Here is a 144,179-nt window from a genome sequence, read left to right on the forward strand (position 1 = left end):
CAGCGTACCCACCTCCCCAGCAGTTCATCTGAATGGCTCAGTGCTTAGCTCTGACCAGCCAAGCTGCAAGACTTTGGCTCAGATGGCTGAGGAAATTCATGGTTGCAAGAAAGAGCTGCAAGGAAGTCTGTTGCAAAGTCATAAGGGGAAACGTAGAAGGGTATAAATTCCTAAAGGGAAACACAAGGAGCTGGAGGACAGCAACTGGAGACTGAGAAAGACTGGCCAGCAGAGTCTCTTTGGGTGTCTTCGTGGTGTAGTGAGCACGCACAGCCTAGCAGCTCACGGAACCCCCTAGACATCTCTTACATCTGCCAGCCAATGAATGATTGCTTTGGACGTTGAAACCAGATATCTCTTGATCACAGCATCTCTTTGTGCGTGCCTAATGGTGCCTGAACCAAATGATCCGGTACAGCAGGGTTACAAGAGCATCACCAGTCATCACCAGTGGAAAAAGGCTAAGGACTGGTCCCAGCCCATCCACCAATCAGACTGAGCAGCAAGTGGAACAAAAAAAAAAAAAAAAAGAGAAACAAACCTCCCATCCTCCCTCATAAAGTTTTCCATAGTTCACTGACTTCTTGTGCAAAAGTTTTAACAACATTGGGATATGTGATGATATCTACTATACTGTGTTTGGTGTACAGTTTGTGAACAGTTGAAACGGTATCCATCATCACTACCAGGAATTTATATGATGTTCTCCATTTTCATAACGAACAATAAAAGCTCTACCCTAACACCAGTGAATCTAATGAACGGATTTCTATCGACTTCGATGGGCAATGGATCAGGATCCAAATGAGGTAGAAAATTATTTTCTCTGCTTGCCGTTTATTAGAAATCGATCTAAAGAACTAATTAAAATAGTTTATTCAGTCTAATTGCTCTGATGTTATAGAAATATTTGTCTGGCATCAGATTAATTGGTATGAAAGAAACATTTTGGACTGACAGAAAATCTTATCTTTCCTTTTCCTTGCTATTTGGTTTCAGTTCAAATTACTTAATAATGGAATGCAACTTTATAAAATGCCCGCTGGACGAGAAAAGGGATAAGCAAAACAATACAAGCACTCCTGCGATTAAGGCATTGACCCAGTTCTTTGTGTTTGTATTCAAAAGCATAGAGGAGGATAGCGCAATTTCCTCTTCTCCATACTTTTAAGTAATACAAAGCTATGCAGTGCTTTTTTTTCAGTGATCCAAGTTAACTGAAATCTGAGATGTAGCAGCTTAAGTCAGCTTTGTTTTCCTGAAATTGAAAACAGCCCAGCCATGTCATTTGATTCTTTCTGGTCATCTTATCTACTTGTGCCTTTGCCTGCACCAAAATTGCTGTCCACCAGTGATTTGTTTTTATTTATTTATTTTTATTTTTTGAAAATGTGGTCCCGTTAAGCATATTCTAGGACATACTGAGGTAAAACAGGGAAAGATTTTCCGGTTCTTCAAAAGTTTCTGACTATTGAAAGCCTAATCCTCCCTCAAATTTCCAGCACTTAGTTTGTATTGCCGTTTGTTCAGATGGAATGGGGATTTATATCTCTGCTTTGAACAAATAGGCAGACTTGACACAAAAAAATGATCTCAGGTGAAAACTTTCCACCAGATCTATCAAAAAAAATCACATGTGCATCTATTTGCTAAAATGGAATATGCCCCATCAAGGACAAAGAACTTTCTATAAATAGTCGGTAATAAGCAGAATATAAACAGCATATGATGGATTAACCATTGTAAAGAGTTATTGCTGACCATGCACATTGTCTTGCCACACTGGACTGCAGAATAAAAGTATTAGTGGACTTTACTGCAAAAATATTTCTGGAACTCATTGACTGATTATTACTGCAGAAATGGACTGACTGACAGAGTTACAGATGTTTGATTATTTAAAACATTACAGACTATTTATAAAATAAAGCCCTTCACTGAGTTAGCTCACAACTACTGAACTAATACCTTGTTGAGGCCACCGGAGTAATTTACCAAGCTCCATCTAACAGGGAGCAGTGTACTGGATCCAGTTCTGCCAGCCAGGCTGATGCTGCGTCACTGGGACCCATGGCTGCGGGCAGCGAGTGTGACAGGAAAGTCAGGAGACCTGCAGGACGTACCGAATTTCCCCCAGGAAACAAGGACCCATCACATGCTGGGGATGCTGAATGTCTGGTAAGAGTCACTCAGGACCCCAGACTTGGGAGTCTGGATTTCGGGAGTATTGATTTTTGGTAGAGTCTAGTTCCTAACCCTTAGTTGTGGGACAGGCAGCTAAGTCTTCCTGCAACCCATCCTGCTTGCCGGTCCCCCGGCCAATGCACACAGGTGTGAGTGCTGGATTTAGATCTGGCAGAAACACCTCCAGTGCTCTCAGCTGCCTCAAATAGGATGCATCCCTCACGTCAATAAACTGCGTAACCCTTTGCTGGTCCTGCTGTAGTTTACGTCCCCCGTAGTTTAAAATCAAGACTCCCAAGCAAGGAATGCGAGTTGTCACGACATTTGTTCATACCCATCTTGGTCTCAGTGCATCTGTATTTTCCACTCTTCAGCTTGCTTTCTGGAGGTTTTAATGGTTTTCAAAAGTAGAGAGAGAGGGACTGTCTCTGAGGACTTTTTTCAATCTCCCCACACTAGAGAGATGTGGCCACTGGGAAGAAGCGAGGTGTTGCACAGTGACAGGTAAAAGGCAGAGGAGGAGGAGGAGGAGGAGGAGGAGGAGGAGGAGGAGGACATGGCAGGCAGGAGAGCACCTTCCTGGCGTGAGGCTGGCCACCTGGCTCCACCAGGCTAGAAAGGAAATACGTCATTCACGATTAGGGCTGTCCCATCTGATACACTGGCCATCGGGTTTAAATGTTGGGGGCCACACGTATGGGGGGTTTGCGTCCCAGTGAAAAGATCATTTGCTAGTCTGGGAAGCAGCACTTCATGATTGTTGTGTAAGAGTTGAATTTAGGCTCCATCACTTCAGTGCCTGGTAATTTTTAAGGCGTTAAACTCTCCTTACCGCATGTTTGTGAAGTGTGAAGTATCATTCACCTTGCTGAGGAGTCGCAGGGCCAGATCCTGAGGGATGCTTGTCTCCCAAGGAAATCAGTGGGATAAGCCACTAAACACCTTTGGGATTCGAAGCCCAAATCACTGGTCAGGGTCCCATGGGAAATCCAGCAAAGTGCCTGATTTGAACCAGTGTGGACCAAGTCTCAATCCGGTGTGTTAGCCACAATCCCCTTTTTCTTACAGAAAAAACCTTCCCTTAACTCCTTAAGCTGTCTAAAAAAATAACGGTAAACATGCGTCTACAGAATTTGTGCATAAACTAACGCCTGTAGCTTCAAATTGCCCAGTTCATTCACATCTGAATGCATGACACCGTGTGCATTGGGATTTGTAGGCAGGCAGGATATTGTTATTGTTACCATGCGTTGTGTTTGCATTACGACCGTCCTTAAATGTGCAGCATTGTTTTGTTAAGCAATCAGAATGCAAATTCCACTGGCACAGCCAGAAAACACTGAAGTATCCCAAGTACACAAAGTATGCAAACTGTGCAGTATAGTACACAAATCCTAACAAGCTCATTAGTACCATACTGCAGTGATTACAGAGCAAAATGCTTTCTGCGGTGCACTAGTCGGGCTATACAGAGGGAAAGCTTTGCAATGTTTTAATGCAACGTCGCCATCAATTGTGTACTGCTACAGCAGTCATATTTTACTGGTGGAAGCTGTTCTGGCAAAGAGGCACTATTCTCTGCTTGCACCTTCTCTAGGTATCATTCCTGAATAGCCATTAAGCACTACCTAATAATCACGAGGATGAGGATAATAATTATAAACAGAAGAATTATGGTCTTTGGTTAGACCAAAGCCCCAACTAGCTCAGCGTCCCTTTTCTGACAGTGGCCAGAAGTATATTTTTAAGCAAAAAAAAAATGAGAAACTGGGCATACGTAGAGTGACTCTTTCCTCGGTATGGCCTTTGAGTTTCCGGCAATCAGCAGTACGTACGTGAAATCTGAAACGAGGCTCTGTAGGTAGCCTCCAGCAGCTTCATTTGCATCATCGTCTCTGTGTAACTTAATGACTCAAAACCAGATAACCAACAGTCTATTTTTAGTCTACCTTTAACATCACTGCCAGTGCATACATATATATATATACATATATACACAAAACAACTACACACTGTCCAGTATATGCCACATACCATTAAAAGAAAGGCACAGATCTTCAGTATAGTAATTTGAAAGATCTGCTGAGAGAAAGATTGAAGTTTTAAAGGAAAGTTACTCTGTCGTGTCATGGTGTCAGAAATTATGTCAATCCTTCTTTGAGGCAGAGGATGGACTAAATGGCCTCTCAGTGTTCATTCCCACACTGATTTTTTGTGAATCTATGATTATTGAGCTCCTGTAGCTGTTAGGAAGTTCAGCTTTAATTAGTTTGAATTAGGAAAATGTCTTTCATTGTGCTTGATCATATAACACACATGTAATCTTTCAGCTGGTGGAACCAGACTAAGGACCTGTAAGGGCTGTGATCAAGTGGGGACCATAGCTCTTTGGCAAGCCACAGCCATAGCACAGGAGCTGAACTGCTGTGCATACATACATCTTCTGGCCTGGAGCAGTAGAAAGAGACACCAGCAACATAGGTGAGATCTATCTTAGCAAAAACGTCTCTGCATTATTCACCAAACAGAAGTTGTGGCTCTTGTGGACACTTCCATGGAGATCCTTGCTGCACTTCAGGGTATTCTTGGCAACTGACCTTAGCAACTGATTAGAACCTCCTGCTTAGCATCAGGATCCCATCAATAATCAGACTGCCGTGCTGGAAAGAGAGAACACAAGTCTACAGGCACCGGTGGTGGTGAAGCAAACGGCATCGTGCTCTGTTAAACATATCACCTCGATGTCTGCCCTCAGAAATTCATGTGTCTCCAGGGTGAATTTCCCTTTTGAGAAGTGGTCCTTTGCACAAGGCAGGAAGCATTAGGTATGCTCATATCTCAGTCAAAGGGTTTCCTACACAGTGCCAAGAGTTATTCAGCAGTACTCATTATGCAGGTGAGATATATCGCAGTGCTGCTACTCTGCAACACTCTGCAGATCTCTATGCGCCATGTGCACAATGTCTAAAATATAAGCAAATTTATGCTGCACTCATCCTTTTTGTGGTTATTAGTGTCATTTAGTATCATCTTCCTCCAGCAAATTGACTCACCAAGCAAAATGCACAAGTGCACTTTAAAGTAGATCACATTATCACGCCTACTTCTTCTGAAGAGCCAAGTGCCATTACTACTTTTCACAAGGAATAACTGCCGAAACTATTTCACATTCTGCAGTGCATCAACAGTGTACTTCCTCCATTCAGTTAGCAATTCAGAAGAGCGATTGAGCTGTAATGCATCACTATCATATTGTTCTACAACGGAGAGATAAAATCTAGTGCATCACTTTATGCTTCTTTAAATGTTAGGATATTCTTTTCTGGAGCCTTTTCATTGAGATTTGCAGTTGTGTCGCTCCTAAGGCCCTGATCTTATTTGGGGGTTTCAACAAGGTATTTGCATTAAAAAAACCTACTTTTACTCAGAAACCATGTTAGAAGTTTCTCTCTCAACACTACTGTTTAGATGACACATAATCCTAACTGCACAGTTAATTTCACAGTCAGCTGCAGAATGAAAGGACTAATGATGGCCAAGTGCTGATAGGGTTTTATTTCATAAATATTTCTAGGTTGTTCACTAGCACTCCTTCTTCCTCTGTTTGCTTTATTTTCTGGAAGGTAGGTGGAGTATCAAAGAAATACAACAAGGACGCAGACTGTTAAATGGGAAGATTATGACTAAAACTACAAACTTGGAACGAGGAAACCAAAAGTCAGGGACAAGAAGAAATTTTGGCTTAGAAGCATAGTCAGAAGAGGGGCTAAGGGTCAGAACCGAGAACAACCAACAATCTACTAAGCTGAAGAGCAAAGCCAAGAGCCCAGTCAAACTCCATACCATACATTTAAAGCTGAGATAAGAAGCAGACAGTTCTTGAGCTAGACAAGCTGTGGCTACTCAGTTTCCAGTGATGAGGGTTAAATAAACTGGAAAAAAACAAAGGAACAGTGTTTTAACTGGAGACGGCATTTTGCATCCACGCATTGGGATAGCTTCTTGTGCTTGGCTTGATTGCTACAGCTGTCCTCCACCTAGAATTATATGTGGGTCATTAGTCCCCTGGGAGACTGCCTGTAGTAGCCTGGTGGCTCGTTGCACTTTGATTGCTCAGGAGTGCTTGTCAAGAGACAGTCAGGAAAATCACCAAACTACACACTTGAACTCAGATCTCAGTGACTTTCGATAGGACCTTTGAAAATCTACCCCTTGTTCTCCGCAGAGCGGTGGCTTCCCATGTTGTCTGTTCTGATTACAATTCTGTGTGTTTGGTGTTTCTGTGACCTCTTTTCACTCACTACCGCTGCACTTAATATCACGGCAAAAGAAGGGTAATGATTCTTTTTTTGCAACTTAACTAAACTACTACCACGGCAGAGGGTATGTGTTGGCCAAGGTCTTTATTATGCAACCGTATGCAGATCACTGTGAATTGCATCGTTCATCTAGTTCAGTGCTGCAGCACCAAGGGCACTGGGCATTTTTAAGCTAATGATGAGATCATAAGTCTAATAAATGTGCTTGGTAATCACAGGAAACATATTGTCATTGTCGCAGGTGTTATTCTTTCAAAATTACTTGGCAACCATGACCAAAAGACAGCCCTTGTGCGTGCCCTGACCTCTCCTAAGAATGGACCATCAGGAACACAGAGGAGGTGAGATTGTTTAAGCAGACAAGTCATGGCCTGCAGCTACAAAATGGGTACTTCTAACGGCAACCTTGCAGTTTACTTAAAACAAACATCCAAGAGACTAAACGAACATGGAATCAGTGAAGGGCAAATTTTGACAGAGAGCAGATTCTGAAAAGGAACGTATCCATTAGTAATGCCAACACAGGTAGAGATCAATTTCATATTACAATGATCTAGGCAGGTTGACATTAATTATCCCATTTATTTTTGTAGCGATTATGCTGTAGTAACCCACTACTTGCCAGTCCAGTAACCTTTTGTTACCTGTCGGAAAATATATTAACCACCAAATGCATCATGTCACTGTGAGCTTTGCCATTATGTGCAGAGATTCTCCATAAGGCTTATCAGTTGCTGCAATTGCTGATTTCTTTGAAAGGATATACATCATTTCCCAGGCTGGGTCACCAGATTGCTAATGTTATGCCCAGAAAAAGTGGTGATGTAGTGCCCAGAACTTGTTGCAGCTCCAGTGTCTTGCAACCTGTCATATATATGTATGTTTTCACTTTTACATATGTATATGTATATCATATATGCGTATATTTTTGGCTACCAGACACGAACAAGCCCGCGACAGCCTGACCACTAAATATGCTCCTGACAATACGGGAGGAAAAGGAAATTTACAACAGACACCATTTATCGAATTTTTGCTTCAGTTATACCCATCATTGATATGAATAAAGGTCAGTAATTTAACATCACTGCAAAATTCACTTAAAACCATTCAGTGGACAGAAAATGCCAACGTGTGAAGGTGCTGTTTAGCAAGGACCTGAAATAAACGTGGTGGCAAGAGAGGTCTAAGACAAGACACAGAGCTGTCACATCTCATTCTCAAATGACATAAACAATGCAGTCATGAAATCAGTTTCACTGCTTTTGTAGATAAGCCTTCTGGGGCTTCCATGCTAAAAAAAAATGTAAAAATATTACCCTTTGCTAATGGAGCTATTTTGCCAGGAAGCACGGCATGTGTCCAATTCAATGTGTCAGCAGCTTTCAATCCTCAGTTCAGTTTACCAACAGTTAAACTACTCAAGGCCCGTATTATAACCTTTCAGAGATGACGCGTGACAAGATGATTTTTGATAAATAGCGGAACCTTGGTGCTAAAACTGTGGCCCTCGGTTTGCCAAGGAGAGCAGGTCTCTCTGGATGCAACCTGACGCCTTGTCAGCCCCCGCTGTTCAGATAACCGTTTTATTGTCATTACATACTCCGACCCACACCATCGTCTCCTCTCGCTCAGAATATGTTCACTTTCATACCCGCCTGCACTTTGTTGCCATGATAGAACAGCAAAAGGTTTAGCCTACAGCAGAATGCTGCAAGCTCGTTTCCCAGGGTCACCTTGAGTCCGTCTGGCACACAAGAAGTGCAGTGGAAGACAGGCAAGCACTTTGTCTCCTATACCGCTCCTATAGCGCCAGGGTCCAACACTGGTATCACCATGTGAAATAACAGAGAGGAACTAAAGAAGTGGCCATTTTTGTGTGCAAATGCACATTCAGAATTGAACTTTGATGTGCATGCTGTGAAAATCAAGAAACCGAAGACTGATTAGAAACTTTCACCCTCCAAAACCATGATTATTTTTTTTCCCGTTTGCTTTGAAGGTTATGTTTAAGTCTTGTGATTTTTTTAACTCTTTGGGGTGGGATGTGTGAATTAAAAATCAGTCTGTGACCCATTACTATTTTATAATCCTCTCTTTGGCAAGTTGAAAGTAACAGCTTGCCAGGCTTGTATTTAAACTTTCATGGAATGATGTGAGGGAGTGAAATACGATGGTCCAGACACGAGACAGTACAGGAAAGCTAGGTGGTCTTGGGAAGGCCTGTTCAGAGAGGCAGAACAAGAGTACATTACCGAAAACAGGTTTTGATCAGATTTTAGACCAAAATAACATTTATTTTGTGGGAAGTGACTGCTTATAATAGTGACCATAATATTTTTAGATTCAGGAAGCACACAGGAATAACAGGGCCAAAAGCATCACCATGGCCATGATGACCTTCAGAAAAGAGAGCTATGTAAAAATGAGGAATCTTGTCTAAAAGAAGTCGAAGAAGGATGACTAAGAGATTTGAATCCTCACAGGCAGCATAGAGACCCCTGAAGGACACCATACTGGGAGCACAGCACCAGTGCATACCACTTGCTGGAAATCCCTTGGGAACAGGCAGAAGGAAATCATAGAATCATAGAATGGTTTAGGTTGGAAAGAAACTTGAAAATAATCGAGTTCCAACCCTCCTGCCATGGGCAGGGACACCTCCCGCTAGACCAGGTTGCTCAAAGCCCCATCCAACCTGCCCTTGGACATCTCCAGGGATGGGGCAGCCACAACGTCTCTGGGCAACCTGTGCCAGTGCCTCGCCACCCTTAAAGTGAAAAATTTCTTCCTAATATCTAATCTAAATCTACCTTCTTCCAGTCTGAAGCCATTGCCCCTCATGCTATCACTACATGCCCTTGTAAAAAGTCCTTCCCCATTTTTTCTGTAGGCCCCTTTAGGTACTGGAAGGCCGCAGTAAGCTCTCCCCAGAGCCTTCTCTTCTCCACGCTGAACAACCCCAACTCTCTCAGCCTGTCAGCACGGCTAAACAGTAAAGTAAGGGAAGTTATTGAAATCAAGAAGTTAGCATTCAAAACAATGAAGCATCGTCTCAGTGAAGAAAAGAAAAAAGTTATAAATTCTGAGAGAATAAACATAAAACTATCATTAGACCAGCATTTGCTTTGTAAATGTTGTGGCAAAATTTCAAGGTGTTCATTTTCCCCACAAGTAATTTGACTTGTCTATGACATCAAAAGACAAACTGATGTCTTGATTCACTGGTTCCCCTGCCATTCACATCATGCAGATCAGGATGAAAATGAGTGTAAGTGTTGCAGAATAGAGCCATTTTATGCTTGTTTTAGGCAGTATGAATGATAACAGGAAGTGTAGGACAAAACCGGATCTAAATGTTTCCAAACCATCTTTTCTGAACTTCAGAAGAAGTGCAACCATATGAATCTTTCCGTATTCAGACAAGAGAATGCCATTAGTGCAGGGTAAATCAAACCGCCTGATTTTATAACCATACCCTGGAGTCGCTTGACATGTTTATCTGTGCCTCATTAGTGGCAAGTTTACTCCCTGATACAGCAGGGCCAAACCTGTCGCGCTTGCAAATGCTGATCTTCCAAATTCACATCCTTCTCACTTACATGCAAGTAGATCCTGCCCAGTCATAGCCACAATGCGCTCCAGGGTGGTGCCTCCCACTGTGCCCCTCTGTGCCTGTCTTCCCAGCCTTGCAACAAAGAAATGGATAAACATAGCAAGTATTTTTCCATAAATGAGTTGTGATTTTTTAAAGGAATTTTTTAAGTACACATTACCTTTTGTTTACTTCTCATGACCCCTAGTCTGAAGGGGACTTCAGTAAAATGAATTCCAGAACGGTTTGCATAAGAGTTCTTAAAAAAACAAATATGCCAGCAATGGGAAATATTTTTACCAAAAATTCTTTCAATTCAGAAAAGGAATCACCAGCTTGAGGACAAGCTGACCATCTGATTTACCTCTGACCTGAAAAGGATTAGGAAGACAATTAATTTTGCATATTCTTGAGCAGTTTTGCCACGCTAAGCTTCTGCATAAGTGCTTGCAGCGTCGGGACCCCCTCTCATAGAATCAGTAGTCTTCTGTCTAGAGAGAGAAATATTTTGTAGGCATTGCAATGAGTAGTGCAAAATAGTGAATAAATTGGGGGATGATTAAGATCATAAAAAATATTCATCAAGAAGGAAGACACCCTAAACCACTGATGAAATAATCAGCTGCCGTTTGTTTCCTTCACATTTCCCTTTATTTAATCTAATTTTTTCCCTAGCTCTTTCTACAGCTCCATTCACTTTTTCTACCACTGCCTACTGGATTTTGCTCTTGTTATGTCTCTACACACATCTCCATTTCCTCTTGATGGCTTGAAACTTCTAATATTATATTTTGAAACATCATCTTGTGCCTTCTGTGCTTCATTGCTATTATAAAAATGTTAGGTTCCTGTAAAACTAAAAGCAGCAAATAGATTTTTGGGGGGACAGATAGAATGGTGGAGAGTTGTATTTTGCTTGCTCAAATACAGTTCTGCCTTTCAGGAGACATTTTTAGGAGTTGCCTTTGCTTTGTGTGGTGCTTTTCTGCAGTGACAGCAGGTGGTGGTTTAGTGGCAATTTTAAAATATAGCATTACTGTACATTACAAATGGTACAATAGTGTTTCAGACAGCAACACCTCTCAAAAAAAAAAAAAACCCAAAACCAAACAAAACCAAAACCAAGATGACATTCCTAGTTTCCTCCCTCTATTGTAGCAACCTGTTCTTGGACAATTCAACATGACAAAGCAGGGCCACTCTTCTGTTAGAAAAAAAAAAAACAACCCCCTCCACATAAATTCTAGATATTAATTGGTACTCATATAAGATGGAAAGCTGATTTTTTTGGAAACAAGTAAATTTGTATTTTCACTTGATTTACTGGTCTTATGGTTTCAGCTGCGATGGAGTTGGATTTCTTCCTCACAGCTGGTGTAGTGCTGTGTTTTGGGTTTGGGATGGGAATAGTGTTGGTAGCGCACTGAAGGTTTTGGTTGCTGCTAAGCTCTTGAGGCCTTTTCTGCTCCTCACACCGCCCCGCCAGCGAGCAGGCTGGGAGGGCGCAAGCAGCTGGGAGGGAACACAGCCGGGACAGCTGACCCCAACCGACCCAAGGGCTATTCCGTGCCATGCGATGTCATGCTCAGCATATAAAGCTGAGGGAAGGAAGGGGGGATGTTCGGAGTGATGGCATTTGTCTTCCCCAGTAACCATTATGCGTGATGGAGCCCTGCTGTCCTGGAGATAGCCGAGCACCTGCCTGCAGATTTGAAGCAGTAAATGAATTCTTTATTTTGCTTTGCTTGTGTGCGTGGCTTTTGCTTTACTTATCAAACCACCTTAATCTCAACCCACGAATTTTGTCATTTTTACTCTTCTGATTCTTTCCCCCATCCCAAGCTGGGGGAGTGAGCAAGCAGCTGAGTGGTCCTAGCTGCCAGCTGGGGTTAAACCACAACAACTAGGTCTATTAAATATTTACATTATTGCTTTCCAGTAAGTCTCTAGTATATGTACCAAATATTAAACACTCAGAAAATATTTTTTTGAATTATTTATTTTGTATTGTTTCACTTTTATTACCTTCTTAATACAAATGTTTTTCTTTAAGCTGCAAGACTTTCAAAACACCATTATTGCAGTCATCTACCTGTTAGCTTGGTTTTTTTTATTTCATTAACAGCTATTAGGCAAATAAAAGGTAAGTCATATAATCTAATTTTGTTAATGGAACGTAATGCGACTCTAGGTAATCTAAAAATAAGTAAATAACCCTTTGACCCTCCAACAACCATAAACAGACTGTAATAAGGTTACCAGAAAATACATCTCAGAAAACCGTTAGAAGTGCAAAAAGTCCATATAGTAAAGCACATGGGTACGCAATGAGAAGCTGCTGTCCTTCCATAGCCAATGCAGAGGTGAATATTTTGGAGGCTGAGAAACTGCACCATCCAATAATAAACAGAGCTAACAAAGTTCCCAGGATCCCCCTAGGAGAAAAAACAAAACAAACAAAAGAAACACTACAGAACCCACTTGTTAGTAGATGTAGCATTAAATCTTATCAAATTCAAGTTCATGTCTAGCAACTTGTTATTGATAAGGTAACAGTCACTGGAAGAACCAAGGACTGACTGCCATAATGAAAGTCAAGCCTGAGAAACAAATTAAAATAGTAACAGGAAACAAAAAGGTAATTTCTTCAGTGTGGGTAAAAGCAGCAGCTTCATCAGTAATACTGCTAAAAAGTCAAGTGCATTTCCAATTAAACCTGGGGCTCCAGCAGATGCAGCAGCTGAAGTTTAATTTTAAAGTAAGCAAATATCCTATTGCAGCCAAAATCATCTTGTAGAAGTTGTTAGGATCTATAATGACGCTACAGACCTAATCTTCCATCCGGCAGCCTGATGACCTGGAGAGGCTGCATTTTTGTAACACATGGCACAGATTTTAAGTGTGCCTTGGACTCTAAGGAGAGGCAATGAGGATCTTAAAGAATTACACTGCAGCTGACCATGCAGAAAGGTGTTGACTGCCTCCCAGGAGAAAGTTCAACTGGTCTTTTAAGAATGGGTGCACACTGAATAGAAAGTAAGGGATGGGAAAAGAACCACACAGAAAAAAATACTATGCTCATCCTGGCATCCTTCTCTGCGCACTGAAAGGATGGTGCCTTTCCACACTGCCCCTTGCTGACAGCTGAGCCCTTCTGAAGGTACATTCTGCCACCTCTCAGGCCGAGGGTAGCCTGGAGAACTGATGATTATGGGACCATGGTCAAGAACCCACTGAAATATTCCTGCAGATTGCAGAGAGCTTACTATTAAACCTTGTAGGAACAAAATCTTGCCAATAAATAACGTTTCACAAATGCTTTATTTGCACTCTGTATTTGCAGCCTCCTTCTGTAAAATGCATGAGGTCATGCGCGCAATACGCTGCTGAAGTACATAATGAGATCAGCAGCATTACACACTTTCGCTGTGTCAGTCTCAAGGACGTGGAGAATGAATGAACCTCTGCCACTTTCTAAAGGATTTCGTGGCGCCCCACTTTTCCAAAGTACCAGCAAAAACAGAACCAGAGGTGAGAAACAGAGTATATATACTTACTTAGGTCCATTTATCAGAAATGATCTCCACTAATATTATTATTGCAATTAAACCACGATGAGTAAAGCTCTCCTTATTTACTTGACTTAGTTTATTTAATGCAATCACATCACACAAAATAGTTAATTTCTTGGCAACCTGTCTGCAGGCCAATGAGGTACTTGGTGTTGTCAGCTCTTGGGATGTTGGGGGAGGAAGGAAAGAATTGATTTTAAGGTGACTCAGCACCTCATTGCAACTTCAACCCGTTAAAAATAAAAACATTAAAGACTATGTGATTTAATATCCTCAGTTTAACTGTTCTTTAAACCTATACAGTGGCATTCAGGGAAATTAGACTGGGCTCTGTCAACCGAAGTCCTTGCCTCTGCTCCAAGTGGTGATGCTAAGATGCTCACTTAAACAGCTAGCCAGAAATTCAGAGCTGGTATGGATGGCTCCTTGAGCAGGTACGCATACTGGCAGAGGGATGGGACATAACAGGAACGTACTGCATGATGAGAATTTTCAGCTAGTATAATGACTTTTCAGGGGGCTATCACAAGGTAGTACAATTTAGAGCTGTGGCTGTTCTGCCTTGCGCTGAAGTCCAACGGCCTCTCATGGTTTGCTCCAGGACTGGCAGTGAGCAGGATTCAAAGGTGACATAAAATCATATTGGAACCAAGAGATGCTTCTGTGCACTTAAAAATTCCGTCCTTGACCTAACAGCCAGATACTGCCAAAAGGAGTGGTTTAGTTTTAGCAAAGAGCTTGTGCCTGGTGTGTCCATGAGGGCCAAATCCTCAAGCATGGCAGAGGGGCAAAACGCAGATGTCATGCTCACAGTGTCTATGAGGACTGGGGGCATACTGGCATGAGACTGAGTTGGGGGGGACAGACCTGAGTGGACCTTCTCCTCTCCTCTCACAACCTGCAGATGCAGTCACCAAATAGGTCCTTTGCATCAGCTGGGTCTAAGAATTCCTTTCTCTGCGCTGACAGGCATTGCCCTCATTGTTTAGTCAAGGAAATGGCTTGACCGCTGTCTTCAGAGATTTGATAGTAAAGACTTCTTATTGGTTTTTTTTGAGTAAAAAAGTCTGCTAAGTTTCTCCCCAAAAGGAGACCTAATCAACTTGGGCTCAGACATGATATCAGCATAGATGGGCAAAATCAAAGTTTGCATAAGAGAACTGGTTTTCTCTTTGGTACTATTTAGCACTCAAAATGTTCCATATTACGCTTTATTCAGTTACAGTGAAATAGCTAATCACGAAAAATGAAAATTGTTAGATTAGTATATAACTTTGCAATAGATGTGTGCATTATCTTACATACAGTTTCTGTGAAAACAAACATTGAAGTTAGTTCTTTACACTCTCAAATAGACAGAAATAATAAGAATAATTTTAAAAATCAGGAAAGCATTTCTGTCTTTCCTTCACCATTTTAAATAAGTTTTCAAATTAAAAATAATTAAATGTACGTTGGATTTAAAAGTTGGCAATTTTAATAGCATGTTTGTAGTAGTTAACCTTAGTACTTGCTGTGTTCCAGCAGTTTTATAAAGTGAATGAGAAAGGACTGCAGAATCCTGCAGACGGGCACTTAACGCTATTGGTGGAGTGGCCCTGTGTGTTAGGGAGTGTTATGAATGTCTTGAACTTAATGATGGTGACAATAGGGTTGAGTCTTTATGGGTAAGAATCGGGGGAAGGGCCAACAAGGCAGATATCAATGTGGCAGTCTGTTATAGACCACCCAACCAGGATGAAGAGACAGATAAAATATTCTATAAGCAGCTGGGAGAAGTCTCAAGATTGCTAGCCCTTGTCCTCGTGGGAGACTTTAACTTACCAGATATCTACTGGAAATACAATACAGCTGAGAGGGAACAGTCTAGGATGTTCCTGGAGTGTGTTGAGTGTGTCAACCGGGAGGTCCCAGTTGACTGGAGGTTAGCAAATGTGATGCCCATCCACAAGAAGGGCCAGAAGGAGGATCTGGGGAACTAGAGGCCTGTCAGTTTGATCTTGGTGCTAGGTAAGGTTATGGAGCAGATCATCTTGAGTGCCATTACATGGCACATGGAGGACAACCAGGCGATCAGGCCCAGTCAGTATGGGTTCATGAAAGGCAGATCCTGCTTGACAAACCTGACCTCCTTCTATGACAAGGTGACCCACTTAGTGGATGAGGGAGAGGCTATGGATGTTGTTTACCTGGACTTCAGTATAGCCTTCGACACGGTTCCCCACAGCATTCTCCTGGAGAAACTGTCTGCTCATGGCTTGGATGAGCATAATCTTCGCTGGGTGAAAAACTGGCTGGATGGCTGTGCCCAGAGAGTGGTGGTGAATGAAGTTAAATCCAGTTGCCTACTGGTCACAAGTAGTGTTCCCCAGGGCTCAGTATTGGGGCCGGTTCCCTTTAATATCTTTATCAACAACCTGGACAAGAGGATCGAGTGCACCCTCAGTAAGTTTGCAGATGGGAGTTGGGCGGGAGTGTTGATTTCCTTGAGGGCAGGAAGGCTCTGCAGAGGGATCTGGACAGGCTGGATCAATGGGCCAAGGCCGAAGGTATGAGGTTCAACAAGGCCAAGTGTCAGGTCCTGCACTTGGGTCACAACAACCCCATGGAGCACTACAGGCTTGGGGAAGAGTGGCTGGAAAGCTGCCCGGCAGAAAAGGACCTTGGGGTGTTGGTGGACAGCCGGCTGAATATGAGCCATCAGTGTGCCCAGGTGGCCAAGAAGGCCAACGACATCCTGACCTGTATCAGGAATAGTGTGGTGAGCAGGACTAGGGAAGCGATCGTCCCCCTGTACTGGGCACTGGTGAGGCCCCACCTTGAGTACTGTGTTCAGTTTTGGCCCCTCACTACAAGAAAGACATTGAGGTGTTGGAGCGTGTCCAGAGAAGGGCTACAAAGCTGGTGAGGGGTGTGGAGCACAAGTCATATGAGGAGTGGCTGAGCAAACTGGGGTTGTTTAGCCTGGAGAAAAGGAGGCTGAGGGGACACCTTACCGCTCTCTACAACTACCTGAAAGGTGATTGTAGTGAGGCGGGGATTGGTCTCTTCTCCCAAGTAACAAATGATAGGACAAGAGGAAATGGCCTGAAGTTGTGCCACAGGAGGTTTAGGATGGGCATGAGGAAAAAGTTCTTCACAGATAGGGTTGTCAAGCATTGGAACAGGCTGCCCAGGGAACTGGTGGAATCACCATCCCCAGAGGTATTTAAAAGACAGGTAGATGTGGTGCTTAGGGACATGGTTTAGTGGTGGTTTTGGCAGTGTTACATTGATGGTTGGACTTGATGATCTTAAAGGTCCCTTCCAACCCCGACGATTCTATGATTGTATGATTTCAGAAATAATGGTTTAATTTTGTAATGGCTATCACAGTATAGTATTTATAGATTTTCAAAAGATGTGTTCTCTGTAAATTTCCATCATTTTACAAAGGTGCAGTGTGTGCTTGGGGATGCCTCGCGGCACCCTGTGCAGTTGTAACAGCTGTTTTGGAGTTCACCCTGTCTGTCCTACGATCATGTATCTGTACCTTTTATTAAGGTGGATTATTAAACAGGTTAATCAAGAAAATATGAGAAGTGTGCTGAAATCTTCATCCCTCTATAATTTCCTTAACAAATAATATTACATATATAAAATCAATGCTTTTCCAAAAAAAAACAAACGGGGACACTTTCTTATACATTGGCTGCCGAGTCCCAAATGTTACAGATCGGAGAGTTAAAAATGTGAGTGAATAACAAAGACTAAGGAGGAGAACCATTATGAATAACGTGATAAAAGTACTGCTCAAGACCTTCAGGCGAGACCTGGAGCTTCCTTGTACTTTGCCGTATGTGAACAGGGAGGTAAACACAGTCTGTATCTCCAAAGGCTTACCGAATGAGGGGGAAGGAGAGGCTTGCATGCAAATTTCCTATTCATCGGCATATTACTGAACATCCACACACACATGCACGGATACATATGCCGCCACGCATTTGGCTTTTCAAAGTTTTCAGTTATTTTCAGGTTTGCAATTACACCGCAACTATATCTCCGAGTATATGACACTATTACATCTCAAACACTTGTTCTAATGCTCCAAATCATTGAGGGTTGCTTGATTATTGCATTCTGTCACACAGAAGTCAGTCTACAGAAGGAAAGGAAGCATAAGGATGGGAGCCTGATACTATGGACAAAAAAGGAAGAGGAGAAGCAGCTATACAAAACCGAAGTCTGGCAGTTGCTTTTAAAATTGATAGTTGAGTTTGGCCACTGCTGGCTCTGCAAAACAAAAATCACATCGGAGGCTGCTGCAAATATCAAAGGCACTCTCAGTTCAAGTGGGAAACAGTGAAATTAAGGACTCATATTAAAATGAATATATATCACCCTTCTCAAATACAGTCTGGTTTTGTCCATTTCCACCTACACACACAAAAAATGGTGTTTTTCCGAAATTCACTCCATAACCATTTACATAATGTTTTGCGTGACACCAGGCTTCTGCCTTACTGTCCTCCGTATGATTCCTGGTGCCGCAGACTGGTACTTACTGTAGCGAGAAGACGACTGCAGAAGAGGAGAGGATCACCATGGGCAGCAGGCAATAGCCCAAGACACTTGCAACACAGCCATGCGAGACTCCCGGGACGCTCATCAGGTTCAGTAGTGCATGCATAGCGAGGCACCCCATGGCGCTCATGCCATACACGTAGCCAAAATGAACTTTTCCTGCCTGGAATAAAGATGAGTAAGCGTGAAAAATCAGAAGGGAGCAAGTGGTGGGAGAAGAGAGAAGGCAAGCGCCAGGTTTGTTACTTTTTCTTCGCCTACATCAGTTTGGTTGTAAACCACAGCTGATACTTTTGGGGTGATTTTTGCACCAAAAAATTCCAAGGTACTATTGTGAGAATGTGCTTGTCGCTAATTTAAAGTTATAAGGCTGATTCTCAGTTCTTATTGTCATTGGGCTCCGAACAGGACAGGAATTGGTCGGGGAGACTTGGGAAGGTCTAAGTGGTTACAAACTGAGAAGAAATTATGGAAAGCACATTTTGGAGTCAGGAAAAATGTTCCAAATAGGTGTACGTGGGGCTGTGGAAAAGTGTCCTAAGTAAAAAGATGACCTCACTTATTTGATATGCTTCACATTTTATTACAAAAACTCCAGCTTTAAGCGGGCCTGCAAAAAATAAGTAAAATTTTGCTGAAGTTTTGTGTGTGTTCAGGATGAATGTGTCCATTCTTTCCCTTGACTACCACGAGAAAAACACATCTCCGTGGTTAGATCAATACAACATGTTCATTTCAACATAAACCTTAGTAGTCACTGTCAGCCTGCGTTCTTTTTTTTGTTGTTCCAACGAATGAAAAAAACCCCAGGTGGTTTTTTTCTTCCAGGTTTTATTCCTTTGTGTGAATTTAGTGCCTGTGAAAGGTACCAGCCTGACAGCCTGGAGCCTGATGTTTTCTAATTTATACACAAAGCTAGACAACAGACAACAGTGGCCACAGCACCACCGGTTTCTTCATCTCCCGCCATCATTTTGAAGGATCACCTCCAGGCATGAGGGCATTGTTCAGTCCCAAAAATGAACACTCACAAAAGACTGTTAAATATTGTTTCGCTCTATTCAAGCTTCTAACAAATGAAATACTGCATGTTCGCTATGCAATACTGTCATTTTCACATCTGTATGTCAGAAATAAACATTTGTAGATCAGAAATAAACAGTGATTGGGATGAAGAGGGTTTTGTTTGCTTTGTGTTGAAACTTTGTATCCTAACGATAACATACATTTGTGAAGGAGAAAGCTCAAACCTGGGACTCAACCAGGGCTGTGGAATAAACTTTCCAAATGAAGGGCCACACTGCACCCTTCTCAAATACTGCACCCCCTTCCTAACACTTAACAATACACATACTTAAAACGCAGGTATGTTTGCGTATACACACATCTTTATATTGCACATACTATATTTTGCATATGATAAACCACATGAGAATCAAAACCAATAGAAAGTCCCAGTTTCCTAATAATTTTTCAGCTTATGGTTGGATTCTATTCTGATGGATAAGGTGGAAATATTGAAGCTTTTTTTCCATGGTTTGCAATGTTTACAAGTATCTCTTCCACGATGGTTAGGAAGGATCGAGAAGATCTCCTACTTTACTCATCCATACATTTTAATAAAACCTGTGGGAAACCAACTATCCCGGAGGACTCTGCTTCTCTGCTTCCTGTATCCATTTGGGTGGAAACTGATTGTTGGATGCCAGCAGTATTTGAGCTGGACAGATATGAAGCAACGCAGTGGAGAGAGCCTAATCTAGAGGTGACACAACCCGAATGTCCTAATGCTGCAGATTCTGACAGCTCACCAGCTCCAGCCGGAGAGCAGCGCGTGCTCGTGTGGAAGGCAGCCGCAGTTAATAAGCCCTGCCTCTACCTCAGCACCGTTATCCCGCTTTCAGCTCGACCGGGCTCGTTGCTGAGCTCTCCCCTGCCTCCAGTCCTCGAGGTGAGGTTGGGCGCAGCCAGGCTGCCCACACCCACACAACACCCCGAGCGTTGGCCTCTCCCCACCAGTGCATTCCACCGTAAAGGAATACTCTACTCCTGAACTAACAGTGTAAGAAGTCTTCTTGTTTAGGTACAGAGTCCTTTGCTGGCATGTGCATACTACCGCTACAAAATAATAAGGAAAAATTGGTTCACCAAATAATATTAATGATAGCTAGAGACAGCGTGGGAGAGCAATACTAGCTCAGATTATTATCATTTACAATTTCGCTCATTAAACATTCTTAGTAAGTTTAACATCCGCGATGGTTTGGAGCAGCCTTTCCTACAGGCCAGCTAAGAAAAGCTCTGTCTCAAACAGATTCAGTAACAACTACAAGCTTTTAGTCTGCTTGTTTCCGTGTGTTTAATTATTCCACACAGCACTATTTAGCAGCTTAGTTTAAGATTAAGAAATTACTGAGCCAGAGCTGAAGGGAGCACTAGCAGCTAACTGAAATCTCCACTTGGTGAAGTGTTTGATTTGTGGTGCAGGAGAATAAGAGAAGGGGGGGGGGGGGGGGGTGGAAGCAGCTGAACATGTTGGTTCCAATTCTAGTCTATCTTCACATATGTAAATATATTGACTCACACACATGGGAATACTCCCAATTCACAGTGATGTAAGCAAAACCAGAATCAGGCTTGATTAGTCTGGCAAGCTTTGATGAATGGAAAGAGCTAAATTTGTCCTGCGGAAGGAACAAGGTTAGAAGAAAGTCAGACTTTGCGCGCTGGTTTGCATCTGCCTCGAGTGGGTACTGCTATCCTTAGTTCAAGTGGACGGGGAAGTCTGATTTCGTACGCATGGCTATGTGAAAGCAAAGCAAAGCAAAGCAGCTGAGACTTGGGCTTCTGCTAACTTTCGCACTGCGCTTGCTTCGCTACCCGCAGTGGAGCTGCCCTGTTTTACGCCAGCGTGAGGGAGATCGAGTCCTGCTGCCAGGCTAACAAGCCTTCCCTCTTCCTCTCTGTGCTCGGAAAGAACCGCTACCATTTGAAGAATATCTTTGCATATTTTTCCATAGTTAAAAAGCTGAAACTAAGTAAAATTTATGAATTATTTTTGGAAACAAGCTCTCAACCAAATTATATTCCTGGTGCTATTAGAAGAGAATTATTCAAGTACAGAAGGATATCATAGCGTACACAGCTGAAGAGCCACTTTAGTATTCAAATGCATCTGAGATAAAATGAGCAGCCTGAATATATAAGATGGCCCATGGAAATCCCATAGACTTATCGCTGTGAAGCTGTGGCACAAACCCACTAGATTGTATCAGAGGACTTCGGCTGACCTAAAACAGGAGCGTTGAAAACAGTTGTTTTTCTAATGATACTTAAAATGCTTAATATCCTAGAATAAATGCAGTAATTGAAGGACTCTATTTCAATAATAGTAGTTTAATATTCATTATAATTGTTGGCTATCCAGGGAGAAAAATCAACGGCAACTTTTTTTCATTCTTTCATTTAGCTTTCCTTCCATTTTCCCGATTATAATCGATTCAACACTTTCTCCTTTTATTCCCCTCATGCCTTTTTTGCTCTAGGTGGAAAATAACCTGTCTCCTCTAGCTTCCCACCTTCTCTTCTATTTATTCCCTTTCCTCCTGCTGCTTCCGCCCTTTGAAAGGATTCTTATTTTTATAGGGACATACATAATAATAATACTTGCCATTTATATTGCAGTTTGCACATTCAAGGTACCGCACTGGCATTACAAATTGAGTAAGAACTTGCAAGAGTCTTCTGATTCAGCACTATTTATCAGAGAGGAAACGGAGAATTAGAGCCCCGCTTCCCTCAACTCAGTTGCGAGAGCAGCAAAGCCCTTCCCAGAAGGGTCCCACCTTATCCCTGACTGATAAATTGCTGCCGACAATCAGAGCTGTACTTCAGCAGCTCTGGAGAGCCCCTGTTGTCAGTGATAAATAGGTGAATTTAGGAGTAGTGTACAACCCCTCTTCAACTTTCCTCCTGTAGGAAAGCTGTATTCATAAAGAGGAAAGAGGTTCAACACCCGCTACCATATTTTGTTTAGCAGATGATGTAGAAAAAGAATATAAACCAAGACAGCACTAGCAAAAATAATAGGAAGGTATTGCAAATTTGAGGCAGGAGGGAAGAGGCTGTTTCCACTTCCATTTTCAAATTATTTTAGTTCTGTAAAGACAAATTTTTTTATATATCTTTGTATTCCCCAAAGTAACGCAGAGAACATAATTTCAAAACAGTAGCAAGAGTGTCAGAAAAACTGGGCTGGTCTGCTATGCCGTTTTATTCCCTCCTTGTTAGGTCCTGACCCAGCACACACTGCTACGCTTTGGGTGTTCAGAGTCTCCCCAGGATACACACCGCACAGATCTGTCCTTTGTTCCTACTAAATCCCATCCCCCCCAAAACGGTGCGGTCTTTTATTGCCACTAGAAGCAATACATCACTTCAGCCGTATTACATCTATATCACATTTAAACTTTACGCGGGTAACTTTCACAGCAAGGAGACTTTTTAATATATAATCTCAGAACAAACGGCCGCAAATGACTCCGTTTATGTCAGTGCTACATCTTCTGCAACTTCCCATGCATTAGCACCTAGGCATTAACCTGTGAGAAAAGAAAGCTCCCAAGCTATCTGCCACGTCCTACCAGCAGCAACGTTGCTCCAAGGGCCAAACAGAAAACCATAGGGCCGGTGAGGTCTGTCTCATTCATAATGCTGCCATCTGCAGGCTTCATTGGATTCAGAACTGTTAACGTTTTTTGCCATATATGCTCAAAATTGATCCCGAGTTCTGCAACAGGAAATTCCAGGATTGTTAATTGCTCACTAAAAAAACCAACACTTTTACAGAAACCCATTAGCTACTACAAAACCCAAAGCAAGCAAACAAATTAATCGCTTTATTGAAGATACTATTGTAGGATGATGTATGCTGTAGTAGGAACATGCTGTCCCTGCTATGTACCCAGTACATCTGAGAGTCAGCTCTTCTTCTAAATTGGAATATTAATTTATTAAATCCAATTTTAGGCAGCGAACCAAGAAAATGCCCTCAGCATTTTTGAGTTAATATTTGTTTTGCCTATATTTAAAACACATATATCTAATGCCACACTGACTTAGATGTTGAAAAATATGCTAATTAACAGTAACTGCAGAATTCAAGATACTCTAGAACACTGAGGACAGAGATATATGCTTTAATTCTGGCAAATCTGACAAGAGATGTGTCTTAAGCCTGAGCTGCCAGAGGCACTTAGAAATGACATTCTTCCCTTCCAGGCAAGTTAATAATAATTTATGCAGTGCTTTATAAGCTTTGTTTGCATTTAAAAAGTAATTACCGAGGACCCCTAGAAACATAACAAAATTCTTCCCCATTAAAGTCAATGGGAATTCTGCCATTAACTTTACTGGGGCAAAGATTTCTCTTGTAACTTCTGCGGAAACACTTCAGCTTGCAAAGAGTAATCCCGTTCCCTGAGATGCTCCAACGAGGGAGTTAAGCTTGGGAACTGGGTGCCAAAATTACCGAGACTGATGATGTGTTAGATCTCTTTGGAAAGCCAAATCTTTACCTTATTCCACCGATCCATCACCTTGAGCTGAGCCTAAACATTACATAAAGTTGTTCTGTATTAAAATGTGTGTCTTTGGCCGGATTTATTTGGTACACAGATATGAACATCTCTGAAGCCCTGAGGATCAGAAGCAGCTGTATTTCAACATCCTTTTCACAGGGTGGGCTGCCTGTGGAGTTAAATGCTCGGAGGTCTGAGAGGTAAAGATCTGGCAGTTATCTCTATCAAATAGAGTGATCTTGCTGGTTTTCAGGCAGTAGGAATATCTTTGAGGTAGTGAGAAATCCACTTGCCTTTCTGTATACAAAAGCAGACTGAATATGCTCTTTTTACATCATGCTGAAATAATCACAAACAAATTCTTCAATTTTTTTTTTTAAATGTAGCACAAGGATTTCATAAACTACAAACTCAGCCACTATCATTAGGATGGTTCAATCATCATAAATATATTGTTCATGTGGTCAAGTGATCAACTAATTGAAGCCGAAAGCAGCTTTCTCAATTTCTTTCCCACTGAAACAAGCTCTTTAGCATCTTCAAACTGTTAAATTTATTACTAGATATGCAAAAAGGATTATTATCAGTATTTATTAATTATAGATGTCCCAATATGTATGCAGGATAAACACAGAGGGGAAAAAAATATTTGGAAATGTGAATGCAAAACTTATTGTTATGCTGTCATCTAGTGGTAATAAAGTATATGCTATATGGGCCGTAAGGCTGAACGAATCCATAGCAAATTCAAATAGGAAAATGCAGGTTTGGGGGCCAGGGGCTGTTGGCTGAAGCTGGCACAGCAGCTTGGCACACAGCTCGGCGGCTCTGCTGCCGTTTCTCTAGTGACGGCCACAAGCTGGTAAAGAAAAGTATAGGCATCCCCAGGAACCACATACATTGTGCATGGTTCTATTTTTACCTTCTAGCAAAGGAGGTTCCTCGTCAAACCCGTCAGTGTAACCAAGATGAGGGTCAGGACTGTATGTTGGCTGCAAAATCTGACCTGTGTAGCTCTGAGAGGACAGAAGCATTTCCGACGGGGCAAAAGTACCGGCTGGAGGTTGGTCTCCTGCCTGGTTCCTGGGACAAGAAGCAAATCACAGCAAAAGAAGCCCTCAGCACAGGAAAGACATAGGGCTGTTGGAGCGAGTCCAGAGGAGGGCCAGGAAGATGACCAGAGGGCTGGAGCACCTCTCCTATGAGGACAGGCTGAGAGAGTCGGGGCTGTTCAGCCTGGAGAAGAGAAGGCTCCGGGGAGACCTTACAGCTCCTTCCAGTATCTAAAGGGGGCCTTACAGGAAAGCTGGGGAGGGACTCTTTAACAGGGAGTGTAGTGATAGAACGAGGGGTGAAGCCTTTAAACTGAAAGAGGATAGATTGAAATCAGATATTAGGAATAAGTTTTTTTACGAGGGTGGTGAAACACTGGCACAGATTGCCCAGAGAGGTGGTAGATGCCCCATCCCTGGAAACAGTCAAGGTCAGGTTGGAGAGGGCTCTGAGCAACCTGACCTGGCTGAAGATGTCCCTGCCCATTGCAGGGGGGTTGGACTAGATGACCTTTAAAGGTCCCTTCCAACCCAAACTATTCTGTGATTCAAAGTAAAGGCAATGAGCAACTTCACAACAGCTTAGAGCTGCTCACCATGTACCATGGTTTAAATTTTCACCAATTATCAGTTGGGGGAACCTGGAAATTTTCTGGGCACAGTATCCTCTGTGTGTAGTGAATACTGAGTTGCTGACAAGGGCTTTGCATCCCTTCACTGCAACCCCCTCTGACCCAGCAGGGCTCCTTGCCGCCCCGCCAGCACCTGGCAGCCCATCGCACCCACTTCTGTGCCCGTCCCTCTCCGGCAATGGCACAGCACAAGCCCCCAGGCTGGGGTAGAGGGAGCTCTGAGGGCACCCACAAATTTAGGGACTCCTGGCTTTTCCAGCAAGCAGCCTGCTGACATTCCTCAGATATGTCCATTCCACAAATGAAAGAGCCATATCTTTAGATAATTATTTTTTTCTCTTGAATCTGAGAAAGAGCTTAAAGAATTTCTAGCAATACGTGCCCCAAAGTCCACATTAATAACATGAAATTCAGCCACTCCAATTAGGTAAACAACCTGTAATATCTCTAAGTATAAAAGTAGCATGGAACCCACTCCTTTATAAGGACAAGTTTAAATATTAGTAATTCTGCCTTGGGGAAAGCAGAGATGATCTCCTGAAGTTCTCTCCTGCTCCTGCAAGCCCCAGACCCAGCCAGATCCACCAGCTGCTCAAAGGGAAGCTGCAGCAACGCGCAGCCTCCTACTGCCATCGTGTCAAAATCTCCTTAAGGGGAAACCCTCAGAACTTCTTTCCCTCTGTGTCCCTTTTCCATAGGCAGAAGTCACCAATAGGTTTAAAAGACATATGAAAAAAAAAAAAAAAAAGATTTTTCCTCTCTTTCTACAGTTATGGCTTGTATTTCTCCACTACGACTTCCACTATATTGGTTATGCAATCCTTTTTTGGGAATTGCATGCTGGTTTTTGTCATTAATTTCACATCTCAAAGTTCAAATATCACTATATTACCTTTTCTCTCTCTTTTTTTTTTTTTTTTTTTTTTTTTTGGGTAGCATACTTACTTTCTGCTTCCACAGAGGTTTTCATTAGACCCAAAACTGTTGTAACCTTCTTCCTGGTCATCTATGGTATAATTGGACTGGTAAAAGTCCAAGTGAAACTGATCGAAATTTGACATTCTGTTTGGAAAAAAGATTGTAAGTCATGATAAAATAGCCTTTGGAACAAGCCAATATCTATGTTTGGAACTGTCCTAAACTGAAATGAACACGATAAACCTTAAAGCCACAAACTCAAGAGAATCTTTCCATAGAAGCTCATGATAATTTGGAAGTGACAAAAATGAACTCTTTACTTTTATTTGTTATAACAAGAGAAATGACTCTTATGTTATCGTTAATTACTGTATATTCATTTACAAATGGCATACCAGACTTTCTGTCTTGTTAGTGAAACGAAAAATAACGTAAATAATTTTGGAAGATATATATCCAGTAAACTATTGTTTTAAACAGTTCAGTTTCCTATTTTAAAAGAAAATTGTGGCCATGGCTGAATCCTTAGAAATTGATGTTTTTAAGAAGTATTTTGGGTTTCAAAACCCATTACTATTTTCAGGTATTTGTGCTTTGCAGTATTACATATATACCATCATAAAACATCGGAAATATACAAATATAAACCGAAATCACTAATTCTGTGTAAGGACAGTGTAGCTGTCGTATTAGGAGTACCAGATAAACATTCTCACTGGTTAGTTACATGCCTTTGAAGCGGACAGGATACTGAACGATTGGAGAGTAAAGAAACTGCGTTAAAACACATCTTTCCTTCCTGCTGACCCATAGGTCAGCTCTGTAGCTACGGACTGGTTAGACTAAGAACAGAACAACTTATCTCTTTTCCCTTCCACGTGGTGACTAACCTAAGACAGGGTCATTCCTGGTTCTGTAATTATTTGAATTTGGCACACACTGGGCCCATTTCCCACCCCCTGTATGTACACTGGACTGGTGGTCCGGGTCACATATAAGCAGCATAAGAAAATGAAGCACGTTGGTTCTGTAAAACATCACCTACCTTTTGGCATCATAGAGTGTTTTTAAGTTGAAAAGATATTTTATTCATTCTTAAACTTGGTCTAGATGCGCCTTATGTTATTAACACGGCTAACTATAAACCCAGAATACAGCTTCAGAATTGGCAGGTCTACCAAGATGAGCAATTCCATGCCTTGAGTAACAGTATCCACAGGATTAAGGACTGACCCTGTTCTGCCTGTGTTATCTTTACGCTGAGCCACAGCTGGCAAAGACATTACAGCTGCTCAGAGCAGGGCATCGGTTCAGGGAGTACCCAAAGCACCGAGGGGTTGAGGCTGGAGGGCACCTCCGGGAATTGCCTGCCTGGTCCACCCCCTGCCCAAACCACGGTCACCACCAGCAGGTTGCTCAGGGCCGTGTCCAACGGGGTCTTGCAAAGTCTGGCTTTGTCTTCTTTACTCCCTCCCATCAGGTGGTTATATTGATTGATGAGATCCCCCTGAGCCCCCTCTCCTCCCGGCTAAAGTTCTTCAGTGGTTCAGGCAAAGGTTTGAACAGGGTTTGCCAGTGAATGCACAGATGTACGCGTGTGCTTCCCCACTTGGCTACCATTTATGTAGCTATACTCTTAAAACACAGACAGAATTCCTACGACCTGCTAACCGGAACCATATCCAATTTGCTTAGATTTTCACGTAAGACATTCATCTCTCCTAACATTTCCCATTTTCTTCACTTTCGCCCTCTTTTCCAACCCTCCAAACGCCACTGGCAAAAATATGCTTTTCATCTCACGGTTAGCTTCATAGTTATCTTTATACTCATCAAGCACACACTGCTTATGGACAAGATCTTTGCAAATCTCTTTATAAGGTAGAAGTTATAAAGATTAGTATTTCATCAGGGACCTGGAAATGCTGCATATTAAAGTTTTTAAATTGTATCCCATAATCAGACTAATCTGTGGGGATCCAATTCCTTCATTTACCTCGAGCATTCAAAGCAGAAGTCATTCTTACATTATTTTCTAAACTGCTGACCAGTCATGCAGGATTTCCAAATTTAGAAGCGAAATAATTTTTACACTTTAAATATGAGTTAACACAAATTAATTGTACCAAGCTATTTACTGTGGTTTTCTTTGGAATTGCACACCAGTTATGCATTTGTTCAATGAAGATATTCCATGGAATATGTTTTAAAAACTTTAGTTGGGGTACCTCTACCTCAATAGTTCAATTACAGCAAGTCTTTAATGTAGGAATTAAATAATTACTTAACCACATATGCTACGGTCTGTGTAGTAGAAAGCTAAATTTATTTTTCCAAAAGAATTTGGCGTTGTTACTTACTTTAAGATTTTTGATGAAAACTTCAGTCTGTTGAATTTACACGTTGGAGAACACTTAAAATATCCTCTTGCTTCAACAGGGATGAGCTTAGTGCTATTTATAAGATTCTAAATTTGATCTTTGAACAGATGCATATGAAGGAAAAAAGCCCACAACCTGTCAATATCGCAGCCAGCATTTCAGAAGAGCTAATAACAATAAGCAGAAAAGGATCAGAATCTTCAAGGAAAGCAGAACAAAACGAACAAATGCTGCTTTATATATTTCAACCCAATATTACAGTTTAGAGGTTCTTTCCTAAGTAGGTACTTATAAAGGTCCTGGTGGAGCCCTCGTGAGCTGAATGGTTAGATATTAAAAAGTTTTAACACTATATAATAACACCTGCTAAATAAGTAGGCTAAATACTTTTACCTGGGGGTATGTTTCCAGCAGATGTTTCCACAGTGCAGACTTTGGGCCACATGTGGCCTTAAAGCTGTTCCGTGCGGGTGACAGAGGGAGCTTTCAGTCGCGTGCCTGTTGGAGAGAACGTGATGCTCCCCGGGACTGCGACAGCGGAGGGAGGGAAGGTGAAGGCACCATGGGGCCAGCTCCTTCCGCTGCTCCAAGGCCAGGAGCCCCATTCTCCAGGCACATCCCCCGAACCCCATCGCTTCTCCGGGAGTTCTGGGCCACCTGCAAAGCAGCCCCGGGTTGCTGGAGGGGCTCTTGCAGTACAGCACCCACCACGCCAGGATTAGGGCAAACCCTGCTCTGCTCTTTGAGGGCCTTTATTGCAGGTGCAGGCATCAGATTCACGGCTACGTTTTTTCATGCAACGCTCAGAGTGCTCTCCCTTTCGTTAAACCACCCACTGTGAATTAGGAACCTCTGTTCTATAGTCAACTTCAAAGACAGCTTTTCTATTTACATATACTTTAGTATCAGGTACTTAACCCATTATAACAGGTGCTGCCTTTTTCACTTATTTATTGGATAGCTTCCCAATAAGCACTTGGGATGGTTAATTTAAGGAATGGGACCTTAAACGGGATGTATTATCAGGCTTTAATCGATGCCTCAGGTGCATATTAAATTCTGTGAGGTTGAAGGCCAAATGACTTCCATTTCATCAGAATAATAATCATGCCCTGTTAGTAAATGGCATACGATGCTATGAAAAATTATAATATAGGTGTATTTTCAAATAAGAAAAAATTAAGTATACCAAGTTTTCACTCAGTATATATGTCCAAAGAAGAGCCCAAAAGTGAAGGACGCTGAGAAGAAGAAAAATATAACATTTGTTTCTGCTAATTAAGGGTAATCTAACTATGGTATTTATTATTGTTAAGCCTCGCTAATGCTCTTAAATTCTTCTCCTGCCATTTCCAGAGTAACAGTTCATGCCGCTACACCCGCTAAGGTGAATTTTCAGTTTCAGTTCTTAGCAAACTGCTAATCTCTATAATGTCTAATCACCTTGATCTTGTTTATACCAAATCAGTGGAGGGAATGATACAGGATTAACTTCTGTCCTTCAGGAAGGTAATTAAAAAAATTTTTTTTTAGGAATAGAAAAATCCTAATTTGCCTGGGTTATGCCTGTTTATTTTAACTACAAAAATGACTTGGTTACTTTTGCTACCTTCTGTTAGAAAAGGCTACATATATACACACACACACACACACTCTGCATACAACTATATATACATATATGCATACTGGCTGCCAGATATGAACTGGGAATAATAATCAGACAAGGCACTTCAGAGAAGGAATGTAAATAGAAAAAAATACAATGACCAGTAGTGGGGAATGGTTGAAGAGTATTTTAATAGCTGTTTAACATATCACAGTTAAAAAAGAAAGCCACCTGAGAATTAAAAAAAAAAGTAATTAAAAAAATTAAAATTCAATCATATATATTACTCTTCATATATAAAATTAAAATATAAGACACTGTTATACATATTATACATGTATACTACATTATTATACCTGTGTATATAGACGTCTAAAATACAAAAATAGAAAATAATATTGGTTAGAAATGATGATGCAGACAATTGATCAAAAAAATAAAAAGAAGATAAGACTAAGTAGTTGACAGGAAAGGGACCGATAGAAACAAGGGCTGCCCAAGTGTACTAGAAGCAGACAGAATCGTACCAGTACTGCCATTCTCCTACCAATCAGATGCAAAAGTAAAGGGATCAATATCACAAACAGACAGAAACATTTCATTAGAAATGCTTAAATCAACATTTTAAAATTCTGCATCTAAAAGTTTTAGAAGAACTGATCAAAAACTTTCTACATTGTTGAGTCGTGAAACAACAAGAAAGTTTGAGAAAATCAAAACTAAGTAAGTACGCCATTTTGTAAAAGGCTAAATGAGATGCCCTGAGTAATTATTGGCCCGTCACCATGAGATTAATCCTAGCAAATTATGGACTCAAATAATAAATAACTGAATCGATGAATCCAATCAACATGGGCTTTTGGAAACTAGCTCATTTCAAACTAATTTATTTTCTAACAAGATTTGTAGTTGGGAAAGGTAACCACTGATGACCTATATTTACACAAGGCATTTTACTTGATTTTGCTTCAATAAATACGGAACCATCCCTGCTTAATGGGACAACCATTATACTGATTAAATAAGTGCTACCTGATGTGTCTCGAATGTAATTGTAAAAGAGGGGGGGATTTCTAATGGTGCCTTACAAGGACAGAAGCTTCACAGACCTCATCTAACAGACACTTTGAAGCAAAATCTACCAACCAGAGCCAGTCATGGGGCGGTTTGACCAGAATCCGTCAGGACAAGGGTGGTAAGGCACTGGCACAGGTTGCCCAGAGAGGTTGTTGAGGCCCCATCCCTGGAGGTGCTCAAGGCCAGGCTGGAGGTGGCCTTGGGCAACCTGGGCTAGTGGGAGGTGTCCCTGCCTATGACAGGGGGGTTGGAACTCGATGATCTTCAAGGTCCTTTCCAACCTAAACCATTCTATGATTCTATGACAAAACAGACAGCAAATAATAAGAAGGTCCCTGAAGCTATTAGTCAACAGTAAAACAAACTCAGAGCAGAAGAGCTTGAAAATTTTTACAGTGACAGCAACAGTAAACAACAAGAGCAGTTTCCCAACAGTGCCAGCAAGTCTCCTGTAACAGGACATCTGATGATCAAATGGGATATTACATTTTAGTTCAGGTAGGAAATTAATTCAGTAATGCTCCATGACCTGCGTTTATCCAGGACTACAAACTAGATAGCACAGGTCCTTTCTAGCCTTAAAAGTCTACGAATAAGAAATTATTTTACTCGGGCATGTTTGAAGAGCAAATAAACCGTTCTGAGGTGAAAAAAACTATAAGGTTGAAAAGGATCAAAGAGGGCCTAGGAAAAATGGCTGTGTTCGTGATCACAATGGCTATAGCAAATATTAAATGTTGAAGTGTGGTGTGAAAGGAGCACCTAGTCGATAGTTACTGTCAGAGGTCAGTAGACTGAGCAAAGGGACTCCTGAGCTGAGCGTTTCGCCGGGTACCTGATGTTCAGTCCATCACTGACACACGACATTAAAGGCGGCCGTCACGCATGCAGTAACATAAGGAAAAAAATTGTTGTACCTCAAGGCTGTAGAACAGAATGTGAATATAACCTCACTTTCTTTGATTGACACATACACCAGATGTTAATAATCTAGGGGAAAAAAGTTTGGATGAGGTCTAGTCATCAAAAATGAGAATTGAAGCTGATTATAAAAAAGATGAACAGACTTCATGAAAAATGTGAGAGTTTCTACAACAAATTAAAAACTTTTTCTATTTTTTCCATCTTTCCTGAAAAGGAAAATAGACAATGCCGGGAAAAGTGAAATAACATCAGTTTTTATAAGCTTACACTTTCATTTTCAACTTTTTTGACAAAATGGAGCAATAATTAAGATATTTTTAAAATATCTGGTAAACTTTTTTTTAAAAAAATAGCACAAGATTAAACAGGGTAAGATAGAAAAGACTATAGAATTCTGGCTGTAGAATCAAGTATGTAACCCTGTATTTTTTTACTCAAAGTAAACCAATGAATACGGCAAATCCATTATAATTAGTCAATTATTCTGCAGTTTTTCAAATGTAAAAATTAATCACATTAAGGATTAATTCAGTAAGCCTTCAGCTTAATTACTTACATTTACAGGCCCCATTTATAATTTTATAAGTGGGACATTATTAAAATATGTTACTAAAGAAGAGAGGAAAATTTAATTGCAAAGAAATATACCATTTTGTTCTATGAAATATTTTTTTACCAAATTAATTACTTACATTATATAAAGTGTCTACTAAATGAATTTTATGCCTACAGGCCTCAGACACATCTACTGTAACACCCTAATTCTTTCCTATGACAGGTCTTCAGAGGGTGGGTAAGAGGCCAAAAAAAAAAAGTGAAATCCAAAGCTATTAGTATTTTCCTTTTTTACGCCAAACAAGTTTGTTAGACTTGAGCACACAAGTGAGAAGTTGTGGGTTCCTGCACGAAGGGTTTTACTTATCAATACCCACCAGAAGTCAAAACCACGATTCTGCTGCAAGAAATTACTAGGAAAGGAAAAGACAGTAAAAGAGAGAACATCATTATACCACTTTGTAAATCTGTGATTCACTGACAACTTGAACCCTGTGAGCAGTTCCAGCTCCCCGGCCTCAGAACGCGTTTAACAGAACAGTGACATGCTGAGAGAAGGGCAGGGGAGGTGTGTATGGAATGGGGTCCACGTGAAGAACAACCAGGTCAGCGAGGAGTCCTTGGGCCGGGAAAGCAACGATTAGCAGTGGTTTATAGAACTGAGCGATGTGGCCTGTTGGGCAGGGATAAACTGTTGACTCTTCTCAAAGGACAAAAGCCACGAGTGTTGGTATTGGGTTCAAAACAAAGAAACAAAAGGTTCATGGGTGACAGAACCGTGGAACTCCTTGTCAAAGGAAGTTATGCGCGTTGAATATTTATCTGGAACAAGTCCATGAAAGATAAATCCACCAAGAATTACTAAATGCAGAGAAATAGTATGCAGCTTAAGAAGTCCATAAACTAGAATTAGTAGAAGACTAGAAAAACATTCGTGGGAAGCATTCATATTCTTCCCCGTATATTCAATCACGGTCATTGCTGAAAAGAAGACTTTCTGTTTGACTTACATGGCCATTCACATTCTTTACATTTGCGAAGGAGGAAAGCAATGCAACAGAACATAGATTCAAGTCTAAGAAAAGGGCAGAAACTGACTGCATGAGACCATAACATCCTTAATTCTATGTGGGATGGATCTGTTGACTTCCAACAGTTACCGAAACTCCTGCTTTGTATGGCTTCAACTATTCCTCTCCTTCTACACAGCTCTTTGCTTCAGATTGGAATCCCTGTTCCCGTGTCTCTGTTCTGAGCTAGCTTCCTTTCAGCTTCTGACTCATAATACATATCTCCCCCATCCAGCTGTGCTTTTGCTGGAAGCAGCAGAAAAAAAATCTCAAATTGGTTTGACTGACCTACTCAGATTAATGACTTCCACAAAAATGAAAGGACCTTTTCTTGATTTTTTCCAGAGTTTCTAAACTTAAACAATCTCTTTCCTGTATAACACTTCTGCACTAGGATTGCTGGAAAAAGAACCCCAAAGCTTCTATGCTTCTTTGCCTTAGTACAAAATACCTTGAAGAGTTCAGTTTCTGTTCCTTAGAGACACTGCTTGGATACAAATATGCCAAAAAAGCATTACAAGTCTGCTCATTTTGTTTCCTCTTATGAGAGGAAAGATAATTTTGAGAGAAACCTTAGTTCTGTGGTATCAGAACTAACAGAGCCTCACTGACGATAGATTAATATCTTGTGTTTTAATTCTTTAATATGTAATACCCACCAAGACAAAAACTTCAGCTGAAGCTTTTGTTGATGGCTGAATCACACATAATAGCTCAATCTCAGGTGGATTCTTTGGTGTCTAATAAGCATGAGTTGTGTTTTAGTTTTTGTTTCTCAATGGAGGTACTAACAAGATTTCTTACCTCCTAGTAGTTGCCTATTCTCATGAAATTTGTAGAAACTTAATTAGCATTGAGAGCTCTGCCTCTCTGTTCAACATATTCAAAATTAGCCAACGGATTCAAAAGTTGTGGAGAATGCCAAAACAGGTAGGTAAGCAGCATAGTGCAGCAGTCTTTTGTCTATAGGAAATAAAGTTTTTTATGTAATAGAAAAGACAGTAACATCTTAAGTTTATTGTTTTTTCTGCATCCCTTCTGTTGTGTCAGTCTACTGCAATTTCTTTCGAAACGTCTTCTTGTGGAGAGATCAAAATACAGAGGCATGTAAAGTACAATATTATTTACACTCCAGGAGAGCTCAATTTGAAATAAAAATAAATCATGATAAAGAAAACTTGTTTCTTGAGGTATACTTGTTCGAAGCGTAGGTATGCTATTATATTGGCTTATCCTTGCATTAAATTAATATAACATAATTTCCAGGAACACTGAAACAATAGTTAACATACAGAAAATACAATCAGTTTTTACTGTTTTGTAGGGCTTTTGCTCAATAGATTGTGGAGTGTTTTATGCAGAAAGTCAGTATTGTCGCTGCTATACAATTGAAAAGAGAGTTTAGGCAACCTTTTTAAACTCACCGAGCCAGCTATATAGCTGGGAATGGAATTTTACACTTCTGAGACCTAGGACAGAATTTTTTCTACTATTCATACAAATATTGGTCTGTGGCAAGCCTTATATAAGACTACGGACAAGCTCTAAAATAAAATAGAACATTATTTAAACAAAGGTGATGAAGATATTCAACATGTGAGAAGGGTGTTGCCTAATACCTATTTTTCACAGGGCTCTTAGCAGAGTAACGAAACTGCAACACTGCATCCCGCGTAATCACGATTCTTCTGAAATTGGACTGGGAACAGGAGAGGCGGCAACATTTCAGCAAAAAAGTTTCTTTCGTGTGGAGGTCACAAAGCTCCTAAGGACAAACTGTGATTATTTCTTTAGAATAAGCGCTCACGGGCTCTGTAAGCTATAAAGGTTTCAAAAGAGCAACTACAGCATTTTGTGTCAATAATCTATGGATCTCAAGTTGCCTAAAGGGAATGTTAAAGTGAGTTTTACTTTTGGGGGAAAAAAAAAAAAAACACGTAGATGAATGTGGCATCCTTAAAGCGCTTCTCAGGCAAAATTTCAGCTTCCTCTCTGTGCCTAGAGTAATTACGTACGGAGGAGTGTAGCCAGGCCTGGAGCCAGATAAAGAGCAGAAGAAAGGTGTTGGTGATTTGTAAAACATGTAAGAGACCTCCGGAGAGATTTGCCGCTTTGCTCGTATTGTTTTCCATACACAGGGGTTGCCCGGGACAGAAATGTAAACTAAGAGAAAAGCACAGGGTAAAAGCCTCTGTTGGTTGTCGTTATTTTGCTCCCACAAGAGGGGAGGAAAGGAAAGAAGAAATGAATCCAAACCTTGGAAATAAACCTAAATCACCAGAGAAAGCCTTTACTAATAATTAATCTGGGCCCCCTAATGAATTTCGATTTAGCTGAGTATATCCTGACCTTGCCAAAAGTCAGACAGATGCCACACGGACCCTGCAAGTTCCTACGAGGAAGAAAAGGGAGAGCGGCACAGGGTCTCCTCCCTCGCACGGCAAAATCTGCCGTCACCAACAAGCCCTTCCTGGGCCAGCCCAGCGCGAACTGGAAAAAGATATACGCGAGCCACATTTGTCCAGAAGCAAATTCCACACACGAGCAGAATGTTGGATGCCAAAATGGAGCGACAGGGATCTGCGAATCGAGGGTTCATCCCAGCCGAGGTCACCCAGGGTGCAGGCTGCCGTGACACAGAGCGTACACTCAGTCGTAATCCGTGCAACGGATTAGTGCCGTAGCCCACGCTGTAATTAAAGGCCTTATATAAAGACCTTGTGCCTTATAAATTTGTAAAATCTGAAGTATTTGGGCTTAGACTCTCCATGCCTTTTATTTTCAAGGTGAAGAAAATGCAGTGAAAAAAATGCTCGCTGTTTTCTGAGAATTATATGAGGAAAAAAACCCATATGGTTTATGAAAGAAAAAGCATATGATCACGTATGAAAATGAATGAGCAGAATTAATTCAAATCATACTTGTAAACAGAATCTCACCCCCAATGCTTTCAAACTTTTCAGACTTCATAGTTAACACTTGCCCAGCCCAGGCTTTATGTGTTGTTATTCTTTACATCACAGTAGCCATTATAACAGATGGATATAGAACCAAGATAAAAATTATTGGCTAAAAGCCAACAGCAGAAGTTCAGCAAACAGGGGCCCAAGGTATTTTTTTTTCCTCTCAACATAGAAAAGATCCACAGCAGAGTAAATAAATAAAAAATAAATACTAAACCTACACGTGTACAAATATCAGAGCCAAAATTCTAATGAGTGAATTGCTTTTGGAAGTGCTTATTAAAATGATCACTGTTCGCTATTGACTTGATTTTAGCACTAAGCTGAATAAGGAGAAAGAAAAACAATTTTAAAACAGTTTTGCTAGGATAACTAAAAAAGGAAAAAAATGTTTTTATGGCAAGGTTTACTAGAGTGCTTGCTTTATATAAGTTTATTCCTTTTAAGTCTCCTTTCTGAAAGATAAAAAAGAAAAGCCTGTCATGAATTGTACTATTAATCAGTTCTTATTTATTGCTACAGATTGAAGAAGTACTCAGAAATACACCATGCAATTTTCAAACGGAGACATTCATTTATCTGGTTGGATAAGTCATATAACATAGATATTGCCAGCTCATGGGAAACTTATATAGACCAAAAAAATAAGCAGAATGGTAGAGAAGACTTGCATCTTTCTATTGTCATACAAAATAGGGCTACAACTGTCATTCACAAGATAGTGTTTTAAAAATCAAATCCTCACAGCTGTCCTTTTGACATACCTTTAATATTTATGTCTCATGTGAACAATCCTTTCTCTTCTGCTCAGAAACATTTTATTTGCAACACTTTTCGGGCAATAATCGTCAGAAAGATTTTAACTGTCCCTTCTCCACAGCTGGATGAATCTAGCTTTCTAACACAGACAACTTAATGAGAGAGAAAAGCAATTAAAATTGGGACCAATGACCTTCACCTGATCTATGTCTGGAGGGAATTGAACAGAAATAGCAAGGAACACGGATTTTGTTCCTCCAGATACGGTTCATATATCCCTGCAGAATACTGTTGTCATCCTCAGGACTGTCCTATATATTGGAACCTCTTGTTTAAACAACAAGAAAATGCCTAATTGTCTTTTCTTCTTCTGGAAAATAAGAAGCTAAGAAGAGATAGTGAGACACTGGAGTTAAAGAGGTTATAACGAACTGCAGGAAAAATGATGAAAGGGATGGAGGCTGGGCTTCTTCATGCTGGAGTGAAGGCAAAGCGGGGGGCAAGACCCAGGGCACAGGGAATGCACTGGGGGCCTTGGCCAAGCCTGCATGTTCCCAGTAAACAGCACCTCCTGACACTGCTGCTGGTGGAAAAATACGTCTGGGCAAACCATTCATCTCACCCAGTGCGGTGCTTCTTACGTTCCTACTGCTTTCAGCTACAGTTGTAAGTTATCCTAAAGTATACATTTAATCAATGGAGAGATAGGGGTGAGTTAGGTCTATCAAGTTATGTAGGGTTTTGTTCCATTAGACATACCTGGAAATTAAAGCGAGGCCATTTTTTGTGGATAATGAAATTAGCTACAGTAACCTCTCAGACTTTCCTGACTTTAAGAAATGCTAGTGTTCCCATCAATCTCCAGCCTCCTGCTAGAACGGTCTGCGGTATCGACAAAGGATGCGTTAGGCTGCAAGATCTGACTGATGCTTTTTTGAGAGAAAAACCTAGCAGCTCGCAGTTCACTGGAGTGTTCAGAGGTATCATAGGGTTGTGAGGGTGGCTGAGATGGCGGGAAGACAACAGCGAAACTTCTATTTGCGCTACACAAACCCACCACAGAATCGCACAATGGCAGGGGTTGGAAGGGACCTTCAGAGACTGTCTAGTCCAAGCCCTCTGCCAGAGCAGTTCATCTAGAGCAGGTTGGATGGGAACGCATCCAGGCGGGTTTTGAATACCTCCAGAGTGGGAGACTCCACCACCTCTCTGGGCAGCCTGTGCCAGGCCTCTGCCACCCTCAAAGGAAAGAAGTTTTTCTTCATGTTGAGTGGAATTACCTGTGCTCCAGTTTGTGCCTGTTGCCCCTTGTCCTGTTGCCAGGCACCCCTGGAAAGAGTCTGGCCCCATCCTCTTGACACTCGCCCTTTAGCTACTTACAAGCATGGACGAGACCATCGATCAGATGTGTTCTGCATGGGCGACCACATTGCCAAGTGCACAGGCCGTGCAATCCCAGGCTGGCTAGCTTGCCCTTTCCTAGAAGAATCTAAACTCATTCTTTTAACATTTTGGCAAAGTTACTTGATGCACAGAGGGGTACGGGTTTAGAGGTTTAGAGGATGCACAGCCGAGGGGTACGGGGAGGGCTCTCTCCAACCCACAGCCTCCCCCTTCCTCCTCCCTCGCCTCCCGACGCTATCCCTTTAGTTGGAGTAACGTGGGCAGGTTTGGGTACCTCAGCACCTCACGCTTGTGTCTCCCTTTTAGAGATTTTGTGTGCCTTGTAAAACTGAGAGTTGGAGCTTTTTTTTTTTTATTATTTTTTAATAAAAAAAGAACCGAGTTGGAAAAGCGATGGGGATAGGCAGCACTCTGGTCATTCTCTCCAGGGCGTTGTGGAGGAAGGCTGCCAGTCTTCCTCCCAGTGTACTTTTCCCTGTTGGCTCCAGACTGCTGCTGGGGCTGAGCTCTGAGCCGCCAGAGCGGTTCTCAGCAGACGGTCACTCGGCGCAGACAATGAGGCCCTGAATAGCCCTTCCTGTGCTCTTGATGGCTCCGGATGGCTCTGCTCCTCTGCTGCTTCTAAGGTGGGGCTGCCCCACCTTATTCCTATCCTCTGGAATTCCTCCATTCAGTCAGAAGCCTTTTGAAGATGCGCTGCTGCAAACCGAACACTAGTTTTAAGAAAATGTTATTTCTTTGCTAGGCCTGTCGTGGGGAAGCACTGAGTCCTTGAGACATCCGTATAGAGGGAAGCAGAACAACTGTGTTATTGCATTCCTACAAATATTCCTGGTTAATGCAATTGTGACTCAGGCTGCTTTTATAACCACCGAATACGAAGGAAGGGTTAACCTCAGGTAGCAGTTGGGCAGCAGATGGAACGGATCCAACCACAGAAGACAAAAGACCCTGGGGTGGGGAGAAATGGGGACAGGACAATACGCCACAGCGTGTCTGTCACACTTCACGTGGCACAGAGAGATTTTGTTCCTACAGCACACAGCCAAGGAATCCCTGAAACAGGGACGCACAGCAGACGCGTGTCTTGGAAAGAAGCCTAACGAACCAGCAGCTGCAGCAGACAGCCACTGACTTATTTACAGCGACACCAAAGGAAATACCTATTGCCCTGGGGAGCCGCGTAACACAGGCTTTGCTCAGACTTCAAATGCAAATCGGGCCAAAAGGCGAATGCCTCAGAGAAATTGGAAACATGCCAAACACTCGATAGGCTGGAGAAGCTCAGAAATTGTCTTTTGAAGGTGGAGATGGACCAGGAGCACTTCACAGGATGGCTGTCGATATTAACTATACATATACACGTTCATGGAAACTGGGGGAGTAAGTTTCTCACCCGCCTTCAAACCTGAGCTTGGGAAGCGCTGATTTTGACAATGTAGCTATAGCTTCTTATAAGAAACTGGGATTGTCAAAAACCCTGCTAAAGTTGAAAGTGAGCGGCATCCTTTGATTTTTCCCCCTGTATTCGTCAGGCCAAGCAGCCTGTGAAAAGACAGCTATCTGACTTGACATTATTTTCTCCATGGATCCATCCCATCTGTTTTTTCTTATTTCTTATAGACATTATAAATTAAATACTTAGCGCTAATGTTCTTCTGGGTATCACGGTGAGTGATTATCAGGTCTTCCTCTCCCCCTTTTTAGTTCTGTCCTTTTCTAATGAGACCTGGCTGTCTTCCATGGCATACCAAAGACAAAGAATAATGCAAATGAACTATCTTTGCAGACTTTCGCCCTTCATAAACTTTTTCTTTCGGTGCCATGGAAAAGGTGCTTTAGGAATAGGTGAAATGGATCGATCAACGCATCACTGAGCAGACCTCTGGCATCCTGAAAATGCTTCTCCAGGTCTCGCATGTTACAGCCGGGGCACGCAGCACCATACAGTTTAGCCGCAATGTTTATTCTCGCTAAAGCAGAGGTCATTAAAATCAATACATGTACAGAGGCACTTACGGGTTTACAGCAAAGGCAAACTTGGGGGGAAAAAACCCAACAGTTTTAGTATGAAATAAGACAAAAAATGTGGAATTAATTATCACTTTGATGTTGCAGGTTCTGTACTATTCAAAACATCGGTAACTAGCAGGTAGTCAACCTTGCATGCTGCCGGTAGCTGAAAGGTATTGCTGCTTCAGTGACTTATCCACTCTTTGCCTGACCGAGGTAATATTTTCAAATAAAATTATTTATTTATTTAAAATAATTCTCTTTTTTTTTTTTTTTTTTTTTTTTTTTTTCTGCTTTCTATTGATCATTGAATCACTTGTTTTCCAGCCAACTATTCTGATGATATAGATACGGGCTTTGAGCAGCCTGGTCTAGTGGGAGGTGTCCCTGCCCATGGCAGGGGGGTTGGAACTAGATGATCTTCAAAGTCCCTTCCAACCTAAACCATTCTATGATTCTACGACTCTATGTAAAATAACATGTTATACTGGGTGGTTCCATGCAAAGAACTGAATTTTGTCCTGAAAGTCAGTTCATACTGACTTATGTTGGTTGAATGCCCCTATGAAAAAAACAGAATCAGAGTCACTAATTTGGAAAAAATCAGGTCAAATTGTAAGTAGTCTAAAAAAGCCATATACTTTCTCCACCTTGGTGGACGATAAGGAAAATACGTGCAGTGTGAAACAGATAGTGTTTTTTTATGTTTGTGAGGCCCCATTCTTAAAAGAGGTTGGTACTATTTTTAAAAAGTTTAAGCAACATATTTATGAAATGGTTAAAAGAAATGGTTGTGACAGACCAAGGCTCACTGTTATGTTCTACAAGCTAGGTATCCAAGCACAGAAAATCAATCTTCTATAGCAACAAGCCAATCTGTTGCCTTTCCTAACTCTGTTTACTCATACCTAATTACAGAATGTCTCTTGCAGTATTCCCATCAAATATTAACGCAGATAAATAATTACTGAATTAGAGAAAGAGCACAACATCAGCTGACACAGAACAGCCTTAACAAAGGGAAAGAAAACAAAGAGGGTTTCTGTATTAAACAAGCTCCAATATTTTGGTCCGTATCATATAAATGGAAGAAAATACAAGGTAAATAATATTCTATTTATTGATTTGTGATTTACCAAGTCAAGGCCTCCTAAAACATAACAATCCTACAATTACTCATCAGCCTGCCAGGCTTTTTAACTCGTTTTCTTCCACCGTAACTACAGGCCATGTAACTCATGACCTTACACCTATTAATGGCTTTTCAAAAACAAAACAAGGTGTAGAGACAAGACACTACTTTTGTGAGGCATTTTAAGAGGTTCTTGAAAAGTACTTTGCTGTCCTTCATCTCTTTACACCGACAGAGGCCAGAACTACAAAATTAATCAGGCTACGCCTTCTTCAGCATGACCCGATTACTAGTGGCCTGCATGGTGAATCTGGGCTCTCAAATTCTGTCAGTGGCACCTACTTTTCCCTGGAGGAGAAAGAAAATGGCTTTTTGGGAAATGAACAGTCTTTTTATACCTTTTTTCAAAGGACAGGGGAGGGAAAAAATGCATGGTGGTATCCTAAAACCAGAATTCCTTGGAGAATTGCTAAGGCTGGGCTACTTTGATATGGCAATGTCATAGACTTAATTTGTTTTTGAGAGGAGAAGATTACTCTAAACATTTTCAAACAAAGTAACTTGTAGGTAACTATGACTTTAATACCCATTAACAATAACAGAAAAAAAAAAAAAAAAGGGCCCTAGAATACAGAGGTCTGACTGCAATCCAGAACACCGACAAACATCTTGCCAGATGCCCAAAGAGCCACAGGGCAATCAGTGAAGACAGAGGCCATGCTGGTTAAACAAACCATTCGTCTCAGAAGGGAAGAAAGAGTATAAGAAAAAAAAAATCCAGAAATGAAAAAAAAAAAAAAGCAAGTTGATAAGAATTACTTTAAATAAGGAGATAAGAAATACAAATAGTTGTTACGAGAGTTGTTTAGCAGAGTTAAAGGTGGTAAGTGCTGACTCTTCAATGTTTTCAGAGAATGAAATCCATTGCTCAGGTGAAAAAACCTCCAATCGTATTGATCCATTTGGTGATTAAATGAAAAATAGTATTTATTACACAGAACAGTTCATTTCTGTCAACATAAAAACCAGAAATATTTATATGTCACACGATCACAGGGGTTGAATTCTTTACATTCTAATAGCAATGCCAGAAAATGTTGCAGACTTAAATTTAAAATCACTGTCTCCAGATAATTTGCATACAAAACTTTTAAAAGTGCTGCCTGACAAGCTCTGTGCACCATCAACATTGCTTTTCAGTAGCTCCTGAAACACTCTGTCAGTTCCAGAATGGTGGTAGAGAGCAAATGTGTTTCAGCTTTTAAAGAGGGCAATTATAGGCCTGTCAGCTGGATGTCAATCATATGCAAAATAATGGAATGGATGCTACAGGACTATAATTAAGAATTAAAGGAGGATAACATAATTAATGCCAATCAACCTGGGTTTGTGAAAAATACATCCCATCAAAGTAACTTTAAAATAAGGTTACGCGTTAGGCTGACAGCAGTGGCAGATAACACTCTCAATATCAAATATGTAGATTTCCATACGGTATGTGACTTTGATAGCATGCAGTATTTGATTATGAAATTGCAACAAAACAACTTTTACACAGGAAACCAAATGCATTAGTACACTTGTTAGGTCTCAAACGTACGGTGAGAGGAAACGATCGTCACGTACTTGTGTTTGTAGTGGAAGTCTAGCAGAGTTTTTCCTTGCTTGTATATATTTTAATAATTCTGTTTATTATCTCTGGGAAACAAAGTCATTTCTAATAGACTTAAAAATAAGGTAAAGATTGAGGATTGTTTAGATAATGAGAAGTCACTGATGCAACGCAATCTGAACTGTATTGTAATAATACTAGATGTTTATGATATATATATGGCCAAAAGTAAAGTTACGCACCCAGGAACAAAGAAAGGAGTCTCTGCTTACACGGTGGCAGCATCAGCTTCAGAAACTCTGTGGCAAAACAATTATCCTTGAATTTATAAATAGGTCAATAATGAGAAAGGGAAAGCTATGCTACTAGCCTTTTCTCATTAAAAAACCATTGGTATAGAACAATGATAGGAAAATCAATTAATTGGGAAAAAAAGAAAGAAAAACAATAATTTAATTCCTTAATCAAAAACTCAGGGAAATTAGCCTGGCTTACAACAAAGAGATTAAGGGAGGCACACTGATCAAGTAACAACTTAAAGAGAAATTTTCATGATGGTCTTTTCAATCTTGGCAACAGGCAGCTGAAAATTGAGTAATTCAGAACAGAAATAAATCCACTTTTTTAAAGATTTAAAACTAGGCAGCTGTTAGACTAATCGTCCCATGTGGAAAAAGCTTCTGCATCACTGACAGCCTTCTAAATCAAAACTCCTTGCTTTTTATTCATAAGCATATTCTCGTGCAAAGAAGAATTAAATCCAGAAAGTCTCAGAAACTTCATTATGTAGAGGTGAATCATAAAGGACATCTTCCCTTTTTTGTTCTTTTTATCCAGATGCATATGACACTGAACTTTAGTTCAGGGTCAGGTCTCGTGTAAAACAATTTACTTACTAAATATATGATTTACCTATTCAGCATGCTATAATGTATCACTGACAAAGTATCCTCTAAGATTTAGAACATTCCCGTAAAACTAACTGGATAATACAAAGGTGAAAACACACTTTAAACTGCCATGTTACTGTGCAGAAGATGTTTCATTAGAAGTAAAACTCCTCTAATCAGTAATCTTCATGAGCACTTCTCTCAATATGCAGTTTGTTAAAATGAGGCAACCTATTAAACATGCTTAAACTATTTTGTAAACAAAAATCAAGCTAGTAGGAATCCATTTAATATTCATTAAGCCTTCTCAAGAAAGTCTTACAATAGGCAATTTTCCGTTATACTGGTAAACTCATGCAAAACTGCTAATCACAGTCTATATATTAAGAACTTAATAATGGGAGAGGAAGGGGAAGAAATATTCTTGATCACTGCACATTAAAATATGTTGGAATTACAAACCCAGGGAAGTTAAGAGAATATAATTCTAAAATATCGTTTTTCTAGTAAGTAGAATACAGAAGATTAATGTCTTAAATGACAAAGGCTTCCAATATAAAAAAAATAGCAATTATTCTGTTAAGTTATGTATTTCACTGTATACTCTTTTTTCCTCTGTAGGCTATGGCCTAGAAGCATGTAATTTGGCATCACTTACAGAAAAATGGAAACATTCTGGTTTTTCTTTTTATTAGACGGACTATAATAATCTCAGGTGTCTACTTTCACAGACTAAATCACCGCTGCTTCACTCAGGTTCTGCTGTGACTTTTGAAGATTAGACATGAAGGTGCTACCCACCTATTCCGCTTTATTTTTAAGGCAGCAAATAACATACGTGTCTTCTACTTTTGTCAGCTTGGCTACAACAGAAATGTTAGGTCATCATCACCACAAAGTGCCAAGAAATAAAAGTTTAAGCTGCATTTTCAAGCACAGTTGCAGAAGAACTTGTCATACTGCGGTAACGTGACAAATCATTGTCAAGGAAAGGCTCCGAAACAGGAATTCACCATCAGCCTGATGCAAAATACTAACTCCAGCCACTGCTGTCCCTTTGCACCATTCTCTCTTCGTCATAACTTTGGTTAAGAAAGGTCTATAGCAGATAACATGGCAAGCCCAATGTGGACATTGCACTTGGCATTTTTTGATTGCAAAAGGAAAAAAAAGAAAATAGGAAAAAAGGAAATAAGGAAAAAATTTTAAAAAGGGGAAAAAAAAAGAAAAGGAATTGCTAGTTTTTGTCCTCCTAAGAACAATAAGGGCCTGTCAAACTCAAATAGAAAACCTGAGGAAAATAGAAAACCTGAGGAAAAACGGGTGACTCATATTCTGGTTAAGAAATTGGCAGACCAGGTTAGTGAATTCAGGTGTCTGTTCAGGCGCCTCACTCTGCCGCGCAGACACACACGCGGAAGGTGAGGCTTAGCAGCCTGTCCTACAACATGTTCAGCTTAAGAGTTCCAAGGATGAAATTCATTAACCTTGGTTTTGTTCGCTTGTTTTTCTACTGTTTGGTTGTTTGTTTTTTTTTTTCCCCAAGTAAATTTTGTCCTTAATGTGCAATGTAAAGACTGTGAATTTGGCTTAGGAGAATACATTTTCCAGAAAGGGGAAATTTCTGCTCATGTTATCTTTAAGGAAGTCGCTCCCTTTTAGCATCTGCTGGCAGCAGCGCTTCCCAGTGACAGGAAAGGTTTTTGTCATGGCTATTCCATTTGCACAGTAGCTACTTGTAGAGAACAGAAATCTCCGATCTCGTTTACCCATGCTTCTGTTACAGAAATCCTCAAAATTGAGATAAAGAAATACCCCCACATACCTTTCGTTGTCCCCATTATCATCATGGAATCTTGTTCTGGTTTTAATTCTACATTTCCAGAGTCTCGCAGTGCTACCAAAGATTGCTTCCAAAGGATCGAATAGCAAGTGATACAGTCTCTGCTGTGTTTCATAGATACCAGTGATTACTGATCTGCCTGGCCTTGTACACGCATACATATATATATACATATCTATATATATAACACTAAGAAACCTTAGCTGCATTTTATCAGCTCATATTTTACTATTGGGGAAATGCATCTTTACCTTTTGTATTATTCACTGCATTATGGTATGCTATTCCATTCTGTGCGACTGTCTCACTGAGGGAAGTTTAGCAGATGACTAAGACCACTGTGTAAATGCTTACTTTTGCAATTTTGACAGTTTATAGCAAAACATACAACTCCTGTTAAAACTCCGGCTATGACACCATGCCAATTGGGGAACATATTTGTTTCTGTTGAACACAACTGCTGGGAAATAACACATAACACTCACTGATTTGCAATTATGACAGAATTACATTAAGTCTTCAACTGAAAAATATAGATAGGACATTCAGTTCTGCATTCACGTGTAGCTATAAGGAGATATTTAGCAATCAGACAAGAAATTCATGTGTATTTTTTGTTTTCACGTTTTCAGTCAAGAATCTGCAAATGTTTGAATTTACCATTTTATGTGGTCGGCTCCTATGTTACTCAGTATAGCTAATGATCACAGTATCACAGTATCACAGTATGCTAGGGATTGGAAGGGACCTCAAAAGATCATCTAGTCCAATCCCCCTGTCGGAGCAGGAACACCTAGATGAGGTTGCACAGGAAGGCGTCCAGGCGAGTTTTGAATGTCTCCAGAGAAGGAGACTCCACAACCTCCCTGGGCAGCCTGTTCCAGTGCTCTGTCACCCTCACTGAGAAGAAGTTTCTTCTCAAATTTAAGTGGAACCTCTTGTGTTCCAGCTTGAAGCCATTACCCCTTGTCCTATCATTGGTTGCTATGATAGGTACATTTAATTTATCCTTGCTATAACTAACGGCTTTTGAAGTACAGGAAATGTTAATTGTGTACATCCATCCATCACATTTTGACAAGTAAATGGATCGCTCGAAAATTCATGTTTATGCTACTGATTTGCTTTAACTGTTATTATTCTGCAGAACTGGACACTTTTCCACAAATATACTAGTAAGTGTTTTCCATTGCATATTGATAAAACATCTTAATATTTGCTTCATATGTTTATCCAAGCTGAAAAGTGAAGGTAAAGCCAGACGACTTTGTAATTTCTGCTGTGCTTTATCCTGGCTTACTGATGGACCAGCAGTCTGAACTTATAATTCATACATTGTGTTCCCATGACTAGGAGTCATACTTGAAACCCAGTTCCATTCCTGCTTTTCTTCATTTATTTCAGAATTCCAAAATACCTGGACTCACCAACAGCTTAACCTTAAGGACTGCTGCCTCCCTACATGGACCAGGACTCATCCCATAGGCGTTCACTCCATGCCAACAGGACAAGAACGAGTTCCAGCATGAAGCCGCAGCTCCTAAGCTCATTCAGTAACTACTGCAGCACACCACCCTGCATCCTGGCTGTATTCAGCCAGCTTGGGGTGCAGGTGGTGCAAATGCAAGCCCTGGTTCTCCAAGGAGTAGATACGGAGCATCAATGCAACCTTCAGTCATGCTAGTTGGTTTGCAATAACTTTTGCTTTTGCGGGTATTTTTGTGACTACGTGATTTTGTCACTTAATGAGCAAATGCGCTGCTAGTGCGATTGTGCAATTTAACTACCTCTGCACTTCCTTTTTTTAGAATTGCTCAAATGTGATACCTATACATACTGCTCTGTGGTGGTGACATATGAAGATATTCTGTAAAGCATATTAGTTTACTTCCTGCTAACAGAGCGTCTTCTTAGATTTGTTGGCATTCTTGTCTTTTGGGATAGCAAAGACAATATCCATTTAGGAATTATAGGATTGCTATTTATTTATGTTCTCTGTTATTGCACACAGATAAGCCAATATCTATAGTGCATCAAACTTAACCTGTGTATAGGAGTAACAACGTTTTCATCCAAATATGGATGCTACACCCACACGTATGCTCTGGATCACATCTCTGGATTCATGGCTCCTGTCACACTCATTCTCCACTCAAGAACACACTTCTCTTTCCCTACGTATTTTCATGAATTTGCTGAAGGAGTCTTTTTGCCCATTACTACCCAAACCCAATGTGATCAGCACAGCACAGTGACCTATGCCAGCAAATTTACTACCGCACCCCCAAGTCGATACATGCAGAATTCCTGCGCCCTCTGCACTGTGTATCAGATACTTCTATGCAGCTTTTTGACACAAAATCATTGTAACTTTAAATGGACTACAATTTTTATATTCATATCCTGAATAAACTTCCTTTAAATACTTTTACCCTCAAAAACTATTCTGTCTTGTTTTATTTGGTACATCTCTAGATTCTGAATCTGATAAAAATATTTGCAGTTTTCTTAGCTAAGTGGTCTGCTGGCAGTTCTGAAATATTTTAAGTAGCTACAACTGAAATCCTGGTTAGATTGAGCAAGTGAGAAAGACAAAGCCGATACATGTAAACTGAGCAGTGACCCCAGCCCTGCATGTTTTCCCAGGTCTGTGAAACCTTAATGCAAAACTTTCAAGTAAGAAAAAAACAGAGAAACATGGAGGCAGCTAAAAAAAAAAAAAAAAAAAAAAGCTAAACTAGGAAAAATACAAGCTAGAAAAGTTATCTGGCAAAGACAATGTCAATGCAGGAAGACTTTGATAAAGAGTAACGCACAGAGAACAGATCTGAGAATATAACAATTCTTCTGCTTCTAAAACTTTACAAGCGCGACTGAGAGGGACAGAGCAGTTACATGCTGGCAGCACCACAGACACACGGAACAGATCCCTCTGTAATGCCAGTATTTCAAGACAACTGTATTCTATGCCTTGCAGCAGCACTGAGACATTACAATCAGAAACCAAGCTGTTCTTGTGAGCGATTTCATACCAAAAAAACCATCCACAAACCAAAGTTCAAAAAACTTGGAAAACTTGTAAAAATAGTTTGGGCTCTCTATATCACAGTATCACAGTATCACAGTATGCTAGGGATTGGAAGGGACCTCAAAAGATCATCTAGTCCAATCCCCCTGTCGGAGCAGGAACACCTAGATGAGGTTGCACAGGAAGGCGTCCAGGCGAGTTTTGAATGTCTCCAGAGAAGGAGACTCCACAACCTCCCTGGGCAGCCTGTTCCAGTGCTCTGTCACCCTCACTGAGAAGAAGTTTCTTCTCAAATTTAAGTGGAACCTCTTGTGTTCCAGCTTGAAGCCATTACCCCTTGTCCTATCATTGGTTGCTACTGAGAAGAGCCTGGCTCCATCCTCATGACATTCCCCCTTTATATATTTATAAACGCTAATAAGATCACCCCTCAGTCTCCTCTTCTCCAAACTAAAGAGACCCAGCTCCCTCAGTCTTTCCTCATAAGGGAGATGCTCCACTCCCTTAATCATCTTAGTTGCCCTACGCTGGACTCTCTCCAGCAGCTCTCTGTCCTTCTTGAACTGAGGGGCCCAGAACTGGACACAATATTCCAGATGCGGTCTCACCAGGGCAGAGTAGAGGGGAAGGAGGACCTCTCTCGATCTGCTAACCACCCCCCTTCTAATACAGCCCAGGATGCCATTGGCCTTCTTGGCCACAAGGGCACAGTGCTGGCTCATGGTCATCCTGCTGTCCACCAGGACCCCCAGGTCCCTTTCCTCTACACTGCTCTCTAACAGGTAGCTCCCCATCCTATACTGGAACCTGGGGTTGTTTCTGCCCAGATGTAGGACCCTACACTTTCCCTTGTTGTATTTCATTAAGTTATTCCCTGCCCAAATCTCCAGCCTGTCCAAGTCTCTCTGGATGGCAGCACAGCCCTCTGGCGTGTCAGCCACTCCTCCTAGCTTAGTGTCATCAGCAAACTTGCTGATAGTACACTCAATTCCCTCATCTAAATCATTGATGAATATATTGAATAATATGGGCCCCAGTACCGACCCTTGAGGCACTCCACTGGTTACCGGCCTCCAACTGGACTCTGCCCCATTGACTACGACTCTCTGGCTTCTCTCCTTCAGCCAGTTCGCAGTCCACCTAACTATTCAATCATCCAGTCCACACTTCCTCAGTTTAGCCATGAGGATGCTGTGGGAGACCGTGTCAAATGCCTTACTGAAGTCAAGGTAGACCACATCTACCGCTCTGCCATCATTCATCCACCTCGTTATTTCCTCATAAAAGGCTATGAGGTTGGTCAAGCATGACTTCCCCTTGGAAAAGCCATGCTGACTGCCCCCAATAACCCTCTTATCCTTGATATGCCTTGAGAGGACACCAAGGATAAGCTGTTCCATCAGTTTCCCAGGGATGGAGGTGAGGCTGACCGGTCTATAGTTACCCGGGTCCTCCTTCTTGCCCTTTTTGAAGACTGGAGTGACATTTGCTTTCCTCCAGTCTTCAGGCGCCTCGCCCTGTTTCCCAAGACTTGGTAAAGATGGTGGAGAGTGGTCCAGCAATGACTTCAGACAGCTCCTTCAGCACCCGTGGGTGCATCCCATCTGGACCCATGGATTTATGGATGTCCAGGTTGCTTAACTGGTCTCTGACCCAGTCCTCATCGACTAAGGCAAACTCATCCATTGACTTGACTTCATCTTCATCTGGGGTCTCAGCGGAACAGGACTCCTCAGGACAGCCCCCGACAGAGTAGACAGAGACAAAGAAGGCATTCAGTAGTTCTGCCTTCTCTGTATCTTCTGTCACCAGGGCACCCACCCCATTCAGTAGTGGGCCTACATTGCCTCTGGTGTTAGTTTTATCTGCCATGTATTTGAAAAAGCTCTTCCTGTTGTCCTTGACCCCTCTTGCCAGGTTTAACTCTAAGGAGGCCTTAGCTTTCCTAGTTGCCTCTCTACATCCCCTGACAGCAGCCCTGTACTCTTCCCAAGTGGTCAGCCCCTCCTTCCATGATCTATAAACTCTCTTCTTCCACTTGAGCTTGACAAGCAGTTCCCTGTTTAGCCACACAGGTCTCCTGGCTCCCTTCCTTGACTTCCTACGTGTCGGGATGCTCTGATCTTGAGCTTGGTAGAAGCAGTCCCTGAATGCTGACCAGCTATCCTGGGCACCTTTACCTTCAAACAGCTTTGTCCACGGGATTTCCCCTAGTAATTGTTTGAAAAGGCCAAAGTTTGCCCTGCTGAAGTCCAGGGTTGCAATTCTGCTTGCTATTCTGCTTCCTAGAAGCCTAGAAAAAAAAATACACAGGGAAGATGTCCCAGAAACCGTTGTTGCTAGGACATCACATAAAAGGAGCTGGACCAAACTGCTGTGTTTTGGGATGTTTTTTTTTTTAATAAGACAGTCAAGAGTAAAGCCCTGTGGAGGCTCTTCCCAGAGGATGCGGCACCTCTGAAGCAGCATTACGGGCCCGTCACAGGAGAACCCAGGCACAGCTCGGACCCAGCCAGGCCCTCCGCGGCGGGGAGCCGACACCGAAGGTGCGGGCAAAGGCCCATCCCGCCAGGCTGCGGGACACAAACAGCCACAGGGGCGCCCGTAGCCTACTGAGGCGAGGCTGAAATTAGCTTCCGGGGCACCCCGACAGCAGCACGCTTCGGGGCCATCAGCTAGAGGCGGGATGGAATACCGGAACAGGAAAGCACGGCCTCCCCGTGGCCGCCCCGTCGCCAGGCGGAAGGAGGCGGTGCCTCTGTGACCACTTCCGCTGTCGCCGCCGAGCGCTTCCGGCGCTGCCTTCCGCTGGGCGGCCGCTCGTGTTCGCCTCGTGCTCAGGGAGCCGTTAGGGAACCGTTAGGGCCGGGCCGGCGCGGCGGTGAGGGGAGCGGAGCGGAGGCGGGCTGCCATGGGGGCTGAGGCTGCCGAGCGCCTCTCCGCGCCGTGAGGTGGTGAGCCCAGCCCCGGGCGCCATGGGCCTCGCCGGCAGGACGGCGGTGTGGTGGGCCCGCCTGCGGAGCTCCCGCCCCGCCGCCGCCCCGCGCTGCCTTCCGCCCCGCATGCCCGCCGCCTGCCAGCGGCAGTACAGCTCCCGCGGCAAGGTGAGTCCGCAGGGCGGCCCCGGAGGGATGGGGTGCGGGGAGGCCTTTGGACTGCAGCGGGTCCCCATGGCGGAGGGCCTGCGTGCAGAAGGTGGCTTTTCCAGGCAGGCGATGGCATCCTGGAGTAGCCGTTTCCCGCTGCAGGGGCGTCTGCGTCCCCTTGGCGGTAGGAGGAATTGCCGTTGCAAGTCGAGGCATCCTTTCAGATAAAGCTGCTTAATGCTGTGTATCGGTGCTAGCAAAGAACTCCGGGCGTGCTTTCTTCTCTGCCTGGCCCGGAGCTGCAGGCACGGTCTGTGTAAGAGAGATGAGCTTTGTGTATCTCTAAAATCGTCGACCAGAGATCTTCAGGAAAGTGCTGTTAGGGTTGTTCTGGTTCCTGATGCTGAAAGCTCAGAAAGGCAAAGAAGCCACTTTTCTTCAAAACGTCATATTACTTGGAACGAGCAGGAATAACACAAAAGTTTTTTTAGTGTCGGACCTTTTTGTGTGTGAACAAAGGAAGTGAGTCTGGTTTTCTGCGTTTTTTTTTTTTATTTAATTTAGCCATGGTAAGTGTTACTTGTAGCTTTCTTTTCCGCAAAGTCTGCGTGCCCTTTATGATGAGGTCACAGCTACCTGAGCTGCTAGGTAATGTCGCTGTATTCTTATCATGCTTGTGAACAATGATTTCCTTAATGGTCTCCTGAACCCAGTTTTCTTAATTCTTAAATTGAGTAGTTTAACAAACTTGAAACTGTTTTAAGTTTTCCAACTCCCTGTATTCATAGAACGTAGTACTTTTTGCAATGCTTTCCAGCATACTTCCCGATTATTCAGAGTAAAAAATAAATATATATGCATGTATGACTAAAATAAAATGCTGATGGCAATTTAAGTTTTTGTATCACTGTTCAACCTATGCATCTTCTAGAAAAATGAGTTAATTCTTTTTTAAAGGCTAGGTCATATTGTATGTAGAGATTGTAACCGTGGTTTATGAAAATAAATTTCTTTTTTTTTTTCAGGAAAAATTAGATATGTCAACATATCCTGTTGAAAGCATTAGAAACTTCAGCATTATAGCTCATGTAGATCATGGCAAAAGTACACTAGCTGACAGATTGCTGGAAATTACAGGTAAGTGTTCTCATTTTTTACTACCTTTTCTTGACATGTAAGATGATGTGTAAGCTTCTGTAGCTTGGTTTATTATTAAAATTTCTAATCTCTTTGCTCTTCTAGTGCTAGGTTGCTTGTGCTTTTAGGCTGCCAGTTGTGTAGTGTTACAGATGTGAATATGATGGACTGACTTTCTGGTTGAGATCTGCCTACAAGTAGGGGTAAGGAAGTGTGCAATTCACTCAAGGAAGTATGTATTTTAGAAAGACACTGAAAAGGAGTGTACTTCCTTGTTCAGGATACTACTCCTGTCATTCCCGACCAATCGTCCATTAGACCAGTACACAGCAAGCTTATGATTTTTACTGCCAGTGTTTGGAGTGGACAGAAGGGAACTGTCATGACCTAGGAATTAGTAAGAGAGTGGTTTTCAAAAGTGTTACTGAAACAGAGAGGAACTTCAGCTGCTTGTACTTAGATGAAAGTAATGATATGTCCTTGTGAGCAAACCGTAACAACTGCCTTTCATGGTGGTGAAGCTCACAGAATCACAGAATGGTCAGGGTTGGAAGGGACCTCTGGCGATCATCTAGTCCAGGCCCCCTGCCAGAGCAGGGTCACCTACAGCAAGTTGCACAGGACAGCGTCCAGGCATGTTTTTAATGTCTCCAGAGTGGGAGACTCCCCCACCTCTCTGGGCAGCCTGTGCCAGTGCTCTGCCACCCTCAAAGGAAAGAAGTTCCTCCTCACTTTAAGATGGAACTTCCTACGTTCAAGTTCGTGCCCGTTATCTCTTGTCCTGTCAGCTCACTGATACTGAAGCTGATATTGTGTTGCATAGTAAGTTTTAGGAACTTACAGCCCTATGTTGATTTAGATTTAGTGTGTAGAATAACTGATAGTAATTAAGTGTAAATTCCATGGATTTTCAGCTGCTATATAGACTTTTTTTTCCTTCACTCTTAGGTATTGGTGAAGTTGTGTTACTTTCAGAGGTATTTATTTTGTCCTCATTGGAGTGCTGCTTGGACCTCAGTGTTTTTATTTCTGTGTTATTGTTGAGGTTAAGAAAAACTATCCCCCTTTAAAGTGAAAGTGAGAAACAGAAGTGCTAAGGGATCTTCATAACTATAAGTGGCTCTGGAGTTAGGCTTTCCTTGGAAGAGACAGACAGAGGTTGCCTTAGAGGGTTCTCCAAGGTAAGCTGTAAACCAGTTGCTGCATCTCCCAAGAGGAGACTAATTTCAGGGCAGAGCTTAAATTAGCTACTCGGAAATACCCTTTGGAAGAGTCTTGCTTTTCTTATTTAAGGGGTGAGCAAAACAAAACCTGGGAGAGAAGCTTTAGATCACAGTTATTCTATATGATTACCTATGGGCAAATTTACCTGATGACTGTGATAGAATGGAGTTTTGAATTCAGGTCTGTCAAGCTCTATGATAATGTTCTTTTCACACTTGAGATTGGCACTGGTTGGAGCTGTGGGCCATGGAGCTGCACTCCGGTGATAGGAGGCAAAGTTTCTTTAAATATCAAAATTATTTAGAGATGAGTGGAACTGCTGCTACTTCTTAATCCCTGATTTAGACTTACATGATGTTTTGTATCCTGCTTATTCAGTAAAGTGTTTTGTATAACTTCATGTGTAAAAACAAAAAAAAAAAAAAGTTAAGAGTTGAAGCATAATTTGATTTTTAAATGAAAATCTAAGTTCAGCTTAATCAGCTGCAAAAGCTTCATTTGTGGCTGCGAATCCCATGTTAACCTGGGATACAAGAATTCCTGGTTCAAGAATTATTTCTTTTGAGAGCTGATGTACTAAATGAGGTAATAAAACTGTTTTTTTATCTTAGGAACAATTGCTAAAACTGACCGTAATAAACAAGTGCTGGATAAACTGCAAGTGGAACGCGAAAGAGGAATTACAGTTAAAGCACAATCTGCATCTCTCTTTTACAATCATAAAGGAGTAAACTACCTCTTAAATCTTATTGACACGCCAGTAAGTTAAGTATAAACAGTGTTTAAATCACACAAAGCTAAATGTCTTTATATTTAAAAGTAGGAGATTTCTGGTTTCTTGTGTTTATTCTGTTTCTTCTTGTTGTAAGAATTGTGAACATAAATACTAAAGAAAACATTGTAATACAGAAATCTTTGCAAAAGACTCTAGAAATACTTGAAATTGTAAACATTTATTTTCCCCACAGGGCCATGTAGATTTCAGCTATGAAGTATCGCGATCATTGTCTGCCTGTCAAGGTGTCATACTTGTAGTGGACGCAAATGAGGTAGAGTTCTTAATTCTTGTTTTCTACTTAAAATTTCAGCAATTTCTTTAGGCAAGCTAGAGAGAAGATTCATGTGTTGGGTTTGCTTTTTTTTTTTTATTATTTTTTCCATCAGTGTTTTTGTCCCTGGTCTATCTGCATAAAAGTATTATGTTGCAGAAGAGTAGCAATGGGAGTTTTAAAAACAGTCTAGAGACAAGTGCTTGTGTGTTGATAGTTACTGCAGTTCCATGACATAGCAGTTAAAGCACAGGATTAGTGAAGAATCAGATCCTACTCTGTACAGAGTATGAACTTTGCGAATGGCAGTCTGGAGAACTTTTGGCTGTTGTACTAATACCCATTTGAGTACCTTCAGGTTCTTGTTGGAAAGTTTGATGATTTGTTCAACCAGCCACACTGTTAGTTGTAACTAATTGCTGTTGTGGTTTTGATTGTCAATAATACAAACTAATACTGGCAACATTAAAGCTAAAGGACACTGTAAGCTGAATGTGAATAAACTTACTTTGGAAACTTGAAGTTTTATATTTGCTAGATTAATAGGTTTTTGACTGATATTTCAGGAGAAGCAGGAGAGCGAGGGAGTAAAATGTCTGTAAGGTGATACTCATAACTTTGCAGACACAGTCTATATTAGGAGGAAAGTGAAATTAGAGATCTTGGTTATACTTCTATTTGTACAGTGCTAGGAACATCAGAAACAGTTAACAGACTAGAATATGAGGATTTTGGGAACATGATTTTAAATATGGACACATTCTCCCAAAGTGTTTTGATAATTTTCTCTGTGGTGTATTTGTGATTGGATTGTACAAGGGTCAAATGAATGCTACTTTTTTCTTTGTTATATATATAAAAAAGTCTAGCTTCCTTTCAGTGATGATGAATGCTTGTTGCTTCCTAGGTTGGTGGGCAAGTGGACTTAAGTAAGCTTCAGTAATAAATGTTTTGTAAATGTACTGATGTTTTTATATTTTATGTGTATGTATTTTTTTTACATCATATTTACATATTATGTGATTATTTAGTGTTCTATATTTGCCTTTTAGCCAGAATGCTCACAAACTCAACTTTTTCATTCTAATTGCTAATGTTTCTTCTGCCAGTCTGAATTCTGGAGGTAATAGTCAAGATTCAGGTCTTGCATACTTTTTTTTTTTTTTTTTAATATTTTTTTTCTGCTTCTTTATGTTGCCTAAAAAGTTGGCCCCATATATCCATAATGAATATTCCTATGTAAATAATTTTCCACTTGATCTGTTGTAAACAAGGGGGAAGACAAGAAGTAGGTTCTCTTTTCTCCCTCTTCTCCCACCCCCTTCTGCCCTCTCTGGTCCAATTGTCACATTAGGCTTTATAATCTCGTTCATTAGCATCTCTGTCTGTGTCTCTTTCTCTCTCTGTTTTTCCTTGCCTAGTACTTGGATTTGGAAGGTCATCTTCCTTTTTCTTCTAATCAGAGCTGTTCTTTTGCCATCCTTTTGAAAGAAATGTCAGGTACAAACCTGATAATTTGTTTTCTTTTTTGAAAATAGCTGTAAGGTAAGTTGAAGGTATGTCCCTGCCCTCTGGAGTCACTACAGTTTTATTACCATGATAAACATCCCTTTTCCTTTGTCTTATGCCATTTGTGAATAGTTTGTTGTGGACAAACAATCTGTTTTTTGAGGTTCCTGTTATGATCTTGGCTATTCAGAAATAAATAACAGATACAGAAATGTGTACTTGGTGCATAATTTTTCCATAATAGTGGGCTATCTATGAATAATTGCATGTATATGGTCACACATACAGCATTATTAGTTTGCCTACTTATATTCAGATTATGAGAAATGATACTTAGGAATGCTGTTTTCTTTTTTAGCAATGTATATAATCAATAACTTATTTTCTATCCTCTAAATGAAGGCATGGATAGAATAGCAAGATAATCTTATATTGGATAGTATGCCTTAAAAAAAAAAAAAAGCACAGCAAAAAACCAGGAATATTACATGTTAAACTTTTTTAATGCTTATTTTCTAGGGTATTCAGGCTCAAACAGTGGCAAACTTCTATCTTGCTTTCGAAGCACAGCTTGCAATACTTCCTGTCATAAATAAGGTAATAAAGGGTTTAGAGTTTCATGTTAAATAGTTGGGTTGTTTAAACATGTGGATGATTTGTAAGAAATGTATCCTTGAATAGAAATATATAATGGTAAAAAAAGTTAGAACTTTGTTTTACTTATAAATAAATAAAGGTTCCTTGACTTGCACATTTGGAAACTACAGTGCTGGATCATGCGGAATATGTGATTGTGTATTCAGCATTTTGTTGTTTTTCAGATTGACTTGAAGAATGCAGACCCTGAAAGAGTTGAAAAACAAATTGAGAAGCTGTTTGATATCCCTATAGATGAATGTGTAAGGGTAAGATCTCCTGAAGTTTTTTGTAACATGGCTGATTGTAGATCTTTATCTACTTTGTAGCTTATGAAAGATGTGTACATGTAGTAAATCAACAGGGTGTCATCTGTCTGCCTGGCTTTGTCTAACATACATGAATTTCTTAAAGATTGTCTTCTGGAAAACAAGAGTGGAGAACATAGTTAAAAAAAACCCTATTATGTCTTGATGAATGGCATCAGATAGATTTTTAAATTGTTTCTGATTATGGGTCCAAAAATTTGTTTTCACTTTTACTGTAACAATTGCCATTCAGAAGGGAAAAAAAAAGTTACAGAATAATTTATAATCAAGTAAGCATTTCATAGTAATAGCACCCCCTATTACTTTTATGGGTAGTATTATCTGTGGCCACCAAAACTAAGTAAACGTGATACTGTTTAATAGATACTGAATTAATGTAAGACACGTCTTGTCAAATTGTTGTTGGACTTGTTTTAGATTTCTGCTAAACAAGGAACAAACGTTGAAAAAGTTCTTCAAAAGGTCATTGAGAAGATTCCACCGTAAGTTCTGTATTTAGTTATGAAACTTTGTAAGGTTAATTAGGAGACCATGAGTTGCGTTTATACAGTATAATGGCACTAGTTTTGCACTTAATATTTATCTGATGTAAAGTCAATACTTCATGAAGAGATGTGGGAGAAACCCAATGTCTGAGCTGGTTAAGTCAGTTTCAAATTGCAAATCAGAAAAAATGACACTTCAAATTTGAGATGCCTTTTAAAAAACACGTGTGTGAATGTCAGTAGGGAGGACTATTCTTAAGAAGTGTGAGAGGAAAATGAAGTCAGTATGAAATGAAAGATGAGAGGTGAGACTCGAAAGGCGATACTTCTATGAATGTTTATATATCTTCCACAAAACTTAGTGTTTGAGTATCTGTGTACTGTTACTCCTTTTGAACATTGCATTGTTAAAATGGTAAAGGTAATTGAAATCTGCTGTGTTTAGAGTTTCATAGTCTGAACCCAACCTTTAAAATAGAATTTGCCTAGGAACTTGATGACAAAGCAGCTGAATTATAGTTCAGTTTCAATCAGCATATTGCTTTTCAATCTTTTTTCCTGCTATTAGCTAATAATTGTAGTCCTCATATTGGTTAATAATTATAGTTAAAAGAAACCACAGTGAAAATCCAAGATCAGGTTTCCATCAAGGATGGCAAAACCAAAATATCAGTGGACTTCTTTTTTTTTTTTTTTTTCTTTTAAAAAAAAAACCCTCAGCTGTTGGCATGTAGCTGTTGAATTTTTGTTTCCCCTGTAATATGATATTTTAAGCATCAGTTTCACTTGTTGTGAAATGGGTATGATGAATAGGAATTTGGTTTTGTTCTATCTGTACTGTTATTGCATATAGGAGAAAAAAAGTAAAGATTTGCTGCTTCATAGTGAAACACTGGAATGATGTCTGGGGTGTGTTTGTTTACTAAAAATTACTTGGTAGTTTTATCTGTTTTAATACGGAAATTTTTGGGGTGCTTGCTCATTTGATATTGAATGAAAAACATACTGCTTAATATATTGTTTTAAATTTTTTGTGACAGACCCCAGTGTAATACTGCTGATCCATTGAAAGCCTTAGTATTTGACTCTACCTTTGACCACTACCGAGGTGTCATAGCTAACATTGCACTCTTTGGTGGGGAGATTGAGAAAGGGCATAAAATTGTGTCTGCGCACACAAAGAAAAGATACGAAGTTAATGAAGTCGGAATTCTGACTCCAAATGAGCAGCCAACGCATAAACTGTAAGTAAAAATTTATTTCAGTGGAATAAATCATAAACTGTTGTAAGCTACAAAATTCCTTCAATTCTGTTTGATTCTTTGCTTTGAGTGGTAAGGGCTGGGAGATGTCAGCTTTTTGTTCTTGTTCTTTGGTGGTGGATTTTTTTATGATTATCTGTAATTTAATGTTCAATGTCAGTGTTTTTCATTTTGGGCATGCTGAGGCAGAAGCTTTTGGGGACTGCTTTTTGGGCACTGCTAGGGGGAGGAAGCCATTCTGTTATGTATAGTACATAGAACATCTGGACAGCTAGTTTTTCTCAAGACTAGTGTTTGATATTCTTATTCAGCTGTCCAATTTATTTCTAGGCACTACCTTGTTTGAGAGTGGAAGGGAATGGGGATTCATCTTAGTTATTGCTGCAGCATATTTTGAGGGTGGAAAACTTATAATCCATGAATGCAACAGATTCCAGAAACTGGCTCCTCATGGCAGCAGTGGGAAGAAAATCAGGTACTTAGAATTAGTAGAGAAGCTTTACCAGTTTTCATCCAAGTATGTGTTAATGACTTTCTTGAGAGATGCTTAGTGAGACTACCTTATTGTGTGTGGTGGGTTGAACCCAGCCAGCAACTAAGCACCCAACCAGCCACTCACTCACTACCCCAAACCCATCAGGATAGGGGAGAGAATTGGAAGAGCAAGAAGTGAGTAAAGACTCATGGGTTGAGATAAAGACAGTAAATAAGTGAAGGAAAAATAAGAGTGGGGCCGGAAGTGATGCAAAGACAATCGATTACTCACCACCTCTCACAAGCAGACCGACCACTAGCAGACAAGGTAGTGTACAAGCAACAGCCACTTTGGAAACACTGCGGTCCTTGTTTTTTATTGCTGAGCGTGATGTTCTGTGGCATGGAATATTCCTTTGGTCAGTTCAGGTCTGCTGTCTTGGCTGTGTCATCTCCCATCCACTTGCCCTAGCCTATTTGCCAGGGGAGAAAAAGTGGGAAACAGAAAGGTTTGATGCTGTGCAAGCACTGTTCAGCATTAGCTAAAACACTGGTGTGTTGTCAACACCATTTTATTCACAAATCCACAGCACCATACGGTGCTGCTATGAAGCACTCCATCCTAGCCAAAACCAGTATACTGTGTTGTAGTCTTATTCTACCATGAGTTCCTCTCCTAAACAGCATGATGATGGAAAGCATTTGTCTTTTGTTGTTTCTGCCACTTAGTATATGAAACTGGCCGTGGTGGCAGCTGGGAACTGTTCTGGTTCTGTTTCTTAGATCCTTGAGAAGTTCCTTCTAGCTCCAGCTTTCAAACTGGGAGTAGCACAGAATTCAAAATCCACAACTATAAATATACTGTTTAACAGAAATAGAGCTGCTTGAGATAAATTTTATAGGAGACACAAGTTAAATCTAGCTTTTGGACTGTGTATGGGCTTTTAGGGGGGTGATTTAATTTGAATTTCTGACTGGGCTAAGTCAAGTGGGGAAAATAGCAGAGGTACTGATAATGCCAAGAAGCATGTCCATATAATGCCAATTTTATTTAGATATGCTGGACAGGTGGGCTACCTGATTGCTGGAATGAAAGAAGTAACAGAAGCCCAAATAGGAGACACACTGTTTTTGTATAAACAGCCAGTGGAGCCTTTGCCTGGCTTTAAGTCGGCGAAGCCAATGGTTTTTGCAGGTGAGGAGTAAACTGGTATAACATAGAACTAATTTTTTCCAATAACAAGAGTAAGAGAGCTATTGGGGCTTATAAAATAATATATGGGTATATTAAGGGTTGTGAGGATTAGAATTTTAGCAAAGTTAAGCTACAGAGGCACATCATTTATATAGGTTTGTGTAATTTTCCCTGCGTCTCAATAGACAAGATTCATAAGAGCTGCAGACTGGTTTTAGACAAATACAAGGCTAACATGTATTATTAGCCACAATTACTGCTTCTAATGCCAGTAGATAGCTGGAGAAGAAGGGTTGAGACTTGAAAAAATGAAGTCCGTTTATTGGAATTCTTCATCTTGATAACCAGGTTTCCATAATTATTGTGAAATATTTTTTCTTTTAAAAATTAAGAACTGTTTAATTTTTTGAAATATGGTGAGCTACCAAACCTGGTACTCAGAACGATTCTGTAAAATATTTGGCTTTTTAAGCTTGAATAGTTCTGTTGAGCTGTTGCCACCAGCGTCAATAACTACTACAAATGCTATGGAAGATGGCTTTAGAAAGAAATAAATTCCATAAATCATTTTCTAGACTTGTTGTGATGAAATGTGTAAAACTCACTTGAACTGTCTCCTGGAGACTGTACTGTCTGTTAGTGAATGTAGAAAAGTGTAATCCTGTAAATTTTTCTTGAGTGTTACTTGGTGTAGAGCAATCTACATTTTCTGAACACAAGGCGATGTGAAAAGTGGTACAGTAGAACCTATTTCAGGCAGTAATTATATAAACAGCTGCTTTTTATTAATTTCAAAAGATACAGGAACATTCAGAGCTTTGATATGGCAAATTATTTTTTTTTTTTTTTTGGCTCTTCACTCTTACTTTTGAAGGAACATCTCAGTGAAGTTTCTCTGCTTATTCATTTATGCTTAAGCTATATGTTTACACTACAGCCCCACAAAACAATGGTTATGCTCAATTGTGCATCTTCCACAACTGTGAAGGAATAGATGAGTACAGTATCCTTACCATTACAGTTTGAATGTTAATCCCTGTTTTTTTTCAGGCAGTCTAAAACTTTTGTGTTTTAACTGATTTTGGGGAAAAAAAAGTCCTGGTATTGTTTTTCACATTTTAAAAAAGTTGGAACAGAGAGTAAGCTATTTCTGATTTCATTACCATGTTCACTGTAAAGGGCATATTTGAAAGCTAAGTATACACTCTGTCACATCACTGCTATCTAATATGTTTTGACAGGAATGTATCCTGTAGATCAAACAGAATATAATAATCTCAAAAGTGCTTTGGAAAGGCTGACATTGAATGACTCCAGTGTAACTGTTCATCGTGACAGTAGCCTTGCCTTAGGAGCTGGGTGGAGGTGAGGCTTTTATACTGCTTTCATTTCTGGAATGCTTTGTAAATTGAGAATGCAAGTTTAAGTCAACTGAAGGTTGAATGAAAATGAATTCAAGACTAGGAGCTTTAACTCAAATTAATGATAGGTAAAGATTAAAAACACTTGGTTTTCTTATGTTCTGTATTTGTGCAGAGTATGCAATTTGTGAGTGATGGGTCTTGTTCTCAAAGACTCATACTATACCGTAGGATCATTTGGAGACTGTTCACTGTGCCTGATATTGCCAGACTAGCAGTGTAAACGTGCTGGAGGGGGAAAAGGACAAACCACTGTGAAATTCCAGGGCATATAGAAATATTTTCACCAACAGGATATTTTTTTCCCAGGTTGGGTTTCCTTGGTCTTCTACATATGGAAGTTTTTAATCAACGTTTGGAGCAAGAGTACAACATGTCTGTTATTTTGACTGCACCAACGGTTCCATATAAAGCTGTTCTTTCTTCAGCAAAGTTGATAAAGGTATGTTAAATTTATTACAGTGTTATGTAAATAACAGCTTAAAAGTATCATATAATAAACATCTAGATTTTTAAACTTATACACTTTTTTAATCAGGTTTTATCAGTCAGAAAACATTAACATTTTTAGGAATAGGTTGTAATGGTACTGTAGACTGGCAGGGGCTGGTGAAGACAAGTGAGTTTTTGATCACAGTGAAATAGGCATGTGCAAACTTCGTTGATCTGGGTGCAAAAAGCAAATACTGTGCTTGAGTTTGAGAGGGTGAGAGAAAAAGGTGGACTTAAGAGCAGCTGCTGAAAGCAGGCTGCAAATAGGCTGGCTTGTTTTTATCCAACAGGTACATCTACACACTACAGAAAATCTGTAAGTTTCAAGCAGCTTGTATAAGAAAGGTTGCTATACTTGCAAGGTGTAAGGCATAGACAGACCTCTTTTCTCTCCAGTTGTTTTGGTTTCTTCCTTAGGCAGTGCAGCAGCTGTGAGTGACATAGTTGACACTTTTTGGTGCATAAGTGATTCTGGACTGCTGATATGGGACACTGTTTTCAAACAGTGCTGGAAGTTGGGTCGTTGTTCAAGAACACTGCCTTGTCAGTGGAAGTGATATAATCCTTTGCTTTGGTGCGTGGGAGAGGTTGTATGTATATGATAAGAAGCATGATGTTCCTTTTATTCTTACTTCAGAAGGATAACTTCAGCCCCTATTGTTATGTTGGCGTCCAAGAAATAGGCAATGAAAGAATTTGCACAAGAATCAAAAATGTAATTTCTAAGCTCACTTCAGCCCATAAAGGAGCCTGAACCCAAAGTTCTATTTAAAGAAGAATGTCCCTATCACCAAAATGCAGAATACTTAGAGCAGGTCTTCGTTGAAGCTGTGCCTGACTCTGTCCTGATCCTATAAGAAGGAAGATCCTTGCTCTACAGGCAAGAGAGAGATAGAAAGGTGGATCACAGAACCACAGAATTTTCAGAGTTGGAAGGGACCTCTAGAGACCATCTAGTCCAACTCCCCTGCCAAAGCAGGATTGCCCAGAGCACATTACTCAGGACTGCATCCAGGCGGGGCTTGAAAATCTCCAGAGAAGGGGACTCCACAGCCTCCCTGGGCAGCCTGTGCCAGTGCTCTGTCACCCTCACTGTAAAGAACTGTTTCCATGTATTTGAACGGAACTTCCTGTGTTCTAACTTGTGCCCATTACCCCTCGTCCTGTCACTGGGAACCATTGAAAAGAGCCTGGCTCCATCCTCCTTCAACCCACCCTTTAGATACTTGTACGCCATAATAAGGTCTCCCCTCAGCCTTCTCTTCTCCAGGCTAAAGAGTCCCAGCTCTCTCAGCCTTTCCTCATAAGGCAGATGCTCCAAGCCCTTAATCGTCTTAGTTGCCCTTCGCTGGACTTGCTCCAGCAGTTCCCTGTCCCTCTTGAACTGGGGAGCCCAAAACTGGACACAGTATTCCAGTTGTGGCCTCACCAGTGCCGAGTAGAGGGGGAGAATGACCTCCCTCGACCTACTGGCCACACTCTTCCCTATGCAGCCCAGGATTCCATTGGCCTTTTTGGCGACAAGGGCACATTGCTGGGCCATGGATAATTTACTGTCTACCACAACCCCCAGATCCTTCTCCTCCAAGCTACTTCCCCGCAGGTCCGCCCCTAACCTATACTGGTGCTTTGCATTCTTCCTCCCCAGGTGCAGGACCTTGCAGTTGCTTTTGTTGAACCTCATTAGGTTCTTCTCTGCCCAGCTCTCCAGCCTGTCCAGGTCACGCTGGATGGCAGCACGGCCCTCTGGGGTGTCAGCCACCCCACCCAGTTTGGTATCTGAGGATACACTCTGTCCCCTCATCCAGGTCATTAATGAATATATTAAACAAAATTGGACCAAGTATTGACCCCTGGGGGACACCACTGGTTACAGGCCTCCAACTGGGCTCTGTGCCACTGATCACGACCCTCTGAGTTCTGTCCCGCAGCCAACTCTCAATCCACCTCACTGTCACCTCATCTAGCCCATACTTCCTCAGCTTCCTAATGAGGATGTCATGGGAGACAGTGTCAAAAGCCTTGCTAAAGTCAAGGTAGATGACATCCACGACTCTCCCCTCATCCAGCCAACCAGTTATAACATCATAGAAAGCTATCAGATTGGTCAAGCATGATTTACCTTTGGTAAATCCATGTTGACCGCTTCCAATAACTTCCTGTTCCTCAATGTGTTTGGAGATGACATCCAGAATGAGTCACTCCATTACCTTCCCAGGGACAGAGGTGAGACTAACTGGTCTGTAGTTCCCTGGGTCCTCCTTCTTGCCTTTTTTGAAGATCGGAGTGATGTCAGCCTTCCTCCAGTCCTCAGGCACCTCTCCTGTTCTCCATAACCATTCAAAGACGATGGAGAGTGGATAGAAAGCCTTTTTTATGTCTATGGATAACCCTAGGCTGTAGTCCTAGTTCTGAGCACTTATTCTGTTTAATATTCACTGGATAAAATGATTAAAAAAACATTTCCTAGTTAAAGTAATTCCTATAATCTTTCTATATAACAATCATATTTAAAGCTATGCTGACAAAATACTTCTGTGTGTGATGCAGAAATCTCTTAAAATTGTACTCGGTATAAATTTTGGTTGTGTAATTCACAGGTGTTTCCAAGCAATTGAAACATTTTTGGTTTTAGCATTTTTTCAATGTTATTTTTGTCTCCTTTGCTATTCAGTCTACTTATTTGTAAAATTACAGTATCTGTTTTATTTTTGTTTTCAGGAGTATGGTAAAGCAGAGATTACTATTATCAACCCTGCTCAGTTTCCTGATAAACTTTCAGTATCTGAATATTTAGAGCCAACTGTTCTTGGTACTATTGTAACACCTCATGAATATATTGGGAAAATAATTGTTTTGTGTCAGGTTGGTATATATTTTTTGTTTTGGCATTTGCATTTTTAAGCTCTTCATGTCATACTTAAGTGAAGATACTAGATAGTAAGATACTAGATTTAAGTACTAAAATAGTATCTTTGGCAGTAATTCTTAATTATTTTTTTCCCAATAGTATTTAAACATTTTATGTGTAAAACTACTTCTGAACTGCAAAATCTTCATAGGGAAAGTTAGTGATGAAGCTCAGTGACAATAAAGTACCTACATCCTGCACTAGACAGATTCTTAACTAGTTCTGTTTTCCTGAAAGAATGGAATCTGCAGCAGGGGAATAAGATTTATTGGTTTTTAGAAGTATATTCATGGAGACACAACTTCTGTCAGCACTTCACTGAGGCTTCATATTGTTTTCAGTACTTCACTGGAGTTTCTTTTATGATAGTGACGGGCAATCACATTTCGCCGAGTGTATTTGGAATACCTCTAACTAAAAATAATATAACTGCCAAGCATATTGTCTTGGTATAATTTCTTCACAAAATTTTCTTAGCTTTTAACATTTCAAAATACATAATACACCAGAATACAGTACTTGTATGTAAGTACAGTGAAGTATAAGATCTATTAAAAAGAATTCCTAAAATAACTTTAAGATACCCTCCTGGCAGGAAAGAAGATGAGCCTGCGAGTCATACTGTGTAATATTCCAATGTGTGTGAAAACTTAATTTCAGTGAGATTTTACGGACAAATGAGTAGACATTTAAAAGGCAGCAGTAAGCAGAAGCTGTTAAGGATTTTACAAATTCAGCTTTCAGAGAGGATAGACTTGAATCGTTTGCCCGGTTATAACCACTTCATTTATGATGCTGCTGCAGTTTGTTCCGGGACTTTAGCAAACTGCCAATAAGAAAGTTACTTTAGGGCTTGAAGTACGGGAGTTCTCTTGTTTTTGGAAACTGTTTATTTTAATTTGTTTGTATTTACTTGTAGAAAACTTCTGTAAAGGGGAACTGAAACAACTTTTATTTGTCTAGGATCGTAGGGCAGTCCAGAAGGATATGTTGTACATTGATGAACACAGGGTTATGCTAAAATACCTCTTTCCACTGAATGAAATTGTTGTGGATTTTTATGATGCTCTTAAGTCTCTGTCTTCTGGTTATGCAAGGTAACTACCTCCTTTGTACCCCTTTCCCCTCCCTCCCCTCCGGACCCTAACTGAGGGAACACAAAAATATCTGAGAAGAAGATATGGAAGGGCACAAGTAAAGAATATTCTTTTATGATGGTGCTGCAAATCGAGTCTTACTTCACCTTTAATGAATTAGATCCACTGTGAAAAAGGATAGAAATTACATCTGAAAAACACTAAAAGTGCATCGCTACCTAATAATAATTTTCTTTGGTGACACATGTGTTTTTCAAGTGTGACATACAGAGCACCACTTGCTCATCTAGGTGAATAAAATCTACGTGGTTCTTACTTGTCTGAAGTGACAGTGGGCATTTTCTTTCATAGGAATCAGGGCAAATGTACTTCTTACTGTATTGCCTCTTGGTGGAAAAGGGAAAATAACCAAACACTGATTCTTTAAAGCTAGTAAAAACAATCAACAAACTGTATTTAAAACAAACAACACTTACTTTACTTACATGCTCTATTGTGGGAATAAAGTAAATCATCTGTATTTTGAGACAAAATGTTCTGCTGTGGGTGGATTCTATAAATTCAGAGGCTAGAACAATGCTCGGCTGTTTGTGAAGAGCCTTTGTTAGTTTAATGGAAGGGAAAATGTTGCATGGCAGATGGGCTTATAACACAGGAGACTCAATAGCTCTTACAAACTTGGTATGTAGACATGTTGTTAGTAAGATATGTTATGTTTTGACAGGAGCCGTTATACCTAATTACATTTTTCATTTTATAAGCATAAAAATGAATTTTATTGAAGGACTGAATTTGGTTTGAATTTGTGTTTTCTTAAATATGCCTTATAAAGGTGAGGTAAGATGTGTCTTGGCAGGGCTTGTGTATATTTGAAGTAGAAGCAGATGTGGGGAGGCAAGAAGGACAGGTAGAAGAAACGGGGATGGAGATTTTGAATTTTCTCTTGGGACCTAGCTCTCCAACCAATAAAAATAAAACCCAATCTGTTTATCAAGAAACCATCTCATTAGCAGAATTAGGCTGGGTTTCCTTTAACTCAGGTGTGATTGCAAACAATGTTGCATTGTCTTATTTCTTGATTTTTATTTCCTAATTGACTCCCTAATGTTGCTTGTATATTTAATGCTCTCAGTAATCATATTTCTGTTATATTCTATTCACACAACTGTGGTTTATCTAAGCTAATTAAGATAGAAGTACTTCCGAATACTCTCGAAGTACTTCCCCCACCCTGCGCTGTTCTGGTATTTCAGATCTGACCAGATTAGTGGTATTGCAAACTGACACGCAGACAGCAAGGCCCATACATACCAAAGGAGAAATATGGTTTGGAAATGAAGAGGAAAACTTGGTTGTCAGAGAGAATGATAATAGAGGTCATATAAAAAGTCTGTCAAAGGAAAGGATGAAAAGAAGACAATCCAGTGTTACAGTGTTTGATTTGTGACATCAAGGATGTTTACTGTTCAGAGACTGTGTTGAAGGGTTCTGTTGCTTGGAGCTTTAAGGAACTTCCAGCTGATAGCAAAGAAGTGTTTGAATAAACTCTTTAGAGGTTGCAGTAAGAATGTAGATTTTTGATTGATTAACCTTGCTCAGTAGCTGGAAGTCAGGATGATGTCTTCTGCTGTCGTGGTGATGAGATTTACCTGCAGTGAATCTCTAGTCCAGCCTTGCATAAGGGAGACATACTGACAGACTATTAAAAACTGTGCTCCTATTTTAATAAAAAGTTTGAGTGCTTTATTAAGAAACGTGCCTAAAACTTAAAATCTGTGGAACAAAGAGTGCAGAATGTAATTTTTACAAAATCATCACTAACTTTTAAACTCCTTTCATTTAGTTTTGATTATGAAGATGCAGGATACCAGGCAGCAGACCTTATCAAAATGGATATTCTCCTAAATGGAAATCCAGTTGAAGAACTGGCAACAATCATACACAAGTAGGTTGACTGGATTCTCTATTCCAAAGAAATAAGACTTTCCTATTAATATACAATGAGAGCATCTATATGTATCACTAATATATGACAAACATGTATGAAAAGAGCATTGAGGATTTCGCCACATCACCATTTTTGGAGATGATCTGAAAAAGAGAGGCATTTAAGTGCTAGATATATTTTTGTGGTAATGTAGGGCAGGGAGGAAAAGGAAATGCAAAATGCTGGTCTCTTAAGGAGCTGGACCAGTCAAGGAGATGCCAGATGCATTATTTATGGCACTTATTATTTCCTATTGAAAAATTGGGGCAAAATAATTGATTTTATGCTCCCAATAATTCCTGTTCTGTAGAAGTTTGTTGTTATCTTGTCTCCAGCCAGAGTACCAGGAGAAAGTAAATATTTACTGGACGTAATTACCTTAGAAATTTTTTTGCTAAACCGATTCAGTTTATGTAAGTTTCTTGGGAATTACTGGTTTGCTGGTGAGAATAATGCCTTCATGTTTCTAGCCTCTCCCCTTGCTTTCTTCTCACAAAGTTTTTATAAGGCTCACTTCTGTAATTTCAGAATCCCTCTCCAGTAATCCTGATACCAACTTTTGGGGGGGGTTGTTTTGTTGTAGGTTTTTTTGTTGTTGTTGTTCTTAAAATACTAACATGTAGTTGCCAAAAATTTGTATATTTTCATATTTTTTACATAACTGGAATCCTTGAAATCCTGAACTCCTTGGAATTCCTTAACTTCAGGAGGTTGACATAGGAAAATGAAACCCTTACTTTGTTCAGAAAGATCATGGGGCTGGAGTGGAATAACTCTGTAATACATTTGCTACTTAATGTGTTTTTCATAAATATGCACTGTTAAGCAATCTACCTGCATCTCTTACTTGGAGAAGATGTAAAATGGAGTGGCCAACCTTGCAAAAGGCAGTTACTGCTTTAACATGTGTTTCTTGATCAGTTTAGTTTGCACCCTGGAACTGTTTTGCTTGCTGAAACTAATGATAGCCTTTCTTTTAGCTTTAGATGAGAAATTATTTTTTTAACTTGTAGACAGCATTCATTCTGCTCAGAGTCCTCTCACTCTAAATAGTCTACATCAGTCTCTATAAAAGATTATGCTGAATTACATTTAGAGAGAAAAAATTACCGAGATTACTATAAGCTCAGTACTAAGCTAGCCATTTTTATTTGTCCTAATTCTACAAATAAATATCTGTATCTTCTTAAGTAATGCTGATTAAGCATTACAGTTATAGTACTTGAAATGTTTGCTTTATACAGGTAGTAGGGAGTCACACTGCTACATGAAAACATGTAAAAATATATTCAGCTGTATATTGCTAAAAAACGTTTGCTAAATATGGATGGTTTTAGATAGAAGAGACCCATTTGTTATCAAAGGCTTATGAAAGTATCTGCTCAGTAGATTCTTTAGTCCTTCTGTCCTTTTCTCTTTACAAAATCTGAAGCATATGCGGAATATAGTTGGATAATTTTTATTAGCGGTGACAACAGTACATTAAAACCTTTTTTTTTTCTTGTTATATAAAACCAGATGTTTAAAAAATATTTCTGTAACATATGGATCTTTTGACCTTTCGGGCCTACAATCAATGAAAATCCTCCTTGACCTTCTAGTTTAAACTTGTATTTGAAGCTGTGACAATATTCAAAATTGCTTCAGTGCAATAGATAATTGGGGTGTCTACTACAAATATTTTAAATTTATTTGAAGACCGTCTGTTAATACAGTCACCTGTTTGTATGAAACTGGTGTCATGCAGAGACCACTTATTAGATGTAAAATTATGATCTGATCAGTTTATCTTTTGAGTTAAAAAGAGAAAAACCTCTACTAAAATCCTGTTATAAAACAGTTTAGTCTATAGATATATTTTTGGGGTTGTGTTACTCTTTCTGAAAATACTGGTGACTTTCTTTTTCAGTGATAAGGCGTATGCTACTGGTAAATTCCTGTGTGAACGTTTAAAAGATGCTATACCTAGACAGTTGTTTGAAATAGCCATTCAGGCCGCTATTGGCAAGAAAATCATTGCAAGAGAAACGTAAGTGCAGCCCTTCTATTTCACTGTTGTTTTTTTTTTTTTTTTTCTTCTTTTAAGCTACTTAAAATACGGCCTTTTAATGTCTTACCTAAATGCTTTTATACATTACAGTACTTTTGATTTTACTGTAAAGTCATATTTTTCTTGAGTATGCTACCAGACCTCTTGGGGGAAAAAAAATACATTTGAGCTGTGACTATGAGTAAGGACTTTGTATAAACTTAACTGAAAAAAATGTATTTTTATTTTAAATTGCTTGTGGTCAGCGTTGCACTTAGCGGGTATAACTTGTTGACGCCTATGTGTCCACTTCCTCTTTGGCAGTGGAAAAAGTTACTATTGAAAAAAGTTAGCTAGTTGTGAAATAGTTTAATCTCTGGGAGAGTCAGCAAAACAAAGAACTGAACTGTGCTATTCCAAAGGAAATAGGTTGCAAGCTGAACACACAACTATTTCCTAGCAGCACTTGCTTCTTTTAGAGCAAACTGTTTCCTTGATGTTGTTTCTTGTCACATTTTTGCTGTTGCTGTTTAAATAGGATTTGAATCGTGGCAAAAGAATGTAAGGTAGGGATCCAAGCAAAGGTGCTGTAAGAATTTGTGTGTATAGATCTATATAGGCACATATCTAACGCACTGTGAATCATAGCAGAAGTCCTAGATAAAAAGGCAAGATTGTAATTTTTATGTACATATTATACACCCTAAGGCATAATTTGAGAATTGAGAAACATGAATTACGTCTTCTGCTTAGAACTTTGTCTTCTATATACAAAATATGAAAATGTCATTATTCTAATACATCTTACAAAAACTAGTAGAAAAAAGCATTATGACAACTCAGTATTTAGCTTCACATATATGAGATGTTCTAACGTGTTCATGTATATATGTTATTTTATTTTACAGGCTGAAAGCTTACAGAAAAAATGTTGTGGCAAAATGCGTAAGTATTTTTCATTTTTTTATGTTTCTGATGTACGTAAACCTAAGAGCCTTGCTAATCTTTCCCTACAAACGCAACAAAGACACATTCTGCTTGTGCTCCTAGGTGTCAGTGGCATATTAACAGATACTTTTAAGCTTTTATTTTAAAATTCAACTCACGTAACCTCTAGTTGCAGCTTGCAGTAAGAGTAGATCAGAAAGAGTAATGGCTTTTTCAAAATTACACTCTTTAGAGTGAAGTCAACAGTGCGTCTGTGTTCATTCCTGTCTCACCATTTTCAAACAGTTGTAGACATATAGTAAATCTACGTGCATGTGTATAAACACATATATGTGTAATTTCATGTTTCCTAAATATTTTTTTCCAGCTGGTTTAAGAAACTATAAAAGTGCTTCTTTAGATACTGATTGTGATTAGACTTTTACTTGAGTTTTCAGTGATATGTCATGACAAGGCCTTAAATATGCAATAGTTGACTATCAACAAGAGTGGACAAAGCTACAGGAGAATACATTGTTTTATCTTGTCTTCAGCTCTCTGAAGATACAAATGATATGTATCTGATATGTATGAAGATACAAATTTTCTAACAAACATGTTAGAAAAAAATTAAACAAGTGTCACTTTCTCACAACTATTACAGAGTTCTTCTGCTAGGCACATATGTGGGATGGTGTTCGTTCAGCGTTGTATACGGGTTCAGAGAATTTATCCAGACATAAGCACCTACAGGCTGTGCCTAATGTCAGCCAGGCTTACCTGAATGTATATATTTAGGTAACTGAATTCAACCCTCAGTTGTCCAAGTAAACATGCTTACTTGCTCCCTTGCTTTTTTTTTTAACTGGTGGCCTTTTGGGATAACTATTTGGAGTATAAAATAATCTTTTGTCATAATATAGTTAGCCTGACTATTTTTAAGCCCTTTAGTGTTGGTGAAATGTACTGTAGTTGCATTTAAGCTTACTAAAATATTTTTCCTTTTCATAGTATGGTGGAGACATTACAAGAAGAATGAAGCTTTTAAAGAGGCAGGCAGAAGGGAAGAAGTTGATGAGAAAAATTGGCAACGTGGAAGTACCAAGAGATGCCTTTATACGTGTTTTAAAGAGACAAACTGACAAATAGAGATCAGTGATATGCAGCTGATGATTCTCTCAACTTTTTGCAGATGGTAGCATAATGAACTAATGTATAATTTATCACTGTGAGAGGGAACATTTGTGTGGTGTAAATTAAATATATGTGGGAACATAAACTGAAAGGACTATGTACTTAAAATGTACAGATACTTGTAGATTATTAGGAAATTAAAGTTATTTAATTTGACTGAATTGAAGTTTTCACTGTATTGTTTTTATTGTATTTTATACTTTAACATTTAAAATTCAGCACAATTATGTTTTATTTTTGCATTGCAAGTCCTTCAAGGGAATTTGAACTGTTGCCACAAAAATATCTAGTTACTTCCTGTCTTACTTTCTAAAGTTGCTGTTGTCAGGAAATCACAATGATGTTGGGAAATCACATCAGGAAAAACTCACCCTGACTTTTTTTAACATACCACACTACTTATTTTAAACTTTAGTTAAAATGTGTCACTTTACCATGAATGCAGCCTAGCTATGCTATTCTCCGAAGAAATCATAAGTTTTAATATATTAAAACAGAAGATACGTAACTACTCCACTAATAAGACCAATTCAGGCCTTAAAACTACACTAATAAGACCAATTCAGGCCTTAAAGAATTCCTTTGGCATGAAGGTTTGGTTTGAACATGTCTTTGAAGTTTTGAAGTATTTGAAGTTTTACTTACATTGTTCACATACTAAAATTTGTCAGAGAGTTCTCAGTTGAAAGCTGTAGTTAAGTTTACTTAACATAAGATGTTGCTTTTGGAAGTGTAAACAAAGCAATTGTTAACAAGTTCATGGCCATCCTAGATGCCATGTTCTCAACTGCATGCCCACCTCCAAAAGCTTTTAAGCTGCTTTTATTATTTACATCTTCAGGGACTAATTTGGGTCTTCACAGATCTTCACTTCTTGTTACTAAATATGTTTTAGAGAACAAAGTGCTAGTAATATTTACTAGACTACTTAATCACCAGAAAATGCTGTTCTTAAATTTAGGGTTGTAATTACATTTTCAGATTAATTAATCATAAGCTAGTTTATTTCATCCTGACTACAAGGATGAATTGGGAAAATCCCTGGAGGGATGGAATTGGACACTTTCAGATGACCCTTTCAACCTGTATTACTCTTGAGTCCACAGAAAAAGGAGAGAAGGAATTTTGATACTTTAGTGGTTTGTGGGGTTTTTTTGTTGTGTGTTGTTTTTTTTTTTTATTTGAAGCTCTTCCAACTGTGTTGAAAAACCAAAGATCTGGATGTAAACAAGGTATCCTGTATCTCTAATAAGAGTACCTAAGCTACTGATCCTGAAGACAGGAAAGATGCTGTAGTCAAAGGCTCTCTATCATTAATGTGTAATTATTATTCCTTTCCTAAAAAGCTATTTAAAAAAGTACAGAGGTACCTTTAGAAAGTACAGATACTAATACATATAAGAGCAAAGGAACTAAAGCAGTATTTTTTACCCCCCCCCCCCCCGACTTAAACGAGAGAAAGTTCAGGCTCAGTACTGAGAAATATGGCAGAAGCTAAAGGTAAGCAAGAGATTATCACAGTAATCTCTTATAAATTTCTACTGGTTTGTCTGTGCTTGTTCTATCTACTGTTAAGAACTGAAAGACTAGGCCTGGCTTCCTCCACTGCCCAAGACAGACTCTTCCATCCTTTTGTGATTTCATAGAACAGTCCAGGTTGGAAGGGATGTTGAAAGACCATCTGGTCCAACCCGTTATGGGAAAGGCTATCCTTGATGCGATTGTCTAGCACCCTGTGCAATTGCATCTTGAAGACCTCCACCACATCCCTGGGGAGGTTGTTCCAGTGAATATATAAAAAAAAAGTTATTTCTTATTTTGCAATGAAACCTTTCCCAGTGCAACTTGTACCTGTTTTGCTTTTTTCATGTCCTGTCCTCTGTATTCACCCTTTACATACTGGACTACTGTGATGAAGTCCCCCCTCAGCCTTCGCTCCTCCAGGGAGAAGAGACCTAAATCCTCATAGGGCAGGTTCTCCAGCTCTTTGATCGTCTTTGCAGCCATCCTTTAGCCCCTCTCCAGTCTGTCCACGTCATCTTGAATTGTGGGGACCAGAGCTGGGCACAGTATTTCAGGTGCAGCCCAACAAGCACCGAGTGGAATGATCACATCTTTATCTCTGCTAGTAATAATGCCAATTTGCCTTTGTTGCTGCAGCAGCACACTGGTAACTCATGTTCAGCTTGCAGTCCTCCAGCTCCCTTTTCAGCAAGGCTGCCTCCCAGGTGCACAGCCTTGGCTCTCGGGTTATTCCGGCCCAGGGATTTAGGCCAAACTGCTGTTAGCACAGCTGCTGTGCCTACTGGGCTAGTATTCCCAACTGAAAAACAGGGCTAATCTATCATCCGTATTGGTGAAAAGTTAAATTAAGTTATGCTTTGTTGCACTTTTTCACAGTGAGAATTCTACACAAGGGCAGGCTCCCTCCCCCCAAAAGTCTAAATAAATTCTTAATTTTCCTCACAAAAAAGGCACAAAATTCTTAACCTCTCCCTGAAACCTTGAAGTATTTATATTAGAAACAAAACAATTTTGAAATTATAGATTTATATTTAAGTTTTACTTATATTCAAAGTAGGAAATAACATTCCTTGTAACAGCTCAATGATACAATGAGAGGTAACTACTGCAAAGTGATTAACAGTTGACTTTAAATGATCATGTATTAAACTTGCAGACATTATATTCCTGTAAATTAACCTCTTTTCAGGCATTTAATAGTAACATCATAAGGTACAATTAAACGGGTACCTCCAGAAAGGAACATTTAGATTTTTCCTTATGTATAAAGCTCAATTACCAAAAATATAAAAATGCTAAAGTAATTTGAAATACATGAGAGGAAAAAGTGCTATGGCAGAAGTTTAATATTTTTATCTGTGGAGTAATTTACAACTTTCAAGAATTTGGTGCATTTTTAGGCACTGTTTTTGTATTTTTATTTGCCTGAATTGTACAGCAGGACTTGAGATGCCCAAAAACTGTTTAAGATAAATTTAAGGCAACCCAGTGCAAAAGCTCAGTGTACATTAGATATATGTAAACAGAACATTTCATAGTAGAAATTGTACAACTATTACAAGTCCATAGTATTAACAAAGGCCAAAACCATTCTGCCTAGAGACACAAATGCAAAAAATGTAGTTACACTAATCAAGCCAAAAATGCCTGGAAATAAAATATCATTTTCTCTACCACAAGGCAGATGCATTACATTGCTGTGCTAGAATAAGTGCCCTGCTTTTCCCCACTACGTAACATGCAATCTCCCACAGGTTTGTTCTGTCCCGTCTAGTTATGCACCAGCCAACAACAGAGCTCCAAGTGTTAAAGCAAAATGCACAACACAAACAGATGGAATGTGAATGTACAGATATTGGACCTTTTAAAAAATACAGTACCTAGGATTCCCCATTTTAAACAGTTTTCAGCGTATTGCATAGCAGTGAACTCATCTGCTACCTAAAACTGTTGCTGTTGACCCACATGGAGTTCCTCTTCAAGTCTTCTTTCAGTTTTCTTTCATACTGTACAGTGGGTCCACAAGCTTATTGTGCACATGCATTAAACCTTGGGGGGAAAGCAACAACGCCAGCTTTACATTAGTTATACTTTTTCAACATGTCTCTCTAGCCACATTTTTATTTGGAGTTTGCGTCAAAGTATACATTTTAAATAGTTCACCGAGGAGAATAACAACGGCTAAAGTACTTAAAAATCAGAAGTTAAAGACAGCATATGTATTCCTGTATCACTTGAATACTGCTGACATCTTCAGTATAAAGTGAGTATGGACAACAAGACAGCTCTCTGATAACAGACCTGTCAAAAAGTAGATCTGGACTGCTTCCAAGTGAATTGAATACATGAGATCCACCCATCTTTCCTTTGTATTAAGAACTTCAGAACAACAACATAAAATTCCCCTCATACCACAAACTGTCATAAAAATCAGATGATACTTGTACAGCTTAAATTGCAATGTTCCAGCATTGCGGTATTACTGTCTTTGTAATTAATAGTGTACTTCTGGTCCTGGACAGGCAAAACCAAACTAAACGTATCCAGACTGTTAAACAGATTCAGAACTTCAGCACTTCAACTGTTTTCTATTCTAGCTGGGCTTTATTTGGTCATATAGAAGTCGTCCATAGCTGTGATTAGGGGAGTATTTTCCCCCCCCCAGTTCAGATAATTTTAATTTTGGAAAGTGCTGAAAAAAGCAGTTAAAAGAGGTGCTGCTTTCTTTATCTTGTTACAAGTGTTACCTACATCTAGGCATGCATGACATTCAGTCACTGGTATGTTTTTAACCTCATTTCACCATAAGGACTTATAACAGTAACTAATTGTGAACACTGATCTGCAAAGTATAAGTCCATTTTAGCACCAAACTAAAGATTAACTTCTAAAATTACAAATGTAAGTAATATCAAACACTTAGAGATTTTTTCTTAAAAAACATTAAAGAAGTCTGACAGTAGTGCACACTTTAGTGATTATCTATGGCAAAGAATATTCAAATACCTTCGCTACATGATGCATCTGGCGGCAAACTTAGTGTCACTGCAGCAACATGAAATTTGAGTAACTGTACAATCTGAGGGCATTACTGTAGGTGACCACAACAAACAGTATCTTATGCAGCATCTATTCCTAATCAGTGTGTGATTATTTAATATAAAATGCAGAAATGCAGATGTTACTGTTTCCTTCTCCACTTAGTGACATTCTGTCAACCTTAGAAGGCAACATAACTCAAGAAAACAGTTTCGTAAATTTCATAAAGGATAACTGTTGGGTTGATGTACATGGGAAATATCAAGTCAGTAATGTTTTTCAGGAGTTTAACAGTAAGTGAGAAAACATTAAGTACACATTTGATGCAAAAGCCATTTGTACTGAAAGCATAACAGCTGCAGACACTACTCAAACTAGAACCATGTTTTGAACTTTAAAGCATTCTACTTCCTACCAGTGTTTTTCTCTTCTAAAAAAAGGAAATGAAAAGGAGATAATTACCCACTTCCTAGAGGCACAAAAAAATGCTTACAAAGTATTGCCTCTGCCATATTTAATGAAGGATATTTAAATCCTGTGAAATTGTTTCAGAAAAAAGTTAGAAACAAAAGCTTTTTCTAAAGATATGCTGAGTCCTTACTTGATAGATGCCAAAACCCATTATTTCAAAGGAAAGTTTCACTGTATATTCAAGTATGCTTTGAATAAACAGATTTCTGCATACAGTTTTAAGAGCATGCACAAGCATGGAAAAACTATCCTGAATTAACTTATCTGCAGACTAATTAATTCAAAATTCATTTTCTGCTTCATTCTGCAGGAAAGTTACCTTTCCCTTTTCCAATGGAAACATTTAAGTACACTTGATAATTTTAGCCTCTAAGAGGTTTTCAGAAAGTTAGAAAAAAGCAAATGGGAATAAGAGTTATTCTAGTTACCAACCAGTGTAGTACTTCATTATCAAAAATATTTGAAGTTTCACATAGTACCTTCAGGTTTTTTTAATGGTGAAAAAAAAAAAAAAAACCCACAGTAAATAGCTGCCATAATTAGCAGTCATTAAGAACTACCCAGCTTCCTAACAAATCCAACCTGAAGATCAAGATTCAGAAATAATTCTAAATTTGACCCACATCGATTTCTGCTCCATCTTAAAAGGGGAAAAATCTCACCAATTTGAGAATAGGTAAGCAAGTTTAAAGTAAACAACCTTTTTATGAATTCTATTGCTCTGTATTACAGGGTAATTAAAAACAGTGTGACACAACAGCACATTCATATACTGTAGCCCTTGATTTTTTTTAAAGCAAAGTTCAGTGTCTAGTAATTACCTAGTAATTCTACGTTAGGTTTATATCTTTTCCAAGCAAAGCTTTTGTGTATATGAAATACAGGATAACTGCTTGGACAAATTTCAAACATTAAAGAAGTTTGTCTTTGAAAACAACAATAAGTACGATGTAGCAGTGTGATACAGGTAAAGATTAACACACACACACTACTTAACAAAGAACAGCATACTGAAAAAATCCAAAATTAACAAGTTGGCCACAAATTATATCAGGATAAAAATCACATTAATGCCAGAACTGCAATCTAATACATATATGGACACTGGTGATATAATGCTTTAAAAAATAATTTCATAAGCTGTAGTCTTAGCTGCCTCAACTACTACAAGTATCCATGCTAGTGAGAAAGAGGAGTGATTTACACAATCGCATTTGCTGTGCTAATATAGTTAGGAGAAAACTACTTTTCTCAGCGAAACAGAATTCACATCTAGGAACTCTCAATGACTATTAAAAATTCCAACTTTAAGCTTGCCTCAGTATTCCTATTACAGATGTGAAAAGCACAGTAAAAGTCTGCAATGTATTAAAAGTCAGTGTAGACTGTTATGCTAGTTGCACTGTATGTAGAATTTCCTCAGGTGGCTTCAAAGTCTATATCACACATTTCAAGTTCACTAGACAGCACATTACAGCACATAGCAAAAGCAGCATTAAAATACATCAGGAGTAATAAATGTATCAAGTTTTCTTTAAGTGAAACTTTCCAGTGTATTTAAGACCAATATTCTGTAACACCAGATTGCTGCTATTTTACATATAGTTGAAGATTACTACACTATCATTTCGAATTGGAAGCAAAAGTATTTTCCAAAGTAGATTTGTTCAGGAATGTAAGGAACACAAGTTATGCCTCCTAGCACTTTTCCATTCACAAGAAATAAGTAAACATTTAGTATGTTGAATATATAACATTATACATTAGCTACTGTAAAGTGTTGGAAGGCTCAGACTTAATATAATTTTTTTTTTTTTAAATACGTAACCTCTGATTCAGTGCTCACCTTTAAAGTACTTCACAGTTTTAACTCTTAGTTCTAAAGTAGCATCTTCATCACACACAAAGATAGTACGAGGATGTTGCTGGAAAGCAGAAACTGTCCACATATGATTGACTCCTTCTTCAATTGCTTTGTACAATGCAAAAGCCTTATGCGCACCTGTTATAAGAATCATCACCTGCAAAACAAAGGCCTCTTTCAATCCCAGTATCAATACCAACTAGTCTTGAAAACAGACACATGCAACTAGAACTAAATGAGTTCTTACTTCTCTAGCATCCATCACTGTACCCACACCAACTGTTAGCGCCATAGTTGGTACTTTAGATAAGTCTCCATCAAAGTATTTAGCATTTGCCAAAATGGTGTCCATTGCTAAAGTCTTTAATCTTGTTCTTGAAGACAAACTTGATCCGGGTTCATTGAATGCAATGTGGCCATCTGGACCAATGCCTTTTCAAAGTTAAAAAAAGTAAATCATTCCAGACCTGTGAGTCAACAAATATCCTCAAACATTGTAAATGAAAAAAAAAGTTTTAGAACTTACTCTTTCCCTTTGGTTCCCCATTTTCAATAAAAAGCATTCAAAACTACTTGAAATTAAGTTATTAGAAACCTGGACACCAACCATTCTGTTTTGCTATTCATACTGATTCTTTGTAAGTCACAGAACTTTCTTACACCATAACTGAAAAAAGTGGGTTTAGCCAAGTTAAGGAACCAGTGATTAAAGAGTCGGTGTATTTGTTTGAAACATAACTAACCATAGAGTATTTCCTCATACCTCCAACAAAGAGATCAATCCCCCCTGCTTCTTCAATTTTCTTTTCAAATGCATCACATTCCGCCTGTAAGTCTGGAGCATTCCCATCAAGGATGTGAGCGTTATTTGGATCTATGTCAATATGTTTAAAGAAGTTATTCCACATATAGGAGTGATAGCTCTCTGGATGATTTCTGGGAAGCCCTGAAATCATTTAGAGTGAAATTAACATACTACAAGGTTTAACCAAACAGCCTTAATTCTAGTCTATATATAGGGCATGCATGAGAAACTTAAGTCAGTCAGATAAAGCAGTATTTCAAATTATATTGAGAAGAAAGATTTCCTTTTGGCATGCACAAGGTAATCAGTTTACTTTCCCTTCGCATATGTCTTATCACAAAGAAATGCAGTCACAATACTGTGTGACAACACACTTTCAACAGATATACTGTAAAGTAATTTACAAGCACTGAATTTAGCCCAGAATCCACCTGGGCTAGTTTATTATTTGCATTTTTGTGGATAACGAATAGAGAAAAACACTTAAGATGACCCCACATACATAAGTCTAAACTGACTTTGTGCTTTGCCAAAGTAATTAACAGTTTTAATAACAGGAAAAAAAGTTATCAGTACAGTGTGTTCTCAAATAATTAGCACATCTTACCTACGTATTCATCCATGTTGAAAGTCTTTACGTATTTGAAAGAGAGATCTCCATTCTTGTGATATTCTATCAGCTTTTTGTAGCATCCCAAAGGTGTACTCCCTGTTAAATAAAGTTTTTCTACTGTTTTATGTATCCGCACAACATTTTAAGTGGATTTAACTATCTTAATAGTCAAAATTTGCTACAATGCTTTTCAACATAGAAGAAATGTGTTATTTCTCATTTAGGATTTCTCAGCTTCTCAAACTTTATCACAACTTTTTACACAAATCAAATTCGTATTTAAAATGAAACATGTTGGATTAACACCAAAAATATATTTGTGTTCTTTTAGATGAAGTATCTGTTGGCAATGACACAAATCATAGTTCAGGGCTTAATCATTTGCATAGACTTTGAATAAAACTTGCCTGTTGGTAGACCAAGCGTGAAATATCTTCCTTGACTTGGCTTGAATTGGATAATACGATTACAGATGTATTTTGCTGCCCATTCACTAGCCTGATCGTAATCTTCAAGAATTACTAGCCTCATTATGGCTGTGAGGAACTTCTGTGATAAAATAAACTTAAACCTGGAGAAAATGTCAAAGTTTTAAAAATAAGCACCATATGAATAGTTGCAAAACTGTTAGATTACAGAAGAGATAAAAACGACCTTTTATACTGATGACCTATAGGGCTAAATAAAGGATATTTTACTTGCATAGGCATATTGCATACTCGCAGTCCTAGTTCTAGCAGGATTGTTGGACAATCGACAGAAAAGATACAGAATCCAACTGACAGATTACAGTCAGAATACTTATTAAAATTCACAGACTAATTTAAAGTAACTTACAGGAAAAAGCTAAAACAAAATGAGAACGAGCACTTTTGCACTTCAATTCTTTGATTGTTACAATTACAAATGAGGAAATACTCTGCTTGAAATAAAAAAAACTAAACAAATACTGAGATTAAATCCTGGTTCTTATGACCAGCTGAATGCCTAAAATTTCAAAAACAAGGGCCAGAATAACCTCATGTTTCTATATTCAAAGTACATAATGGGAAGTAAACAATTAAAACTCCATTCACTCCCATTCTAACTCCATAACAATGCTTCAGTAAGTTTACTAATCTGCAAAAAAGTGTTAAAGCACTAGACATATTTGAAATCTTAACAATTCACAGAAAAAATACCTACGAGGTCCCATTTTTTTCTTTTCAACATAACTTTAGAAAGCAGTCAGTCATTCTTTATAGGCTCTGATTTTGAGTACAGCTATATCAACTATTAAGAAGAATACCTAGAACATAAGCTTGACTGTTAAAGCTATAAAAGCATCTCTTGCATTACGTGAAACTCATTTTTCCATGAGATTCTGCTTAACAGAGTCCAGTAATTATCAGAGAGACTAAGGCTCTTTAGCCAGTTTGCAACATATTACGTTTTCTCTTCCCAGGTCTAAGCGTGCTTGGCATTAGCCAGAGAACGACATCGCTGCCAGAAGCCTAAGGCCAGCTAATTGCCAAACCACCACTAGCACACACCACTCTTAGTTGACCCAAAGCAAGACCAGTTTTAGAAGAAGTAGGAATTAAACTACAGTAATGCTTAACAGGGTAACATCGGTTCGTCCCATTAAACAAGGAAGGAAACGGACCCCGCCTTTCGCTGACTGCGCTGCCTCCCCTGCCCGGACAGGAGCCGCGACAAGTCAAACTCACCTTAGCAGAGGAAACGCTACTCCACAGGTACCTAAAAAGTTACCACTCACATTTCCTCCGGGAGAACCGAAAAACAGGCCACCAGAGCGAGATCCCGCCTCTTTAGGGCGGCCTCACAAAGCTTTTAACGATTTTACCCCGACAACATGGTGATGCTCTCCAAGACACTGAATCTACGTTATTAGAGAAAGAAACCTACTGCCTCCCCACCCTCTCCCTCCCCAGGGCGGCCCCGGGCCTCAGGGCCTTCCCCCACCCACCGCCCGGGCGCAGCGGGGCCCAGCCTCAACCCCACCAGCGCACACGGCCCCACCCGCCCCGCTCACCCCTAGGAGAGCCCACAGCGGTCGCAAGCGGCGCCGGAGCAGCGTACACAGCACCGGAGGAAGCACAGGGACCTCCGCCCGCCGAGAGCGGCCCGCAGCACCCTCCGCGCTGCCGCCGCCGTCCGAACCCGCCGCGCAACCCGGAAACACCTGGCGGGGACCGGAAATAGCTGCGCGGGTGGGCGGGGCCGCGCATGCGCGGAGGAGGCGGCCTCGTAGAGGCGGGTTGTGGGGACCTGGGGCAGTGTGGTGAGGGCTTGCTGGTGCTGGACAGGGTGTGAGCCAAAGAGGTTGCTGCCCTCCGGTGGAGCGTCCTGGGAGCTGCTGGTGGCTTGGGGTGGGTGGAGGCTGTTCGTAGGCTAACCTAGAGTAGGACCTCTGTGTGAGGCCTGTTCTTGGTGCCCCTCTTTAGGGGGAAGCAGGTGGCACGCTGAGATCTTTGTCAGAAAAGTGCCACTTTGGCTTAAGTATTTGCTTGAAGCAGCTACAAAAGAGCCTGTTTGTAGTTATTGCAAAAAAAAAAAAATAGGCAAGACATCAGCTATGTTTTATTTTCACTTTAAAATCAGTCAAGTAATCTTACAGATGTACCTAAGCTATAATCTAAACAGCTGTGGTGTGATAGGTCTTGCTGGTTGGGAAAGGGTTAATAGCCATTAAGGGTGCTCCTTCAGAACTGAGTTGGGAAACTGAGGGGGAAAATGTAAAAGAGCAAGCTGTGTAATTCTGAATGTATGCGTAAGCACGTGCTGTAGGCTTCACTGAGGCCTTACCGTATTGGAAGACCAGGATAAATCTCTTTACTGAGAAAGAGCATAACTGGCTGAGGAAAAACATCATGATTGAAGTCTAAGGGGAGGGGAGCTAATAAAGGGAGGTGGGGAGGGTGTAAATAAAAACAAAAATCTGGGGTCATGCATGAATGTAATAATGCATTTTCTGGTAACCTGACTAGGACTACTGCAAGGTAGTAATGTTTTGTGAAGAGCACGAAAGGTGCATTTGCAGACTTGTAAGGAAAACTATGTCTTAATGGAGTCTGGGACTTAGCAGGCAACCAATAAAGATATCCTTTGTTTCAAAATCTGCCTTTTTATTTGAATTTAACTTTCAAATATCTGCAACTTGATTTAGCTCATGGCCGTTCTTCCTATAAAGTCTTTATCTTGGAAATTTTACCAGGTCCTAAAGGATATTGTTTTCTATTGCACCATTTCTCGAGTCATGCTCTCACTCTCTGCTGCTCTCATTGTTTCAGAGTATGCTGCAGTGGAGGTTGTGGTTTTCAGATACTATGTAACAACCTAGTTTTGCCTCTAGATTTCCATTCTGTTTTTTTCTTACCTCTATGGACCATGTGTTGCACTTCAATGGTGAACTACTGTGTATAGCAGACTGGCTAACACATTTCTTTGATATTACTACGTACCTAGGTACCTACAGGCCTGAAATCACACCCCAGAGTTGTAGGAGAGATCCTTTTCCCCTGGTGAGCCCTGTTCTCTGAAATGTAAGCTCAATGTTAGAGATTACTTAATTATTTTCTCATGGTCAGGTATCCATCTGTGTTTCTGTATCGTCTCCCTGCTATCCTGCTAGGGTTGTCTGTTCCCTTTCTCTGCATCCTTGGTGTTGCCAGCTTGTATGTGCTACCCTGAGGTAGCAACAATGGGCTTCTCTACTTCCCTGAAAGCTTTACTAGCTACCCTGATCTCAAGATGGTCAGTTGTTTCTGAGGATTTTTAATCTAATGTACACTTGCTGCCTTGACAAGGTAAGAACGGAGTATGCCCAAAGGGATGGTACAGCAAGAACAGCCCTTTGCGTTATCCCCTCTTCCCTTGGCAGAAGGGCATCATTCAATTTTCATGCTTCCCATCTCCGATTCCATTCCTAGCTCTACCCTGTAGGTACGACCTTACCATATATTCCTTATCCTACTGTAGTCCGTTGGCTTTGTTCATCACTCTGCACATGAAGTTACAGGAAACAGATCTTTCGCGCAAGTTCTGTTGGTTTCTGCAACTTGTAAATTCACTTTGTTCATCACTATGAAAAACTCCTAAAATTCAGATAATAGGCTCCCCCCTGTTGCATATTCTCAGGAGGCCAGAGAATACACGGTGTACTGTTCTACACTCAGTGGAACTTCTTGCACTCTTTCCTGCTGCCTCTAAATTCTGAAAAGCCTTTTGTGTCTGTTGCCTTTTAGCAAATTTGGCAACATTATCAACTGCGTCTATTAGGCATACTCAGACAAATTCCCTGTCTTGTGTGAGCATATTCAATTCTGCCTCTCCTTGTTAGTATGCTAATGCATAGGGTATGATTTTTCCCAAGTCATTCTTCAGATTTTCCTTCGTAATTCATAGCAGATGCAAAATGCTCTATACCCAATGAATGTTTGTTGCTCAATTAAGCAAAGTCTTAATTCCTTATTAGGTTTCACTGAGTAGCATGACTAGAGATTTCTTAAAATCTTACAGTCATGGTATTTAAAATCCTGGTGTCTTTCTGTTGCTTCTGGAAACAGTCTGTGATAAAGTTTTTTCTTAATGGCCCCTTCTGTTAAGTATTGATTCATTTCCTTTAGTCATGGTGATCTGATTTTTACATATCTGCTATGATCATGAGGCTTTTGTGCTACTTTTTTTTTTAAACCTGTGTTTAAGTGACTAGCAATTTAAACTGGATGTACTTCAATAGTAACGAAGCTGCATCAAGTTTTACCTAAGGAGGGCCACCTGAACTTAGGCTGAATCCAGCCTTTTAATGAGGTAGCTAGTCCTCCAGATTCCCTCCTTTTTACTTTGAAGAACAAAGGATCCTGCCCAAAATTGGGACCTGTCAAGGAAAATTACTCAAATGCGTGTTAACATGCAGGAAAGACTCTGAGAAGAAGCCAAAAAGGTTGCAATGATCTTCACCTAGGCATTAAATGTGGAGGTTAAGAAACAAGTAATTTATGAAAAGACTTTAAAGACGACTACCTCTTATCACCTTGCTGAATTAAACTCTGCTAACAGGTGTGTGAGTCAAGAATAAGGATACAAAATAACATAGCAACTAACACCTTTTAGAAGGTGATAACTGTATGGGGAGAAGGAGGAAAATGTCAGCGAAGAGAAGATTGTGTTTTTTTTTTTTTAATTTTCAGACCTCTGAAAGAATGTGAAGACAATGGTAATTACCCCTGGTGCTCCGTTTAATGCCACAGGGTCAATAGCCTTCTGTTTTTCTCTGACCTAAAGCATGCTGAATTTCTGGTAACTTCATTTGTCTTTTGGATATAAGCCCGAGGGGACTGGATCTACTTGGTGGCTTTGCTTACCGCTTGCAAAGACTGAAGATAGTTTCACATGCTCACGCACCCCTGTTCTTGTCACAGCTTGGTTAGATCTTACCTGGAGAGTATGTGGCATGTGATGCCTTTTGGGTTTATATTTCATGCAACAATCCCATTGGAAGCATTTTCCAGCAAAATAGGAAACATCAGATTGTGATGCAGGGGTATGCCAACGGAGATGCAAGTGAAGCATCTAGCTAGTATGTATTTAGCACCACTTTAATTTTCACTGCCAAGGTTTTGAGTCATTTGGTGAAGCTATACACAGTAACAGATAAGCACCCTATGCTTTTGTTTCCCGTTTCTGTTCTTACTTGCCACATATTGGTGCTTTCTATGTGGATTCTGGTAGAATCTGTACCAAAGCAGAATTACCAACTGGTTCTGAACGCGAGAGTGGATCATGACAGAGTAAGCATTAAAAGTGATGAGGGGAGAGGCATGTGACTTAAATATTGTACCATCACCCTGTTACCTTATTGCTGGTGAACTTTCCAGTTTGTCAGAGTAGGGGTTCAGTGATGGAGTTTGCTGCCCAGTACTACTTCGTGTTGCTGATCACTTTCCCCCCATGTGTGTCTAAAGCACCAGGGTATTGCTCAAGCATCTCTGCCTGAGCCAGCATCTCTGCCTGCTTTATTCCCTGCAGATCAGAAATTGCCCTCGTTACTGATGCGAGTGTCAGCTGCCTCGCAGGTGTGAGTGCATAAATCGGTGGTTGGCTGTGCCCCTGTAGTGGGGAAATATTTTTGATGTATGCAGGGATGTTGTTGAGAGACATTTCTGGCAGTGCTCTCAGCTGCTGTTTAAGCCTGTTCCTTTCAGAGTGCACAGTTTAGGTGTTCACCATTTCTGTTCTTTCTTATCTCCCCTCTCCTCATCCGCTCCTCCCCTGAGCTGAAGGAGTGAGCCTTTCCAGCCCTTCCAGGAATACGACTTGGCTCAATTGCATACCCCAGTTAGTCCACTTGACTGGTATGGTGTTTTTTTGTGAACTGAAGCTATTTCTAAAGGTAGAAATAAAGGGTACCAAGCAAAGGGTCTTTTGCGGGCTTAAGGTGAAAGTTGTGCCCCTAATTCAAGCACTGTGCAATGGGAGGGGGACACCTTTTTTTCCTTTACAGATAGTCTCCGTTTAGTCTTATGCTTTGTGGAAGTTTTGTAAGTCATGAAGACTGATTGGTTTTGAGGAGTTTTTTCGAGGCATACTGTCATAGCTGTTAAGGAGCAAGAATGAATGACAAGGGATTTCAGAATGGGTGTTGGCTCAGTGTGCTGACTCCTCTCTGCCCAGTTAGGCAGCCTGATTAACCCGTGGGTGGACTGATTCACACCATCTGCAGGATCGTCGCCAGAATGTGGTCTGCTGAGTGATGGAGGAATAAGACATCTGTCCTGGGTGGTGGAATTCCAGCTAATCTTAAGCATCTCCTTCAGAAAAATGTGAATAGACTGAACAGGGAGGTTTATACAGAGTGGATATATGAATATGGAGTCAGATGAATTGCAACCCAGTTGGCAGTGTTTCAAAATTTAGCTAGCGTTGGTCATTTCAGATTCTTACGTGAATAGTCTTTCTGTTTTAACTGCACACATCATGGAAAAATCAGTATTCTGGTTATCTTTTCTCAGGAAGTTGTGATGCAGGCAGACAGTATAGCTGTAGTCCTGTGTCACAATATACCGTCAGGCAGATAGACAGCTATTTGCACTTCTCTGCCTCCTCCACCATCGTGTTTTGAGATGATAGGGAGGCCACGGGAGAGTGCAGAGAACTGGAGGGACGGACCATGATGCTGACTACTCCACTGAGAATGGCATGTTGCCATGTGCTGCACAAAGCCAATGAGAAAGCAGCAGAGGCAGCAGGCATTTCTGTAGACATATGGGTGACATTGGGCACAAAAGTGTTTGATACTCTATCCTATTCCAGCTACACACGTGGGAAATAGATTTCCCGGTTTTGCAGCCAGCAAACTTTTTCCTAGTTCATCCACCGGCCATCCTGTGCCAGTCAGCTCAGTGGTTATATGGAATGTATGCTGGCTATATGTAATTTATGAGTATTGAGAAACTCTTGAGTCCTTAGTGCTCAGGGAAATGTTCTCCTTTGACAGTGTTTGTGCAAAACTGAACCAGGTTTCATGCTAGGCTTTAGAAAATGGTGGGAGATAACAAAAAAAAAATAATGCTCAATGTTTTTTATTAGTACTTGTACGGAAAATGATGTTGCATCTGAATTAATGTTGCTGCATTTTATGACATCGACTTTGCCTTTTCTTAGAAAAGCTTGGAAAGACCAGAGTTGCAAAGCAGCTTCAAGAAAAGCAGTTTGGACTTATTCTCTCCCTTTGTATTGAATAAAACTTTCAAATATCACCCTTGGCTGTTTTTTTTCTTAAGATTTATTTTTCCCCCCGCTTAAACTGTCGTTATTTCAACAGGCGGGCTGTATGCGAGCCGAGCTGCCCTGTGGAGCCGCGGGAGGGCTGGGGGTGCGGGACGATGCCGCGCCGCGCCCGCCGGGTGGCAGCAGGGGGACACCGACCGCGGTTGGCATGAAACCGTAATAATCGACTTTATCCTCCTTTCAAAAAAAAAAAAAAAAAAAGCGTATTTATAAAAAAAAAAATAGACTCCAGTAAAATGGAATTCAAATATGATTTTTTTTTTCCAGGTAAATTCTTTCAATATCTAGAACCTTTTTTTTGGACACTGATGGTATCCTTGGCTGTGTTGGCCAGTCAGTCAGGCTAGAATGAGGTACGGCTTGAGCAGAAGACCAGAAGTATATTTGCACCTAGCTTGCAGGATGTGCAGCAAACTACTGATGGACGCTTATCTGGATTGACTTGGTATTTATTGTGCTACCACTTTGACCAGAGGCTTTCAGAACCCATTTAGCACTTATCTGTAACAACTCATTCAAGCAGAGCTTAGAAAATGGTTATCCTGCAGTGCAGCTGCTGAAGCTTGGGTCCTACCTAGGTCATTATTTCCTGAAAGGGAAGATAACAGTTCTTGCCCCACCTGGGTATGCGTTGTGAATTGAGAAAACAGAGAGGGCTTAAGCAAATTCTTCTCCCAGGAGAATTCTTTTTTTTAACCCCTACAAACAGGAGTGGCTGCCTGTCCCCAGAGGGTAGGCTGTTCTCTGCTGACTGTGCCATTTGTTGTTGTGTACGGACCTGCTTCATGCAGGTCCAGAGGCAAGACAGCAGATCTCCAGGTGAGCCCTGATTACAAACCCTTTTTCTCCTTTAATTCATAGCTGACTTTTGTTTGTTTGTTTGTTTTTTCTTTTTGGTGAGATTTGCATTCTCATATGAGGACCCAGGGACCTCCTATTGGAATGCAGGTTCCCACCCATCCTACCCCCATCCTACGACCACTCAAAACTTCCCTCAGACTGTGGCACTGGAAAGGGCCGATCATTCTCATCAACTTGTTAGTAACTTTGAACTTTGAGAGATATAAATTGTTACAAAGTTAAATATTCCCTTTAGAAATGTATTTATAAGTCATAAAGCTACCTTAGTCTGTTTGGTTTGAGTGGTCGTGTGATGAAACATGGGACGAGTGAGGATATTTGAACATGACAAAGCCTCCAGAAAGTATCTTTTGTTGCACCAAACAAAAATAGCCCATTGTTTTATTTGACTCATCTGATTTCTATTGCCACCTCTCAAGCTAAGGGGGTGGCGATCATCAGGCAGAGGATTTGAAACACCTGAGGCCAAAATTGTCCCTGACTGACTCTGTGTCCTTTATTTCTTTAACAAAGTACTTGTATAGCCAGGCTTTCCAAATACATATTCTCTTTTGAAGGTCTAAAAATATATAGAATGCAACCCATTTACTTCAAAACCTATAAAATCTATTCATATTCTACAGGTGGGATAATACTGGCACAAAAGACAGAATATGAAAAAAATATGCATGTCTTAATTCACCTCAAGGTTAGTGCAGTTTGGGAAGGGAAATAAATTTGTGGTTGACATTACCTTTGGCTCTAAATGTTGTTTTTAGCAGGCACTTGGGGAAGCTTGAAACTATGCCAGGATCTGGGTTAGGTAGGCAGAGCAGGCAGAAAGGATCTGCCACTCCAACACCTCCCGCATCTTCTGGGAGCGCAGGGAGGCAAATCACACAGTGGCAACGTAAGAGAGGCAGGAAAGCACGGGCAAATGTGTAGCTACGGTTTGCTGAGCTCTTGACACCTGGCATTGCACCCACAGACAATTTGACAAAAAGATTAACCTCTCTCCCTGTGGGGATGGACTTAAGGATGACAAGAGGTAACGGGCACAAACTTGAACATAAGAAGTTCCATCTTAACATGAGGAGGGACTTCTTTACTTTGAGGGTGACAGAGCACTGGCACAGGCTGCCCAGAGAGGCTGTGGAGTCTCCAACTCTGGAGACATTCAAAACCGCCTGGATGCCGTCCTGTGCAACTGCTGTAGGTGACCCTGCTCGGGCAGGGGGGTTGGACTAGATGATCTCCAGAGGTCCCTTCCAACCCTGACCATCCTGTGATTCTGTAGGCATGGCCACACGACTCACCCGAGCAGGGAGTTACGGTATGTCACTGGTCTTTGGTTAAGAGTTTGCCCACGAGACTTTATGTGAGTGTGCCTCTCCATGATCAGGGTGCCGTCCTTAAAGATCACATTTATTCTTATTCCACCTTCCTCTCATAGTTTTCCTCTGCTGGGGTTTTACCATGCTTGATGTCGTACTCTGGCAGGAAGGATAGGGCCTCTACTAGTCTTCCTTTGAACTATGTAGACAACTGCTAAAGACACTTTTCAGCGAGTAATTTGTCCAGCTCCGTATAAAACTAGTCCCAGGCTTCAGCAGCTCTCACACTGCTTGTGGGCATCAGGTTATTTTCATTCTGTTAGGCAATGTTGGTGGCAGTGCTCCATTTCAGTTAATTTGTATGTTATCAGTGATGTGAATGTTTTACTTATTAGTGGAAAACTTGTGCTTTGTGCTGAACTCCTTTCAGAAGTTTCAGGGTGGTTGCTGACTGTGTTTAGTGGGACAACAGGTAGTTCGTGGGAAGCTGTTTTCTTCAGGTCGCTCTAGTGCTCCCCCAGGGTGTTCAGATAATGCAGAAAACAGACTGCATGTTACCTCCTGTGGCTCTCTCTGAGGGGCAAGGGGTACTTTGGGAGACTAGAGGTCATACCCTGGGAGCTGGGGTGACCTGCAGGTTTGTGAAGTGTTTGAAGGATTTGTAGATCCCAGGCCTGGCTGGTTCAGCATACAAAGCTGCGGTAAAACTCGCTCTGCCTGTTCTCACCTTAGATAGGGTTTTTAGCCGTGCTTGTGGCCATGAGATTGTGAATAGAAAACAAGGAGGGGCAGACTCAGGCCAGGTCTTAACGTGAGGTAGACCTGCCGGTACTGGTTATTTGAATTAACATATTCAGCATTTTCAAAACCTTTTCCTCTTTTCACCTATGCAGATGTGAATTGAAAAGGGTGCACGTTTGTGAGCGATGACAACACAAAACTTGCAGAAACATTCCTTGCCATGTGCTATAAAATTCAATAAATTAAAAGAAAAAAATCTGTCAGTACAATTAATCTCAAAACTTTATTAGCCTTATTCCAAGAATGACTGGCCGCCTCTGACAGGAATGAGCCTGTGTTTCTAATTGCTTGTTGTCACATCTCTACCTCTCTGATTAAAACCTTACTAGGGAATAAAAAAGCATTTTAATACTGCAATATGTATGCGATTCCACAAGGCAAATGAAAGTAGGGGGTGCTCTGAATGTTGAATGGTGGTTGCAAATTGTGATTTTTAGCTGCTGGTGTGATTTGTGTCTGGAGCTGTTGGAACATCCGTGTGGCACGTCGGGCTGCTTGCGCTCTGAAATTCAGTCTCATGCCTGTGTTGCTACAACTGACATCTGTTTCGGTAACCTGCAGCCAACGTTCCCCATGAGTTTCTGTAATTGCTGTTGGCAACTGACACAGCCAGATTATGTCTCGGAGTAGATGTTCCTGCTGATTTCAATTTAGGCAAGGCACGAATCCACAAACGAGAAGCCACAAACAGTTGGAAGGAGTCAGTTCACTGATGTATAGTAAGAGCGTACAGAGAACAAATCACTCGGACTTTTTTTGCATGCAGATGACCACTCTTCCTTAATGCAAGTCTTCTCTCTTCATTCTGGGGATATGTCAAATGCTCTTTGATTAAGAATAAGGGGCAGTTGCCTCTGTCCTTTCAGCTGCTTCCAGTTCAAAAACAAATGGCACCTACAATGCTAAATTCCTTTTCCCATCATAAAAGCTTCTGCTGGGCTAGATGGACCTTTGTTTTGACCCAGTAAGGCTGTTGTGTTCTTACAAAAAAGAAATTAAAATTTGCCAGCTTGCAAACTTATCTACAGAGAGGGAACATTACAGCAGAAGCCAACTGAGAAGAACATGCTTTTGGTCAATGCTGTGGAAAAACACTGTAAGAAAAGGTGAGAGACCCTAAGAGAAAAGTGAAGATGGGCTTGCGGGAGATAACCACTGGAGAGAGGAAGTGATATGTAGAAGAATGGTTGTGCTGCCTCCAGAACGCAGAAGCCATCGTGTCCGGTTGGGTGTCATCTCTGTGCACAATGGCCCAAAAAGAAGTTTGTGTCAGTGTTTTAGTTACATGGTGGACTGTTACAGGTTTTCACATGCATTTACTTTGCAAAGCCTTTTGCCTGCACAAGTTTCATTGTGCTCCTTGTACCACCCCACCTCGTCTCGTGAACTTCCCCAAGAGAGATTGCCTGACCTCCTCTTTTTCCAGTTCACCCTTCCGTTTCCTCATCAAAGCCCGGGTGTAGTGGTTTCCTTTTCTTCCCCAGTTACCAGTTCAGGTGCCTCATTCCGCCTCTCTTCCGATTCACAGGGCAGCAGCTCTGCGTGACCATATTGGCTTGTGGGGCAATGGATGTACACAGCAAGCTATGAATGTCGCTCACTTTGGTGGTAGGGACTCTTGCCCCGCCCAGTACCTCCGAATCTGGTACCGCTCACTTGAGTCCCAGCTGCTGGCACGCTGGTAAAGCAGCGTATTTAGGGCAAGCAGCGACTAAAGCGTTACATATTTCATTACTTAGTCCCCGAGGTTGTTCTGAAAGGCAGAATGCTTCCTTGATGTCTCCATCTTTCCTGCATGTCTCCCAAATTGGGAGACCCCAGACTTCTGGCTTGGAAATTCCTCTGATGGTCCTTCAGTGCAGAGGATCACAAAGAAATGTTATGCTGTGGTCTTTAAGTCTGAAATTTTAATTTGGACAATAACTGTAAAGTAAAATGCCAGGAAAAGCTTGTCGAATCATTTGTAAAGTAAAATTCAGAGAAATGCTTGTCAAATCATTTCTAATCCACGTTTCCTAGCCTACATTTTTAATTTATCCATGTTGTTCATATGGAAATAAGCAGAAAAACTGAGAACTTGTTGGTGGTGGCTTTTGCTTTTTTTTTTTTTTTCTTCCCCTGCCCCTCCTGGCCTAACTATTGTTATCTGGGAAAAATGTACGTTTTTCTTTGTAGTAAATAATTTATAGAAATTGCTTGTGCATCTTGGTGACAGTTGGTGACCCGAAAGATGTTCCATGAAAGACCATTTTGCCTCTTGTGGCCTCTTACAGTGGTCAGCTGCTGTTTCCTGGCAGTTGCGTGGAAGGAACTTTTTGACAATTTCTCCTCCAAATCTGTCATTTCCTTTCTCTTCCACTTACACCCTTTCACTCTCCCTTTCTGTCTAGCTCTTCAGCTATTAAGATGGTGTGTCGTACAACATGCGTCACACCAAAGATGGTTTTATAGCCACCTGAGGGTGTGTGGTATTGTTTACAAGAACTGAAACACCTCCATTGTAGCTTTAGGAGTTTGAAGGCTTCAGGGAGCACATGGCTTTGTGTACATGAGGGAAAACGTCCTTTGGCATCAGATGTGCAACCTACTACGCTGTCAAGAACTAAGATTAAAGGGTTTGCCCTGCCATCTGTCAGGCTGTCATTTTCAATAAATGCTATGTGACAGAGATGTTATTATGGCAAAGACATTGGCTAAAAGTGGGATGCACACATCATCCTAGGAGGATATTTCTGAAATTAAAAAAAAAAAAAGGTAAAAAAAGTGTGTGTGTTTGGTTGGTTTTGTTTTTGTTTTTTTTTTTTTAAAAAGAGGTTTTGTTTTGGGGTTTGTGGTTGTTTTTTTTTTTTTTTTTTGTGGCAGGGAAAAATGACCAGAACCTGAGAACTTATGTGGAAACCACATACTGGATGATGAGCAACTAGCTCTCTTCTTGACCCCGTTGTCTATCGTGCACATGATAGGTGAGAGTCGTGCGAGACTATCAGCATATTGACGCAGGCTTTGGCCTTTCATCTGTGTTCGCACGTGCTCCTAGCTCCAAAGGCCACAGTCCAGAGAAAAGTCACATAATCGCACACCGCTCTTCCTGCTGCTTTGCGGGCAGGAGGACAAAAGCCTTCCAGATACTCTGTCGCTGGAGGGTTATTTCTTACAGGAACTTATTCAGACTCCTTGAAGCTACAGGCCTGTTTATTGTTGGTGTTTCTTGGCCGTATGTTAGAGATGCAGCAGAAATTCCAAGAGTTGCTCTGACCTTTAACTGATGAAGAGTTCTCCCTGGAAAATGGTAAAATCACTGCAAAGGAAATTACAGAGGCGACTGTGGCAGTTCCTTTCAAACTCATATGGACGTAAGCGGTCTGTGGAAGGCAGCTCCGGGTTTTCACCAAGATTGGACCTGCGGTGGCTGAATCCCTCCATCTCCCAGTAATGCACATGTGCTGCTGGGATGATCTCTCAGTAATATCCTATGCTCCTTTCTACAGCTGTGTAAAATTATACTACTTCCATCCCAGATAATCATTTTGTGGTGAGCCTCAAAAGTGGTCAGTTGGGTATTTTCTGTATGTGTTAATGCCAATTAAGAGTCCGTCAGCCATGCAAGGTGCACAGACAGATGCGTGCCCAGCAAACTGGCTTTCTGGCTTGCAAACAACTCCAGCCAGAAAATTAACACCAAGATATTAGAAAGCTGTGCTCTGTGGTTCTCGAGAACCGAGGCAAGAATGGCAGAGGTTTTCTGGGTTGTTCTTGTGAACGTAGGTGTCTCTGTTCTCCCTGAACACTTTCTCTATCTACAAATTTTTATGTGAACTTTTTGTGCAAACTCAGTGTATGAAAGCTGTGCACCTCTCTTTGAGGGTGCTTTTTTAGTCCACTGTTTTCTGCTGCCGGTGCTGGCTTATGTAACTCGCAGGATGATAAGGATCCCTTCAGACAACAGCAACCCAACCATGAAATCAAGATCTTTTGATCATGTTTCAAGGAAGCGCTTGTTTTTCTTCTTTTGCCATTGTGTTGTGCTGCCCTTTCTCTTCTGGTGTCACTGAAGCTATGCGGTCAGAAGTACAGTTGCATAATATACGAGATAAAACACATATCGTTATTAGTAAAATGGCTAAATTGTTGACCATTCTGCTGCTGTCTCTGTCACTTACCTCGTGTTCCATACCAGGAACAAATTTAGACCGCTTGGAGCTAAATGAGGCATTCTGGAAAACGTGGTGGTAGGTCTTTGTGCCAAAATACGCAGTGGACTGTGTAGTGCACTGCAGGTGAGCAACAAGAGGATGGGTACTTGCTGGTACCTCCAGGTACAAAACACGGATCCAGGTTTAGGTTTCCCACTTGCATTTTTGATCAGGAGAAAAAATTGCGGTATGTGTTGTTCTGTTATGGAATACAGATTAAATGATTGTGGATGTTTAGTTTTACTTCCAGGAAATAATCTGGGGCATGAATAGGCCATAAGCGTATGTGGAATCACAAAGTCATTAAAAGGTATTGGACTGAGAGGAATCTTAAGAGATCATTTAGTCCATTACTCAGCTTCAGATATAGCCATATCTTTCCAGACTGTTTCTTGTCTAGCCCTTTTTTTTAAACCTTCTCTGATGGGTATTTCATAGTCCCCTCCAGTGCTCAATTATCCTTGCTATTGTAATGGCTGTTCTGACGTCTAACCTAAATTTCCACTTTGTGTAATTTGATACAATTACGTTTGCTCCTTCCATAAAGGTCACGGCATCAAGGATCCTTTTTGTCATTGCAGAAGCCTTTCTTCTGTTTGAAGACCACTGTGATGTTTCCTCTCAGTTCTCCCACCCCTAGACAAAACGGCCCCCGGTCATTCAGTCTTGATGATAAGATATTTGTTTTTTTCTCCTTGCTCCTGTGTAAGAGAAGAAAAACAGCTTGCTTTTCCCGTTTCTCTCCATAGCTGCTTGTTGAGAATATTAAGCATGTTTCACCTTTTCTGTTCAATAACCATTTGGTATAACTTTCTGAGTGGACTCGAGACCATCTAACAAAGACGGAATAGAGGCAGAAACTGCTCCAAAATCATAGTAAAAGAAAGTAGGACATACGAGCTTTGAATGTAGGATTTAGTTTAATGCCTAAGAAGGAGTTGTGTGCGAAGTGAAAAGAAGTGCACGGGATTATCTCAGAGGGAGGTAACTTCTGCCTCAGCACTACAATGGTTCTCTCCCGCAGTCCTGTACTGTCGCGTGTGGGTTTTTTTTAAGAACCGTTCTGGTTCTTGCAACATTTCTGCAAGAGAGTTAAGGTTAAAGTACACAAAAAGTTACCTGCAAATCTGTTATAAAGAATAAAGAAAAATACTGCTTTTGACCTTCTGATGAATAACCACAATGTTTTTTCTTCCTCTCAAACCATTGAAGAGTTAATAAAGATAAGTCAGAAAGACAATAAAGACGGAGCAGGAGGGAAGGAAGGGAAAGAAACCTCAGTGTTTCTTCCTGCCACAAAGAATTTTTCACAAGCGCCAAATAGATAACACAGTTGTTTTTCTAACCTTTGTAACTGGAAGCATCAGTGCAAGTGTCTTTAAGTTTGATCCTTCAAAGCCTTCCAATTTCTCTAATTTTGGTGAAAGCACAGAATAGAAGGAAATGATTCAGGATAGCTACAAAGCCAGGGAAAGTAATGGGTGATGCTCAGATAAGATGAAATCACTCATCTGCACGTCAGAAAGCAAGCAAAACCCATTTCCAGGTCTTTCCACTTCACCAGCAGTGAAGATGAAGATGATCATGACTGAGTACTGAAAAGATGGGCCAAAAGTTTTATTTCTACCAGGATATGTGAAAGACTGCCTTTTCATCAGCTGTTGATGCTTTTCAACAGCTGAGGTTTCTTATGGAAGCCTTTGCTGTTTAATTAAAACCTTTGTTAACAGAAGCTGCATTGAAATGAGTTTAAGATCTGTTTAGAAATAAGCAAATTATATTTATTTCTAGTATATCAATAGGAACAAATCAGCATCAAAAACTGAAAATATGGATTACCCACAGGTACTGGAGAACTGATCAGGGATTTGTTCTAAACTGCAAAATTGGTAGACCACTGATAATTGCCAAAAAATATGTAATATATACCAGCTTATCCTAAAAGAAGTCTACCAATCCTTTACTCTTGGCTTGCCTATCTAAATAAATAGGTTGAAGAATAAACTCTTCTGTGCCCTAGAGATGGTGGGTGCATGCAAGCTGCACTGGATGAAACTTGTGTTCCTTCTGCTGTATGTACTTCAGCTGGTACGTCCAGTGGAGTCCTTTCTGTTTAAAAATAATCCAAAAAGCCAATATTTAAAGTAAGAGTAGTGTACTGATTGAACAGTTGACAGTGCACCGCAGAGGGTGCCTGTACATTAGGCAGTGAAGGGCGTGACCTGTGCTCAATTTCATGAGAGAACTGTTTTGATCCGAGGACTTGACGTTCTCCTTACGCATTTTCCAGCAGTGAAGCTCATGCAACAGCGGCCCCCGGGTGCACACCGTGTGTTTCCACCCGACAGGCAATGCAAAGCAGTCATCTGTGTGCCTCGCGCAGAGGCAGCTGGCCTCTGACTCATGTCTCTAGCCAAAGCTTGCCTTCGGTCTGTTCTGCAGTCTGTGCAGTCTCTTGAGAATTAGGAAAACTCACCTTTGCTGTCTTCCCCTCTTTGATCTTACTATGCAGACCTTTAATTGCCACCATGTGCTCAGGACAGTGCGGTGGTTACAGAGATCAATGGTCTGATTGATCCTAGTCCTCGAGGCTCAGTATTCTATTTTGGGGAAAACCGGGAAGAGTTTTCAATCAAATGTTGCGAGTAAGTCTTATGGCTTCATGCAAACTTACGTCTGGGAGCAGGAGTTCCAAGTGGTTTGAATATACGGCCATATATCTTGCTTTATTTCATGTGAACAGCAAAATCTGGGCCAGACCTGTCAGTCCGGGCAGTGCTTAGGGCAGAGGGTGGGGAGCACCAGCTCCAGAATTCCGTATGAGAGGACAATGCACGTTGTCATGATGACAGTCTACAGCACGGCAGACCCTTCATACCCACTTCTGTGGTGGGTAATGAAGCTGTACCTGGACACCGCCAGGCAACTATTTGATGGTGTCTTTTCATTCTGATGCTGCAAGATGGAGCGTGCACTTGTCAAGCCGTCAGCAAGGTGGATATACCTGAAGATCGTTGAGATGCCAACACTAAAAGTGTCCTATGCATTTTGGAGCCTCTTGTGTCCTATACAAAGAAGCTGGTGAAAGTTGTTTAACCAGGCTGGGGAACTGCCATCTTCTGCAGGGGCTGCACATGCAGCCAACTGCTCCAGCTTGGTCATGGTTCCCATGGAGGTCTAGCAGTATGTGACATGATGCACTGGTTTCTCAGAAAGGGAAAGGAAGACTTCACTCTTGTGCTGCCTTTCCACTCCTACAAGGTTGTTCCAAAGCTAAAACCAGATTCGCTAACATGTTGAGGACTTCTTTAAATTAATCACGTCCCCGTTGGGTTTTTTTAAAGGGCAACAAGCTCCTGCCTGATCATGGTCTAGCATCACCATCATCTTATACTCTGTTGAGACATCAGTCACTTTGCCATAAGTCAAAGGGACTGAATAAGTAACTGAACAGCATTAAAGCCTAATTCTGTGATCTGAATTAGCAACCAGAAATCTTTATTTGAGCACTATTTTTATTGCCTTTCTACCAGGCAAAAAGCTGTGCCCTGAAAGGTACAAACAAAACAAAGTAAATCCAAAGCTCCTGAGGTCAGTGGAAGATCCAGCACTGGTGTGTCATCACCTCTAGGTATGGGGTCGCACTGATGTGTTGAACAGAGATTTCTTCAGGATTGGCTTTAGGATTGATCTGCCACTCCGTGGTAGTGACTTAGTGCCAGCCCTGGTTCTGGCTGGAGGGAATCCAATCTGAGCGCACCACTGGGGTGCAAAAGCACACACAGTAGACTGCTGGTGTCAATAAAATTGTGTGTGAAAAGAATCTCACTGCATGGTATATCCCCAATGCAGATACCAAGGTAATCCAGGGTAAACCAGTATAGCTGAGGGACTTGACCCACCTTGGGTCCTGCTAGGTGAATGTCTCTGGTGCGTAGGGGCTTAGTAATTTACTCTTCTCAGCATTTTAAATGCTAATTTTTGTTTTCAAAAGCTTAAATAAGAACCAAACAATGTCAGGGTATGCCAGCAGCTTTATTCTTAGTCTCTAATGAAATCCAGTTGTGACCTTCCAACAGGAACTGAGAGCACTGCATTAAATCAGCTTCTAGTTCAATATGCATTTATCCTACCATTATGCTAATGAAGTTCCTGGAATGGTGCAAGGATGAAAAATATATTACAAAGTGCTACATGTGCTGAAGTATTAATTATTTAGAAGCATGCAGGATGAAGACATCCCATCAGGGAGAGAGAGAAACTGAAGAATGGAATAATACATAATGTGGAAGGTGGTTTGAAAAAAGCAGGGGAGAGGACAAAGAAACAAGTGGGACTAGGGATGTAGGAAACAGGTTGGAAAGTCTGGCCCCAGTGCAGCACCTACACAAAGCAGCATTTTAGAAGGATTGAAAGGGTTGCGAGATAAGACCTCACAAAATTTCAGAGAAAGAGAATGAAGTGATCAAGTCAGGAGATAAATCTGGTGATTTTTTTTTTTTTTTTTTTTACTTATGGGGACTGCATACAAGTGAGATGCTAAGAAAAGTATTGCATAGCTGCTGTTACGCCTTCCCATCCTGCTCTTCAGCTAAGTCGATTGCTAAATTACAGTTCAGTTAGCATTGAAAAGCACTTTACACACACACACCCCTCTCCCCACAGTCATTCAATTTAAATCTTGACTTGAGGCCTTAATAACTAACTCTCACCTGCCGGAGAGAGCACGCTGTGGATCCCGTTGCATATTACTTAGTTTGAGGCTTCAGTACAAAATGATTCGTACAATTCCTGACATTCTGCCTCCGTAGACTTCATGGACTTTCTGGCGCTTGTGAGAAGTACGTTTCTAAGCCAGACACCTGAGCTCAACTCCCAGTTAGGCATTTCTACGTTGTTTCATCCCATTCTGATAAAGAGTGCGGCGTACAAATATTTTGCATTATGAAAGACCTTTTGAGAGCAGCTTGCCACGCAATGAGGTCTTTTAGGGTTATTGCCGTGTGAAGCTCGTGCTTTTACAATACAGGGTGAGCAGTGCTGTGCCACATCCAGAACGCGGCTTTCTGAGCTCTTTTGGGTAGCCAAATTTTGGTCTGGGCTTACCTGAAAATAATGGCCTGTAAACAGTAACGTCAGGGGTGAAGGTGGCTGGGTACTGTTAATCACAGGTTAGAGGTGACGTGCATGTTCTGTATGTGAAGGAGAGAATTGTGATATACGTTTGGAAAGACTCTACACTGGTAGGTAGAGGTGCTAACGGGGTAGCAGTAACGTGAGGGGATGAACGTTCCAGCCAGCTCTAGCTGCCTGCGTTAAGGCAGCTGTATCCTCACCACTTGGTGTGTGCAGAGGGCCAGTTCTGTCCCAATCTATAACACTAACACTGACCTTTAGCAAGAAAAAAGTGCATTTCAGTGTTTTTTTATGGGATTGTTCAAGCTAATCCCCTGGCACACACAGTGCAGTACATAGAAGATATTCACAGACTTTTGGAAAAAGCCATCATTCTGCTACATGAATATACATTTAAATCTCAAAATAGCAGGTGTTCAATGTTTGATTAGTTTTATGGTTTTAGTTGTTGCATGTTGAAGTATTTTTTTTTTCATTCTGTGCAGCTCTCGGCTGCAGTAACCTTCACATTGTCTTCATATGTAGAGGTGGGTAATATTACAGTTAAGAAGTAATGATTTCTTTAGTAATATCTTTCTTGCTTGCTTCACCTAGTGCCTTCTGTAAGCTGTGCCACTAGCTCCCCTTAGAGATCCTATTTGCATGCCCGACTGCTTTTTGGAATGTAATTTACAGGGATCAGTGAGTGACTGACACACATCTACAGAGACATAATAAAAACCTATGAATATAAATTACAGTTTTGTCCATGATTTTTGTCTGAGGCAGTTTCTTTCTATATTACAAAAGCATGAAAGAAACTGTAGATCCTTGTTATGACTCCTTTGGTGACCAACCTAATTTAAGAAGTTCCAAACCCATCACTTCTGAGATGTTATCAGTCCACCCAGTTGGACTGATTCAACAGTTTGTGTGTACCCAGACCGTTAAATGATCATTTTAAAAAGGAAAAAAAAAAAAAAAGCAACCAAAACTAGACCAGAACTCCTTCTTCCTGGCTCCCCCAATCTATTTTATTTGGCTCTTTTAGCAGTACTGCCACAGAATCATTCCCATAAGAAACGCTAAATTTGCTACCAAAGTCAGGAATGAGTGATGGGGATGAAAGAATTTATCCTGGTTCTACTGCTGAGAAAAGAGTAGCATCGAGCTTGAGTTTTGGGGTGGCAATTGTCCTTCGAAGGCAAGACTTAAGACATATGTTTGTTAGGCCTTTGCTTCAGAAAACAATTCTGGTGCATTGCAGAGATTGGGGCTTTCATCAGTAGGACAGCCGACTTTCAGTACTTGAAGACGGGTAATCCCAAGAGGGTCACTGCAAATGTAAGTTCTTGTCAAGGAAAGACAGGTTGATCACACTGCACTTGAAGTCTTTCAAAGTGAGAGGAATATGGATTTGTGTGCAGGCAGTGGGAGATCTTGTTCAGGAAAAAAAATCAGTTATAACGCAGATAAACTTAACATTGCACTAAACCACAGTGTAATTGCACTATGGATATAACGTCTTAAATATCGTAAGCATTGAGATAAATCAGGTCTAGAGAGAAACGGTTGGTGCAGAAAGCTCCTGCCCCTTTTCCTCTTATCTCTGGATAAGAGAAAGGTGCCTTTTGTTATCAGCAGCTTTACACTCTTCCAGCCATAGAAATAGTGGGAACATCCACTTCCTAAAGAAACTCTACATCCAGCAAATTCACCTTGGATTTTCATACTGGCAAGAGCCTTGAGCTTGTTGCAGTCCTCCACACTTTGAAGACAGACAGGATTTCATCGCATTGCTTTTCTGTCACCTGCTGTCCCCGCTTCTCTGCTCCACGTTCCCTGGCTTCATTGCATCCCCCACTTTCCAAGTTTATTCAGAAAAAGATCTACACTCCCCTTCCCCACTTCCCAGCATTTTCTCTCCTGTTGGTACACCTGGAAGCCCCACTAATGAGGTCTGGAAAGCGATGCACATCAGAGTCCCTTCATCTATTGCCCGTCCCTCCCTTGTTATTGTAAATTGGCTGTAGGGAGGTGTCAACCATCCATATCCCAGCGCTCTCTGGAAACAAGGTCCGATGACAGTTGATCGTGGAATCACTTGGTCACCAAGATGGGACAGAACGACTGTAAAACAGACGCAGGGGTGGATAGTTATTTTTAAGCCAATTTGTAGAAAGATCAACTGAGTGTCATTAAGCTAACTGAAATGATATTTACAGAAGTATCTTTGAAAAAGAATAGAGAAGGACTTTGGCATATAAGGAGGGGAAATCTGGTCTTGCTTAGAGTCTGAATTATTAAAAGAAAAGAAAAAACAAACCAAAACAGGTATTAGTGTACCTGTAACCCTCTATAGAAATACTGTGTTGTGGTCGGCTGTATCACCTCCTTTTTCAAGGATCCTGAATTACTAAACTCTGGTTTGACCTACAGTTACAGTTTTCAAGATCGTCCTGACTCTCAGGTTTAAAGAAAAGCCTGTGTTTCAAGTCTTGAGACACGCCAACAAGGTACTTAAAAGCAGACCAATCTATGGTAAACTTGTCGGTTGCCGTTACACTTTAACAAGTGATTTGAGTTAGTATAGCTGTCTTTCGTTGTGAGCCAAATTAATTCAAAGCACCTGCCCTAGTAGCCTGTGGGTATGGACATTCAGTTCCTCAGATGGTTGAGAAAGACTGAAGGAGGAAGAGACACAGCATGTGCTGGAAGTAAGAAAAACAGCTCTATATTTTGAAATAATGATGTTCTTGTGGGCGTTCATTTCTGAGTATAGTCAAAGGGTATGAGACAGCAAATGCTTAAGATTGCAGTGCTTGAAGTAAATGCCGTAATTTTTTATTAATTTTTAGTGTTGAATATTGAATTTTCCTTTTCTCTGCCTAGGCTAGATTTTTAAGTAATTCTTAAAGTTAATAACGTTGAAGATGCAAGACTACAGTTTTAAAAGTGCAGTAGCTTGATGTATATACTGTAGCAGAATATCACAACCTGCACCGTTAAAAAGTGATCTCTTCATTTATGCAGCAAAGGTGATTTAAAAGCATTCTTTTCCTACCGCAGTTAAAGGTGTAACTAAATAGAAAGTAACCATGTTATGGCAGGGAGGCTTTTTACTTGACTCAGTGTAGAAATATGCCAGATTTTCCTCCCAAATAATGGTATTTGTAAACTGATAGGAAGGGACTAAGAGTCGGTACTGCAGGAAAAAAAAAAAAAACCACAAACAAACCACAGAACCCAAATAAAATGTATTTTGATTCTATAGAAGAGGGAGATAAAAGAGGCTGAAGGCACTGTAATAATACAGTATTCTACCATCACAGCTATTGGGTATGAAAAGAGAATCTGCCTTGAGGAAACACTAATGGAAAGTTTTAAATCTTTGCAAATTCACTAGGTTTATGGGAAGGAGCCTCAATGAAAGGTAGGCATGAAGTATCTTGATTTGTTTGTAGTATTCTGTGCTGGTTTGAAACTAGAGCCCTGAATCACGTTGTCTGAGGCTAGGTTAAAACAGGTGGGACTCGAACAGTTCGAAATGAGTCTGGAGAAATAGCGTATCCCAGCAAATAGTGTCAAAGAGATACACGGGCACCCAAAGCCAGAAACAGTACTTCGACCTGCCAAGTGTGATACAGCTGCCTTTACAATCCCCCCCGCAGCCCACCTCTCGCAGGAGGCAGGACGGCTTTCCCACCGTGGGACGGCAGGTTCTGCTTTTACCCTGGGCATAAGGGAGATTTAAAAGCAGCTGTATGCATGCTGCTAGCGCAAACCTGATGGACCTAAATACTGATAGGTACTGTATAACATACTGAATATGGATTTCTTGTCCGATGGATGTCTTGGTGCGATGTAATTTGCCTCATTGAACAAACTGCAAGTGAGAAGGTATCTTTTTTCCCTAAAAAGATAAACAATACCCCTCTGTCTTTGCTTTTTTTGGGCTCCCATTTCCCATGGGAACTGTAGCATGTGCAGTTCCTTCACTGCTTTGCTCAGTCTAATGATGTTTCCCCCTCACCACCTTCAGAATGACAACTTACTCAATTTTGCTTCTCCCACAGCTTCCATGAGCACGACGCCCTAAGCCCTTGCAGTAGTAATTTTAGGAAGTAATTTGACGTTGTCAGGTTCTTACACTTTGTGGGGAGGCCTTAGAAAAGAACCACATATCTGGGAGAAAATAACAGATACCATGAATAAGATTTTTCACGTGCTTTTGAGCAAAGAAGAGCGCACGCTATTTTGCTGAGCAAGGAACAGCCTTCTGTAAAAGCTGCTGTCGCAGCTGGGGAAGTAGCGGGGAAATGTATATAGGTCCTCTTCTCCCGCTGTGCGTGGCTGGCACAGTAGGTGTGGGGACATCCTGATGTGGGGGCTGATACGTGGATGTAGACATGAGCCCAGGCCTGATGAGGAGCAAGGGGCGGTTGCAGCGGGGGTGATGCTGATGCTGTCCCCTCAACTGAGAAAAGCAGGGCTGACGTGGAGCCTCCCTGGCCAGTCTCTTGGGGCCGGGCTTGGTTTGGGCAGCAGCTGGTCGCCCATCTTGCTTCCACCTCCTGCCCGCCTGGGACAGGAGCAGGAGAGGGGACTGGGCAGCGGTTGCAGCTGAGGGGTAGCAGCTGCCTGCACGGAGGGTGGGTACGCAACCCAAAGGGTGATTCAGAGCTAAGGTCTGGTCTCCCTAGCTGCGGGGCTCAGATTAGCTTAAAGTGCGTAGACCCACACACCCCAGTCACCCAAAGAGGAGCTGCTATTATGGACCTTATAAAACCAGAAGAGGCGGTGAAGGCGGCAGTAGGGAGATAAATGAGAGGGATAAACCAGAGAAAACAACAAATGTATGGAGTAGAACAGTGCTCTTCACAAATTCATGGTCAGGGACAAATCAATTCAGTTATTTTCAGAGTATCTGCATAGAAGTCCTGTTAGAGGTGGCAGATCAGGGTATATTGACTATGTAAAACAAAGTGGCAAAACCATTAAATCTGAACTGCTTATCTTTTAATTAGGGATTGTTCGAGGAGGAAGGTGCGTCACACAGTTTAACAGATTTGTCACGCCTGTGTGTCACACAGTTTAATAAATGTGTAAAGAAAAATCTCAGCTTTAGGAAAGACCAGCAAACTCGTTAGTGCTTGGTACTTTACACAGTGATGCAACCTTATTTCATAACCTCAAAACTGCAAAAGCATTTTGGCACCTTTTTTTTTTTTCCTAAATTCAAAATTGCCATCAATCCAACGATCCACAGGAACTGACTAATCCTAGATTTGGTAGGCCTCTTCATTTTAGGCCTAAAAATGCATTAGGCTGTGGCTGTCCTGAGTAGCTAAGCTTCTCGCTCCTGCTGAAACCCTCAAGGGATTCACACACGGGGCTATGTGGTACGAATGCCCGCAAACATCTAATTTAGGGATTATGATCAGAAAAAGACCAATAAAACTGGCCCACGCTGCTTTAGTTTTAACAACGACCGGAGAGCCAGCGGTTGTAGAGATGGTGCTGTTCCTGCCTGCCGCAGCGCTTTCTCCAGTACCCACTCACTCGTTTTGGAAACAGAAAACCTCAATTCGCCAGCTCTGTAATAAACGGGGCAAATCACACTCCCAAGGTTACTTCTCAGGGTTTCCCTCCCCCGCTGTGGCTGCTGAATATATTCGGTATAAGTGGAAAGTTAAAATCTCCCACACACTACTTGAGTGAAACCTTAAAAACGGTACTGTCCCGCGCTAGTATTTTGACAAGCACACATGTATGGCCCTGGTTTTTCTGTCACAAGTATTATGTGACACCTGAGGCTTTTCTTATTCAGAGGATTGAAGATTGGGTTTTGATTTATTTTAGTTCTCTAGACTTCTAGAAATAGTGATGCAGCTCAAGAATTCCCTCCCTAAATGAAGCGAGAGGGGGCTGGTTTCTCCCCACACGGCTTAGATTTGTTTACATGATCTTCCTCTGGTAGCATCAGCGTTAAAAAATGTGAGGTACGGCAGCAAAAACCTGTGGTCATTTTAAATGCTGTGTTAGAAAACAGAAAGCTGCTGACTCCTGACCAACGCACAGTAGGAAAACGTATAGTTTTTCTGTCAGCCGAAGCAGGAGATTGCAATTTGTGCCGTACCCGTTATGGGCTTGAGTGAGTGTTGTAGCAGCACTCTGCTGTCCATTAGACACCTCCGAGACAGGGCCAGACACCTGTATCTGAACTCCACTCAGGAAAATGAGATGGTTCACATCCCTCTAGTTCTTTGCAATTCAAGACTGAAAAAATGCTGCGTGCGTGTACAAAGGGAGAGTGCAACATCTATTTTATTAAGCAATGCAGTCATTAGTGTTGAGAAATGATTAACATAAACATTCAAGGGCTGACAATGTATGTGTTGGTAAAGTTAGGAAGAAACAGCTTTAGGATGTTTATATACACATATATGTGTGCAAAACAATGACTTATTTCTAACTGTGAGCACAGTATCACCATTATAATTTGGTACAAGTACTGATACTGTAGATTGTTTTAATCCTGCTTTTAGCTTGCCTTTTTTTAAAAAAAAAACAATGGTATAATAGATCTTTTAAAACTGAGCAGGCATGTTATTAAGGAGGGTCTGGATCTGCCACAGGTTGGCAGGGAAAGCGATCAGATCACTTACAGATAAAATTTCTTCACTTACAAAAATTGGGCCAAATCTATGAAGGCAGAAGCACCTAAGTATTCACAAAATGTGGGTTAGCGCCTTAGCAAATGAGCATGAACAGGGACTTCTGAGAACTTGGAGCTGATCAGAACGATGGGAATCCAACCTGTGCCACCAAGGCAAGAAAGCTGCAGGGGGAGCGGGAGCCTGCTGTCCTGTGCTGTGTCGCTTTCAAAATCCCTGGGAGGTCAGCAGTGCTTTATACTGTTGATTTTGAGCATAAGTTAATGCTCTTTCAGCTTAGTTTTGGAATGTACTTGACTAAGCAATCTGTAGGTGTATCTATAGATTATCCTTAATGGCAGTGGATCTCCCTAACCATCTGGTAACTACTCGCTCTGATGGCTTACTTGTGTGGACTTTCTCTAGCCTTGGTAAGCACATGTACGCTCAACTTATTGTTGATTGCCACAGAGAAATACTTCAGCAAATGGACACCCATAAATGGCTTCTTGTTTTTAATGCAAAGCTGGTTTATTTTTTATTTCAGTTCGTACGGGATCTACAGCCCTGCAGAGATCAGTTGCATATGAACAATCTGGAGTATCAGTTCAATTGTTTAGAAGTGATGTTCAGACTGTCTAGAAGGAGGCAGTATGTCTTTCCTCAGTCTTTCAGTGCCAATATTTTTATTGTCATTCAAAGTCCAGCAATGTGTGCGTTTAATTTAGCTGATAAATCCGCTACAGCCTGTGAAATAAGAAATGACTGAGCCCATTAGAGGCTTTGAAAAATGGACCATTTCATTTGGGGGCCATTAGGTTTCAATGCCACTGATTCACTTACTACATTTTCAACTTAACGGATTTGATTTATCAGGACAGAACTATGAAATATTGTTTTGGTTTTTTTTATGTTGATGGCCTGAATAAATGATGTGGCATGGCACGATTCACCTAGCAATGGCAACAGCTAAGCAAAGCTGATGCTGTCTCATATGCGGTGCTTGGAATAGATGCACATGGTGCCTGTTTCTGACTCTTGGCTAGACAAAAGGAGACAGTAGTCGGTTGGCAGCATTTAGAAATTTTTTGACAGATAATGGATTGTAAGGACTTGGTCTCTGTAGAGCAAGAGGGCTTGGAGGTTGTCCCTGCTATCAAATTACTGCAGACTTCAAAAAAACTTGCTCCAGCAAATCATTTAGCCTTTCCGCACAACAAAAAAGAGACAGGTGAAGTGAAGGAGTGGAAAGAGTTTTATTTGTACTAAATCTGATCCTATTAAGATGTATTCAGGTTACTAAATTCTCAAGATCTCTGTAAAGGACAAACCGTTGCAAAAGGTCTCACACTATTGCTGTGTTTGGAAGAATTACATTTAAAATTATGTAGGCTCTGCTGCTTTTTCCTAAATCACAGACAAATATAACAGACAGCTTGCTGCCCAGTGTTCTTTGCTAAATTCCACTTGGGTTCATAAATTGAGATTCATTTGAACGACCTTGTTAATTTTATTTTAAAAAAACAACCAAACAAATAACCCCCCCGAACCCAAAGCTCACATTTTGACATAAATAATTACGTGGTTTGGCTTAAATCAAAAGCTACAGATTTCTGTGACCTTTCTCTGGGACTGTAAAGGGGGATTTTGCCCAAGACCATTAGTGTTAGAAGATCCATATAGGAATTACCATGGGATGACATGCAGAAGTCCTGGTGTTTATCTGTCTTTATTTCAGCTGTTGCTGGGCTCAGGTGTGAGCCTGGCAGTCCTGGGCTCCTGCTGGTGTAGGAGAACCACCAGTCTGGAAAAAGGTGGGGGACAAGCAGGGCGTAATACCGGGATCTTGGGAAGGCAGAATGTAGCCCCTTCTGGGATTCCAGTCCTGGCCAGCACCCTCAAGGCGAAGTGGGAACGTTTCCCTTCCCAGCCTCGTTAATATATTTTATACACTGAAAAAAAAAAAAACAACCAGAAAACATCCTTTTTCATTAAGGCTGTTTTTGTGGTGCATAAATATTTTTAAACTAGTATTGCAGCTGAGCTTGTGAGTCTGATGCCTCAGCCTTGCAGGGTGGCTGCTGGAGAACTGGGACCACGCCAGCCCAGCTCAGGGACATTCTAACCTGATTTTATTGTACATGAGTATGCCCTTAATTGTGCTGTCAAGGGCAGAGCATTCACAGGTCCCTCTCACAGCCACATCCAACAGGGAAAACTGTTATGACCTCTCCTGAATACGTGTCTGAGTGGAGGTAATCTGAATGATGTAGCTCTGCTCTTGGAAAGACAGACGGCAGTCTGATCTCAGAAGATGATTTGCACATACAGAACCTTGCTACTGACTAGCTGTGGCTACCTTTCTGCATAATTGTCTTCTCGCAAACAAAAAAACCCAAGACAACTGCACACGGTGGCACTGCTAACTCATGTCTACAGAAAAGGTGAGAGAAAAACTAAGCAATCTGCACTTAACCAGCTCTGAGGGTACCACAGAAATCTGTAGGCGAAGTCACAGTTCAGATTATGAAAGAGACAGGTCAGTGTCTGGAAGACAGTACAGCCTTGTTTGTTTAAGAATTCATAACATACCTTACCTCCTTGAGAACTTTTCTGCAGCCAAGGACAGCTCACAATGCTGACACATCTCTTTTTAGGACTGAAGAATTAACTGCACAATCGTACTCATTCTCAGAGATGGAAAACGTTCTGAAGGAGCCAAATGGACATTGATAAAAATGTGGGTTTTCCTGGAAAGGAATACCAAATTCAGTCTGATGAGCACCTTTGGTCTTAGTGTTGCTAACGCTAACCAAAAGAAACAAAAATTCTGAAAATGCTGATGGTTCCGAGAAGATCAGCTAGACAGACGTTCTGATCCTCACTGTGTGGCAAGAGATTGCAGCATATGGAAATGCATCATCAGCAGACATGCTCAAATGCCAACCTGCTTCTTTCTTCCTTCAGAAGGCATCAGTTCTAAGTAATTAACAAAATGTTCCAGCAGACCGTGAATTATAAAACTACCTGGATGCACGCCCTCTTTGAGCTCTGGCACATGATCGGTTTGATTACAATCAGGAAAAAAGATTTATGCAATTTCTGCAGAACTTGCGTGATGTATGCAGCTCATTGCTGGACCGATCACTGCTTTTTGAAATATGGGCTATCCATCATCTTCCGTCCATATGCCCTCAGACAGCCATCTGTCAGGGGGGCTGATGTCAGCAAATTCAAGGAAGATGGTGTAATCACCACCTTCCAAATGTAGCTGCAGCTTTGAAGGTGGCGTTCCTGGGGAACTGGGCAAAAGATCTTGCTCCATCTGGTTCTGCAGTTGTGCCTTAAACACTGAGACTGATTTAATACCAATAAAGAAAAAGTCAAATATATCTTTTGCAAACTTGCCTTAACATTGTACTCAATACTATACTTTTCACTGCTCCATTAAAAACCCACAAGGAGAAAAATTACAAGACCTTGTATACCCTGACTTTGTGAAGCTGCAGGAGGATGTGACTGAAGAGTCAAATAATTGAAAAAAAAAATATCACATTTTCTCATGTTTCCAACATCATGGCATTAAGACCCCCTTTGCAACGCTTGTAGCGGCACTTCTGTTGTACTGTCAGTGCAGAATTACTCAAGCATTCCTCATGCACCTGGGAGATGTTATCATTAGTGCAGTTGATCAGAAACCCCTTCTCAGCCTTGATGGTCCTTATGCAGCTTAGGAGGCTGAAAGAGAAAGCCTAGCTGTAGATGAGAAGTGATGTTTCCAGTGCTTTTTTTCATTGTTTACCCAAACTTTTGGTAAAGGACAAAGGCTCTCAGCTTTCAGATGCTTCTGCTGCACCCATATATAAGATAAAGGTCGTATGTCATATGACAACCATTATGGCATCCTGTTTATGGGCACACAGAAAGTGGAAGGCTCAGATCAGACTATATTATGCTGTCTAAACATTTATTTTGCAGGCAGAGAAGACATGGTAGCTGTAAGGGCTCCCTGACATTCTCTCATAAAGCATGCCAACTCTCTACCAGTAACTGGAAGAAGACTTCAGATACAGGTATTTGCAGGCAAATCTGTAGGAAACCACTGTATGCTTTAAAACAAATCACCTGGAGAAGGGGGAGGCAAGCAGGAGGGAAAGGTAACTCCAAAAATTGCAGTAAACCTGGTGTAACCATTAGAAATTTGCGTTCTTGTATAACTTTTCTTGAGCCAGAACTGGCCGAAGACATCCCAGGTGTAACTGAACTCGCTCCCGATCAGTGTTCCTTGTCCTCCACCACAGGCGTGCCTGCACACACTAAATAGAGCCCTCATTCTCCTGTTGGGACTGAAGAACTACCCCCTCTTCCCCAACCAGGACCCAGTCAGCAGCACTCAGCGGAGCTGAGGAGCTACAAAACCACCACCTGGCACTGCTGCAGCTGGTCAAGCGCCAAAGCCATGGAGGGTTGCAGTGTTCAGTGCAGTGGCAGCCCGTGTCTGTCCTTACTGTAGGGCAACCTCCTGTGCCAGCTCTGGAATGAACGGTGGGAAGGGGAGAGGGAGCGTATGGGGAGGGTGGTCTTGCTGATCTGTTGGCCAAGGCAACTGCCCGGCTACCAGAAGCAAGGCCTGCTCGTTTTTTGAGGCCAGCCTGTTCTCACGTGATGGAGTATGCAGCCAGCAGAAGTCTCTATCGACACTCCTCTGAAGAAATGATTTTTCAATGAGGTGGCAACCATATTTAAATAGGGAGTATCTGGACTATTCCCTCCAAACTATAATGCTGTGTAATCAGACTGAGAGAAATTAATGACAAGACAGGTGTTGAGGCCAAATATGTTATAGTCAGTTGGTGGCTGTTTCAAAAGTGGGATGTTCTAAAGTTGCTCCTATACTAAACTTTAAAATGTCAGGAACAGTTGGGGAATAATTACAATTTTAAGCAGGCAACACCATTCCCTATGCTAGAGTCAAATTAATTAAAGGCACGTGAGTGAGAAGTTCATAGAGTTATAGAACAGCCCAGGTTGGAAGGGACATCAAAAGATCACTTGGTCCAACCTTTCATGGGAAAGGGAGCCTAAATGAGATTATCTGGCACCATATCTAGTCAAGTCTTGAAAACCTCTAGTGGTGGGGACTCACTGTAAAAAATTGTTTTCTCACATCGAGATGAAACCTCTCCTCAGGTTGGGGGTAGATATATGAACAACAATAAGGAAGGCTGTATATAGCCATCGTGTGTAGCAGTAGGATATGTTCAACATTCTTGAGTTTGGGGTCTGGGTTGGTTTTTTTTTCCACTGTTAACTCTGGGGCTACTGAGCTCTTCACAGTGACAAATCAGCAAGGTGAAGCCAGTTGGACCTCAAGAAACATCTGTGCAATTGAAATTGCTTCTTTTTCTGCCCATCTCCATGAGCTTCCTCACACTGGTAATCTGCTGGTATGTTGTCAAATTGCCCATCTTTGTTAGGTCTTTCCGAAGTTTATTGCAATTCTCTGCTGACTGGCTTTTATCACCTCTCTGCTTGGTCCCTCCTTCCAGGGTGTGAACAAAAAAGCCATTCAGGTTTATGAGGTACAATCTGCTCTTTGCAGGCCCGTGCTGCTGCTGTTTATTTGGCAGTTGTCTGCCTTGTGCCTCCAGATTAATTCCCTTATCATTTGGTCGGTTGTTTTTACCAGTACTGATGTCAAACTAAGTGATAATGTTCTAGACTTTGCCCACCTTTATTACACATTGATACCACATTTTCACTCTCAGCTGCTTCTAATTAATTTTAAATAAGCATGTGCTAACGGTACCTTTGTTTCTCCTCCCTGGCAGTTCTAGAAAAACCTAGCAGAGGTGTGACCTTGCTGCTTTGGGCTTTGTGAGGAATCGCCCCACGGGCTTGGGGAAAGCCATGAAGGCCTGAGGGTAAGCATTCCCTTTCAGGGGATGCTGGCTCCTCAGCACACAACAGCGAAGGTCCTTAGATGCAGTCCTCAGCCCGTTCATTTTACAAGCATAGACGTAAACTCTCCTCACCTCGGAACATAATGGCCACATCCAGACTGAAATCTGGATGCTGGCAAGGAGCCCAAGTCCTCTGCCCCTGCTGATGTAGTCCAGCATACACCATGCTCCTGGAAAGCCACGTTTTCTGTATTTCCCTTTTCTTAAAATTGAGTCTCCCGAACATGCTAATTACCTGTACGTTACTTATATGAGTTACATTCTGCAACCTAGAGGGTACCTACGGGCTTAATCTGGATTTCGTGTTGTGTATGCTCCAACTGGCAGCTATGCTGCCAGAAATCAGTAGCTTGTATTCATAATGGCAAAGATGTGGAAGAAACTAGCAAACGCTTTACAGTAAGCAAATTCACTACCAGCTGGCAAAATGATGGAAGAAAATTCCCTCTTAAAATACAGCCTCTTGTATTTGCTTTTGTATATTAATAATCTTCTGGAAGTGTATCCTAAAACACAACAAACCCAACATACGATGAAAATCACAGTTCTCATCGGAGTGACAAGTAAAGCAGATGACTTGTTGTGAAAACTTTGAACTCCACATCTGATTTGTTTAAAAAAAACCCCTCAGAAACTATTTAGCATCTGTATTTTCCTCCTTAATAATTAGTGCACTAAACCAATATCGTGCTTTACAGTGGTGATTGTCTTTTATCTGAGAATGAAGATGTCAGATTAAACCTCTTAATTCCAAACTGACAGCATTTTCCTTCCTTCTAATTGCCACCATGAGAAATTAAGTCTTTTCTTTTGCCTCACCTTAATTTTGTATTTATAGCTTCATCACCTTCCTCCCCCTACAATTTACTTTCTCATTCATCTTCTGCATTTATTTATGCCTCGGCATTATTCCTCTCTTGCGTCACAATGCTCCTTCATTCCAGCTACTTTTTATCAAAAGGTAACAATGTCTCCCCACAGAAAACTGCATGAGGCTGAAGAGTTTGTGCTGCTTCACGATAACTCAGATAAATATCGGAAAGAATTAATAATTGTATCCAACCCAGAGCACTCTTTATCTGTCTTCTTCAGGAATAGTTAAACTGTCTCAGATAAAGATTATTGCCCATAGATTAGAATTAGGGCTGTATTTTGTAAGTCTCTACCGAATTTCATCTTTTGATACCTGGGAAAAAATGTCCAATCGGTTGCATTCGCCTTTTTGGGACATTCGTATATTTGTGAAATAAGTGTATTTCCTCACAGATATGACTGATGGTGACAGCGAGAACCAAGTTTATTTGATCTGAGTCTTCCTAACCTCTGGAATATATGGATGACTACTGTCACTCTAGAATCTTTCTGGTTTAGAGGAAAAGGGCAAGTGGACATTTGAACTAATACTATTCTTTAAGAGCCAGAAGATATTATTTAGAGAAGAGCACAGATTCACTAATAGAAATGAAGAAATAACCGTCCCATTTTCTTAGTGGTACTGGGCTTAACAGTACAGAGGAATCTTAATAAAGTATTGGAAACCTGTTGTAGAATTCCTCATTTTTAATTTTTTGGCCAGAACATACAGACTTTTTTTTTTTTTTTTATAGCCTGTTTAAGTCATAAAGTACTGGTGTAAGATTTGTACAAGCCATCCGCACGTATGTACAGGCCTTTTTACCCAGATAACAGATAAGCTACAGTGAACTTCAGCGGTATCAGACATATGTCTTTGTAGATATATAGTGAACCAGCTATCTTTGAAATAAGTACCTATTAGATAAGGATATTTTGTTTGGAGTGCATGCCTTTTAAACACATTAGACCTAAAAAAAGTATGAAAAGCGAGAAACAAGAATGAGACACAGTGAGCTGAAATTCTGAGTCATCTTCTTAGTTGCATTAACTTTTAAATACCTCAGGTGATTATCCTTTGTTTCACAATACATAGTAGGGTATAAGGACTGTTCTGAAAATCACCTGTACAGTACAATTAGCAATTTTTTAACATCTTCACAAGAGCACTGTATTCCAGAACTTGTGTGTTCTGAGCAAACTCGAGTTGTTTCATTCCCCTTGGTGTAAAAGCGAGTGGGTTGGAGGCTGCACTCAAGAAGAAGATGCCAGCTACAAAACACACGTTCCCCGTTCTTCTCACAAACATACCCCCGGTTTGATCTATTGCTTGCAGCATTCCAGGTCTTGAAATTAAGGCGCAGGCAGGCAGGCAGCTAGGCATCATCAAATGATTGCTATATGCACTGCATTTCAACTCTATGATGTCAAAATTACAATTTTTACTTTGGCTGTTGTCCAAGCCTTTCCAATATGCCTTCTATTTCCTTTGCCACCTACCAGTTAGAGAGGCCATCTGTCTTCCCAGTGAAAGTTAGAGCTGATGCAAGAAAAGCACCAGCTCTATTTAAAATAACTTTCCCCCCTGGTTTGTAGTCATGTAATTTTATAGTGATCAGACTCAGTTTCTTGTCGCTCTTCCTTAGTACAGACAAGTTTTCTTAGCTGTTGAGAGTGTCACTGTTAAGTAAACGTTGTTTGGGGTTTTTTCTTCAAGTGCAGCTCTCTGATAAGGCATCAGTTGGAACAATCTGGTGTTCTTTCATGAAGATTTTCCCTTCTGGTTTGAAAGTGACATACGTGTAGGATGAAAATTATGTATTTCTTCAAGAGGATGAGCTATTTTTTGCTATTTGAGATCTGTACATTCTGTTCGTGTTCCATAGAAGATGGATGTAAAAAGCCTTTTTTTTTTTTTTCTTGTTTGAAGTTCTTGGAGAAAGTCCGCACTATTCCCCCTGACATTACAGAAAGAAATTTGGTCCCAGAAATGTATTAAAAAGTAACCTGGAACAGATTCTGTTGTGCAAGAGAAATAATAGATATATCCCAGCTGGGTTCCTGGACTCTCTTAATTTTAATTTACTTTCATCCGATCAATTCTTTGCAGTTCTGTGTGGTAGCTGATATAGTACATCAGGGAAATTACAGTTGATTTCTAAAACCTATTTCAAGGGAAGCATTGAATGAAACTGAAGACTCAGCACAGAAGTGACAGAAAGAGATAGCTTTCCTGCTCCCTCGTCTTTAAGGGCTGTACTGCAAATCACTGGAAATGTTTCCTTCCTTAATTACCGAAAATGTTAGGGATACTGCTTAAATAATGACACCGAAAGACTAGGGGGTTAGGAAAGAATTTTCCCCAAGCTTTTGATGAAATTGATGAAACCTTAAAAATTCCCAAACTGATAAAAAATAGATGAAATACCTTCTAAGGCTCTTGTATTGTATCTTGTACCCAAAGGTCCAATTTACTTTTATATAGACGTTGATAGTAATTTAACTTTCTCTTCACATACATATAGAAAGGCACATTATAAGGGGTGAGCTAATCTATATAGAGGTGTGGTGCTAATTTCTATGCCAGCTGTACCATAAGGAATTAAATGAAATCCATCTGAAAAACGCATCCTCATTCCATGGCTGACTTCTGAAATGTAAGTTAACTGCTCCCCTAGTTTTTATATTTTTTGAAGACAAGACCGAGTGCTTCATTTCTTGCAAAACAGCTGACACTGCTTACGAAAGAGATGCAAAATACAGATAATCAGGGTATAAGATCCCCCTTCCAAGTTTTTCCTACTTTTCACACTTTTCCCAGTGAAGTAAATCAAGGATTGAAAATAAGGTTTCTGCAGTGCAATAAATAAGGTTTCAGTGAAACAAGGTTTCAAAAATGCAATTGTACAGAGTTTTTATTGTTACTTTTCCTTGTAGCAGTAGGTATTAATGTAGTATCCTAAATAGCATGGTTTGGCCTATCATAGGGGATACAGAGAACACAGGAATAGTTAACCCCTAACCAGAAAAACTGTTAGAACTACTACCCTTAGCATAGGGGCGTTCTGCAATTCTGCCTCTGGTGTCCAGTTCAGACTGGTATTCATGCCATGGAGAAAAAGAAATACGCACCATTGAATGAAATGAACCAAAGTGGTGGCCAGTGTTTTTTGATGTATTCTCATATATTGTACCATTAGATTGTTTTCCCTTTTATTTTGAACAAGAAGATTCTGATTATTTTCTAAAATGTTGATTTTAGTAGCTGAGTCCTATATATGGGTGCTGACTGATCGCTGTTTTCAAATTTCCTGTGTTTTTTTACACAATTATTTTAGTTTGGATTAATTTTTTAAAAGATAGAGGGACCTGTCCAAAATAAAAAGATGAAAACATTCCTCTCACTGTATTATTGACATTATGCAACATTATACAACATTAAACAGTTGAAGAAGATTCAGAGTTTGACAATAGGCACTTCTGTCTATCTGGATATACTGGTCCAAACTGTAGAAAACATATAACTAAGCTGATAAACGTCACTGACTTTTTCTCGCTTAGTGTATTTAAAGTGAAACTGTGTTCTGAATTAAAAGCGTGGTTTTGCAGAAGGGTCTTGGTCAGAAATTCGCCTTTTCTTTAAGAAAGTACTTCCATCCTAGAGCTCTGCTCCCTGGTAAGGAAGAAATAGGGGAAGAAAGAAGGTATTCTGGTGGTCAGGTGGCAAAGAGTTTCCTGCTGATGTTATGAAGACAGAAGTCACCAGTCACAGGCAGCTGCCCAACGTTCACAGGCTGTACATGTGGCGGCTCTTTTAGATTGCAGCTCATTTATTCTGTCCGAAGCATCACCTGCCCGCTTTGCTCCAGGCCGCCTTCTCCGGCGGGGGGTAATAATTCCTAGAGTAATAACCCCGAGAGCTGAAGCCAAATCCTGACTTTAAGCAAGTAAGCAAACCACTGCTCTGAAACGAGCTATATGATTTCTGTTGGTTTGGAGGCAAAACTGGTTCAAATTACAGAGAAATGGATAGGTAACAGGCTTACTGCTTATCTGCTCCACACCTCTTTAAGTACCCCTTAAGGATTGGTGATGATACTTCTAAAAGCAGAGTTTCCCACTGTCTGTAAAGGACACTGAATCTCCTTAAGCCAGTTGGAAACAGCCATAAAATAATGTTTCTCTTCTGTAGGTGCCTTCTGCACAGTGAGTAACTAGATTTTTTCCAAGCAGAAGGGGACTTTTTGAGTACAGAAGATGCTTTGGCAGCTTAGGTATGACTGAAGAATGCCGAAGGCTAGAGGAATTACCTTTTACCTGTCTAAATAACCCAGGAACTGATGAACAAGGCACTAGGGGATGCTGATTTGGTCCTGCCACAGGAAGGCATCCTCTGTCAGAGACAGAGAGGAGCGCTATCTGATTCAGCCATCCAGTTTTAATCTGATGTCCTATCTGAGGCAAGCCCAGTTATTTCATAGTGGACTCAACTCACTCATAAAGCTTTAACTACATTTACAGCAATCCTTCCTTTATTCCAGCAGTTGAGCCAGACTTATTTCCTTCTCTTTCTCTCCTCTGACTCTAAAGCCACAGTTGAAGTCCTTGAAATTTCCTACAGCTAAAAAAATTTGCTGTATCTTATTAAATTGGCTGTATTTTATTAAAAAAAATAAATTACAGTATACCTATAAAGCACTTTTAGAAGATTCTGTTAAGATGCGTGAAATGCATATCCTGAATATCTGTGAAATGTGTATCTTAATCCAAAAGATAAAAAGTGAGGATAGAAAGTATGAAGTATAATTTTGTGGTTAGTATTTAGATTCTCTTCAGGAACTGAAATGACATTTTTGGTTATTTTTATAATCACTCTTATGCCTAATGAGTGAAGCGAACAAAATAAAATTGCTTTCCATGGAGAGCTACAGGGCCTTCCTCAAATCTCAGAGAACAGCAAGCTGTGGTGCTGCGTCTCAACGCCATCTGTTCTTTGGGTTTGAAATGATTTATGGGAATTGAAGTGTTCACGTTTTCCTGTTGACAGCTCAACTCCAGCAATATGTTCTCAAGCAACAATGAAAGTCTAAGCAAATATATACTACCACTAAAGTTTATGCTCCTGAAAAAGTTATGCTATATATTGAGTAGAGAAACCTATATCAATAAAATGTTATTTACCTCAGTATATGAGTATATTGAAAAGAAACTACTAGACCTCCGTGCTTCCACCCCAGCAGTCACTTTGGATCGATATTCAAAGTATTCACTTCAACTGCTTTAAAAAGCTCTGAAAACTTACATCAGCCTTCAAGGGAATAGGGTCAAGGCAAGACGGTATACTTGTTAATGTCTCTGCTCCCTCCCATCCTTCTTAAAAATCTTCTCTAGAAAAAAAAAAAAAATATTGCCATACCAGCTGGTCTCTGCCATACTATTTAAACCTGTTCTTTATCCTGCTTGAGGATACTTTTGCATTCAGAATGACTACTGTCTCCACACTTGGCTGTTATTTTCTTAGCTCAGGTATTGAAATACGCAATTTCATTTTCACGTAGTCTATGCTCCTGGCACATAGATGGGTCTCTGCTGGGAGGCGGGTAGCAACAGGGCTTTGTGCGAGTTAGTTGAGGGCCGTATTCTACAACCTGCCGTCCTGAAGTATGTCCAGTTTTATAAGACTTCTAGTTTAAAACCCGTCTGTATGGAGTAAGAACTTAGTGCACAGAAAGGCTTTAGAAACAAATCTCTGGTAAACACAATTGCAAAATGCTTAGAAAATATAAAGCGTGTTTGAAAGCACAGCTAGTGTGCAAGAGGTAATAATCTGCTGGGGGAGATTGATGGGATTTTTTTGCTTGTATTGGCAGAAATCTATCCTTCAGTGAAAATCACAGATTCAAAACCTGCTTATCTTCAGGGGTAGAGATTATTTCATGTGTGTTGCTATTTTACTTCACTATGAAATTTCTACCAACAAAAGATAATTTTTAATTGTGCTAGGTCTCTTGTCTTACACTTCAAATCCTGTATGCTTATTCAGAGCGTACAGTCTGATAAAAGCACATCTTCTCATAACATTTTTTTTTTATACAGTGACAGATGATGTTTGTATTTCAAAAGCATCAAATGCAACAGCTTGGTTCTACGTAATCATCTGGCTTTTTTTGTTTCCTTTCACATCGAGTTGCAATTGCACATTGAAAAAATTCTAAAAATCTGATCCAATGTCCAAGTAAAAATCAAATATTTACTGAAGAAACACAGAACATGATATTTGATAGGCACAAAAATGCATGAATTGTATGCAACATCATTTTTTGTTGTTCTGTGCCTGTCCCATTGTCTGTATTTCTATTTCACCGAGACGTGGCGTAGTAGCTTAAAAGCAGAGCAGCAGAGCATACTTTCTCCACCCCCAGGGCCTGGGAAAAAAAAAATCTTCCATTTCCTTCTACTGATCCTTTCTGGATGACTGCATTAGTCGTATTTCCTCTTTTCCTGTGGAAGATTACAATAACAAGAACTTGTGTGGGATGGGATGAAATAAATAGGAAAATACGAAACACGTTTCTCAATGTAGGAAGATTCCACTGTAAGTAAGTACTGAAATATAACCTGTAACATCTTCAAATGCCTGGTACTGACTTTATGCAAATTAAGAATGCAGAAGGAAATCTAAGTGACCATCTAAGTTACTCATCTAAGTAGCTATACAGTAAAACTTCACAAATAAAAAATAAATATGAATTTTCAGGTTTTTTGATTTAATTCTGATTTTAAGCTGAATTTAACATGGTTCAGCCGCTTAAATTTCTCAGCACATTTCGGTTCAACATTCAGGAAACACCTGTAGCACCTGTGCTTCACCGTGTTCCAGTGTAATTCAGATAGAAATCACATAATAAGTTTAGTACTCAGAACATCTGCTACCTTAAGAACATACTCCTTTGAGATACTTTTACACTAAGCTTTCCTACATCTTCAACAGTCTGTATGAATAAAGACATGGCCCCTTCAAGAGCTTTAATATTCCCTGAGGTACAAGTGAAAAATGCACAAACTGCACTTTGTGAAAAAAGTATGGCAACTTTCACAATTTACCACCTAAATCAGCTCTATTTAGGTGTGGAACTCAGTTGGATGTCCTGCGAAAAGAACAAATAAATTTTCTGCAGATTTTGTTAGGTCATGTTGGACAAAACCAGAACTCGTGGTCGTAAAACTAATGAATCCTAATTTTATTGTCTTTCTTTTAAGAGTTCTGATGTCCAAAACTGTCCCAAACTCATCCAAGTGTTTACATCCTTAAGTTCTGCCAAGTTTTGCCCCCTGGGCGGAGAAGACAGTGACTAGTGATGGATGCGTCAGTGGTATCTTCCCATTTTTTTCCTTCTCTCAGTGATAATGGGATGACTTTGTATAGGAGATCCACCAGGGCATCGGTCTCATTAGTTTTCCATTTCACTGGACTCAGCTGACTGCCTCTGACTCTAGGAAATAATTTTGCAAGAGAAGAATTGCATCTCTTAGCACCATTAAGATTGTTGGCTGAACAACGTGCAGGTGACCCCCCTCAGAAAATCGGGAAATGCTGAACTATAGAAAAATGCTGGAGGGGAGATTCCTTAGAATTAAAGAACAGCAGAGAGCCAGGCAAGGGGTGGAAGAATTGGGATGCACTGCTAGCAGTGGGAGGAAATCAGACCTTAGAGGCAACGGGACTTTCATGTTTTCTCCCCAGAGGGTATGGCTGGAGCATCAGTTCCTGAACGTGAACTGCCTGAATAGGAACACGATGGGTGTGGAACTGCCTGGCGGCATGCCGACACTTCCCAGGGGACTGCTGTGCACTCAGCAGCCCTTTAACCTGGGCTGCATTTCAGCCTCCGTAGACACAAGCGTTGCTGCACAATCCTACTTTTTAGAAGCAGAAATGAAAGTGTTGCATTCGTCACTTTTAAAAACAATAAATGCAGAGCAGTGCTGCTTGTCTTTTGGCGGGGGGGGGGGGGGGGGGAGGAAAGGAAAAACCACTAAAAAACAACATGCAAACGGAGTGTTTAATATTATTGTCTAGCATGCTGAATACATGAGGGTAAAATATGGTGCACAAGATGATAGAGTGTAGATCTCGGTTTGCATCCTACCCTTCTTGTCTGTGTGGTCAAATAGACTGCAGTACCTACAAAACTGCTTGGTTAAGAGCGTGTCTGAAGACTGAAACATGTATTGAAATTAAATAACAGAGAATGTGTATAAGCAGCTAAGTTTTTTAATTCTTGAAAATAGGGTGTGAGAACTGGAGGAGAATTCGTTTCTTGAATGGCTTAACATCTATTCTTCAATTCTGTAAATAACTTTTAAAGTAACTATAATGCTTCTGTTGGTTTTTTGGACTTTCGTTTTGCCATTAATAAATAAATTAGGTACGTTACAACACGTAAGCTTTACTGATCCTTTCACATTTTGTGCATCTAGAAAATATTTTGGTTTGTATTGGGACTGTACCCCATGAAAAAGGACCCACGACTAAACTCTGTGCAGTTGCATACATTCCATACTACGCTAATCACAGAGGAGCATTCATGCGCTAGAAAGCCATATATCATCACCCCATATTCCCAGACTAATCGTTTGAAAAAGAACTGCTGCAGATGCACGTGAATCCGCTTGGCAAGGCAGGGCTTCGCTGTCTTCTGGCTCTTCGCTTACCCGCTCAGGCTCCCATGCCGGCTGCCCTCATCCCTGCTCTTCCAGCAGTTGCCCATTTCAGCTGCTCACTCTCTTCTGTCTTCTCTCATCCTTTCCAATGCATGGAACTTGTTTGCCAAACGTTGTTTGGAAATGTTTAATAAATTGCCATAGTTCGTGTATGTTTTTCATACACTCCGTTACATGTGTTTTTCCCTAGAATAGGTAGAAGATGAAGACTGCGCTGTGAAGTCATATAACCTCTCCCTGTCAGACTGTTGCCCACAGTGACAGAGTGACCAAGAACCGGACAGGAGATGCAGACCCAGATATATGTTCCACGTGGCGTGTGTCTGTGCAGCCCGCATGCACCCTTTCTGAGGCAAAAGGATCAGGTGAGAAGGATTTGGAAGTAGAGTTATGAGAAATTTTTGGACAAAATACACTTTTAGAGATTGGCATAAAATAATGAAATTTTTTTTCTAATTTTTGGTGTGAAAATATTGAAATCAGGTAACAAAATGTGCCATCAAGATTGGTTGTAAAAGCGTCTGTTAGATAATACTAGAAAAATACTCCACGGCTGATTCTTTCTAGGTATTCCCAGAGGCTTTCATTCTTTTTCAGTTATATTTTTGTATGGCTTAGGGTCCCAATTGCTATTCTGTTGCATGTAAGCGTTTGCCTTAGCAAAGTGATACTGGCTATGATGGATGTGAAAAAGAAAAATAATGCTGTGTTAATTAACAGAAGAAAGAAAAAAAAGCATAATGACTGTCTTCTGTTAGGAGAAAAACACAGTCTGAAGTGATACAGCGCAGCTTTGAGGCACTGAACAAAGTAAATCAATATCTTCATTAAGAAGGACAGGTAAGGTAGTAAAAATCAGTATTTCACCATCTCCCTTGGCTTCCCCCACTCCTCAAAGCTCTGTAAGGCACATCTGCTTGCCTGGAGTCATAGCAGAGAGAAATAGTAGCGCTGAGATTAGAAACCCAGAGTTTGAGTTCCTAGAATATATTTATTTGTTTTCTTAATATGTTGTGGAAATCTGTTTTACTCTGTCCAGAAGCCATGAGGGTCTGAGGAATCATTTAATCCAGAGAAAAGGTGTGAGAGCAGGGCTTCAAAGGGGTGTGATTTGTGCTGTTTTTTCACTGCTTTAGCTATTTCAGCCTCCTGCAAAGTGGCATCTGTTACTGGGAATCATATGGAATATACTACATGGGAAAACTCAGAAGTTTTCTATCTGTTGTGTGACAGTAGCTGCCTTTGGAACCTTAAAAACTGAAGCAATGAAAATCCGAGTTTTAGTATTGTTCCTTCTAGTATTGTTCCTCCTAGGACTGTGCCTGTTTCTAAACATAATGTGATTTTGGAATTCGTACTTTTGTTTGAAAACACTTTATTCTGCCCTACTTATTCTACCTCTAACACCTGCTAACCTATATTGAACTGTTAAACTAAGAATATTTTCTTTATTAAAGGATGACACATGGAAGTCTAAAGTTATCCCTTAAAATATTTTTTGCTGGACTAAATAAAAAAGAATAATGAGAAGCAGTAATATTTAACATTTCTCACTACTTCTAAAGAGACTGAATAGGAGTGAGTAACTTTGCATTATCATGATTAATATATATAATTAAAAATATATTTTTAGAATATTATTACATCAACCCCACTAATGCCACAGATTCAGTACTACTTTGAGAGCCATATATCATGTACTTGGAATCAGGAACCTAAGAGAATTTATTATTTATTCGGTTGCAGTCCTATCATGGGGGTGGTTTGGTGAATGCTGCCTCTTACTCATTTTAAAGTCTAACAGCTGTCATAAAATGTTGATATTCATTTTTATTTCACATAGCCAAATGGATTTTGCCCCCCCCACTCCTCCCCCCCAATATCATTAGTGTTATTCCTATAGGAAATTACTTATTGCTTTAGAAAAATTGAAATTGCAGAGATTTTCATACACCCTTCCCAATCTGATGTTCCTGGTAATTTACATATTAAAAAACATTATTTATAAAGCAAATACATGCTATTCTTATCTGCAGGGAGAACGCGGTATAATCCATTTTTACTCTTTTTTTGCCTTGACAACCTAAGCCTTGATTGCTCAGTATAAATTCTAATTATTAGAGAAGGACGACAGATTCAGGATGGAGAATAGAAGGAAGAGGCCAAAAGCAGAAGGCTATTCCCAGGATAAAGAAGCCATCAAAATGCTAATAAGCCCTGTTCCAAAAGGGTATTATTGTTTCTTTGTTCAGTTTTATTTATAAACACACACATCTGAAGCAATGGTTCCATCTGCACAGACTAAAAAGCTCTGTGTCCAAAATACTCACTGCTCCAGAACCTACAGAGAATAAAAAGCCCTGCTCAGTTAGACCGCTTTCAGAAAAAGCACTGCACTGAAAAAGGACAAAAGCCTCTCGAAATCTAAAGTTTAGGTGGAAAACCTCCTTTGCCCAGAAGTTATTCTGAATCAACCAGACAGGAGAGAACTGAACTCTCTTGCCGATCTCAGTCTGGTGGGTGTTCCAGTGAAGGTAAGTAATAACCTCGCATAGGCCTTTATGAGGTCCCAGAAGAGAAGAAAACCATCTAATTTGGACAGGTTGGGTCGTGTTTTGAAAGAGGAAGGTGGAATTCATGCAAGTTCTTGATGCATCACCACAGCACTTAAAAATCGTAAGGGAAACGGGAAAAAGGAATGGACAGGGCAGAAAGGAGCGTGGAGGGGAAAAAACCAACACCAAACCCGAAGAGAAAGGAAAGTAAGGAGAGGATAACTCTCAAGTGAATACAGGAACGACTTGAAAGAGCACTTCTGACTCTTGCCTCAAGGAAAGTTCCTTTAACTTGGTTGCAGAGCAAAAATGAACAAGCTCTCCTCACTGTTTGTCACAGTGGCAAGGTCACAACAGCTGCAGAACCAACACTACGAGTCTTATTTGTTGATTATATAAGGAAAGAAGAAATGTACTTATCAACGCAAATCTGAAAAAAAAAACCAAAATGTAATAACTCTACAAATGTAATTATTTTGAGAAATGGCTTAATGAAAAATATTTTTCCACAGTTGTGTGCCAGGAAGTTTGGATGGATGTCCTTAAAAACACAGGACAAATTCAACACCCTCTTTGTACAACATGTTTTCCTCCAACTGCCATCTGAGGGGTTTTTAATTTTATTTTGGAGATATTTAATAGAAAGAATACAAGTGAAGCTTGAGAATAGGGAGGTGTGGGCAGGCTTACGTGTATGTCACTTCGATCTGTGGTAAGCCGCTTAAAGAGATGTCGTGTCTCCTTGGAAAGGGACAGAGCCATTTAGCTGAAAGTGAACCAAACGTGTACTAAACATGATGTGCCCCAAAGAATAATTAACGCAGTGAGATATATGGATGGATTATAAACAACCGGCTTATAAACAGTCCTGCCTTGTGTTTGAAAGAGTAAAACTGTCTGATGGGGATGAATGACAGATTTTGCTGCCTAAAGCAGCAGCCTGGAAATGCTTCAAGAAGCTGATGTTGGTCTAGAGAGATAAAATACAAAAAGGCAAAGAAAAAAATTAACAACAGAATTTTCACTTTGTGAAAAAAAAAAGAGGACTGTTGACAATGAGAAACAGTTTCTGCAATACAGTTCTGTAATGTATTTGTTACATTGAGAAGGAAGTAATATTTCCCTTCATGTTATTAGCAGTCATAGAATTGACTAAAATAAGTTTACAAGGCATAATTCCTTTTAAAAAAAAAGAAAAACTACCAACCATATTATAATGAATGCTTCCAAAAATCAATTTATGATTAAGCTTTGCATATTTATCTTAAAGAAACTATTTATTTCCTGTAGAATTTATTGGTAAGTTAGCAGAGTAATTGTTAGTAATCATTGATCTAAAGCATAATTTCAAAACAAACCAAAAACCCAAGCAAAAGATTGCCTGAAGCATCATGTATAATTTCCTAGTTGGTCTTTGATAATTTTTGATATTCAATATAAAATAATTTTTGGTATAATCTGATCCATAAACAAGTTGTCACAATTTTTTTTTTTTTTTCCTTTTGGTCTCCTTTTTGTATTTACCCTATGTTGTTCTGTCCTGAAGAGATGGATTCTGAAGTCAGACACTGCTTCCGTGTTGCTGTGGCTACCAAGCAGCTTAGTTCTTAATGTTTCCCTCACATTTCTGTCTCTTCCTTTAATACAGAGTTGCTGGCTCCCGGTGAGTCTAGGCACGTGTAAATACATCTCTTTTAATCGCTTTTATAATCACCAGGTAGTTGCTTTCACAGACAGCAAAGCAAATCCGGGTGAGGTCGATGCCTGGGCCCTACTGGCTCAACAGCGTTGCAGCAGTGAATGGAAGACTACATGGAAATCCCGAAGAGGTGCGATGGGAGGAACTGTAGACTCTGGTTACAAAGAAGTTAAAGGATTCTAGTGAACTTCCTGCTGACTTCAGAAAAAGGGAGAAATGTCTTTGATGCCATGCAAGCTTTCACATCCATCTGTTGAAGTGGGGATAACGTTTTAAATGGAGATTTGTAAACTGTTACTTTTCCACGTACACTCCCTACTTACATTGCACCCTCCTCATTGTGTAGCTGTGGTGAATGAATTGACTTTTTAATTTCTCTGCCACCTTGAACAATACTTCAGTGAGGGCAACTCTGGACTTCTTATATTATTCTTTAATCTAATCTATTCTCTGGTGTTATAAAATCATTGGGTCTTCTTCTGCATAACAGCTGAGTTGTCACTTACGAGCGCGAGAAGTGAAATTTTCTACTCTGATGTGTTTGTCAGCCCCTGGTGTCATCAGTAACAGTAAGAAAGATGAGGGAATGGCTTTTTCAGCTTGATGACTATTGCTATGTTGAAACACTAGTTACACAGTTTTCTTGCTTGAAATCCAGTTTATGGTTCATTATCTTTGCTTTGAGTGCTTATTTCTGTGTGAGATTATATTACACAGCAGCTTTATCTCTGACTGATCAGTTTTCTTGGTAACTTGGATATTATTCCATTATTTATTTTTCCAATATCTTTTTTTAACTGGAAAGCCTGTTGATTTTGCGAGTTGTTCTATAATCATTGACTATCACTATTTTGGTTAGGGTTCAACTTCAGGTTTTGTAGGTTTGGACATTTTTATTGTCTCTCACCATTTTGCCTGTGATAAAGATGTCACAATATCTTGTAGAAGTAACACCTCATGGTACTCTGGTAAGTTTCTAATTTCTTGAAAATAATCGAGCGAGTCCAAAGGAGGGCCAGGAAGATGACCAGAGGGCTGGAGCACCTCTCCTATGAGGAGAGGCTGAAACAGTTGGGGCTGTTCAGCCTGGAGAAGAGAAGGCTCCATGGAGACCTTATAGCAGCCTTCCAGTACCTAAAGGGGGCCTACAGGAAAGCTGGGGAGGGACTCTTTATCAGGGAGTGTAGTGATAGGATGAGGGGTGCTGTCTTTAAACTGGAAAAGGGTAGATTTAGATTTTATATTAGGAAGAAATTTTTCACTATGGGGGTGGTGAGGCACTGGCACAGGCTGCCCAGAGAAGCTGTGGAGGCCCCATCCCTGGAGGTGTTCAAGGCCAGGTTGGATGGGGCTCTGAGCAACCTGGTCTGGTGGGAGGTGTCCCTGCCTATGGCAGGGGGGGTGGAACTAGATGATCTTCAAAGTCCCTTCCAACCTAAACCATTCTATCATTCTGTAATTCTATGAACCTAACCATTGCTTTATTCTGTTACCTTGTTTACTTTACTTATCTTCAAGAGACCCTCTGGCTGGTACAAACTTACCACCTACTATTCAGTTGACTTGTTTTACTCTCCCTTGCTCTTAATAGGAGTGTCAGCTTTGGAGTTAGCCATGCATTTCCTCTTACTATCTTCCTTTAGCTCTGGATTTTTTTTTTTTATATATAGTTATGTGTGTGTATTTAGCTATTTATTCTGCTACTTATGTTCCTGCAACCTGCACCATTGCTGTTGCTCTATGGTGACTGCACGTCATTTCAAACTGGGTAAGACATTGAAGCAGAAGGGCTTTGACAACACGGGTTTTGTTTTGTTGTTGCATGTGTCTCTCTACTTTCAAAATATAATCCAGTGACATTTTACATTTACTCATTTTAAAGGATGGGTTGTCAGAGTAGGAACAAGGTGATGGCATTAGTTTAATGGCTGGGACTTCTTGAATAAAGCACCAATAGCCGGCAATAAATAAAATTGCTCCGCTGGAAAGCAAAATGCCCAGACAGTTACCATTCCGTTGATGTAGTTCAGCTACAGAAGACAACTTTACCTGGAGGGATACCTTATGTCCCTCTGTCTTGGAATAAAGGATGAAATAATTTTGTTTCTGTTGGATAGACTTCTAGCTTCCCACATATGCAAAAATCCTATTTTTCATACTTTTTTTTTTTCAGAACATTTTATCTCATATAGTTGACTACTTTCTCAATTTTTAAATGGATCAGTTATATTATAATGAGACACCCAATAAATCAGGGGTAACTTGATTGTCCTTAACTTAACTTACATCCTTAACTATAACTTAACTTACAGCTTGTTACAGGCCTCATCAAAAGCACACCGCACTTTAATTATAGCCTCTTTGAGTTTCATCAGTGAAATCACACTAATATTTATCAGGATGATATGTGATATACTGGATATAATGTACTTTCCTGGGCAAAAGTTTTAGATGGAATTTCTGAGTAGACAGAGAAAGGTAATATGATTGTATTTGTCACAATACGAGTATTCTTATCCTGTGATCCCAGTTTAGTTCCTTAGCTACAGAGCCGCAGTGTCATTTGAATGTGGAACTGGGAAATGGGAATGGTTACATCTGGAAACCAGTCATCTTAAGTATAGTTTGTTTTCAGAAGTGAAGAAGCGTTATAACAGACCAAAGAAAAAAAGCATAGGTGCATTGGTATAAAATGTCTCACTTTCCATGCATGGATGAAGACTCAGTGATATTATTGGCATACAATTTTCTCCTATTCTTTTACACCTTCTGTGACTTCTACTCCTTATCTCACCACCCCTACAGTTTGGGAAACGTTTAGCTTTTCAAGCAGGGATTGTGTGATGAAACTAAGATGTCAGGGCTATTTCCCATTGATTCCTATACACAGTTTTTGGTGCCTTCCAATTGGAGGCGTATTGAATCTCTTGACTTTAAAGTATTTGTGTTTATTATTGACCAGCAACAATTGTTCATTTGTGTTTTGGTCTAGTTCTTCATTCAGAGCCCAATTTTTAGAAAGTGACATTCCAGTCCAGATTCTCCTATTAGTTCAGACATTTTTGTGTAGATATGTTTAGTTCTGGTGGTTGTCTAGAGCTTCAGTGTGTCAACATAGTATGCAGCATAGATGTAAGCCACAACAAATTGTCTGACAAATGGACATATCGTGGATGCTAATGTTCACTCAATTTGAAGAGGTTGGAACTATATTTTACCTTCAAAGATTACTTCATTGTTTCGAATAAGATGTATATTACATTGAACAAAATGAAGGCAAATAATCTTACAGTCTCAGGCAGATAGCAAATAAATCATAAAATTCAGTAGAACTGTGACACTCTGACATATCACAGCTGAACGTGCGCTAAAGCACACCACCAGAATAGCATTGGCTTCAAAGTAAATGGACTTGGCATAAAGCGGATTGACGCTTTAAAAGACAAAGTGCCAAGTATCTCCACAGGATTTGGAATTCAAGCAATTAAAAGATAGGTCAAGGTTTTTTTAAATTATTGATATGCTATTGCAAACATCAGGGGCATGTGGAATTTTAAAATACTGAAGTGAGATCAGTGCTTGTGCCAAGTGCCTTCTAGGAGATTCTGAAGAATCTGGCTGTGTAAATGTGTTCATTGTTCAATAGTATAAGTATTGTGGTAATGGCCAACAGGCTAGATCTAAAAACCCGTAAAGAAGCCATCAACTTGTTTCTGACCATGATCCCAGATTGATCATGGGATCATGGGATAATTCAAGTTGGAAGGAACCATGGGAGGTCTCTAGTCCTGCCCCCTGCTTACCTATGGCATATGAAAGTCTCCTAGAGGAAGAAAAAAAGTTAGAGGAGGTGTCAGTCCTTGTCTTTAAAAGAAAATAACATTGATGTGCGAACGTTTAGCGGCATTGACTGCAGGGAGACAAAGATACTCAAGAGAACTCCAGCAAAGCACTCAGGACTATGTTGAAACGACACACAGACATCTGTTTCTGTGGCTCTTCAAGTACTTCTGTTTCCACAAGTGAAGACTCAACATCTCATGCACTTGGACCTTCATAATGTTCTATGCAGAGCCTGCATTTTTGGTTTTAACTGCCACACAGTCCTTAAGCTATTGAAATAAATATGAAGTGCTCAGAAAGGTAGACTCTCAGAGGGGCTTGGATTCACCACTGTCCCAGCTGAACCACTTACCTGAGCTGTCGAAAGAGGCTGCCTGTGTTGCAGGGGGAGGGTGTGCTAACAGGCCAAAACCAAAGACAGTATTTACATGATCCCAGAGCCATCTGCTTTGGAAGCACATAAGATCTATAATTTGTGTTTAACATAGCTAACTGATGGCTGTCCTTGAATAGGACCTTTGCAGAAACAACAGAACACCCTTTAACAACACCCTTTAAATAAACTGAAGAGTAAAGTACATCTTATCAAGTCAAAATGAAAAAACAAAAAGGTGGGAGCAGGCAACACCTCCCTACAGATGTTAAGCTCTCAGGAGAGCTGTCAGCATTTCTTCTGAAGGAATTACATAACATTTGGGTGAATTCTTTTCAGATGAAAACACCTGTGCTCTCTGTTCACTTTAGAAACTCCCAAGGCGAAGTATGTTCCAGCCAGTCCATCCACAGGAACATGGCATTCTGAATAGACTGCATCACTGTCAGATCGTATTCTAATAAAGTGTATATCCTTTGAAATGAAATGGTTGTCTTCTGCTTTGTTTTACTCATCCCTGTTTAACCAAGCATTACTGGAAGAGCTAACAAACAAACGAAGAAACTTCAAATCCCACTTTTAAAGTCAAAAGTGTTGCATGCAGCCTACTTAGATTTTACATGGGGATTTTGGAAGCAGAAAAATTGGAGTTTCAAAAAGTATCGCAGGAAGAAGTTTATGTACTATATAAACAGGCTACGTACTATATATATTCGCTACAGAACTGTAGTGGAGCCATTTCTATGGGTCCTACAGCATGCTTTAAGAGTTCATTACCTCTCATGGCATTTTTGTTGTCGTGTCTATATTTTTGCCATATGTCTACATATTCACGTCCTGTCTATTCCAATCTTATCTTATTTTGGGTGGGTGAAATGTCCTTCGTATCATCCCTTCTGTCCTGTGACTCAATTTAATGTAGTTAGAGCAACATGATCTTCAGGTACCTCATTTCCAGTTACTACGCACGTCTTACAAAGGAGACTGTAGACCTTTTCCAGGTAACTGTCTTCCATCTGAACGTACTATTCTCACTAAGTCTGTTTAAATAGCGGTTTTGCTGCAACAGCCCCCAAAGCGCAAGGAATAAAAAAATAGCACTGGGAGGCTCTTAGTTGGATATTGAGGCAGTGCAGATCAATATGAGACAGTTGCCTGCTGCAGTCACTCCAGCCGAGCAGACCCTTTTTCCCTGAGAGGCTCCAGAGAAATTGCAGAGACCGCTCAGCCACTGATGTTACTGTAAAAGTGAATTATTTACTAGTGAATGTATGAAATTGATATTTTTAGTCTGTAGCCATTAATTGTGGAGAGAAGGGGAGTGATTTTCCTTCCTTAAAAAAGAAATCTCTGCAACAGCACTTGACTTACAGCATAGATTATATTGTACTCCCAATAGGATGATACAGGAACAGACACACTTGTCCGGCCTGTTCCTTCCTTCCCGGTAAGGGTGCTAGGAAGAAAATGTTTTTGCAGGTGTTTCTACAGTCTTTGTAAAGTACAATGGACCAGAGAAACATTTGCAAGGTTTAGCTTGCTCAGAAGTGCTTTACAGTGTCTGCATTAAGAGTGGCTTCAAATCATTTGATGCAGCAATGTTTGACATCTAGTCTTCAAATACAGACTTACCCCCAGCAAGGTGGAGGAGTCAATCCCTCCCAAATTGCCACGTGACTGTTCAAGAAGCCACCTACCCGTGGCTGCTCCCAAGCAATGGAAAGAACTTTCTCCAACGTCACGCTCTAAAGACTGAGATGCAGTTAAAAAAGAAGAGTGTGAAAAGAGTTGCCATGCATACCTGCTTTCCTGGCTGCGGTCCTGCGTGAAGACCTCTGTAGGGCAAGTTTGTGCTGAGCTTGGCAGTTAGACGGAGCCCCTCTGCTGATAAGAAGGAGAGGGATATCTTGTTCTGGTGTAGGCATGAGGCAATCGTGAAACTGCTCAGCGTTATGAAGGCTGAAGTGCAACTGGAAAAACTCTGGAGAACTAGACGATAGACGGATTGATATGCCTACAGAAGAGAAAGACCCCCAGGGCAAGGCAGCAGCTGAGCACGGAAGTTTGCAAAGTCCATGCAAGTCTAATTTTAAATTCTCAGCTGCAGTTCCAATTTGGGTCTGGTCCTTAGAGTAATTTTTTTCTTGCCTTTTAAAGGACATAGATCAATTCAGTAGAAGTTAAAAAAGCTGATTTGTACTGTCTGCTGTTACCTATTGTATTTTTCAAAATTACTTTGAATTTTTAACAATATTTTTGTAAAGCGCTGGTATCAGTGACATCTGTACTGAGACAGTTCTCTCTGCTTTTATTCTTCTAGACTTATATTAAAACTTTTCTGTATTAGCTCAAATAAATTTACGAATTCTCCTTTGGCCTACTTAGTCTCTTTTTAGTAATTGTACAGTGCCCTGCAGCTTTCATAGCATACTTTCACCTAAAGTGAATACATATGAGCAAAAATATTATATTAGCATACTGTACCATCAGTATATTAGCATACTGTACCATCAGTAATCTGAACCTTAACTCAATCTCCCAATCTCTCTTCACTGTCTAAGGGGAGTTATTTTGTGTATGCATATATTTGAATGACTTCTTTGTTATTTAAGTCATAATTTTCATTCAAAGTAGGTTTTGTGATTACTATACCCTTTGGAACGTATTGTTAGCAGGAAAATCAGCACATTCAACAGGATGGGTAATGACAGAAGAAAAGAATGACTTTGGTAACTTTGGGTAACTACTCTTTGCTTCTGTCATCATCTGTAAAATCTGAAGAATATTTCCCTACTTTGCTGTTGTGCATCCAAACAATTTACTGATGAGGAGGAACTCAGATACTGTGGTGACTATCAATAAAGCAAGCTGTACAAAAAAATTGTGGGATGTCACAAACCCAAAGATCTTAATGCAGAAAATGATTGCATAGACCTATTGCTTGCACGTTAAACAATGCGTTTTTAATGCACACAGTTTTTTAAGGCAATAATAGAAATAGATAATGGAAATCAAATCAAGGGAGGGAGGTTGGGCCAAGCTTTACAGGGATAGTTTGTCTTTGATGGCATTTTTTCTTTCATTCTATTGATTGGTTTTGATTAAGATACATACCTTTTAATGAAAAGTTACAATCTTAAAATATCCTTTACAAGCTCATTTTCTGTCTGCACAGTCCTCGCTATGTATAACAGTGACAAGCTCCTAGGAAGAAATAATCTGTGGCAGTGTTACATAAATGCAGCTAACCTGCTGAGACGTTTTATTCTCAGAAGACACCAGAAGATTCTGGTATGATAAATGATACAAAAGAGTGTTAAAAATAGAATCAAGTTCTAATACCTAATATATTTAAAATAATAGATATCTCACAGAGAAGAAGAAAACATCTTTCTTGTAGATTTAACATTGGAGTTTCTCTACTAACAAGATTAAAAAACTATCTTTTATTGAGTGTGATCCCTAAGAACTGGCATATTTTTACATGCTGCAGAAATTAACCTTAGCTAGCGGTGTGCAAAGAAAAGGGTTTATTACCTTTTAGTTTAATAAATATTTTTTTCCACATCGGCCTTCACAGCCGCTCCAAGCAAATCAGGGTTTTTCAGGTGATGTGTCTGATAATGGCAGTTCAGCCTAATTTAAATAGGTATCAGTCGCGTGGGCAGGTTGCTTTTTATTAGGATTCTCTCTAAAGACTGTGACTAAGAGTAATGTAAGGGACAGAAGGTCATCAAGATTGTGTGCTTTTTTTTTTTTTTTTTTCAGAACAGCTGAAAAAAATTCTGGAGGAAAACCATTCTGGAGGAACTCTGGGATAAATTTTTGTTTCCCTAAATGGTAGACATTAGGATAGTTGCTCCTACACAGCATGAGAGAGGAAGGGAAGTTCCTTGATAGCCAGATGGTGCCATTGCAGATCCAACGTGAAAAATAACTGGCAAGGAAAGTATAGGCAAAAGTAGGAACCAGAAAGAAGATTAGCATTAGCACAGGGGAGAAGAAAAAGGAGGACCTATACCTAGCTAACAGCAAAATTAAAGAGTAAAGAAAATCAAGCAAATTTCTACCCATGACTGTGTGTGGGATACATTTCCTATTTCCTACCAGAGCGGGATTCTTGTGCATGCATCTGTTAGAACGCCAGTAAATCGTGAAAGCGATATTCCTGTTGTGTTGGATTATTAATCTGAATCCAGACTAATTGTACTCAGCTAGGAAATCCTCTCCTATCAGCTTTAACATCTCATCCCAGGTTGTAGTAACTTGTGACTCTTCTTGTCAAAGCTCCAGACCAGCTTTGTTCTCTGTCACTCACTGAGTGTCTTATCATTGAATCCCAACGAAACTAACTCTGATGGCTTTCAGGCACGGCGGGGGATGTGAACAGTGCAGAACACTCATTACTGTGTATTTTTTATGCAGTTCTGGTTGTTTTTTTCGTCCTCTGCTGCCACCATTCATAATGGCTGATACTGGTGCGTTGTCTAAGTTTCCTGACCCGGAGGTCTCGTAGATCTCTTCTTTGCTTCTGTTTCTTGCTCTATAGGAATCATTCAGGTTTGTCCTTCTCTTGTAGTCATAAAATGACAATCTGTTTCTCTATCGTTTGTTCTCCTTTCCCCTTCTTTTCGTTAGTTATTTTTCTTGCTGTATCTGTGGGGATAGAAGCTGCCCTTGAATAAACCTTCAACTCATTATTTACAGGACCACCGGCTGCTTTTCTCTTTCAAAACTATTTTGTCCCAACTAAGACTCTGCACTCCATGCGTAGAAATCTTTTTCTGTCTTTCAGGAAGAATACTTGTAGCTGTTCCTCTGTTGACCATTATCTTCTTTGAAATGCATATGTAAAGACAGAAAACAAATATCCTTTATCTGATTGAGAATAAAATTTGCTTGACAGCTGGAAATACACAGGTATTTCCACTATGCATTTAAGTGGTCAGCAGGCTCATTTGGCAGAGAGGAGTCAATCATTCTTAAGATCCCTTCTACTTTTGGTAGTTCTAAATGTCAAAGTACCAAAGCAATGAGATTAAACCAAAAATATGGGCAACCGTGACAATTGGCCACCTTTATTGCTCTTGCAGCAGTGATCATTAATATAAATACGTCACAGTATAGCAGAATCCCTTTTTACAAGTACAGGCTGGAGAAAAGCAGCCCTTGCTGTCTTCCGTTATTGGAGTCCTGAGCCCTGCTGTCTTATGGATATACTCCTCCTGATGCCTTGATTTAACCGAACACGTACTTCTGCACTGTCTGTCCTTTGAAAATGAGATAGAAGTTTTTCCCTCTGAAGTTGGACAGCTGCTAAAAAATGTCATGCTTTTAGAAGCTCAAAATAACATTAATTCCCCCAAATCTTCCCTGATATTTGCATACTACTAAATAAGTGCCAGGCCTGTGCTTATACAGATGTGTGATAAAGGTCTGCTGTTTTGGCTTGTCACTCAGGGTAGGATTGAGCTCTCTAAGTGACATTATCTAAATGTCAGGTGCCCAGAGGATTGCTTTGTGGGCAATGGAGAGTGAGGAACAGCCAGATGCCGATTAATCCCATTTACCTTAGACGTCCCTTTTTAAGATGGAAGAAGTGGCCTTTGGAGCTGCCTCAGTTTTTCCTTTGCCTCCCCGTTACCTCGGGAGGTAATACCACAACTGTTTTAACCTAAACACCTAACTGTCACACAGAAAGAACGATTCTTTCCCTTGCTGGTCTGTCATCCTCCACCCTTCTGTGGTTTGTTAAAAGATGTGTACTTAAAAGAAATTGCTGAGCATTAATTTACTGTCAGTATCCCTTGCCTGAAAACACGCTGCTTTAAGACTGGCTGTTTTTTCTACTTTTTGCTATAAAGGTCTGGATTTTTCAGGTTCCTTAGCTCATGCATCTATTTAATGTTAACAGTCTTTTGAATTAAATGGCCACCGGATGGCGGCAGAGGATAAGGATAAATAATAGGAATGGTCCAGTACATTTCTGAAGTGAAGCCTTGGAGAACTATTTCGGTATTAAAGAGTTTGCTCTATTTTTTCTTTTTATAATGGTGTTATAGTCTTGACTTAGGCTTAAAAATTATTTTCAATTTATGCTATCAAACTGATTCCTAATGTGGGCAGAAATAAATTTTCCCTGCCAATATATCTGACATGAAACCTTGATGTAGATTTATGTATTTTTTTTAAATCGCATAATATGCAGTTTTATTTTTTTCTCACTGTGACAATGAGAGACACAAAACCCTAGACGTGTGCAAGTGGACCCCAGAAATGAGACAAGATTGTCATGGTTGCACTGAAGTCTTTTAAACTTCTGATTCTTAAATTCTTGCAGGCCATGTTTATTTTACCTCCTTTTGCCTTTCCGAGAGGACCCAAGGCTTCTCCTTTTTTTTTTTCTTTTTTTTTTTTTCTTTCTTTCTTTAATTTAAGGTGTCAGTGTAAGATATGCAGCCTGTCCTGTGCTTTGAGGACTGGTGCTTCAAACCCACTTTGCGTGGAGCGGGTTCCATGGAGAGCAGCGGGGACAGGAGTTCCCCAGGCTGGGGAGACCTCTCCTGCGTGCTGCGCTCTGCACGCTGTCAGAAAGCGACGCTCCTTCCCCGCTTCCAAAACCAGTGTCAATACCAAGCCTGTAATTATCCTCAAGTCCCTCTTCCTATAGGAACCGTCTGCTGGTGGTATTTCACATAGCTTTGCAGCACGGAGCGCTCGGAGGACCTGCTCCCGAGTTTGGAGACTCTGAGGGGTGGCAGGGTGCTGCTCTCTGCTCCTCCCGTGCAGACGCTGGTACGTTCTGCGACTCCTCGCTGCAAACCACGGCTGCTTTGGCTGCCTTTCGCCCCCAAAAGGCATGATGTGCTTCCTGCTAAGTTAAAACGCATTAAATACGCCACTAGTATTTTTCCACGTTGGCAGTTACAGTAGTTGCCATGGGAATGTCACATCATGTGAATGGGTGAAGAGGCTGCTCACAAAACAGTATGGATTAGAGATGTGGCCCACAGTATTAAAAACATGTACAAACCGTCTTCTGTACATAACCACACCAACTTCTGTCGCTAAGAGGCTTCAGGGAAACAAATTGATACTTCTCGAGGCCTGTTTTATAAATGAGCATCTTAAATAAATAAAGCATTTAACTGTGATGAGTAATCCCAGTTCTTTAATAAAGGATGGAGTTATGCTAATCGAACAGCAAAGTTGTTTGTCAGGGCTGACAGATATCCGCATACTTCATTTATTCCATTAATTCATTTTCTGCAGCATATAATTATGATCGCTTGCACAAGTGACAGAAGCACTGATAGAATTTCAGCGGAGGGCTATATATCTATTTTGCTATGATCAGTGGAGTATAGCAGTTATATCAGTTTTATCAGGAGCATGCTGAGAACAACCAAAGGAGAGCTCTAATGATGATGGACTCGTAAATCTTGCTTTTATTCATTAGGCGTCTCATGGACAGACATGAATTTATATTAAATGAATGTGTATTTTTTTTTCTGTTGTTGATTCTCAGGAATTAAAAGTTAGGGAGAGACTGGCACTGGGAACTGTTAAAGGCGTTAAACTGAATAATCCTTAAGCAATAAGAGAGAAAGAAAGAACATCAATGTAAACAATATAATTATGGATAAGGGAATAACTGATATTTCAGCTTATACCCTGGCAAAAAAAAATTAAATTCCATCCACATTGACTAGCATTTTAGTTGTGGTTTGTTTTTTTTTTTCTCTCTCTGAAAAGTTGATTATTTTGTTCCCTTATGTATGAATCATCTAAATTAGAGCAGCTGGATAGATGTCCCACCTCTCTGGTGAAATGCCCTAATCACTGAATGTTCTTTTTCTCCCATTCTGTAAATAAGCTCTGTTTTTTCAAAATTTAATGTAAAAGTGGATTTTGTTCCAGATAGGACTGAATTTGTTCCTTACCATGCTATCTGAACATGATCTCTAGGTTTCTTTCTAGAAAAATCTGGGTGCAAATCCACTCTGAAAGAAGAGGGAATTAAAGAATGGGCCTTTCCTTTTCTATCCATTAATTGATCGGTAAAAGGAGGGTATAATCTCCTTTACTTATGCATTTTGTTTTCAGTTGAAACATTCCGTGAAATTAGCCTAAATTTGCATGTGGTGTTGGTATGATCAGAAGCGTATATTAAATGTAAAATTCATTAACCTCAGAGATAAGCCTCTCTAATAATTAGAATCAGTTATTGTGTCCTGGTGAACTTAAAAATCTATTTTTTACTAGGTATTTTCTAGAATTGCTCAACAGAACAACTCAGTTCAGACCAAAAAATCCATTGAGTTCTGAATGTAATCATAATTTTTACTAGATCGCTAAAAATCTGTAGTCAAATTAAAGTGGTACCTTCAGGTTAAAATATACTTTTAGATAAACAGATACGTTTTCTTAAACACACTATCAGGACTGCCCAATCTTTTCCTGGATATGAACTACTTATAAATGTTGGAGAAAAATGTGCACCATATTGCCATATTGCTAAAGCACCAGTATAGGTTAGGGGCGGACCTGCTGGGAAGTAGCTCTGAGGAGAAGGATCTGGGGGTTGTGGTAGACAGTAAATTGCCCATGAGCCAGCAATGTGCCCTTGTTGCCAAAAAGGCCAATGGAATCCTGGGCTGCATAGGGAAGAGTGTGGCCAGTAGGTCGAGGGAGGTCATTCTCCTCCTCTACTCTGCACTGGTGAGGCCGCAACTGGAATACTGTGTCCAGTTTTGGGCTCCCCAGTTCAAGAGGGACAGGGAACTGCTGGAGCGAGTCCAGCGAAGAGCAACGAAGATGATTAAGGGCTTGGAGCATCTGCCTTATGAGGAAAGGCTGAGAGAGCTGGGACTCTTTAGCCTGGAGAAGAGAAGGCTGAGGGGAGACCTTATTATGGCATACAAGTATCTAAAGGGTGGGTTGAAGGAGGATGGAGCCAGGCTCTTTTCAATGGTTCCCAGTGACAGGACGAGGGGTAATGGGCACAAGTTAGAACACAGGAAGTTCCGTTCAAATACACGGAAACACTTCTTAACGGTTCAGGTGCCAGAGCACTGGCACAGGCTGCCCAGGGAGGCTGTGGAATCCCCTTCTCTGGAGATTTTCAAGACCCGCCTGGATGCAGTCCTGAGTAATGCGCTCTGGGCAACTAGTCGGACTAGATGATCTCTAGAGGTCCCTTCCAACTCTGAAACACCGTGATTCTGTGATTCCGTGATATTTTCTACATATCTAATATGACAGTAAGAGAATTCATCTACGTATTTGGACAAGAATGCTATGGCTAGTGCAGCCTGGCAAGTGTCTTTAGTGTGCATAGAAAGTCTCTGCATCAAGACTTAGGTGAATTTTATTTTAGAACCGGAGCAGGAGCTTCCAATACCAGATTACAAAAGGGCCTTATATTTTTGGTGACCTCTCACAAAGAATGTCAAACTGCTTCTGAACTCATATATGGTCTGAGCTGGCCTCTTCTGTGCCAGATTATTAGAGAGGAAAGATGTTCCTTGCTGGTTGTTCTCCTCAGAGCATCAGTAAAATGACTTTCAGCTTCTGCACGTGGAGGTCAAAGGCTGAACTGTGGATCATTTTTTTTAATACAAACTGGCCAAATGTACTGCACCGATGAAAAAATTCCATTCCTTTTCATGATTTTAATGAAAATTTTAATTTGTGAGCAACTTTTAAATTGGAAGTAGGTCCTTAAGTGCTGCCAACAGCTGAATCTTAAGCATGACTGTCTCGAAGGTAAAAGGCAAAAAATACTGTCCAACCGAACATGCCTAAACAATCCCCCAAAATGTCCTAAGAAGTGAGCTTGCAGAATTTAAAGGTTTCCTTTCTGAGTCAAAACTAGAAAAAAATCCATATCAAATGCAGGGATCCTGACCGTCTCTTATAATTGAAGCAAAAATAGAGCTGTCTACCAAACCCATCATCACCTGGTTAATGAAATGTGCCTCAATCCTGTCAAATTCACATGTGTGTGATGTCTTAGATTACCTTTGACAATTTGAAGTCTTTGATGATGGAGAACAGAAAATTGGAAGTTATGACCACTGACTCTGATTGGGTTTTGATCATGAGAAAATCACCTAGTTTATTTGTGGTTTAGTTTATTGAACAATAAAATGAATACATAAAACTGAGCTGTAGCATGTTATGAAGATTATGTAGCGTATTATGAAGTATTATGAAGATTTACAACGATTCCAGAACTTTTTCAGCGCTTAATGATCCCTGGAAAATGTTATTGAGATGAGGCAGGCCTTTCCTCATTTTGTAATGAAGTAAATAAAAAACCCTCAATGTTTATCATGAAACATGCAATTATTACTCATTAGGAAATGAAGAATCATATAATATTGCAACTTGTGCTACCAGCCTCCTACAAGGTCATTTTACTCTTTTAATCTGAGTCATTTACAAGAGGCTGTTGTGGGTACTCTTCAGCAGAAATAGTCTTCTAATGGTTCGCTGCCCTGCATGGTACACAGGTGTGAAATAAATTCTCAGCCATAACTTTTCTGGGTGGGAAAAAACACCTTCTGAGGAAACCTTCTCCGATTAGTAACCCTACAGAACCTCCTACTTCCTTTGAAACAATGCAATTCCGTTTAGAAAATCCTCCTTGATAAATTCTCCCTTGAAAAAATATCTGAGTTGGAGACTGTCCTTGCAGACTTAATTTTGTGTATTATTTTGTGTATTATAATTAGCAGTGTCTGCATATAGCAATGAAACGTCTCGAGTTTACACTATTTCAAGTGCTATACATAGCACACAGAAAACCTTGCCAAGTGCATTATATTTGGGGAGACATTATGTACAGACTAAAGTGCAATAAATGGCATCAATAAACATTCTGCACTCTGCACAGATGTTCTTGCCATTATAAAAGTTGTGTAACTAATTGCATTTACACTTCGCTACCAATTCAATGAACTTTGTTTTAGAATAAGACTTCTCAATTGTACAGGCAAAATAAC

The 144,179-nt window shown here is 40.4% G+C and overlaps 3 protein-coding genes across 3 annotated transcripts; 1 reads left to right on the forward strand and 2 right to left on the reverse strand.

The window, feature by feature from the left end:
* Positions 1-12,129: 12,129 nt before the first annotated feature.
* On the reverse strand, positions 12,130-28,850 carry YIPF7 (Yip1 domain family member 7). Its single transcript, XM_082482789.1, has 6 exons — positions 28,775-28,850; positions 26,442-26,558; positions 24,735-24,895; positions 22,877-23,022; positions 18,215-18,396; positions 12,130-12,533 (listed from the first exon to the last, which is right to left on the reverse strand). The coding sequence occupies exons 2-6, from the start codon at positions 26,555-26,557 to the stop codon at positions 12,371-12,373; spliced, it is 768 nt and encodes a 255-aa protein (XP_082338915.1). The 5' UTR covers position 26,558; positions 28,775-28,850; the 3' UTR covers positions 12,130-12,370.
* A 23,602-nt stretch (positions 28,851-52,452) lies between these two features.
* GUF1 (GTP binding elongation factor GUF1) lies at positions 52,453-74,276 on the forward strand. The gene is made up of 17 exons (XM_082482972.1): positions 52,453-52,775; positions 53,783-53,894; positions 55,730-55,878; positions 56,087-56,167; positions 58,196-58,273; positions 58,498-58,581; positions 59,059-59,123; positions 60,167-60,370; positions 61,918-62,057; positions 63,299-63,422; positions 63,788-63,920; positions 66,692-66,835; positions 67,845-67,978; positions 69,822-69,923; positions 71,875-71,994; positions 72,903-72,939; positions 73,933-74,276. Exons 1-17 carry the CDS (start codon positions 52,647-52,649, stop codon positions 74,068-74,070), a joined length of 1,974 nt encoding a protein of 657 aa, XP_082339098.1. The 5' UTR covers positions 52,453-52,646; the 3' UTR covers positions 74,071-74,276.
* Positions 74,277-76,664: 2,388 nt separating this feature from the next.
* Positions 76,665-84,594, reverse strand: GNPDA2 (glucosamine-6-phosphate deaminase 2). The gene is made up of 7 exons (XM_082482910.1): positions 84,467-84,594; positions 82,839-83,002; positions 82,426-82,527; positions 81,777-81,959; positions 81,261-81,445; positions 80,996-81,170; positions 76,665-77,688 (listed from the first exon to the last, which is right to left on the reverse strand). The coding sequence occupies exons 2-7, from the start codon at positions 82,960-82,962 to the stop codon at positions 77,630-77,632; spliced, it is 828 nt and encodes a 275-aa protein (XP_082339036.1). The 5' UTR covers positions 82,963-83,002; positions 84,467-84,594; the 3' UTR covers positions 76,665-77,629.
* Between the last annotated feature and the right edge of the window lie 59,585 nt (positions 84,595-144,179).

Source organism: Vanellus vanellus (genome assembly GCF_965231255.1).
Source record: "Vanellus vanellus genome assembly, chromosome: 4".
NCBI classification, from domain to species: Eukaryota; Metazoa; Chordata; class Aves; order Charadriiformes; family Charadriidae; genus Vanellus; species Vanellus vanellus.

What these genes read in the sequence shown, in the direction of transcription:
- YIPF7 (XM_082482789.1), bottom strand. Translation starts at nt 26,557, where the DNA reads ATGTCAAATTTCGATCAGTTTCACTTGGACTTTTACCAGTCCAATTAT. An exon ending in AACCTCTGTGGAAGCAGAAA is followed by an intron (nt 24,896 to 26,441) that starts GTAAGTATGCTA and finishes TTCTTGTCCCAG; the next exon opens with GAACCAGGCAGGAGACCAAC. An exon ending in GGAACCTCCTTTGCTAGAAG is followed by an intron (nt 23,023 to 24,734) that starts GTAAAAATAGAA and finishes TTCCTGTTGCAG; the next exon opens with AACTCGGGATCAATTTTGAG.
- GUF1 (XM_082482972.1), top strand. Translation starts at nt 52,647, where the DNA reads ATGGGCCTCGCCGGCAGGACGGCGGTGTGGTGGGCCCGCCTGCGGAGC. An exon ending in CTATAGATGAATGTGTAAGG is followed by an intron (nt 58,582 to 59,058) that starts GTAAGATCTCCT and finishes GACTTGTTTTAG; the next exon opens with ATTTCTGCTAAACAAGGAAC. An exon ending in AAAATCATTGCAAGAGAAAC is followed by an intron (nt 71,995 to 72,902) that starts GTAAGTGCAGCC and finishes TTTATTTTACAG; the next exon opens with GCTGAAAGCTTACAGAAAAA.
- GNPDA2 (XM_082482910.1), bottom strand. Translation starts at nt 82,962, where the DNA reads ATGAGGCTAGTAATTCTTGAAGATTACGATCAGGCTAGTGAATGGGCA. An exon ending in CACGCTTGGTCTACCAACAG is followed by an intron (nt 82,528 to 82,838) that starts GCAAGTTTTATT and finishes TTTATTTAACAG; the next exon opens with GGAGTACACCTTTGGGATGC. An exon ending in GATTGATCTCTTTGTTGGAG is followed by an intron (nt 81,446 to 81,776) that starts GTATGAGGAAAT and finishes AACTTTGAAAAG; the next exon opens with GCATTGGTCCAGATGGCCAC.